Here is a 103,176-nt window from a genome sequence, read left to right on the forward strand (position 1 = left end):
TAACTTAGAGAATCCGAGACGGGATCTTAGTAATTTCGGTTGAAACTCGATCGTTTCTTGGGATTGGAAATCGAAGTGTTTACTTAACGGACGTCAGGAAATTCGCAGGAGTTCAAGAAATTTCATGATCCACTGCTGGACGAATATCGAACTATCGCTATAGTTACAAGAAAATAATGTCCTGTATCGAAGACATAACCGAAAATAATAGTGACACGTATAAAATGTACCCTAGAATATTAATTTTCATTCCGTACCTCGAACTAGTACAAATTTCCGTTTATATGATTTAAAAATTAAATATACCTATAAGTTTAAAACTGTCCGGTAACAAAAACTGTAGAAATTTTCCACCGGTGTGCAGAAGCATACACACACAATTGGGTAAGCCGAGGTAAAGTTGCGTTTCGGTAAGCCGAGGAAGCGGCGAAACGTCCATGAAGGATTTCGCGGCTTCCGTTAGCCGAACGGTAAGCCGAGTCTGATCTCTGCGTTGGTATATGTATATGGTGTGTGTATATATATATATATATATATATGTAAAGGGCATTCCATGTCAATTCGCCGGGCCATTGGCCTGACCCCTTCCGATTTTGATGTCCAATTTATTTTGAGTTCCGTTTGGCCCAAAATACGACCTCAAATTTTTGGAAGTTTTTATTTCATTTTTAAGGGGTTGCACCAGCTCAAAAATCGTAAAATTGTGAGAAGACGTGAAGAGGGATCGTTTTTAAATTGATGATTTGTTTTTCACAGAAACCAGGACCCAAAACATAATTTTTCGTCCTAGTCCGAAAGTGGGTCGAGAACTAGCATTGTTGTGTTTTCTTTTTTTTTTCAAGAATATTTTATTTTATTTTGCCGACGAAAAACGAAAAAAAAAATATTTTTTTCTTGTGAAACTTGTTTTTTTTTTTTTCTTAGATTAAAAGTAGATATAAAATAGTAACTTGGTAAAAAGTAGAGCTGCTTCGACAATTTTCGGGCCTCTTTCCTTATTTTCTGAACTATTTTTTTTTTTTTTTTTGTTTCTCGTCCGTTCTTTCACGGCGGCCGTAAGTATACGAATATGGAGTCTAAAAAATCAACTCCAGGATCTTTTTTTAGAGAATTTAATGCCCTGCAAGAATATGTTTCGAAATTTCTTTTTCAATTCACACGCTTCAATAGTTACAAAATTTTTAATGAAATTTTTTTTTTAGTGTTTTATTCAAATGGGAAATTTCAAATGGCCAGCGACACGTTTTAAAAATGAGTTGAAAATTTTTCCAAACGGGAGAATTTTTTTCTCAGTAAATAGGTCCTTTTAAGACCATAGATTCGATGGGTTAGTTCTTTTGCCTCACCCTTGTATATATATATATATATATGTGTGTGTGTGTGTATATATAAAAGTGAAATGAAACCAGAGATGCAGCGAGGAGAAGCGAGTATCTCCGGCTCCTCGGAGCTAAGATTGTTATCCCCAACAGTTACAGCTGACGAGAGGAAAATCCCCAGCGACTTAGTTCCGATTAGATTTAGCGATATCCTCGCCCGGCTCGAGGCTAATAAAGACGGGGAAACCCCGACGCCTGTTAGTCTGCAGCAGGGCCAATTCCACCCCTGAAGCAGTAACGTCAAAGCCCGATGAGAGGGCGACGAGAGGCGAACGTCGCGAACTCGCGGATCCGCCGACGCACCTGCACAAAAGAGCCCCGTTCGAGCTTAATTAAATTTGAAAACACGTCACCGGCAGAGACGATGCGTCGCGTTGTTAGCAAAAAATCTCTGCATGGATAATTGTACGATAGTCGATGCTCAAGACGTTAAGATTTTTAATTTTCGGACTTTGAATTGACTCCTTGATTCGTTTTATACCTGCAAACACGTCCGGATGTACGTTTCTTCAACTTTTGAAATGGCACGTTTGAAAAAACAGAAACAAAAAAAAGATGAAGCAAATTTTGAGTCTGAAAACTTGCAGGGACAGTTTATCAAGTTTTCGACATCTTACATCACGTTTCGATTAGATTTTGTTTTGTGCTTCTGCTTTATTTACATTGATAATGAAAAACTGACTTTAATTTACCGGAATTTCACTGCAAGTTGCACAAAATCACGCCATTTTGAGCTTTCGATTTATCTGATTTCGAATCGTGAAAAAAAAAAAAAAGAAAATAACGTGTCGTGATTTTTTTCATTGAAATTTTACAAATCACAGTTCAATAAAGCAAAAAAAGCTCGCCGCGTGGATGAAATTATGAAAATGGAAATACACGCACTTTATTTTTTTACGATATCGATCTGTTGTTACACGTATCGCCAATTCTATGAAAAGATTGTGAAATTTCTCTATTCGCCCTGCTAGTACGAAATATATATATAGTAGCGATTTAATAATTCTTTACTATCCGTCAAACGAGAAGCGAAGATCAGTAAAACTGTCCGACCTGTCGTATCTCAGGTCGCGATGTGAACGATGACGCGATACGTCATCAGTTTTCTAATTTTCAAGATTCTACAATTATCTCAGCGAGTACAAAACGAGAAGTTTATCAGGGGAGAAATCCGCTTTGCAGTTTAATTCACCTCTCACCACGTGCGAATCTATACAACTTCCAGGTTGACTCGTATTAGGTATACTCACCAAATTTCCGACACGAACTGCGAATGGAAGTTGGGTAATTAGCATGGTTAAAACGTGGAAGATCTCAATTAGGTGAACCCTGTAATTTCCCTGTGCAACCGCGCGATTCTCTGTACATTATACAGCGCTGAAGAACACTCTGTAATCTTTTTTTAACGCGTCATCGACAAAAAGCGAACCGGTGAAAATATTGTTGCTAACGCTATGATGGTGAAAAGATGGTTTATCCTGAAAGTATCCAATTTCGATCAGAACTCAATGTTGAAAAATTTAAACAGAATAAAGTTATACGTTTTCGGTTCGAATAGACAATCTTAAAAACATGTTGAATCGATTAATCGGTTAGAATGATACTTTGGAAGCGTATTGAATTTCTATCTTCAAAATACTAGAACCTACCAGTATTTAAGGATGTTTTGGCTATGAACAAAAGTGAGTCTCGTCTACATAATTGAATACTTTGCGATAAGATGAAATCGGCAAAAAAAAATCACCCAAAATAAAGACGATAAGAAAATTAAATTTGAATAATAATAATCCTCAAAAGTTGTCGATAAAATTTTGAAACAAAACATTGGTTCGCAAATTTACAGGGAATGTTTTTACTTGTCATGTGAAATGAATTTGTTGATTTTTCTGAATACACATGAATTTTTATAGAATTTTCTCAGCATGTTGAAATTCCCGTTTGTATAGTAACTAGAAAAATTCAGTAAGACAGGCATCGTTAAAAAAAACTGTTTGAATATTGTTGGTATTACGAAAAACGAGGTACGCCTAACCATTTTGCGCCATTGTCGATACTTTTTTGGTTATTGCAACGCAAAATCAGTTTCTAAGGTTTACTCTACTTTTTTAGTTAAACAAGGCTTTAACGTCAATTTATCGTTGCACGAGCGTTAAATTTTCGCAAAAGTTGCAAGAAAATATAGCAACAGTGATCGTAATGAGAAAGAATAGTAACGGATGCTAGACTTTCCGGTAACAGCTATAAAACTAATTTTCATTCTCTACCTAGAACTATATTTTGTCGATTGTGGTAAAAAATGAAAATAGTCAAGAACTGAGCGATAACCGGAAATAAAAATTTCTCTAAGTGTGTATAGTCAATAGATCTTGAATGACTCTGAGTTCTCTCTCGGTGCATAACTGTGAGAATTCCCGTCGTTTGATCGCGGTTATTTCACGCAGGGAGTTGGAAGATTTAATGACTTCCTCGGGAAACTTGAGAGTAAAAATTTTTGCAAAGGGATTAATCGCTGGATTTTGGGCTTTGTGATTTCCCCTCGACTCGAACGCCGGTGTTCCGTATATTACGAACAGCTTGTATATTCGGCTCCGACGAGCTTGCGAGAGCCGTTGCAGCTTATTGTCAAAGCCCCCCTACGCAGTCAATCGCCAAGGTCCCAGGGGCCCGAAGCCTAGACTCCGAAAGCGCGAAACGCTATCCAGATTACGCGAGGCGCGGGCCCGCCGAGCTGGATTGGCACGGCCCTGACCGGAATGAACTCGACGAGAAGAGCTCACTTGGTATGCATCGTTGCGCGGACCCGCGTCAGCGTAGAACAAACAACTCGTCGAGCACCGCTCGTCCTTTCTGCCCGCGGCATCGAAGCCCCAGGTCACTGCGCAAATTTGAATTTCTAGTACTCTATTCGCGAATTTGAACACGCGCTTTGATGGCGATCCGTAAGGCCGGCCGGAAGTAGGCCGTGGAATCGAAAATCCGATTTTCGGCAAGCTTTTCGGGTCTTTCTGATCTTTTTAAGCACACCGAGAGAAATTTTTAGTTCCGGTTACCGCTCGGTCCTTAACTATTTTCATTTTTTTACCACAATCGACAAAATATAGTTCGAGGTAGGAAACGAAAATTAGTTTTATAGCTGTTACCGGAAAGTCTAGTATCCGGTAATATTCTTTTTCATTACGATCACTGTTGCTATATTTTCTTGCAACTGTTGCGAAAATTTAATGCTTGTGCAAGAATAAATTGACGTTAAAGCCTTGTTCAACTAAAAAATCAGAGTAAACCTCACAAACTGATTTTGCGTTGCAATTATCAAAAAAGGATCGACGATACCGTAAAATGGTTAGGCGTACCTCGTTTTTCGTAATTCCAACGATATTCAAAAAATTTTCTTAACTTTACCTGTTTTACTCAATTTTTCTACTTACCGTAACAACTGAAATTTTTCTCAGTCAAGGTACTTTGAAAAACTTCTGGGATACTTTAAATCCTGAGATATCCTTTCAATGTAATAGTAAAATTTCATTTGAATCTTTTCAACACGCTACGGTGATTGAGAAAGCTGAAAATGGATTGCAAACTGCGAAATCTGATTTTCGGAATGCTTTTCAGGTTCCTCGAACCTTTTCGACCAATTTAAAAAACTTTTGGGATACTTTCTGCCCTACAAAACCCTTTCAATGCGATCGCAAGATTTTATTTAAGTCTTTTCAATACGCGATGGCGATTGAGAAAGCTGGAAATAAGTTGTGGAATCCAAAACCTGATTTTCAGAAAGCTTTCGTAATGTCTCGAATCTTTTTAACCTCCTTCAAAATCTTCTGCGCTTTTTACCGCCTTACGCAATCCTTTCAAAGCAATTGTAACATTTTTTCACAGTGGTTCAAAAGTCAAGAAATCTTCGAAATTATTCGAAATGTTTCCGACACTTTTTGAGACGCACTGATTTTTTTAATTTATTTGTTATTTTTTTTTTTAGGCAAACTCAACATCATCCAATTATTATCACTTCAGTCCAAAATTGTACTCAAGAATTGTATTCGAAATATCCGGTGAAAGAGGAATTTTAAAACGGTGAATATGAAATTTTTGAAAGTCTGAAAAATTGCGTAGATTCTCATATCACGATCTCGAGATCGTAAACCTGGTTTCTAACCACGAATTTATTAGGCCGTAAGATCTTCAGGTACGGGAAGCTTAAGAAAGTCAGGGAGAGAAAGAGAATCGCAATGTCATCTCGTTTACAAATACATATTATGAAATTCTTCAATTCCGGGATCTTTGCTGAGCTTTGAACAAGGCGAGCATATAAAATGTTCAAGTTTGATTCGAGGGTCTCTTGTCTCGGTTTCACTTTCCACATAGAAACGTCAACGAACCGTGAAAGTCACAAGCTGGTAAAAATTTGATATCCGTTTATCAAGGGGGCCGGAATTAAGCTGATACCAGGTTGGTAAAAAGGGATGAAATTCCGGCCTAACAGTTTTATCGTAAATTCGCATTACCGCCGATGCGTATAAAGTATGCCGGGAGTTTTCAGTGAAACTCTCCGTCGAACGCCGGCGGATAGGCAACCGGAGCTGCATATCAAATAGGCCAAGAATACCAAATGCAGTTTCGGCTGCCTATCGGCCGGCGTTCGGCGTTCAGTTTCACGGAAAACTTCCCCTTCGTCAAATCGGATATACGATGAAAGGTAAGGGAATTAAAGGGTTTGCCGAATTCCGGGAGTGAAAAGTTCGAACAGGGTCAAAGATTCGATATCCAATCGGTGTTGTGAACGCACCTGGACACCGTCTGGTGCAAAAATCGGGCACTTGACATTGTGCGAGACATCGAGCGCCCGTCGACCCGGAACGAGAAGGGGAGAAAAAGTTCTGGCGGGAACCTTCCCCCAATTCGCAACCCAATGAAGGATTTATCGCGGAGAAGAGAAAAATTGGCTCCTCAACGCGTCCTTAAACCGTTATCGAGGAAGAAAGAGAGAGAGAAAAAAAAAACGAAAACAGAAAAAGAAAATAAAAGGAAACGACGAGGAGGAAAAGGACGAAGCCCCGAGAGTTCAGGCTGCGCGGAAGTTTGATGACCGAACTTCAATTCCGCGTTTCGCAGATAAAACTTTGCCTTTTTAGAAAGCTTCAGTTCTCGAAAACGACCCTTCCCTCTTTTTTTTTTTTTTTTATCCCCCTCACAACTCGCGCCGTTTGAATCTTAATTCGCTGTTCTTCTCAAACGATTCTGATTTTTATCTAAGTAGGGATATTTCAAACGAAGGGCAAAAAGAATAAAATTGTTTTGTAAATTAAATTTCAAACTTTTAGTCGATCGGATAGGAATTTCATGTTTAGATGGCCAAATAGATCCTTCGTAACCAATTAATATGACCGAGTATGATTAACTATAATTAGATAGGACTGAATTCAATCACATTATATCAGCTAGATCGTAAATTTCGCTAATTATTTAAAATCCCAAATTCTCCGATTTTATATGATTTTTTACAATAACATTTGAAACATAATTTAGTTGCGTTTGTAATATTTTCTATCATTTGGTTGAGTGACTAACCGGTTTTGGCAAGAAATAAGAAAGCTCGTCTAGGATTCGCGGAGCGGTTTAATCAAAGATGGCATCGCAGTGACGTGATTAGTGCAACATTGTCCGTTGAGGCCACTGGCGAGCCGACACTAATTCAAATTCTGCATTATGAGACCGGAAATGGAACTTTGCAGAGCAAAAGAGGGACGCTCCAGATCAATACACAATTTATTAACAGAGATCTCGATCGATTTCTACTTCAATTCTATCTAATTTTCATTAATTTCCGAGCGTTGTAGAAAAATTTTGTGTGATTTCCAGATTGGATAGAATGACAGGAAATCACGAGAAATCATTGGAACTAACTGTGAATAAATTTGAAAACTGTATATCAACGAAATCATTCCTGCTTGGATACAAAGTAATGGAGTGTCAACGAATTGAAATCGGTAAGACTTAAAAAGATTTCCATAATTTCAGTTGATTTCTTTCGAACAATTATATTCCTACAGTAAACAAAGTCCCTTTAATTCGTAATGCGATTTCCAGCTGTTAAATTCGCGTCTTCGTTGAGCTAAAGCAAGGACCGTTGAATCGACCCTTTCCTGACCTTTAACGAGGTTTGGAAGAAACGACCGGACTGAAAATCGGGCGCAGACAAAAAGGGCGCGAAAAAGAATGGCGGGAAATTTTCGTATTTTCGTCGGCCTCAGGGAAAAAATCGAGCTTTCTTTCCTGGTTTCCAGAAGCCGGCATCGCGTCGACGGCTCAGCTCGACGAGTCTCCGGGTAATCCGATTTTCGAATGTCGGATTAGAGGGCCATGGCTGATGTCAGATATTGCAGCAGCGGTCAAGCGGAAAATACATCCCAGCCAGACGTCGGTCGACCTGGAGTCCCGGCTCATTTCACGGTCAGTTGGCAGGGCGAATACGTCGAGGCAACGCCGCCCTTTCTTATCGTTTCTTTGACGGTTTCTCCCCGCTTCTTCGACACCCGCACGTAATTCGCGTCCGCTCTTTTCGCCCTGCCTTTATGCCCATTCATTTTTCCCCTGTATCGAGAGGGGCGCGAAGGGGGTTATAAAATAAACACGCCTAAAGAGCCCCGCGAGAGAAGCGACAAAAGCCTTTCACGCGAAAGCTCGCGTTGCTGAAAGGTTCCGAAATTACATAATCAATACAACCGAACGTTCTCTTATTTACGCCGAGGGCGAAGTCATTGAATGAACGTGATTCGGGAGATTTGGAACGATGGTAAAAAAAAAAAAATATTCAGCTCATCTTGTAATTCGTTCGGCACTAATGCATGCAGCTTGTACAAAAAATATTACGGAATTCAATCACGTCTTCGGAAAATTATTACAAAAATGTTTTAAAGAATTTCATACAAAAAAAAAAAGCTGGAAATTTTTTACTGCTCACAAAAATTCATCATATCATAGTATAAAATATTTCAACCAAGAAATGTATATTTGAAAATCTCCATTTTGGATTGTGCTTTATTTTCAATCGAAACAAAACGAGAGTTGTAAAATTAAAAAACAAAAAAAAAACCGTCAAACCTTTACGCACCAGATTATAAACCACATGCTGAACCCTCGCTTCATGCGTACAATAATAATTATTTTCAAGGCATCTGGCGCACGTGCCATTAACAACGTTCGGTATATAATATAAAACACTAGGAAAATCCAATCTCCCAGCTGAAGGTGAATACATATATAGGTATATCGAACTGTATACATTATAGGTATCGACAGAGTTAGGGAATGGGGGAGAAACTAATCGCCTAGCGTTAGGTGCGCTGAAGTAAAATATATCCTCAGGACCCAAGTCCTAACGGTTCTTCGAAGAAGCGCGGGAATCAATATCAACAAGGATCAAGCCGCGTGTTCACGATTCCCGAATTGTTTACCTCAATTCCTCTCAGCCAATCAGGGCAATTGATTGGATAAGTTGGCCAAGCGGCCGTCCGTATGGCCATAAGCAGCCCCTCCTGTGGCAATAAAGAATATTGGTAGAGAAACGGGAAAATTCAGCAGGTTGACGGGGGTGGGGGGGAGAGGGGTGTGTGTCGGATTAACCGGAAACGGGGTCGCAACCTAGGAAAACCCGATCGGAGAACCGAACGAACTGACTCGAAATCGGCCCTCGAACGCGCTCAATCTCATCTTATACTCAATTAAACGGGGACTAAGAGTGGGGTGGGGGTGGGGGATGGGAGGGGGTGAGTCCCTGGTGTACCCCGGGTTAAAAGGTAGTGCCGTTCTAAACCCGGTAGACGATAAAGCGAAATAACCCGACGCGAAACGCTGTGAAAATGTCGACCGGAGTAGGGAATAAGCGGAGGGTGTAGGGGGTGGGTTGTATGGGAGAATTCAATTCCCGGCACACTTTCCTCCCCCCCCCCTGATCCAGGGAGTGCACGCGCCAGGCTATACACGGCTGCTACGTTACAGGTACAGATTGAAAAGTTTCGATTCCCGATATATATTACAAGGAGCTACGCCGAAGAACGCCGATCTTCATCGACGCGAAACAAGGTTATGCCTCGTCGAAGAGTATCCAAACTATTTCAATCCCCCCCTCCCAAAGCTCCGAACGTTTTTAGTTCCATTTTATAGACTTACAAAAGAAACAGCGTCATAAATGTGGAGGAAAAAAAAAAAAAAAAAACGTGAAAAAAAAAGTTTCATGTTCACGCGTCATATGCAGTCTGTGGTGAACTTGTGCTTGCTTAATTTTAATTTCATTCGACAAAAAATCTCAGCTCTGTGTTGCAGGCGTAGTTGAGTTTGAGTCGGTGATTGCAAAGTGATGAGAAAAAAAAAACAGAAATTCGGATCAAATTATGTAGCTTTGGAATGATGAAAAATGTTGATTTTAGATCTGAAATTCGATATCAGTCATTATTTTTCGATTTCGATTTTTACGATTTTTTCATCATTAATGCATATCGTGAAATTGTTGTTAACTGAACAGCTGAAACGAGATTCGAGATTCTGTGAAAAATACTGTTTTTAAGTGATAATATCATTGGTTATGTATTTTTTTGGAATCTGCTCACGTTCCAAACGGAGGCTTTCAACGGTCAAGCTTCAAGCTGCTGAACCGAGCGTTCGTCCGAGTGGATATCTATGTGGGTAGAGCTTGACAGGATATCCGGTTTCCGCTCAACTCTTCCGTGATCCTTCTGTAATTCTTCGCCGGTAGCAGCAACAAAAACACGAGTTGAAATTAGTTTTTCTTATCTTCGACGGTATACGGTATACGTACATAGATATGTATTCATAGCTTATAGAACAGATTGAAAAAAATAAATAAACAAATAAAAACAAACGCGATGAAACGAGACGGTCATTTACGCGGGCCTGCACAGAGCCAGGAAGCGATTGAATGAGAAAGAGACAAAAGAAAAAAAAAGTTTCATTTAAACTAATGAAATGCAATTGGGATCGAACTGCGTGAACCACTTTCGAAAAGATGAAGAATTACCGCCGATCTTAAACTGATTACAGAATCCAAGAAAGGATGGAGAGGATGACGAGATGGTAGGAAGTGAAATTGAGATTTCGTGACATTATCGAAAGTGTTATGGGCGCGGATCGTTCGGGCACGAGTGCCGCTTTATAAAAGGTAAAAAGAATCCGGTAGCGGAACGAGATCGAAAAGAAAGAAATGAGAATGATGGTGAAGAAGGAAAAGTGGAACGGGAAGGGTTGGACGACCGGGAGAGAATCAGCGATGGGTCCAGCTGGATACATAAAGCGAGAAGAGCGGGAATTGAGGGAAGATGGGACCGGAGAGGGCCATTATTGGGAATGATTAAATTTCCTTTGGGCAGTCAGTTTAATAACACGAAGCCCTCGTAAAATAACATTCCCCGGCCTGTCGGGTGCGGCAAGCGCGAATCGCCATCCCCCAAAAGCTGCAGTGCTCTCCGAACGTATGGAAATTAAAGCCAAATACAAGGGTGGGTTACCCAAACTGTACGTCGCGCTCCAAACGTCGCCGGAAATCCAGCGGGGTGATCACGAATCCCGACGGTTTTACCCCTATTGTGCGAAATTGAATCGAGATTGCCCGATGGATGCGGTCACCTCCCTTGACTCACACCCTCGGTCTAACTAGACATTAGACATCGGGCCAATATCGGATGATCGAATTAGATTAGGTCGATATATCAGATGAACAAAATAAAAAATCGACCCTGCACAATTATTATTACAGGTTTAAGGCCGATTCCGCGTACAGATTCCGATACCGACATTATATCGACATTTTTAGCCGCTTCAGAGCTCAGACACAAACCCTTTTTTATCGATGGTATCGACGAACTATATCGATGATCGATAAAGTTGACCAATGTCGGGATAAACTCCACTCAAAAAAAAGGGTTTGTGTCTCAGCTGCGAAGCGGCCAAAAAATTTCGATAAGATGTCGGTATCGGAATCTGTACGCAGAACTGGCCTTACAAATCTATTACGATTCAATTTTTTCTTGTTTTTTATTTATTCTAAATATATATCGGGGGAAGGACTGGATGAAAGGATATTTCACCGGGAATTTTATTTCGGTATAAATATATTCCACGGTCAATTAGTATTGGCTCTTCCATAAAAGTAAGATTAATAATTGATGTCCGTTGGAAAACGGTAACGCTCGCTGTGAAATCGACCAATTCCTTCGAAAAGACCTCGAGTGACGAGGGAATTCGTTTCTTAGCATTTCTGGATAAAATTTCCGTGCAGTAATGTGCAGCCATGGCGGTTATAAGGGGATTTTGCATTCTGTTGTTAAGCCGAGCTGATCGGCTTACCGCAGTTCGAATAGAACAATACCCGAACAACCCGAGAGCTTCGTAGAATGTAGAGATTTTGTTGGTTCCTGCAATGACGCGATATACCCACCGGCTTACAAAGACCCTATTTCTGTATTCACATGCACACATAAATGTTCCGAAAGTCGATGTCGATGTTGAGTTTGTGCGAATAACGTGATATCGAAAACGATTTTACGGATCGTTTTTTAACAGTGTGAGTAAACCGATTACAAGGCAGGATTTGAAATACGAGATAAAAGGTGTACGCCGCGTTAAATTGTGGAAATGCATTTAAATTCAAGGTAGAAAAATAAAAAACGATTGTCTTTAATGCTGTACCGTTCATTCCGGAAGCAGGATACAGAGGAGACTGCAAACTGGAACAAATCAAATCACAAATATAATTTTTTTATCACAAACTTGACATTTTTTCAACCGATGTTCATCCAGACATTGCAATAATTGAAACTCACGCAAGGTCACGCATCCCAATCCAATCAGAGTGAAATCACAGTAGGACTCTATGAGGATGCCAATTGTATTTCCAGCAAGAGCGATACCCAAACGTCCGATAGTGAGTGCCAAAGAAACTACCATTGCTCTGTTAAACAAAATGACACAAGCAACTTGATCGTTATAAAGAAAAGACGAATTTCGTACCACCCCTTCCTTTTCTAAAGGATCCTCCGTCTCGGGGAAAACGCTTGACGAAAATTACTCGAGGAGAGACGCCACAGCCCGCAATTTTTCTCTTCCATTTCATTTGAGCCTACCAAACGACATCAAAGAGTAACCTGCACGATATTTGAATTGAATATTTTTCTAACGTCGTTCAGACAGCCGCTTTTCGTATTGCGCTTTTGCGAAAAGAATCTATCAAACTACCCGCGTCTTTGCGAAGGCAATTACTTATAACAGGCCTCTGAGAGACCGACACATTTATATTCAGCTTTTGCCACGTAAAAAACGAGACCTCCGCGCAAAGGAACGAGGGGCCATTCACTTCGAAATTATTAACGATTCCCAAGTGATTTCCATACAATTTCCAATTATGGAGGATAGTTCATAATAAAAACCTGCGCAATGACAATCAGACCGAAGGCATTAGTCCATCCATTTTCCCTCAAGCTTAAGTTCACTTTTTTTAAATATAACTACAATCTCATATTTTATCTGCTTAACATGAGTAAAAGAGTTCTCGATGAGACAGGATTGAACAAAAATATCGAGCAATTTATAACATTAGAGTAATTAGGTAACCGATACGAGTTTAGCGTTAAAACGTTCAGCAACGACACAAATTTGTAATTCAACTTGCTTCCAATGACTGATACGTTATCATTCGTCTGTTCTGTTCATTTTTCCGCAATGCTGTATTTGACCGATACATTGATAACTGATCAGTAGGTGGCTCGTGATCGTAGTGAAAGGCTGAATTAAGAAACGTCCACTTTCGTTTTGAGAAAAAAAAACAGTACAAACTATAGAAAGATAAGTCCGATGTGGGGATGGGAAGTGTTTCAACTCGCGGAGAAAGAGGTGAAGAGGCACCGGAAGTATGACGGGGAAAAGTCATTCCGGCGGTAAGAATTCCCCGACGTAAGTGGAATTCATCCATCCCAACTGTAACTACGATGATTGTAGAGCCTCGCGAGACGCGAGATGAAGTTTTTAAATTCAAACAATATTACACCGACTCACCTAAGATTGGTGGGGTAAACCTCGACGGCGATGGTGTTCGATACCGTGGAACAGCTTCCCGTGAGAACGACGGATACCGATATGAGAACAGCCACGGTGATCTCATTCGTGGCGAAATAGCTCCCGAAACCGGCAATCCCACTCAAGAACAGGGCAGAAACTAATCAAGAAAGCGATTAGATCGATGTTAGTTTATACGGGTTCGGCATAGCGCGTTTACCGCGGCACGCGTAAATGTTAGTGTAGTTTGACCGTAGAGTTGGCATGTGTGTTATCAGCGTGATTGTAAAGGTATGGCATGGCCGTGACACATTTACGGCCGCTGCGTGAGTCGCGATAACCGATCAGCGGATTCGCGACGAGTATTTACTGTACTCGGTTATATCTACCTAGCACTGTCTTCTTCCTCAGGATCACGACCAGCCCTCCGAGTGTCCCGAACGCCACCGCGAAGAGGACCCCAGTGACCAACGTGCTTGTATAGACCTCACTCCTGATCAGGCTGCTGCAATCCGCGGACTCCGACGCGGAATTCAGGGTCAGATTAGCCTGGTTGGCCAACACTAACTCGCATATCGTCGCCCCGATTCCAGCCCCTGACTTGATCATGTTCAACAGGTTCGGTGTCCAGATGTACATGCCTATCGAGCTTTGAAATGAAAAATTACACTATGAAGCATATGATTAAGACGGAACAGAGCCAATAACAAAAGAACAAGTATTTAGCTGATGTTGCGCTAGCGTGAATCACTTAGCGATTGTCATTGAGTAGAAGAGCATTTAGAGAACACAGTCTTAATTCGTATAATTTTCATGGAAGTTCATACGTGCCGCAAATGCCGAATTGAATCAGGCAGAAGAGCAGGGTGGTCCATCCGTACGGCGGCCAAAAAAGCGTTGCGGTTTGGTGCCACATGAGCTTAAAGAGTCCTTGAAGCGTAAACGACAGAGGTGTCGTAACGTGGCCGGGAGTGTCATGAACGTCGGACTTAAGATTCTTGACCTGCGAAACACGTAGGCAGTTTGATACGCTGCATCTGAATTTTAGAGTGAATGGTTTCGGCAGATTACCGGATACTCGACGTTGCTGTTTCTCGAATTCCTGTTGTAGACCAGTCGGAGAACATTGAGTGCCTCCCGTTTCCGGCCAACCGACATGAGGAACTTTGGACTTTCCGGAAAGAAGGGTAACAGGAAGCCCGTTGCGAATGACAGTAAGCCCATGGCTGCCAAGTAGACGCGCCACGATGTGTATACCACGAAACCCAGGTCCCAGTTTACTTCCAACGGGATCAACAACCAGGCTAGACCTACCGCGGGATGTGAATTTCACTTTGTAAACCGTCGCTTGGCTTTGTCTGTCATCAAAAAACTCACCGGGGATCAGAAGGTAGCCAATTGCCATGAAGCCGCAGGTCCAGGTGATGATGCTCGCCCGTTTTGAGGTGGGCAGAAACTCGCTAATGTAGGCGTACACCGTCGATTGGTTACCGCAGCTGAAAGGAAATTGCGTTGAGTGGTTCAGGCAGCCTGTCCGTACTTTGCGAGACCTCGAAGAGCGATAATTACGGGGATTTGAACGAATGCTTACAACAAACCAGTGAGGAATCTGAGGACTATGAACAGGTTGGTGGTTGGGGAGAAGCTCGACATGAAGCTAAAAGCCCAGGTACCGATGGTGGAGATCAAGAGTACATTTTTCCTCCCAAAGGTGTCAGCAAAGAATCCCCAAGCGTTGGCGCTAACGACAATTCCTGAGGGAAGAGCTGATCAGACCGGAAAAAAAATTACAGTCATCGGCAACTCACCCAAGAACATAGCTCCGGATAAATAGCCCTTCTTCACGGTCGTCAAGGCCAAGTCACACTGAGCTGCCGGATGGACGAAGCTCACCCCCATCGTCTCGCAGACCGTGGCGACCAGGATTCCACCACATATCGCGATCAGCCCGATATGGTACCATCCGAAACCTAATCAAAGATTGAAGTTCAAACCGGTGAACATAAGAAACTTGCAATGATGAGCAACTCACCCGTCAACTCGATGGCGCGTTCCAGGTCCACTTCTTCGTCGGCTGACTTCAGCTCGCTGGGTTTGTCTCCTAGATATGTTTAGCGTGTTTAAGCTTGTTGATAAGTGATGAAGGCTCAGCTTCCAAATGTTCAAATATCGGTTTGATCATTTGGTCAAATGTCATTAATCCGAAAGATCAAAACTCCGAATGATATAAATTGTCAAGGAATGAACATCACGCTTCACCGTAACTCATTCTCATGATTAACTGTAATCATTTGAATTTCCAAACATTCGATCTGCTGGGATTGGACGTAACGATCAATCGACTTATCGCTTTGAACCCGTAGAGGAAAATTTTCTTTGGTCAAAAATACTCACCCGATGAGTAGTCTCGCACCTTCTTCAGTTCAACGTCACCTTCCGGGTGTTCAGAGACTCGGTAGCTGTCTGACATTGACGCGGGTGCTTCTACTGGCGAGATAGAAAATGGTTTTCAGTAACGACTCCACGGATTGATAGTCCGTCTTGCTTTGCGGTTGAAGTATATCTGACAATGAGCAGTTTCCCATTCGGCACGACGCTTCGCATGATTACGAATATTTTGTGTTTCGCTTTAGCACAGTAAATGGGAATTGGTTTAATAGCTGATAAACAGTCTCGGGTAGCGCATAGTACATTTTTCATTGCTAGCTATCGTCAAAGTTTCGACGCGTCATCCGTCGAAGCACGTATGCAAAATCATCCCTCGAGGTATGGTGAGAATCATTACTGAACATCCTCATACCGAAAAAACTCCGCGTGCGAAAAAGTAATGATAAGTCTTGGATGGATTCAGCCTGACAAAGAAGCCACGCTCAACTTCATGAAGGGAGAAATTCACTGGGTGTGAAACCAAATAACCATATTTCTCGGTTCCATTATCCTATCGGTGACCAATTTGTGGTACACTTAAAGAATGGAGCCAGATGGCGAGCGCAAAAGTGTCGATATTGGATTAGTTGGGAATCTATTGATCCTCGGCTCGCCGAGGGTTCGGAGCGGTGGATTATAAATGATGGAACCAAAGCCAACGCGGTGAGCTCGCACGTCGAAGACAAAAGGAACGTTAAGTCGACCGTACGCGTGGTCTTCACTTTTCACGACCAGGATACGATGTTGACGATAATATTTTTTTAACCTTTTTTTTACAGATTTTGCTAATAACAGCCTTATTTTTAATCGCTTTAGCAACAAGCATGGACGTCAAGGAAAAACCGAAGTTCAGCTGCACGGGGAAGGGTGAGTACCTACATTCAGGGCTCGATTGTTAACCTGACGATACCAATTCCCTTTCAAATATGTTTCGCAGCGGGTCCAGGCCCGGCTTATCTGCTGCCCAGTCTTGTCGGCTACAACGGTCACGATCCATCGAGATATCGCAACCCTGCTTTCACGATGAGGACTCGAGTCGAGACCAACATTTCCGCTGTGGGACCGGGTCCCCGTTACAAAATAGAGGGGCTGACTAACTACGGAGTGCAAAAGGCCCCCGCCTACTCCCTCGGCTTTCGCGATGGCACCAAAAGTTAGCCTTCGTCTCTCGACTAAACCTTAACGGCAACTGAACTACCGAACAATATCTTTCCAGTGACGAGCTGTAGCGGCCCAGGACCCGGGGCCTACAGTCCGGAGAGATGTCCGCCCATGAATCACAGTCTGAGACCAGCGGCCTTCACGATAAAAAGTCGATGCAGCGATCACATGTCCGGGGATGGACCGGGCCCTATTTACCTAATTCCGTCCTGTCTCGGGCCCAAAGTCCCGGACAAAACCGCCTTGGGAGCTTTTTCAATGTACGTATGGATCACGATTTTCTGGAAAAGCGGTGATTAGATCATCGGAAAGTTTGTCACAAGGTCGTTTAGTCGTAAACCAGGTTAAAAGTTTTCAGAGTCACGACTGGTTTCAAAGGATTTTCAGATATTTTACCTCATTTCATTGGGTATCAAGTTCAAACTCAGTGTGCCAATTGAACGCAGCGTTTTACAGCTTCCATTTCTACTACCCATTTTTTTTTTACCACCGTGCTTCCGACCAGGATCCACCTCTAATTTTATTGCTCTAAGTTTGACGACCCCGCAGCGCGGGCCGGCATGGAAAGGACTATTGCGTTTCAAGTCCGGGTCCTGCGGCCTACGGAAATCAGAATTACGATCTGGTTAAGCGCAGACTTCCGGCCTACACGCTGGCCTCGAGACACCATCAATTTGGGACAGCGTGTGGACCCGGACCTCGGTACTACCCGCAATACTCTGGTGGGAAAAATCCTCCAAAGTTTTCATTCGGAGTGAAACACAGCGAGTGCGCACCACCGGCCATCACCGAATACGACGAGGAGTAACTTCGAGTGTGTTTATTAAGATATTTAATATTTATGCATGCGCATTTTGTTGCGTGTCTATGTATTTGTCTCCAATAAAATTGTGCAAGCTACAGTCGTGTTTGTCATTTGGATTTTATTTTTAACACTGAGACCTGTTGCGCAATTTACAACTAAAAGCTTTCAAGTCGTAAGTTGTATATACTAAAAAACGATACTCAAGTAGTAATAAAATGCGGGACAATTAGTACGATAGACACTTTGACGTGTATAATTTTTGTAGGCAATAAATAATTTTTCCAATCTCTTCGCTTAAACTGCGAATCGATAAGACAGTACAAGTCAGTTATTAGACGTGCTTCAAACCTGGTTCGAGATAAAAGTCGCGTCGTGAGTCAGAGCTGGCAATGAAAAAAGGAAACATAAAAATGTGCGAAAAAAATGAATATAAATCGGCAAGAGAGACGCGAGCTCCAAATTTTGCACACCTCCGTGCATCGGTGTCACATTACGGATAATTTAGGTTATAATAACAAAATTGTCAGAAATTATGAAGTGAAGGTTCGAGTGAGGAGCAAAACTTTCGTTAATCCAAATTAAACGTATCAACAGAAACCACGATTAATTTTCCCATCCAATAATGCCAGAAGAGAAAGAAAAGAAATCAAAAAAAGACAACTCAAAATCATCCAAAAAGCAACCTAAGAAGTCCAGTGGCTGCGTCAGCAACAAAGGTAAGTGACGCATGCCATTTACGAGCACTAAATTCGAGTTGCTTATTCAACGATTTTCTATGGCCAAAAATTTCCCGTGTACAGGTAGAACAGCTATTTCCGCGCGCTCGCAACTCGATAAAATTGCCTTTGAATAAATTGTCGGCGAGTGACGATGAGAGCTGCCGCATCTATAATGCACCAGCTATTTCAATGTGACAAAATGTGCGCACGCGTTGGCGTTGGTTTATCCGTATATTCGAATTTACTTCAGACTTCCAAAGTTACGACGAACAGACACTCGTAAAATTTACGACTTTGCTTTGGGTTACCTCGAGATAGAGAAACACTCGCTGACGATCGTACAACAATTTGCACAGAGCGTGAAATTGCAGCGCGATTTTTCCCCTTCGAACGTAGTAGAAGTGTACCAGTTGTTGCCACGTTTAGACCCAATTATTGAACCTTTTATTTTACAAAATTATAAATTGACGTCAGAAATTATGAATTTCTCGATTACTAAAACCAATTGCTACATGGTTAGACACTACAAATTTATTTTTTGGTAATTCCAGAACTTAGGATTAAACAGATACAACGAAAAAACCTTAATAATTGGGATAGGGTCAATAACCAGGACACTCACTTTGGTTAAAAAAAAATAGTCGTTCGAAGTCAAACTACCATGTGCAAGAAATCGGCACCACCGAATAAAAAAAAAAAGATCAAATCTGACCCGCTCATGCAATTCATGCTATGATACATACATAAAGCTTTACACACACTGTAAGAAATAGCGGTGTTGACCATAATATGTCACTCTGGGTGAAGTTCACCCCAAACATTCTTCAAACACCTCGCAGAGTTCAGGAATAAACTTTCACAGCTTTTTTTCCCCGTTTTACCTTAACTTTGCCGATGTTTTACAATATTTAAACAATAAATTTTGGTCAGGAAAACTGAGAAAGCTTTCACTGCGGTCCTGAAACAATACCTAGATATTTTTTTTTGCATTTTTAGAACTCTTTTCTGAAGCGTATCACTTTTTTTGGAGCTGGGGTGAATATCACCAAGTGTGACAGTTATGCGATTCTACCGAGACGTGACCCATTAACGCTAATATTTTCCGAATTTGACTAGTGTGGATGTAGAACAATGTTAATGGTCTGTTCGAAAGTACAACATCAGATATATGGTGTCAGCTTGATACCAAATTGTAACCGACACTGTACAATATTAGATACAAACGATAAGTAGCTGAACCGCATTACGGAGACAAATTGCACATTTGATAACATCTGATGATTTTGACGGTCATATTACCTAATCTCAGGTCCGGGTCCAGCACGTTACCTCCTTCCCCCGCTGACCGGATATCCTCATCATGACGCAACGAGGTTCAGAAATCCCGCCTTCTCCTTCCGGAGTAGACAGTCCTCGGGGATGCCATGCAACAGTCCTGGGCCCAAGTACTACATCTCAAGTCCACCAAGGCCTCCAGCATTCTCCTTCGGGTTCCGAGCGTCATCAACGGGTGAGCTTGGAAGCTGTTTACAAAACTTTAAAGCCGTATTCAGGGGCTAAATACACCATTGCTCCACTTTTCTATCAGCTAAATCCTGCACTCCGGGACCATACAAGCTCCCTGACAGTCCACGCTCGCCGATATTCACAATCAGGGGAAGAACGAATCCAAGAACAGCCGGCGTCACTCCAGGACCATACCAGCTGCCTCCCGTGATGGGATGCCGCGTACCCGACAAGACGGCGTCGCCTTGTTTCACATTGTAAATTGCTGGGAATCATATCCCCCGATTCCAAAGATTGGGAATCATCGCCGCGTCGAATGACGAACGAGTATAAAATCGATTAAATTTTCAGCGGAGCTCGACCCTGCGGGACCAAGTGTGACGGGAGTCCAGGGCCGAAGGGCCTGACGAACCTGGATGTGATAAAACCACGAGCGCCGAGGTTCAGCCTTGCGCCCCGACAGACCGGGAGCCTCAAGACCTGTGGTCCTGGTCCGAAGTACATGTACTGCTACAAGTGCCACAAGTGTGCTCCAAACTTCAGCTTCGGTATACGTCACAGCGACTGCGCCCCACCGATGATAACTGAGTGTGATGAGAAGTGCTGAACTTTTCACGGAGATCTGTACCAGTCAACGATTGTGACGAATTATAATTATGCAGTCTGGTTGAGAATGCTTAAAGGAGGGTACTCGGCTATTTATTCAAACCATTCGAGTCCGCTCGGACGGGTCAACATCTGTAATTGGACAGCATCAGAATGCCCCAGTCCAGTAGCCACGATTTTGGTACTGGATCTTGTACACGGATCACTTGGATACTTCCTTCTAGTTTCACCCTGAGGTTTTTTCGTTCGTGAAGTCGAAGAGTGGAGAAGTACTGAAACCGAGGACGAGACCGCATATTCCGCCCTCGGTGCCTGTGGCCAAATAATGAACAGTTATCCGAGCTTTTCGACAGTATCTTTCAGTATGTTTATTACTCACCAATGAGGTCGTAACTGATAAGTTTAAACCGACTATCTTCAACACAAGAGGTACGTAATTATTCCAGTAAACCATGAGACAAAGAGTCTATGAAGCATCATCGCAACCTCCTCCTCCTCGTTTCTCTTCAGTTTGAAGAGATAAAAGTAAACGAGGTACTTTAGCGAGACCGTCACCTTTTCAACTATCAAGTTACCGACAGGCTTTGATTCGGTGCTAAAACATTTTAGAAAACAAATTAATATAGTGTATATTTGATGGCGTAATTATATTTTTTTCTGATCAATACATGATCCCAGTTTGGGAACAACTAACATGTGTTTGGCATGTAGAAACAACTGGAACATCTCGATTTTGCTGTCGAAATTATGACCATGGCTCAAGTCATACACAATACAGTTTGGGATGCTTCTCCGACAAATTTTGGAGTCAAAATGAAGACGAATTCTACAACTCGGAGCGTATTGATATAATAAAATCTGATTAGGGTGAATTCGCATATTCTAACTATTGATCTGTCGTATTAATTATTTAAATGTTTTCAAACGTTAGAGAGTTTTGCTACAGATGGCTGAGATATGCATATATTTGTTTTAAATAACATGTCGTACCGAGCTTTTGCCTTCATTAATCATCAATCTTAAGTCCATGTGAGTTGAGTCGAAAAACTGTGATATCTTATTTGTTATCAGACCCCGCACTGAAACTGTGTTACACACCAAAACGATGCGACTCTTCGTGAATAAACTACGACGAACCTTGAACTGATTAGTATAGTAAGAAAATAGAAATGAAAGCAGACAACGCAAATTAAAAAAAATTATGCCAGCTGAGGTTCAGTCACGTCTAGTCGCAAATAAAAATTTACTGGTGCAATAACATTGAAAACTGTAGTTGAATGAAAGTAACGAATTAAAATCGATATGTTGCATTCAATCGATGCCATTATTTCTCTGAGTTATCACGCCACAGTACAAATGCTGCGATTCTTTAACCAATGCACAAAAATCAACAAATCTTACAGATGATTTTTTCTCTATCAAAGAAGCGATACTGCAAATTTTTCCGTTCTGTTCAATCAGCTACTGCGGGAAGCTTTACGATGAAAAATGCTGACAAAAACTTGAATAACTTCCGTGAAAATGAAAGCTTTTATCAGTGATGCTACGTCTCGAACGTATACTTGCTGGTATGAAATTCTATGTGTTCATGTTACAGTTTTTTAACATCAGCCAAGTGGATCGAAGGACTTTTTTTGAACCGAACGGCACTATAAAGCTTATCAACGTGAAATTCGACACGGTGTGTAAAAACCGATAGCACCGATAACGTTCGAAAAAATGACGTTTCCTGAAGTTAGGTGTTTCATTATTTCCACACCAAGATTATACACACTGACAGTATTTTCGAAATCAACTCGATCGCATTGCGAAAAACGTCATTCGACACAATAACAGCTCCCACAATCTGATACTATGATTATACCCATCGCGCTTCATTCTCGTCGTCAAATTCAGTCCGCCTCGATCATTAGCGTTACACACAGGCTTTTCATTAAATTCTTGTAGTGGAATTAATTCAAGCCGAAACTTTCATTGCGGATCGAGGCTCGAAAGAATAATTAATTGTTGGTAACGTAAGGCGAGATGAAAAAAAGTTTATCAAGCGAGGTTTTTATTTAAGTTTTTAACTGTGTATTAATTTCAAAGTCACCGGGTCAGAAAAGGCAGACATTCTTTTGTACGAAAAAAATCTCGTCCATATCAGTATTTGCCGTACGGCTGCATCATCTCCTCCCAATACAACGGTCGCAGACTTGGTCTCACAGCTTTGACCAAGGTGAAGTTGGATGATTTTCTTCCGTTTGTCACCTCGTCCTTCCGTTTGTACAGCCGCATAGTAAAGAAGTAAATTAATTCAACGACGCTGATCAAGCTGACACCGAGAAAGAATCCGCATATCCCGCCATAATTACCTGAAATCGATCGAGCAGTCGTTTCGAAGATAGGAAAAGTTTGTATTGGGAACGGAGCTGTACGGAATTGGGAAAGAAAACTACGGCTATAAATCTACCAAGCGAGAATGGAAGTTTTCACACAATCGTCGTGTACTCACTCATCAACTCCCACCAGTAGAAAATAACGTCCTGTTTGAGTCTGACCGTTCCGGGATTTTGGAAAAATATGTTCACTATGCTGTGATTCGTGGATTGTTTGCTGTTTCTGAAATTAAATTCATCGTCAAAGTTGGAGGATAGTGCGGATAAAATTACTCGACGATTCAAAGTCCTCACATGCAGCCTCCGTGTCCCCAGGTGTCGTCTCCTTCGGAGAGTAAAAGCGGGGCCGAACTTAGTGAAAAACCGTAAACGATGTCTTCGCAGGCCGGTAAGCAGCCGGTACAGTTCAAGTATCCATCTGGTCCAGTCGAAAAATTTTCGTTGAATGGTTCCATCTGATTTTCAATCCTTGGTATGACCCTCCACCATCTGTCTGCGACACGCAACGTGAGAAACAAAGAGGTAAGATGTGAATCCATCCGTGTGTGTATTCATGTCACGCAAATTTCACTTACTCCTGTATTTCTTTAAGCAAGAGAGATCCTTGAGATTGCAAGTCCTCACGTACTCTGAAACATTGAAAATAAATGTTCTAAACTCAATTAAAGACTGGATGATAAAAGGATGAGTAATTGCACGGGTAATTTTTTTTTTTTTTTTGTTTCGTTTGAAAAAATTATCAAAGCTGTTTAGATGATTTTTGGACAATTTTCAAAGAATTTTATAACAATTGTCCGAAACTCGTTGAAAATTAATTAATTCTAGATGCGTCAGATCTCAAGCTTTTTTCAGAAAACTATAATCAAAAATTTCCGGAAATATTTAAGTCTCAAGTTTCTTGTTAGAAACTTGGCTCATAAACTTTATACAGCGAGAATTTCGGAAGACTTTAACATAATTCCAGAATATACTTTTTACATCCAGTGACAAAACTAATTACTTTCTTTTTTTTTTACAAGCTTCTGATACTAATTTCTGATATTTTCCTTACAAGGTGTTCAAATTTCAGATGAAAACTAAAAGGAGGATTAGATCCAATATTTGCGACACTTTCTGCAGGGTGGCTATACATTTTTAGAAAAAAAAATTCCATAACATTTCCAGGTTTCGAAAACCTGAAACCTAGTTGTCCCTGAAATTTTTCTAGCTTTTTTCGGTTCTAGTAAGTTATTAGAACCTAAATCGTTCGGCTTATTAACTCTATATTCGGTTAAAATTCAATTCGAATCGAAGAAAAATATAGTGTACAAAAAAAAAAAAAAAAACCGTTTAAGCCAATTTGTTTTCTCAACGAAAAAAAGTAAACTTGTTATCTCAAAAAATTCATTTCCAATTCCCACGTTAGAAAACTGATATTTTCAGTTTTTTCCACGACCAAATTAAAATTCCCCTGACAATTCCAGGTTTTCCACGATCCCTTTTAAATTCCCCGAGTTTTCCAGGTTTGCCTGATTTTCCAGGCATGTGCCCACCATGGTTCTAGATAAATTTTTCCACTCAAGGATCGTACCTTTGTCCAATGGGATCGGGTAGAAGTATGGCACGCAGTTGCAATGGCTCAGAATGTCGCTTATCCTGCAGTACATTATGCAATCACTGTACGAATAGTGTCCTCCGAATGTGACGGCCAGCTCATCCTTAAAAAGGCAGTCTCGTATTTCGACGCTATGATGCTGAACTTCCTAAAACGCAGGTGCGACGAACATTCGATTTTGGTAACGGCAACGCATCAGAAATCACAGGCCAGTAGTAAAAGTCAGTTTATGGTCAGGCGCAGCCGAATGTCGCTACAGAATGTTTTGAAAAAATGTGGCTGACACAACGGTTTTATAGAGTGTGCTAAGAATAAAATTCACCTTCGTAGAAATAAATATATTTACTTGTTCTCCTGGTTTGCCTCATTCGATTAAGTTATATTTTATTATTTTCGGTGAATCAAATAAATTTCTAAACTGTTGTTTTGCTTTTGGAAATTGAAAAATTTGAACATCCTCCGAGGGATATTCAAATAATTAATGATCCTTCGGTACCTGAAGTATTCACTCGATTCGAGTAAAATCTTATTACACAAATTATGAAAAATTTATCGAGAAAGTATTATTCAAATTAGGTGAGCTTTTTGCTCTAAAAGAATTCATTTTTATATGTACATCCACTCATTCGACGATGTTTACTTGTTCTTGGTGAACAAAAAAATTGAATCAAAAGACCAATGCCTTGATCCTAGGAAATTTATTAAATCTGAGTGCCAAACCAGGCAGAAGTAAACATGTTTGCTTTTAAAGTAGTGAATTTTCCTCACAGTGTACAACTAAATTCACGCTATTTGAATTCAATGAAAACAGTCTTAATTCTCAGTACAATAAATAAAACATTAATACCATGAATTCCAACCCGAGAACCCAGTTATCGCAATATCGATAGATTATAGTAGCAAATACCGATGAGCGTAATTCTGTTCAACGAAAAAAATATAACATTGACATTTGATCGCTGAAATTTTTTTTGTCCTAATATACTTTTGACTTTAAAATAATGGCACGCTTTCATATAGTTGCGAAACCCATAATTTTCAAATGCAAAGGTTTTCCCAGACCTTTGCGACACTGTTCCAACGAATAATTTGAGCTGCATTTTTCGAACGATTGTTTTGCGACATTTTGGTTTCAAGGCAGAGCTGAAAAAGGATGTTTACGCCAAAATCGCAAGATTATAACCAAGTCTCACATACCGGGACAGAGTAAAACGACGTCGCTTCAAGAGTGAGGGAAGATTCAGTTTGGGGTGAGATGATAACTTCGTGAAGACTGCCGCTCGACGTGTCCGGGAAGTCCAACGGGGAGAATATCAGGACCTCGTAAGCAATCAATGAAATCGGCAGTGAGTAAAGCGGTAAAGTAAAAAAAAATTAAAAACCTTCACCAACGTCACTGGAACCTGAATGAAAATGTTCTCTACAGACATATCGTGTGATGAATTACAGGCTGAATTCTTTGAAAACGTTCTATGATTCAACACATGAACATTTTCAGTGGGGTGAGACTTCGATTCCTGAAAGATCGCATGATCGTATACCTTGAAGCCCAGAACCGGAAGTGTCTTGTAGAAGTAGTCGGTGAAATTTGAGTAGAGCGATATTCTGAGACCAGCCTGAAGACCGACGCCGATGGCACGCTCGATCCCGTCGATCGTCACGATGTCTTTGTCGTTGCTGCTTCTGAAGTTGTCAAAAGGCGTGTGACACGAGAATTATCTAATCTACGAAATAAGAATCTACGATAATTATCGAGAAACTAAATACCAGCTATACTCACGCTCCAAAATCATCGCTTGGTCTTCCGTAGTTAAAAGTGCAACAGTAACCATCCGCCGTTTTACGGGGGTAGAATATGTCTTCGCAAGTCTGTTCCTTTCCTGCCCAGCTGCAGCGTTTAAGCATCGATTGGCAATTCGGAGTTAACTGGATCGAGAAATTCCATAATTAAATCGAACCGATCGTTACAAGCGAGGAGATTAATTTTTACTTTCGATGTTTTTGTCAAAATTTGCCGGATGCTGTGTCAAGTTTTTATTTTTCTTCTTCAAATCTTGAGATACAAACTAATTGAACAATGAATTATGTTTTCAGCATAAAATTGAACTCGCGTTTTGTTTCGAACCCAAACCGAGTTAGCCGTAAGTTTAAGGCATTTATGCATAATTTTACAGTGAAATTAATGAGAAGTAGTTCCAACGTTTCAACGGAATTCGAAACCGCGATTAATTTTGACAAATTACAGAGGAAGCAAGACAATATTTCACAATCATTTTAACCGCCGACGCTTATACATGTATGAAAATAAAACGAACCTGATTCAATATGCGAGGAGCGTAACTCTCGTATCGTTGGGTCAACAAGTTGTGAAGAAATTCGACACCGTTCTCCTCGCCCTCGTTCAATTCGAAGAGGTAAAGGTGTCCCAAGTATTTCAACATATCCAGGATCTCCCGAAGGCTGACGTCGTCATTTACGCTGTCGTAATTCTCGCTGCAATTGTCGCAATAAATGATCAGTGAAATGTGAAAAAATTTCTACGACTTCTGATGAAAATTCAGAAATGCGTTATTCGAAATATGTTGTATAAATTTTTTTTTATCAAATCCCGCAGATTACAAGTACCCACAATATCTCGCGGGCAACTTTTTTCGCCGCGCTCAGGCTGATCTTGTTCAATTCGCAAATGGCTATTCCCGGAAAATCGACGTCTTGAAGTGGATAATCAGTTCTGTCGATAGTCGTGACCGTTGGCCTTGTCGCGTATTCAACGGTCGCGTGAATAGTCATTACACCGATGAATATGATCGACGTCACGTGGACAGCGAGCCAAAAAATCCTACGAACGATAATAATTTCACTCGACGAATCAAATATTTCAGAATAATCAAGGTAAAAATTTAGCAGTCGGTTTTTCGGTAAAGTAAATACACAAGTTCTGCGAAAATGAATTTTCGAATAATTAATTTTTCATGATCAGATCAAGTCGTTGGAGAATCTTTTCAACATATTTTAGTAGCTGAACATTTATCGTCAACGCATCGAGCGATTGGTTTGGGAAAAATTTATAGTTTGATTGGATTGTAATTTTGTTTAAAAATTGAAAAAAAAAAAAAAAAAAAAAAAAACATAAAAAGCGCAATTAAATCACAGAAAGAAACACATTTATTTTAGATAACGAGGAACTTGTTTTGGGTGTTTAAATAGTCGTAAATTACCGCTCTTTAGGCCGCGTACTGGGTGTGACGTAATACGCGCACCCCGCGATAGAACTATTTCGTAAATAATCCTTCAGCCAATCTCTGAAGCTGCCGGAAGTTGGTTGCGAAACATTTTGCTTCGAAATAGCCATAATTGTGAAAGGGTTTTGATATTCACCTCTGAGAACCGGGTATCGGGAAAAATTGAGAATGAAAATTAAAAAGCGTTATTCGTGACTCGTGCAACGCGAGATAGTGAAACTGTAACGAGCCGGCGAATATGAACGTGCGGGGGTTTGTACTGCATACTAAATTATGCAGTAGTTGGTAAACAGTTTTTTTATTTACTTTCCGGTGTTATCGATCAGTCGCACTATCAAAGCACGTAATATTTATTTTACATTTTTAAAATTCGTCACGAAAGTATGCGCAAAAAAAAAAGCCTCGTGCTTTTTTCATACCTTTTTCAAAAAGTTTAAACACACTTTGTGAGATACTTAAGAAGAATTCAGAAGAAGAATTTCACGAGAATAAAGTGTGATTCGTGATTGATTTCATCAGTGAGTGAAAAATACAAGTCATCTATAAGTACGTTCTAAAAATATTACAAAAATCCCTGGTTATTCAGATTCTAAATATCCGGCACGAATCGAATATTTATCTGATTGTGATTTTTCATCGGAATTCGAATATTTGCAGAGATTCCCTTGTTTGAAAATTTAGAAATAAATTTATTTCTTGCAATGACTAAATGACTTGTGTTCCAGTCATACTGCTTAGTTTTTATTTCTGATCATCTTGAATTGTTCCAATTTCTACAAAAGCCGATAAAAAGTAGCGAATATTTCACAACATTAAACAAATAAACGTTTCCAGTATGAAATGGCATGCATTCTCGGCACGAAGGGCAAGGTATAAGGGTCGAAAATCTTTCCTGTATAAATCAAGGGTAATGGGATTGGGTCCAAGTTAGACATCCAGAAATTGCATCAAGTCACTCGTGATTAGGAAAGTTTCTTAAGACGGAAGGAGGGGGGGGGGGGGGGGGGAGAAGCGAATATGATTTCATGCACATCACGTACCATCAGAGTTGGGATAATTAACGTTGTATACGTTGAATTGCGTAACTAGATTGTACGAAACGAAAATCAGAATACTCGGAGACGAGATTCGGAATATTATGTTTTTGTTCATGAGATGCAAAAACTGACACGAGTCGAAACATAACGCTTTGAAATAAAAATCGGATGGAATTTACGACTGTTCGTTATTTATTTACGCGTCAATTTTTACACGCCTGTCCGCAACGGTTCGCGTTAAACTCGTCACGCAAATAATGAAAGCTCTGTATCAGATTGACCAGATTGAAGGTTACGCGGTATAAAACTACATGTAATTTAGTATTTGTTTCGAAACAACGGGTAAAAAATTCGGGAACGAGAAATGGGTCGCGTAAGAAATAAATTTTCAATAACAATATCAATAATAACACGTCTTGGATTTAAATCGTTTTACTGTGATACGAGATTCGAAAGTTTTCAGAGACAAAAGTTGTGCGAACATACGTGTTGTATGTTCCATTTTAAATATTTTTAAAATACAATTGGTAAATTTGAAAAAAAAAAAAAAACGAGAAATCGCAACGTGAGGTTAAAATATCTCTCTTTGTTACCAAATTTTACTACGGGAAATAACAATCCATTATCGCAATGACCATCGAGGAGCACATTTTTCTAATATATATATGTATACACATATTTATAGAAAAAAGTTTGAAAGGAAGCGTGTCTCCGGAAATTGGAGAAAAATTGAAAAAGTGATATGTATGAGGTCAAAATCAGTTCAATACGTATAGTCAAGTACCTGACGATCAGCCGATTTATGTGTGTTCGTGTATATTTGTATTATTGTAAATTTTCAGAGTTCGTACGCTTTTTGAAACCCGAAATTTCCTGACTTTTCCAGGTGTTCCAGCCTGAAAGTAGGATTTTTTTCAGTAACCTTCCAAGAAATATGCCGGTGATTAATGACAATTTTTTTTGCATAATAATACTAATACCTTCAATAATACCTAGTAATTAATTTACCGTCCGACTACCAATTTCCAAACAACAGTCAGCGATTTTCAGTAATAAAAAAAACGAAAGGAGGTTTGATATCAAGTAATGTACGTATAAGGACGCGTTTATTTCTTCAAGAAACTTTGAATTCCAGTTTTATTTTCTAAATTCCCTGAGTTTTCCCGGTTTTCCCTGTGCGTACGAACCCTGATTTTAATACCCTATAAAAATTACTGAACAATTTATACGATATACTCGCGATAAATGAGACGAATTATTGCAAAAGTTAATAAAAGCCAAAAAACGTTTACGCTCTTCGTCATTTTACTATACTATTTTTTGATTTTTTTACTACCGAAGATGAAAAGTATTCGAATAGTCAAGTACCGCAGCAAGCAAGAAGAATATTTGTACTAGTTTCAAATTCCCTTCGCTAAATCGAATTATTTTCAAATCCAATCTGTCGTTTGAAAAAAAAAAAAAAAAAAAAAATCAATTTCGAAAGAATCGAACTTACCGTTGTTGATTTTGAAAAATGATCTGATTTGAACGAAAATAATTCGACGTGTATGCTTCAATGAGTTGTGTATAAGGTGTACAAATTTCAACGTTACCACAAAGAATGAATTTAACGTATAAATGTGCATATTATGCGCAATATATATCGTTGCTTCTCGACGTTCGATAATTACGGCTCATGTTAACAATAAATCTATAATACATAATATAGTATGTGTTATAATAAAGTAGGCAGTAGAATTTTCATTTGCTGGCTGACAAAACGCACCGCGGCACATACGTACCGGGACAATCTCTTGAAACTTGAAAACCAACCGCGCACGCGCCAAATAATTCAATCTCATTGGTCGGCGAAGTCTTCCCGCAGCGTTATGTTTGTTTGCCATGCAGGCGGGCCAACGCACACAAAATGTGTACGTTTGAATTTTCAAAGAGCATAAGCATTAAATTCCGATCGTTCTTCGAATAATCAAATTTCCGACCCGATAACAAATGCTTCCGAAGCCTTTCCGTGTCGCTGCCTCAATTATTTGAGATTCTAACCTCGAAATTTCGTATAAACTACATCAGATACGCTAGAAACAGTTTGGCAAGTGAAAACTCGGGTCGGCCAACCTGCACGAACTGCGGATAAAACTCGCGCATGCGCAGTTGATTTTCAAATTTCAAGAGATTGCCCCGGTATATCACAATACAAATATGTACACAAGATATAGCGTACCTAGAATAGCCTTAGATGCGAATATATGCGTGCGTTTGATTATCACTTTGGGATAATAATTTTATAGAAATTTTACACTAGTGTATATGTGTATAGGTGTGTGTATATATAGTCATATGTTAACAAGATTGCCAATTTGTTTATCTTAAACGTTAATTGCGTCATTAAGCACATACAGTTTGAAAATTTACTTCTGAATCTCTATAGATGTATACAGTATGTTATCAATATTGAAATACATCGCGGTGAACTCTAGGAAGGAATCATTACACATATACTGATGTGCATAAGTTAAATATATCGTTGAATAAAAGCGCGTAAATCGTTGTATAATGTACGTGTAACGATACAGTTACTACTGTATAGCAATAATTGTCTTACTTACGTTTTATGCATAGCCATTGAAAAGTGATTTCATTATTATAGTTTATATAACAAATACAGGTAACCGATCGTTACATGTATATATCTGTAAACGGTACACAATATAATTACAATATTAAAAAAGTAAAATACGAACTCATGTTTTCAGCATTATTTTCAAAATATACGCAAATGTATACATACAGGTATAATTATTGTCTCGCTTTAATCACTTACGATGTCATCTCGACGATATAATAATAACGTATTTTAATTATTGCTGCAGATAGCGCAAAATATGATTGATTAAATTTGCGTAAATATAATTAATTCTCCGCTTTATTTCTTTTCTATACAGTTTCTTTTCTTTTTTTTTTTTCTTCTTCTTTTGTGTGTCTTTTTGTTTCATAATCTCATGTTTTAGAAAAAATACATGTTGCTATATTGTCACACGGAAATAGGAAAAATAAGCTTTTAATCCACCTATTTGATCAAAGATAAAAATCCTATCACACTATATTATTATATCGCCTTACTACAATTATTAATCGTATCATAGTTTGACGATTTAACTGAAGTTATTGCAATATTATGAGCTAGGCTAGGTAACCTTGATATGGTAACTTTTTATTAAAATACGGATGTTCTTTGTAAACTGGACCAATTTTTCCATGTACTTCTTGGATATGTTTTTTTTTTTTTTTTTGTTTCCACTGTCATTTGCTTGGAAATAATTATGCTTATAAACAATTTTTATTTTTTTTCTACAATTCATTGTACTCTAAATTTTTCCCGGAACTTATTCAATTTTCCGAAACGCTACCAAAATCAACAAAAAAAAAAAATAAAAAAACTTATACAGCACCATTATGTAGAGATTTGGAATTAAGACATGGTATAAATGTCAAATCTCAGGAAAACTAGATAACTGAAAATATATTTTTTACCACTATAATTTTACTTCGGTAATTTTATTATGAAACTATTCGTACTGCTGTTCTAAAAAATTTTCATCGAGCCCTAATTGTCGCGAATTTCTAAGAACGTTGGGTTAAAAATTTGGAGCAAAAATCGAATGGTTTATTTTAAACTTGTACTAAAAACACACAAATAACGAGAAATGTTTGAGAGATAAATGGAGAAGTGGTCCAGCTGATAAAAGAATCTCCATATAAAAAATTTTCTAAATAGTTTCGTATTATTGCCTACATTTGTGACTAGTCGAAAAATTTTGCGGTATATAAATTTGACTGTTTGGAAAAAAATAAATAAATAAATGAACAAAAATTAGCTAATGAAATACCGAACAAAGTAAATCATAATTGTCAACATAATTATATAAAATATTACGTGTTTCAGTAATAGAAGTGCGATCCAACGGTTGCGATATATATGTATATATATATATATATATATATTTTTTTTTTTTCAACTTTCATTTCACAACTAATATTATTATTATGTTGTATTTGTTTTCATATGTTCTTGGTTATTTTTTTTTTTTTTTTTTCTTTGAGCAATATTACAGTGTGTACTTGCATAAGCTTGGAGCTTTGAATTGCGAGTGAAATTCTCAATTACAAAGCTGATAAGCTTCCGACGCATGGAGGATGTAGGTATGTACGAATTACAAGTCGTAGGTGACACACGATATTAGTGGATTAATTTCCAAAACCTATAACATTCATTATTTTAAGCTCTTTCTCTCGCTCTCTCTTTCTCTATCTCTCTGTTATTATCATTCTTGATATTATTATTATTATTATGTACAAATTCCGATTGTTAATAATTAATCGTTACAAATTCTTCAATCAAATCTTCGATAGAATTTACTAATACTACAATAAGCTAATAAGCTCTATTGAAGTACATATATAGTTAAGATTGAGCGTAAAAAAATTACGCTCGTACATGTAAAGGTATTCATAATACACATGTAAATTGTAGATATATGTATACATATACGTATTTTCATCTCATATAAACGTGAAGAAATATTAAATTTAAATCACCAAGTTTTTACAAAAAAACCGTGTTCACTACATCTGTAAGAGAACAATTTATTGGAAGCAATGACTATCGTGGGTAAACTAGACGTTTTTGCTTTATGAGGCTACGAAAAGAAAGGAGAAAAAAACTATCGTGAACCATAGAATAGGATCGATTCACGAAGTCATACCTAGAAAACGCACCCCAGACAAATATCCAACAAAATGTTCTCTTTTGAGATCTAATCTAAACTAATTACCTACAGATTGCAAAAAATACACGATGAGAATAATTTTAATTATCAAATTACCTGCATAGCAATCGCAAATCTAATAAAATATATTCACCTAATCAAACGGTCGCTAAAGGATCGTTAAGCATGTATATACTAGATACTATAACAGTATCGAGTAACAATTCATATTTATTCCAACTTCCGTTTCCAGCGAAAGGTTGTGTTTCAGAGTATTTTTGCTACTGCAGCGAATAAATGATTATTACTCAGATGCGTGGTATCTTCCAAAGCTGAATTGATTACAAAATATTCTTATCAAGTGTCGAACTTGCCGTATGTGTATAAGATGATATTGCCGGCTACACTAAGTGTATACTAAAACATGTATCACAATTTCTAAATTTTACAGAATAGAAGTAAAAAAGATATGTATAGCAAACATACAGACTTCATAAGAATCTGTAAGATACAGTCGATTATAAAAGCACAACGGAAGATCTCTGTGTGTGTGCGCGTGTGCGCGCACGCATTATGTACGTCACAATGTGGAATACTGGAAGATGAATCGTAGAGAATATTCCATTTGAAATACCAGTTAAAAAAATCAATGAGGCCACCGACAAATGACTGCGAATAACCAAGGCACGAGCCAAAAATCATGTACTAAGCTATCCGCGACTGACTGAAAAAAATGATGGCACAAATCAACACATCGTCTCAGACGCCGGAGCAGGACATGTGCTGAGGCCATGATCGGCGGGTAGATCATTATCACTCTCTCGAATAGGAGGTCGAGCTAGAGTCTGTTCGATTTCTTTGGTGACGCTGATGGTGGGTCGGGATTTGAAGGTTTCATCTTCGATGGCGGAGGCCCGTCTGAGCTGTCGCCGTTCGTTGTGTACAGTCAGGAAGAAGGCGCTGTCCTCGTTGTCATCGGATTCTGCATCCTCCGCTATGTCCGTATCGTGCATGTATCGCCGATGTATAAGTCCCTCCATAAGTTGATAGTCGCACTCCTCGGCGTCGCGTAGATGCTCCTTCTCAATGTGCAGAGCCATCTCGGGGTTTGACATCTCCGATGCGTATCTTCCTCGACGAGGAGGAGGCGAGACAGGCGGAGTTCTGGGGGGACTCAACAGCCCGCAGTAACTTTCGAGCTCGTCGGTGATGCTGGTGTACTCGGACCGCATTGCGAGAAGAACCGACCTCTGATTAGACGAGGCGTTATTACTCCCCGCAGAGCTCGGTATCACAGCTACCTTCGGCTCGGCCCACGTCACTCTTTGCGCACCGCTCACAGGAGGAGCGAGAAGATTATCCGGCTCAGAGAGCGTGCGGCTCGATTGCCTCACCGACGGAGGATGACCCGAGGAATCGCGTCTCGCCTCGAACGCCGAAGTCGATGTGACGTCAACACTGCCCGACCTTTTATAATGATCGTTAATTTCTTTCTCTGGTTTTGCATTCCCCTCGCTAACGTTGCTCTCTCTACTTTCCGAGGTTTTGAAAACCTCCTGAGAAGCTGGTTCGTCACTATTGTTCGACGAATCGTTCTTGCTCAGATTGTCCAGCGAGCTAAGAATCGTAGCTCGTAAAGGTACCTCGTCCTCCAATGGCGTTGTTGTTGTTGGGAAGAAGGTTGCGTCCGTTAATGATTTCAAGAGTTTGCGGCGTCGGGTGTGAAGCAGAGGCGATTGCGTGATTAAGTCTGACTCGGAAGCGGCCTCCGATCTCTCAGAAGCTCGTCTGGTACGTGGTTCTGTGGTTGGGTCGAACCGCGGTAGATCTAAATTCGACGTATGAGTCGCCATGAAACGATGTATTACTCCTAAATGAGCCAACGTCTGTTCGTTCAGCTCCTCCAATTTTCGCATCTTAAATTCTACAGCCTGAAAAGAAAATATGTTAGATTTTAACGTTGAGAACGAAATTTCAATTAGCAATGCTACTAATGCTAAATTCTTACCTGCAAGGAAACGTTCCTACTGTTTTCCTTCTTGTCGATGTCCTCGATTTTCTGATGCATGTGCTCCACGCGTTCGGTTGTTACTTTCACTCGCTCGTCTGTCGACATCTGTAGTTTGAGTTCTTGTTCCCTGAAATATCCCTCGACGCAATCCTCCTCAAAGTCGTATAATCGCTCCATATCATCCTCCTCGAGAAAGAGTTTCAGCCCATTGTCATATGCTTCTGTGGAACGCATCTCGCCTTGCCTGACGCATCTGATGATGTATTTAATGAGCAAATAGATGTGCGAAACTATAATCAGTGGTGGAGGGAGAACCGGTTTCTGTTCGTACTCCATGACGACGGTGAAACGTTGGAACATCCATACTTGGTGGGCGACAGCGTTCACTTCGTTGAATATGTTGTTGAATACTGCTATCAGGAGATTGATCAAGAGAATATTGGCCACGAGAAGGTAGACGGACATGGCAGCGGGTGTTATCCACCTTCCCAGAAGGCACGGAACCTGTCCTGGGTCATTTCCGCAGTCTGGATCTATATTGTCCGCGTACACTTCACCGTAAAGCATGAAATATGGCTCCATAAATATCTGTTGATAAATCAATACATGAATCCAACGATCAATCGACAAATGGTGATGATAATTGAAAAGGAAGTAACAATGTCGCAGACTTACATCTCGCAAAATTCGCCACTTGGGTTCACTATTAGGATTAAGAATAGCTTGTCTGGCTACGCCAAAGCTCATCAGTACAACTAGCAACAGTACAACAAAGTATATCATATTCTTCACCATCTTTCCCATCATTGTAACCAAAGGACCTGCAATGCAAAGTCATTAAAATGATTAAGTTAAGGAACGAGACAACGAATTATTTCCAAAATTTCTATTCTAAACCCAGATACCTAAGTACTTGTTGACTCCGAGAATGTTGAGAATTCGCAGGTACCAATATATACAATCCACACAATAAATAACACGCCCTACTTCCATAGTGGGCATTCTCAACCGTAGAATGAGACCAATTTGAAAAAATAGAATGGCAGCGGCGTCGCACGGGTTCCACATATTCCATGCCCAGACACTGAACTTATGGGATAAAGTTGCTGGCTCGGAAGACACTATCTGCCGAACTTTTTCACAGCCGAGTGTGCAAATGTAGGCAATGGAGTATATTTCAGCCCAGGCAGGCATGTGACCCATTTTCACAAGAATGCAATATGAGAATAGCACCAAGAATACTATGTACGCAATCTGAAACGTGCAAATTTTGTAGCCGCTATCCATTTGTCAAATAAATAAAACAGAATACGTGTAATTATGTTTCAAGTACTTACCGAACTTGCCCAAAATTTGGTAATAGGAGCTGTATAAAATTCGTAGAGCTTCTTTTTCAGACGTAAGGGTCGGTTTGTTTTTATATCATAGTATTCGGGCAAGGAGTGAACAAATCTGGGACTGCAATCATCGTGATCTGTTATAACTTTACCATTCTCTCGAACGATTGTGTCTTTTGCAGTTATTGTTCCATTTTCAGTGGAAATTAGTGCCTGCGAAAAACCGATCAAGTAATTAAAGCAATGTTAACATTGTTCAGTGCGTAGCGAGCGAAAGATGGTGGCTATTACAGAAGTGAAAGTAGATACATAGGCAACTGTAACAATTTCTCGACGGTAATGAGAAAAAGTGATGGAAGGATTTTCGAAGTAGTAAGAAAGCAGAGATAATTGAACCTGGAAAATGAAATACGTACATCTAACGATTACAACAGGCATATAATATAAGAGCGTATAATAAATTGTTGTGTTATGTAAACGCAACCAAAGCTGCTACAAAGAAAAACGACATTGACCGGGGACAAAACGGAAGAAAGAACAATCAACAGCATTTGAAGAATTTCTTAGTGGGTGACAAGGACGTCACATGACAATTCAAGCATTATATAAAAATGGAAGATAGCGATCACTGATTGATCTCGATTTCCTCGACACTGTTGTACCTTGATGCCTTGCTGACTGCAAGAGGATTTGCTGCGAATACTCAAGCTGCTACGTGGACGTTTCTAAAAAAATATGGAATACAAGCACCGATAACAATCAGATGCAAAATATCATTACAGCTTTTCATTAATCGTTGTCTTGACATATAGTTCAAACGCAAAGAAAAGGTGATGATTGATTAGCAATAATAATTCGGGATATGTTAGCACTTGAAAACTGATTTCTCCTCGCAAAGTTTACCAGCCACTGGAATGACGTTTCAAGATCGGACCAACAATTTACTTAGAAATCGACCATATGTGTTTAGCGGAACGCCTCGCACTGGCTTTTAAACTTCACAAGGAAAAAAATAAAAACCAATAATACCTAGTGTGTTTATTGTATTAGTAAATACTAACGTGAAAACTCGTAAAACTTATAAAATTGAGAAAAACGATATGTTACCTCGACTTCGGGGTGTGCCGGAGCCGACGCTAATGTGGGAGTGACTCCTTGCTCGTAGTCACTGTCTTCATCTTCGTCCTCAAGAGCAATTAAATGTTCCTCCTGTGTCTGTGGCATAAGCTGCAGCTCTTCTCGACTTTTGAATTCCAGCCGTGTTATGTATGGCGGACACAGCAGGCCAAGTACTACCTACAGTTCGGACAAAGCATTGAGATGATCGAGTCAAAAGTGAAAGTGAAACTACATAGAAGGACTTACGCTGGTACCAAGTAACAACTATTAAACATCAAGGCTAAGAAATCATAAAAACAAAAAGCAAAACGTAGTGGTGGCATGCAATTTACCCCTTCCTTGTCGATTAACTGTCGGTGTAATCAAAAACAGAGTTATTGCGGAAAAAAAAAAAAAAAAACTGATATTTTATAACAAAATAAATTGTACCATAAATTGTTGAAATGATATTATGATAAGTTCACAATTAGGTACTAATAGGTGTAAAGTAACTTCATCATATACTAGATAACAAGGTTGACCTTGAGATTCGTATTTTTACGTGTTCGTAGGCCACCCATCCAGAGGTCAGCGAGAATAATTTGACTGCAAGGATGTGCTAGAAGAGGACGATGGTTCGCAGTTACAGCAAGTGACAAACACGTCTGACCTGACCAATTCTGAAGCTCTGACGTTAGCAACTGTTGAGTTTGATCGTCGTCTTGTCGATAACAAAAATCCAGAAGCTCTAAGGCTAAACATTTAATTCACATGAAATGAATAATGCAAAACGACATCGAACACATTCATTAATTGCCAATTCAACATTAATCAATAAACGCTTCATAAAACTCTGTGGACACTCACCGATAGTTTCAAATTCCTTGCCGTAACTACGCAGTTCGTCGTAAATCTCTGTCTCAAGATCGTCTTCCGCAGCTTCGTGCGCCATTGCCTTGTAAAGTTTTAGAGCTACCAGCGCTTTGGCCAATGCTTCCTCCCCGTGTTGCCACATAAGAAGCGCCATTTGTTGACGTTTCGTTAGCACAGCCCATATCAGCAATTCGTTGAACGGAAAATCGAAGAGCGGTGTGTCTCTGTCCCCTGGCAGCGTCTCGGCCAGCAGAGTCATCGTCAAACTATCAGTTTTTCCAGCAGCGCCGCTAACCGAGTAACATCGACCAGCAAAACTCGTTGCACTATTGGTACGATGGGCATGAGCGTGATGCGCGTGTCCACCAGACTTCTTCATAACTCGAGAATAAACCGCTCTAAATTTTCGCCGAGTGTATTGAGCCCGATAAGCTCCACCCATCAGCTTATTAATCACAAGACCGATGTCGTGCAGTGTATAAATATATCCACGCGGTATGTGTGGTCTCACGTCCCTCAAAATGTAGCCAAGAGTGTTGGATGGCCCTTCTTTCTGGTAAATTTTATCAGAAAAAAAGAAAGCGAAATTATTTGGTTAAGATGTATTGAACAGTAGCCAGACTATGAGTTTGATAAGTGATTTTACTCACTGTGTTGTAGAGATCTTCGAGACGAGGTATGGAGAGAAATTTACGCATTGAAACACCATTCTCAAGCAAAAGTTTTACAAAATCAATTCGGTCGTGCTGTAGAGCCTGCATCATGGATTGTTCGAGTGCTCCGGGCGGCCATTCTTGTCCGTATACAAATATTTCGCTACGAGCTATATCGACTCTGTTCCAAGTCAGAGCCAGTGATAATTGTTCAGCTGGCGAGAGCTGCTGCGACTTAAATAAGGCTGTGAGGATTGTTTGGTCAAGTTCTTGAGGCCGGTCATGCGTAATTCTGAATACTGTAATCTGGAGAACAGAAAAGGAGTTAGCAAATCTATTGTAGAATAGCAAAAGTTATAATAAAGACGCACAAGGTTTTTGTTACGTGTGCACTGAAGTAGCTCTAAGTACAGTTGTTCCGCCTGTTCGGTAGAAACTTCAAAGGTGTGCCTAATAGTGCCTAACAAATGTAGACGCATCCCGTCTGGCAAGCCGTCACCCTCTGTTTCACTCTCTGTCGCGTACCTTTAGGATAATAATTTTTATTCACAGCTACATTCTACAAAAGGGAACTCGTAAACAAAACGGAAAAAATTATCGCACAGAACTAATACCATAATGATTTTTGGCAATATTTACGAAAGCAATTGAAAAAATAACAATACAGGCATTACTTTATGAGGCAAGAGATTCGGTAATTAAACTCAGTGATTATTGTTTTACTTGTGCATGAAAGCAATGAGGTCGGCTGCCCGACCGGAACCATCGCAAACCACGACAGGGACTGGCGGTTCATCTGTAACGTATTCAAGAACTGCTCGGATAGTGTTTGTTCCTCCTTCGATTACAAGTGCCACAACGGGAATGCTACTATGCGTGTCTAAAAATACACAACAACTCATGAGGAATTGATCGACGATTTCATTCAATCGGTTCTGAAACAACAATAATAACTGGTAACCTTACATGGCTGAAGTTTCTGATTTGATATGTATTTTTCAAGCTTCCTTCGCAGCATTATTTCAGCTCCATATCTCCCTCCAGTTCCATTATCAACCAAAAGAAAATATGCATGCCTGCTGTTCAGTACAGCGTATTTGGACCTGTAAAAATCAACTGAACTTTATTCATACCGTTCCTAGTTGACGAGAGAAAATAATAACACTGTGCTTCAAATACCTTGGAGATGCAATGGCGTGATAAGGAACGTCGCGTCCCCGACCGACCAGTTCGTGTCCATTCTCAAGTATCCCCCAAGGCGCAATACCGATACTGACGACTCTCCCCTGTCTCTGATTTGAACGCTCCAAAAGCAGAGCATCGCCAACCTGTCGTGTTACACCTGAAAATAGGGCCAAAAACGTCATCGAATCTATATTTGCGCCAGAGAATTCTTGACTTACCGGTATTTGTTCCGCCCGTAAAGATCCAAGCACCCGTTGTTTTTGCTGCTTTTAAAAGGCCTTTTCTAAGGACTTTCTTCAAGCTTGGCTGTAGCTCGAAATTCGATCTCCCACCATGAACGGTGATCAATAACTTTGGTAAATCGAGGTTCCATTCGTGCCTCAGTAGTTGAACAATAGGCTCTGGTCGAGTATCGTATGCGAGCCTGACATACTGAGCATTGGATAGACAATCTTGAGTTAGAGTTTTATCGATAGCGATGTCCTAAAGAAGACATCTCCTAAAATTTTTCTATTCACCTGCGCTTTGGTTGGATGAGGTCCACCCTGAAACTCAATCGTGCCATATGCATCGGTCGGGCTAATTCGAGTATTTTTACCCGGAGTCCAAACCTCTCGTTCATGATCAATTTTTTTATCTCCGGTAGCAGCGCTGGCGCCAGCGGTGGAATGAGTTTGAACATCGGCGCCAGTTCCGCAGTGAAATGTGAAGGAATGCCCGCAGCAGCATCTGAAATAGCATGGGACAAAAAAGGCTGAGTAAATTCTAAAGGAAAACCGTCAGGGAAATAATAATTTAATTAAAAGCTCTGGAACAAGCCTCTCAAGGATCGTACAGTTTTTTCTGCAAAAAAAAAATATGAAATTACACTGCAAAAAGTATTACATCAATATATCCAATAATCTGCATAGTCATAACGTATCGTACTTCCGATGAGGAAACTGTAAGAAATAATATCAACAAGAAGACCTCGGAACGCATGGACGATCTGCAGGCTGCATCTGTACTACACATTGTTACCAGCATTGTATAATCGAACTTCGAATAGCAAGCAGTATAACACACTTACTAGGCGCCACATCCAAGCAAACAGAAAAAACAAAAAATTAAATAAATAAATGTCTTCTTCAATGTATCTATTGCTCGGATTGATAGGACACAACAATGATTAATTTCGTCAAGGCGCAAGGGTTTAGTAGAGCGTGCGGATGATGTCCGATCTGATATTATACAGTTTTATTTTGTTTTTTTTAACAGTTCTCTGTCACGTCTCTGACAGCAAGAACTCAATCTTACAATTTTGTACAACATGGGACGGTGCATTCTAGATAATTCTCACCTGGCTGTTGTGATTACGTCGTACTCAGCACCCTTATCTCCCTCTACTTCTTTCAACCTAAACACGCAATGAAACAAGGAAAAATAAATTAAACTGAAATGAATGAACGAAGATGAAAAGTGAGAGCAATTTTTTATTTGCCAAACGTAAGAGAAAAGAAATCCGTTTTAATAGTGGCAAATAATAGTGGACTCGAATTGTCCGGGAATAAATTTAGAATACTATACATCTGATGTGCTCCACTTTAAGTCACCTTGTTGCAAAAGAAAAAACAAAAATATATGTATATATATGTATATATATGTATATATATATGTATATATATGTATATATATATATATATACATATATATATATGTATAATATGCATATAACTGAGTTAATCTAACTGAAATAATGAGTATAAAAAGCATGATTTTGATTGATGAATTTGAAAATAAACACAAAATGCACACGTAAAGCTAATAGCAGCAAACTTATTTACTAGACCAAGCCTTATTTGACCAGTGTTAATTGTTAAGACTTTATCCAATTTTACCATTCTGCGTCAGAGATAAGAAAGCCTATAATATGTATAAAAATTAAACTGAATGAAAATAATATAATCCATCTCCATTTTCATACTTTCGATACCTCAACGATACCGCTTAGAATCCAAAGTATACCAATTGCCGATACTATCAACAGATTTTCACTTTACCACTAATGATGAAAGTTATTTCAGTATTATTTCAATAAGCACACATGCCATTAGCTGCCCCTAAGATTCCAATACTTCATATATAGCTGCTTGCGCACCATAAAGTTTCACATATAGCAGTTACAGGTTGTTAAATCATCAATAAATTTATTCCTGATAATGAATAGCCCATCCATAAATTTATATGATTTGTAGATTGAGGCTGTAAATATTAACAGATTCATGCCACCTAATCCCACCCTACTCACCTGTGCTCATCTCGAGGACTAGGAATAAATTTTGCGCATTCCCTCTTTTGAAAAGTAGCTTCTATCCAACTCCGCGCTGTTGTCTGTAATTGAAAATTGTAATGTTCACATCTCAACAAATTTCAACAATAGTATTTATACCTATATGTATGTTTTTTTTTTTTTTTCATCAGGACCACAAATACTGTACAAATACAAATTGCACTCATTTAAGGAAATAATATCGAACGATCGAATGAAATGAATTTGATCATGGTATATTTTCAAATAAAAATATAAATAAATCACAATGAGAACGTTGATATATTATTCACTATTTATTATTCAAGTTAGTCACTATGGAGTAAAGCTTTTCCAAAAAAAAAACTAGTTCTATGAGTTTCTTTGGAAACATGGACACTAATTTTACTGCTGGTAAGACATGAGCGCAAAGCACAAATTGTTAATGAATACTAAATTTTGTTAATCAAGGATAAAAAATTTCACACGTAAATGTGATCATAGTTCATATACAGCGCTCAATTCTGTCATACACCGTGTATCTCTGATAAGAAGAGAGAAATTGACAAGACTTGGTTAACTCTACCTTGACCTTCTTTCGTTTCACTTTTGGAGTGTTTGCTCCGCAAATCACATTGCCGATGGCCATCTTCGCGCGATATCAGGTGGTATTTTCAATCACATTAAGCCTAAGTGATCCGTAAACTAAAAAAACATAAGGTGAAAAAAGAAAGGAAGACTCAAAATATCATTTTTTCAACATCACCCTGCACATGAATTACGCAGGCCAGTTAAACAGTAATTAAAATTCAAATTCAAATTTTCAGACAGACATATACTCGTCCAAATTACTCTCCGTACTCGATCGCCTCTTTCACTGCCATATCTGATCAGTTTTATCATTCTCCACAAGTACTCCTGCGATAGACCTGATTATTTAAAAAGTTTATTACATAACTAAGTCAGTGTCAAACAAATGAATGCCAAGAATACCGCGGAAGAAAGAACGCGCATTATAGATAAGAAAAATTAACATTAGATAAGAGTTAATGTACGGTTGACTTTCAAAAGATAATGGAAATACCCAAGTAAGAGCATATACTAGGAACTGATAATTACGAGAAAAAATGATAGGTGCATACGTAAATATGTATATGATACGTACATAACACCTAAGTTTTTTGTAACCAAAGGTCAATCGATCGATGAAAATAAAAAAAAAATAAGTTACATAATTTTTTTTTTTTTAACTGAACAACAAAATTCAGATTATATGGATATATCACTTGTTTATATTTTCAATGCACTTTAATGCAATATATAAACAGCACAAGCTATATTTTGTTAATTATTCTCTGCTGTGTTAATACAGCAAATTTAGGTACAAGTAAGCAGGTGCGGTACTAAAAAGCGAACTCTGGGGTTTGGTTTTTCTACACGATGATGAGAACTAAAATTAATACAGCTAATTGAGCACGCACATTTTCCTTTGTTTTTATCAATTATACCCATCTACTTACTACTCGGATAGGCTTGTTCTTGTCGATCATCCCCGGGAAATGAATGGTGAATTTGGAACGGCACAGGTGAAGCGCTAAATATCTTCTCTGAGAAGATTGCGGCGTTTCTTATCGCTCGCCTCACGCTGTCATGCTAATACGAGCGAAATATTCTTGTTATTCACGGGTTGGCAACTGTGATTATGCCGGAATCTCTGCTGCCGCAGCTGACGGCACTGTTAACGAATAGTCGAGGTTGAGGTGAGATTAAAAAATCAGCGCCTGGAACAAGTGAATATCGATTATTTCATGGTTCCTTGATATTTTTTATAATAGAATCCTAATTTATCTACCTTGTGTCAAATACCTTGCGGAGAATTTGCTGATCTTCGATTCAAATACCATATTGACACGTTATTTGAATTAAACAAAGTGCCAACAAACGGCGAGCATCAATTGTCGTCTACGTATAACCTAGAAAGAAGAATCGCTAAATAGTTATTTTTATACATTCGTCGAAGTTGAACGAGGTTCTTTTATTTTTCTTCTTCTTTTTCTTTTATTTGATCAATTTTTGCAAACAAACGCGTGCAGATATTCCAATTGTTTCGTCGGAGCGCGCGCTCAGAAGAGCGTAAGTATAACTGTGTTAAATGGAGCGTATCGAGCTCGGGTTAAATTAGCCAATTGGCAATAAATTCGAGTAAACAATTTTCAACACCAATTACTTCTCGGTTCTTTTTTTTTATTTTTTTTTATTTTTTTTATTTTTTACGTAAGCCGTCTGGCTTTTTGCGTAGGAACGTGTCACCGACGTCTCTCGCAATATTTACTCGACACGCGCAAACAGAATACCAGAGAAGACTAAGGGAATATGCCAGAGGGAAGAAAGAGAAAAAAATAACTTGAACGAAGAACCGAGATAGAAGAGTCCAGATTATTATTGGCAAGCGAACTACGTAATACCTGCGTGTCTGGTTCTCCGTTCGAATGAAAGAAGGAGAAGGAAAATTGAGTGGGCAAAAAATCAGTTTCAGCGAGAAGGTGAAAATGTATTCGTCTAAATATAGACACTTATAATCCCGCGTCAAAATAAAATTCACGGTGTCAACGTCGCACTTATTTTTTTTACACAGCCCACAACACGAGACACAATTAATTTTCTAAACTCGCCCTCTTCTTCCTTCGCTTCACACCAGTGTGTGAATTATAGATTATTAATACTAATCAATTTACACACTCTCATTCGCGAGCTCAAAGTCTCGAGCGTGCTCGAACATTCGCACGTCGTTGACGACTGAATAGTCACTGAGAGCCAACTTCGTGCATGATGTTCCCGATCAAAGATGATGGAATAGAGTAGAAACTGCCATTTCTAGCTCGCTAGCACCTCTGGTGGGGGTCAAGGGAAACTTTACAGATTCTCACTGCCCGACTTGGCGGCTAATTTAAACACAAACTTTTGACCAAAAGCGCTGTCGTACGAAAATGAAAACGCTTAAAGGCAATTTGAGTTTGATAGCTTTATTACTTACAGTTTCAAGAACATTTTAGAATATTCTCATTGAAATTAATAGCAAAATGATTGCATGGCTCGTATAAGTAACGAACGATCACGTTTTCAATCCTGTGGCGGAGATTCCTCGATCAATTTTTATCCGATCGACTTGAAATTTTGACACAATCTTTAAAACCTTTTTATCGATTCGAGCTCGTGGCTAAATTTTTTAATTTCAATCCCAGAATCTTTTTCACAATTTTTTGACAGAAAAATAAAATTTTTGGTTCAGTAATGTCAGGATATGCGCCACCGCAAAAGCCCTCGAATGCAGAGTCGTTCGTACTTATATGCGCCATATCACCATTTTGTTATTAATTTTAATGAAAAATTTCTAAAATGTTCATGAAACTATAAATAATAAATGCCTCTCAGTCAATTTTCTCCAAGTGTTTTCACTTCCTTTCTAAAAAAATCCTTAAAATACGTATCATTTCAGACCGTCCAAGCTGTATCCCCACCCCTTTACGGTAAAAGAAGAATTTCAGTCAACCATATTTCGAACGTATAAATACATTCGCATGCTCCACACGATTATACTCATTGCATTTGTATAGCATATTTATCAATTAAAAGGTGAAATTAAAAAAGAACGTGTCGGCATATAAATCTCTGGAAACTGATCGGGATACGAGTCATTTGGTGTAAGAGGATTAATTATCTACCTGGGAAAAGTGAGGTTAGGTTAGGTTATTTCACTAACATTAATTTCTTCAAAACGTCAGAAAGTGAAACATAATATATAAATATTGAATCAACAACGAAACGAAACCTCACCAATTATTCAAATGAACTAATTGAAAATTATTATTCCTATTATTACTGACAAAGCAGATTTAAATTTTAGGTTAAGTCTACCGCATAATTTTTGCTACTGTTATTCTCATACACGAGTAATGGTTGTATACATTTGTTTTCTGTATCGACAAAAAATTTAACCCTTCTACTATCATCGAAAATATAGAAGTTTTGCGAATTTCGAACGAATCTATGTATCGACTTCAAACTTTGAATAACGTAATCGAATAATTCCAGGTGAAAAAGAAAAATGTCGTCATGGAAAAGAGCGGCAAAGGCGAACCAAAAAACTCATCGAGAGCGTCACCAGCCGGAAAGCAGAGCGCACTTGGGTCTGTTAGAAAAGAAGAAGGATTACGTAGCAAGGGCTACGGATTATCATGAGAAACAATCGACGATAAAGCTGCTGCGTAAGCGGGCGTTGAACAAGAATCCAGACGAGTTCTACTTTCACATGATAAACGCGAAACTTCGTAACGGGATTCACAGAGAGAAGGTAAAGACCGAGGAGCACACACCGGATCAGATAAAACTTATGGAGACTCAGGACATCAGATATGTTTCTTACAAGAGGAACATCGAGGCGAAAAAAATCGACAAACTGCAAAGCCAGCTGCACATGATCGACGCGGCTAACGAGACCAAAAATAAGCACACATTCTTCGCTGACGATGGGAACGAATTGAAGTCCTTCGACGTGGCCAAGAGGCTGGACACTCATGCGACGCTGCTCGGCAGGCGAACGAACAGACCAAAACTGTCCAAGCTAAGGGAAATGAAGCTACCGGATATCGATGAAAAGATGCTGTCAAAAATGGAACAGCAGAAACACATGGCTTACAAAGAATTGCACAAGCGTATCGACCGCGAGAGAGAGCTGTCGATAGTGCAGCAGAAAATTGAAGTGAAACGAGCGTTACAGGATAAAAAAGTTCCGAACCCTAAGCAAGTCAAACCTGCAACACCCGACGGACCGCCCATCTTTCAATGGAAATTTCAACGGAAACGATGAAATTCTGTAGTATATTCTATGCAATCCATACGAAATAAATCAACGTTTTTTTTTTCTACGTAACGCTTTCGTTTCTTTTCTGTTTTTTTTTTTTTTTTTGCTTTTTTTTTCATGCCAACGAATCGGTGAAAGAAATATTATTATCGTGACAAATGTACATAAATTAATTAAACGTATGTATGTATAAATGTTTTTTAAATATAGAAAACAAGGGTATAATAGTAAATTAAAAACTGCAATCATTCGGGAAATATTATTTTTCCATCCGAGTCATCGTTTACGGGTAATTCAACGATTTTGCTGTTAGCATCGAGGTAACTCCGAGGTCCGGGAGTCTCGAGCTCCTCGACGCTTCTGTCGACGATCCATCCCTCGTTATTTTCTTCGGGTCCAATTCTGGAAACGATTCCAAACCCGGGAGGAATTCTGTTGGGAAAGCTGCTCGTCCTGTTGTCGTAATGCCCGGAGAAGTCCGACTCGATCGGTTCGTCCTGCTGGATGAACGGCGTATTCTGTAGGACGAAAACACCCGGTGGCAAAACCGGGATCATCGATTCCTGGGCCGATATCACGTTGTTGGACGGCGTTACGTCGAATTTCATCGAGTTTCCCGATCCCGGCTCTGACATCGGTATCGAAATCGTTTCTCCGTTCACGATTCCGGTGGCACCAAAATGTCCGCCGCTCTTCCTCGTTATCATCCTCGGCAAACCGTTATTCCTGCCTCTGAGTATCACCTGCATTTTTGCTGCCGCATTACCCGGCTTTTTCAGACTCCGAGTCGAGCGACGCCACAGATTGTCGAAAAGTAACATAGGTCTGCAACCAAAAAATTGCACAGTTGTGTTTTTTTCATACCGTTTGTTAGAGATTTTTACTGGTCGAAATCGGAAAGAATACTCAAAAAATTCCATCACGTCAGGTTTTTTTCTTCAACTTGTCGTCTGGAGTTTCATTTGGAGCGAAACTCCCGTTTAACTAAAAATCTGGTATACTGTTCTTGAGTGTAAAAATTCTATGCAAAGGTGATTTCTTACTTTCATTTAATACGTATCAGAGTGAGACTCAAGAATAAATGCAAAGAGGGAAAGAGAAAATGGAAAGCGGAAACGTTTTCGGAGAAGCATCGAAGAGAAGAAGAAAAGTTTTCATAGGGAAAAAGAATGAACACGGAATGTTAAAGTAGATTTCACGAAGAAATTCGTTTGTTTAATTTTATAAGATGTATTGTTTAGTTCATTCGTTGTAACGAAATACTGGTTGTTTCGTTATTCGTATGTTTTTTTTTATGCAAGCAGTTTATACTTTGCAAAAATACCGTACGTGAGGGAGGAAAATGGAAGTGATTTTTGGATTCGGCACACTCGATAACTTTATATTTACCAAAAACATCCCATGCGGTTGAAATAAAATATTTTTTTTTGCAGACCTGTGTAGTCCGTTCGGTATTTTCACCCCTTTTCTCGACTTCCCTGCCGAATAGCGTCGGATTTTCATCCTCGTCGAATCTCCGGGTTCTTTCACTTCCCGCATCCATCTTGAGAGAAGCATTGGACCCCGACCGTTCGCCATCCTTTGCATTTGACCCGGAGGCATCTGACCTCCCGGCATTTGACCTGGTGGCATTTGACCTCCCGGCATTTGACCTGGTGGCATTTGACCTTCCGGCATTTGACCCATTTGAGGAGGAGAACCATTGGGTGGAGGCATCTGACCGGAATTTGATGGATTGGTTCCGGTTTGGGAAGGTGGCATTTGACCACCTCCTGGTTGCATCCCGGTCGAACCATTCAGTACAGTGTTGGTGGTGTTCGGTGGTCCCATGGTTCCGACGCTCGCATTTGACGATTGGTTTTGTAAAATGGTCGAGAGACTGATGCAGTTGTAATTAATCACCCAGTTCTCAGCCTTCGACATTACGTCGAGTTGAGCGCATATCGTTATTGATCTGAAAGATGGTATGACGGGAATCGGTTTGTTTTTCCAATCTGAGCTGTTTATTCTCTTTCGGCCGAATTGATTGTGCGTTATTTAAGGTGGTCCTTATTTGGGGCTCGGAAACATTTCATTTAGACGGCTCCTGGACGTGTTGAAAATTATTTAAAAAAAATCTATGTAAAGTTTAAAGCACGTACGTGAACTGGAACACATGCCTCTGAGCTCTGACGGTTATAAATTAAAAATACGTTATTTCGTTTTGCATGAGAATGGTATAAATTAAGGGACCGATTTGAAACTTGGCAGAGTTCGCGCTTGTAATAATAAGAACAAAGCCTGAAAATTTCAAAATTTTATAACCATTATTCCCTTACATATATAAGCCTAATAAAAATGATGCTATTAAGCTTATATATGTAAAAAGAAATACATCACAAAATTGTGATAAGATTTTGAAATTTTTAAGATTTGTTCCTATCATTGTAAGCAACAACTATGCCAAGTTTCAAATCGTTCCCTCAATTTATACCAAACCAATACAAAACGAAATAACTGTTTATAAAAACTACATGTATTAATTTACATTTAAAACTTTCGGAGCTTACTGTTAGAGGCGCGTGTTGCTATTGACGTGGAGGATTAAAACTTTACACTAAATTTATTTTTTTTTTTCTTAATGATTGTCAACATATTTGGGCGGCGTCTCAATGAAAATTTTCCCGATTCTTAAATACCTTGGAAACAGGGAAACTTCCATAACGTCGACGCAGGCGAACGAATAGCGACAATCTGGTATTGAAGTGCATACTTTGAACGCTCTGTAATCTGCGCAAAATTAACAACTCGATGATTAACGTGGCTTGGAATAGTTAATTGCCGGCTTTTTATTACCTATTACAGAGACGTGACGAATGGTGTTCGAGCCCAGAGTGATGTTCATGCTCAGTCCAGTTTGCTGGTAGGCGAAGTTGACGCAGACTGGATAATCGGTAAACAATGTTCGCTTTGAGTATTTTTGCGATATAATTTTATTGTTAGTCTCGTAATACCAAAGATATGAACGTTCGTTGATTCTAAAGGATTATGCGCGGTCAGGATTTTTCAAAAATCGATTATTTTTTTTTTTTTTTGTACCTCACTTACGTAATGTAAATACATTCAAGTATTTACACAGAAAATTTCACGTCGATCCGACAAATATTGTCAAAGTTACGCGCACATTTGCAAAGACGACACGCAGCGTTTGAAAGTGATTTTGAAACGTTGAATGCGTTTTTTTCAAAACTATGTTTTCAAGGTCGGATCGGTCTCTAATTTTTACACAAGCTTTTTGTTAACATATTTTTTAGTCCTTGATCCAAGGTTTTTCCTCACCGATAAATATTTTCCATTTTGTAAAGAAATTAAGACGAAAATTTTTATGGAACATCGAATTTTTTTTTGTTTTTCGAGAAAATCGCCGTTTTGTTAAAAATTATATCCGTATATTAACTAAATCTTTTTTGTTTTTTCATTTCCAACGATCCAGTCCAGGGATATCCTGCTCACCGCAAGACGTCCTTTTTCAGAGTTGTTCCCGGATATCGACTATTGCAGCTTTAAAAATCATTACTTTCACATGTAAAAAATATCAGAATGAAGTTAAATATTACCCCAATATGCATGAAAATTATCATATCAATAAATTGATATGTCTCTGGATGAAAAATCTTTGAAAAATCGTTTGCCTTTCGGCCTCCCGACTGCGTGCAAACCTACGTAAAAAATAACTCACGATTTTTTGCAACTCCTCGAAGCAGGATCGTTACGCTTTGGCAACACGAGCAAGAAGATGTCGTAGAGCAGGAGCAACTTTTTTGAGTGACCGAAACGGTTCGATGGAGAAGAAACCCCAGCGACAAATACGATCCTGGAATGAATTCGACATTGGGTAAAAAAATCGCGATAAATCGACAAGGAAACGATCAAGATTGAAGAAATAAAATCGCGCACTTTCCATCACAGCGTCGATCGGCTCGATTTCCGCGAACCTACCCACGGACACTAGGATAACGATAAAGTAAAGATTGAGGGGAAGCCAACTCTTCATTATTCTATCAATCGCTATCAATAAATAACCCCGAGCAATCGACAAATAATCAATCGGTTGTATCGAAATATTATTCAAACGACTCGTCGATGTTTCATCGCGAATATGGGAAAACCGAGTGACGAATATCGCATAAAAGACCCGTAACTCTGTGGCCAATTGTAAGCTTTGAATAATAATACCGGTAAGCGCTGTGACCCGAACAGGATGCAATTATCCAGGGGAAAAAGAATTAGTTTGAAATTACGCTACGTACAGCGATTTACACGGTGCGTTTGTGTTATTTCATAATCCCGGTGAAAACTAGGCGCACATCCGTGTAACAACAACGCAACATGTAAATACGTATAGCTATTATAATATGTATACGTACGGTTAACAGTAAAATCGGTACACAGAATAGCTGCATATTTTTACCATGGCAATTAGCGAAGCGTATACACAGTCCGATTAATTATATCCATCGTATTGTCAAGGTGTGAGTATTTTTTTTTTTTTTTTCTTTCTTTTCTCTTCTTATTTATATCAATACCGGTTCTGTTTTGTTTTTTTGTTTTTTTTTTTCTTCTTGCAACAATCACCGGTTCTCCTCTGCATTTTCTAGCACAGGGACGTGGAGTGGAGCGAATCCGATGTTATACATACAGTATGTATATGTATGTACGTACGTTTTGGTTCGGTTGTAACAACAAAATCGAAAGCTTCCTGGTCGAGATAATAAGGCAGATGTTATGTATCGGTTACTGATGGGATTCGAAGAATAAAAATGATACGGTAATTGGACACCGCGTGTCGCAAAATGAATTTTTATTTTCTTTATTTTTTTTTCTCGTTACAGTTCTATCGCATTTATGCTATCGCTTTCTTTTTTTTTTATGAATGGAAATTTTTTTTTTTTATCATACAATATTGAAAATGACGCCCTTCAAAACGGTGGACATGATAATTCGATAATTATTCGACCGATTTACATTAAAATTTTGGACAGCACACGCGTTAGTTGTAATTTATCTTGGAATTCAGTCTTCCAGATTTTTCATAATTTTATTCAATTTTTACTTTTTTTTTAATTCGAACGACTGTAGAAAAAAATTAAGGAATTGTTGCTTTTTTTTTTTTAATTTTGTTTCTTCATGTTTTCGACAATGAAAAATGTGTTTGACTCAAGTTCTAGTTTCATGATTTAATTAACCCGAAAAGGGACTTTTGCATTCAACCAGCTGCTATGGACGCCGTTTTGAATGTTATAAATATTGAAATAATTTGCATATATACTTGAATATACGTAAATTAATGTATGAAAAAAAACAGTGATAGCATAAATGCAATAGAATTACAACAGGAAAGAAATTAGAAAAAGGAGATCGACGTTTTTTTTTTTTTTTTATTGCTTCGGTCTCCGATGTATCCGGTCATCTTAACGATTGCAACGACGTTAGAGATGCAGCTTATTTTGAGAATATCGACGCTGATCGGGACGCGCTTGCGTCGGTCGATTACTCTCTATATTATATTCCGGGACGACACGGAATAGACAAATCGATAACCCAACAAGTGCGAGCTACAACAACTCCTAAACACTGACAACAATCACACTCTCGAGTACGGTATAATGATCGCAACATAAACCGTCAGATATTATGGCAAAAGCATATCGAGATAGGTAACACGGTGTTAGGGGGGAAAGGGTAAAATTTTAACATAGCGGTGCGGATTATTCGAAAACGTGTATTGATGATCGTTTGGTGAAAAGTCACGGGGAGCGTAGATCGAACAGCAGAGATAAAGGCACCGAGATTGGTATAGTTTTATCTAAATAAGTCAAGTGCCGATTACGAGATAACGTTCCCGATGGGATGTGTGTACATCATTTTTTTTTTTTTTTTTTTTTTTTATCATTTAGTCTTTTTATTTTTCAAAGATAGAACGAACGTGTCACACGCGATCGAACCGCCGATGCAATCGTACAGAATATCGCAGCGGCTTAGTTGTACATATTATATATATATATATATATATATAATAATAATATATATAAGTATATATAAATGTATGCGAAGTAACGTGAAGTACATTAACTTACGTTTCAAAATTTACACATCAAACACAATTACAAGTATATGTATAATTTAGTAAATTCAACCGATACGAATTTATTATCCGCACATTCGACTTGGGGCTGGGTAAAATCCTTGCCTCAGCGATCGCGGGTCAAGATTGATCGTCATCGTGTAACACTCGCCAACTAACCGCGTTTGTTATTAACCGGTTCGATTTTCTTCGTTGACGGAGCTTGCGGTTGTTATAAAGAACATAATCAGTGAAAATCATGATCTTCTACCGACTTAAGAACATCGACCATCACGCCATCATCACCCACATCGATCCGGCCTGGATCAGGATCAAGAATCTACTACGTAAGGCTTGGCGCCAGCTCATAGTAAGGGAATTTATATCGGAACTCGCCTTTGAAGTCGAGTATCTGTGATTTTCGAAACAGTATATATATATATATATATATATATATATATGTATATGGGATCGCTGCGGTAACGATGATTTATACTTTTATGAGCTACGAATGATGCCACGATCTTATTATTACTACTGTTATTATTGTTATTATCATTATTATTTATATATTAAGAAAAAAAAAATAGAAATATTATAGATACAGTCTTTGTACACTCGCCTGCGTAATAAATATACAATGTTATAAATAATATCGATTATTATCGTACGATGGGATTAATGAGAGTGAATCAGTGAATTGTCCATTGAATTTCAGTAGTCGAATAAATCATCGTCATCGTCTTCGTCATCGTCGTCGTTATCCCCCGCGTCGTTTCCCTCGTACTCGTCGTTTTCCTCGTCATCATCGTCGTCGTCGTCGTCGTCGTCGTCGTCTTCGGGCAAGAATTCCAGGCCCAATCCTCCGCCGTCTTCAGGTTTTACCACAGCAACGCCTTTTGATCCGAGTCTCAGGCAATCCAGACCAACCTGTAAAATTTATATTCGTTATAAAAACGATACCAGTGGATGGATGTTTGGTAAAAAAATATATTTTTCAAGTATTTCAGGCAACGCTAGTCGCTATTTACTTGGATCATATAAGCGACGATAAGGCGGCGTTAAAACTAATCCCCGGAGATAAAACCGCGGTGTTATCTGATGCGAAATCGCGTCAGTTGCTAGACCAGCCCTGGGGTGGTTCATTTTTAAACATTTTTTAGTTCTTTCAAGTGAGAACTCGAAAAATTTGTGACAAATATTGGAAAAAAAATTGTCTCAAAACCCGGAGAAGGTAGAAAAATATTTAGAGATCGCTACCGATTGTTGTAATATTTTTTATTTATTTTTATGGCTACACCGTACGAACCTATACCTATATATATATTAGTTTATTTTTTTTGGATCGTGGTGCAATTAATCGTTCACCAATCAACAGCAAACCGCGCCTAACAATTCATCAGTTGGCTGTTCTCGTCTTTTATCCGAAAGATTAATCGTCTCGAAGAAATTTGGATAACAGTTTTTCCTACTGGAAATAAGAGTATCGCGTTACCTTAACGTCCATATTTTGTTTTTCGTAGCGATTTTTATAAACAATGATTAATTGGACCACGATACGAAACAATTAAACTAATATAATATACAAAAGTCCGTTAGGTGTATACATAAAATTAAATAAAAAATATTAGAACAATTGCCAGCGACTTCTAAATATTTTCCTACTCCCTCAAGGTTTTGCAAACAATTTTTTTCTCTCACGATTTGTCAAAAATTTTCCGAGTGGTGGTTAAAAAAAAAGTTAAAGAACGAACCGCAGTTATATCGCGTGACCCAGTTCGGATAACGTGCGAAAAAATATAAACAAAAGAAGAGTCGTATGTGTATACGGACCTTGAAGAGAGTCGTGTCCTGAAACTTTCCCTCCATGTTTACGCAGGCGTGGACATTTCGACCCTGGAAGTATATGTTGTAGAATCTGACGCAGGCCCTGACGATCGGAATCCGAGGAACCGGAACGCAAAAGGGTCGCGGATTTTTGCCTGCCCAAACAAACCGATCAGTTACCGCTACCTCGTATTAATATTGTACCATACAAGCTAGCTAAAAATTTCTGACCACTCTCGCATTTTACCGTTACCATCGAATAAACGGTTAATGGTTGCAAAACGAAAGTGAGTCTTGGCGGTACGAAACGTGGTACCGATGAATGAGTTCCTCGCAGTTGGTGACCCAGGTAGCACACTTATCGAGACATCGAATATCGTTGACTGATTAAAAAAACCGGCGTAATGTGAATGAATGAAAAATCTCATTCGATATTTGCAGAAAGATCGGAAAAAATGATGAAAACTCGTATAACACTTGTTGAGTATAAATTGACAACCTGGCGGAAGATTCGAGAGTGTTTGGTTAATGACATGTGGTCAAGAATTGGCTTGCGAAAAGTAGCGTTTTTTCATCCGCAGTCTAAGATTACTCGATTTAATTTATTACCAGCAAAAATTCCGTTGGCTATGAGTCGACTTTGAGTTCGTCGGGAATGACGATCGATATTTCTGAACTAAGCCCTGCATCAATTAATTACCGGAAACGCTTCTTGTGTAGAGGACCCTGTCGTTCATCAGGACGTTAGCGGTGAACCGGAAGTCGTCCGGTTCGTAAGTGACGTTGACGCAGGCCTTCTGGCGAAAAGTGCTCAGAAGGATCCTCGAACAACACCCGCAGACCCCGTTGGCGCAGTGGCAAGGCCCCTCTCTAGTGGCTGTGACCTGGGCCTGAGCAGCGGTCGACGTTTCGACCGGAACTGCGACTGCGGTTTGCTTCGACAGGGACGGTTTTGACTCGTTGCCCAGTCGATCGGTGGCCTTGGATTCCTCCGCGAGGATCTTCTCGTCCTGCAGCAGGACCAGCGTCACGGTGAGGACGAAGAGGTCAATGCCGCGCATTCTTGTAAAACGTTTGTACACTCTATCGATGGACTTGTTCTTGGGCGTGGAGAACGTGGAGAACGGAACGCACCTCGCGCTCGACTTGGATCTCGTCTCTCGAAGGACTGCAGCTCCTACGACTTATGTCACGAAGCGACTCCTTCGAAGCTCCCGGCTCCGAGTGGAAAACGAGTTGCACGTGACCACCGGTTGGGCCCAACACCCGTGCGGGGATGACCCCGATCAAAGAGAAATTTAGGCCCAGTTTCAAACGCTTTCATTTGCTTTTTTTGTCGGTGCATCAAACTACGGGGATTCAACGCGGTGGTTTTCGAAAAGGATCGCGTGCCGGAGATACGTTGCGTGGATTCTCTCGAGGGCGATAAATCGGCTCGTCAACTCGGTTGAGAACATTTTTTAAACCTGTTGTATAATTGGATACTGTCGTGTGTTAGATACGTGAGAAAATTTAAGGTTTCAATGAATGATGGAGGCGTCTTCGTGTACTCGGAAAAAATTTTTATCTTAATGACCACAAGAAATTTCAGGGTCGTTATACACCCTTACAAATATTATTTACACACAACCAAAAAGTTTGGTTGATTTTCTAAAGCGCAGGAAACAAAATGCTTCAGTAACGTCTGAGAAAAGGTTTCGCATCGGAATCCCACAGATTTTGTTCCGATTGCGAAATCAGTTCTGAAAAGCGAAATCATTTCGTAAAGATTGGAAAATTATTGTTTAATCGTTGTGACTGATAAAATTATCGTTTTATTCTAATTTATGCTGCACGAATTAAGCGCCACGTCGAACAATGACTAAGAAATATGCCGTTGCGAATTGACAGGTCGATTCAACGATGTTGGATCACGAATGATTTTGTTCTGCCGATTATACCGGACGGATGCCCGAAACACCTGCCAATGATTGCTAATCTTACTTCTCTTGCGAGAAAGGATTTTTAACGCGTTACGCAAAGTATTTTGCCACTTCGACAAAAATTCTTACAAATTAACGACGTAAAGTGTTATTTGATAGCGTTAATCAATTAGTAGCTCTCACGATTTCGTCAATTTTACTAATCCTTATCCACCGAATAGATTTCGTGAACTGTACGAAGCGATTCGGTTTAATCTACCGGAGGATATTCAACATTTTGATAATACAATGGAAAGAGTATCGTTTCATTAAATTGTCTGAATTAAAATCGAGATTTCGTATCCATAAGTATATATTTTCTGTGCAATATAAATTTTTTTTAGCAATTTCGAATCAATTACTTCGTTAACTTCGGTATTGACAATAAAATACCGCGTTCCCATAAGGAACTTTTTTACAAAATGCGTTTACGAATTGATTTTTTTTTTTTTCTACGAAGCACAAATTTTCCTGCAATCGTAGCTACGCACATATTACGAATAAATAGCGATTACACGATTAGATCGGTGGATTATTAGGTAAAGAATTATACAGTTGTACGCGAATCACAGTTTCAGCTGGCCTATTAAGAGCTCGTCCTCGGGACTGAGCGTCGTGGTGAGAACGGTGGCCGTCTGTAAATCGTCGGTCTCGAAGTTCACCTCGTCGTATACTTCCGACCCAGCAATTCCTGACGTGCCATCGTCCGAGCTGTCGATTTGATCAGGTTTTATCCAAGTGATACCCTGACTTGTGATCCGCATGCAGTCGAAGTGGAGAACCATGATCGGTGTCTGTGCGACCTTCGCCTGAAGGTCCATGCAACAGTGAATACTATCCGGACTGGGCATGTGAATGTCGTGAAATCTGGCGCACATCTGGAGCAACTGCTCCGGTATGTACGGAAGCGCGAAGCAAACCGGGGGCGGGTTTTTGGCTGAAAGCAAGGGCAACTCAAGGTCAAGTTGTGTACAGGGCCGGGAAAGCTTGTCTGCCGAAGTGATAATTCACTCTGTGTAATTCGACTCACCGGATAACTGGTTAGTGTAGATGGTCATGTTGTTCATTGTGACCTGCATCTTGATCGCGAAGTCGTAAGGGTCGTAGGTCAAGTTGGTGCAAGCCTTCTGGTCCAGCCCCAATCTCGTAATGTTGATCCCGGCACAGCAGCCGCACGAATACCCTTCGCAGTTACAAGGCATTCCGCGAAAACCGATTCTGGTGTTAGGGAGTCGACTGGCATCCTCTATCTCAAACTTTAGAGGCTGCTTCGTATCCGGGTTGTAGTAGACGCCCTTGTACAACACCTCGAACACTGTAAGCGGAGAGAATTCATGTTGCGGTCGTAGAAAAAGAGTCCAGCGGGCCTTGAACCCCGGGTACCAAGGTCAAGGCCACCGACTTTCTACTTCCCCGATGCCACTGAAGCCGCAGAGCCACGTTGCACCTGGTGCAGGTAGAAAAGCACACCGTGGTCGTGATTGTGGTGTTGATTACCTTTCAACTGATTGTTGTTGATTATCGCTGATTCGCAGACGCCGATGGCGAGGAGAACGAGAATCGCTACGATGGCTGCCATGTCGTCTAACACTTGATCTTGCACTTGGGTATTGCGAATAAGCTTCCAAATCCGAGGTCCACAACCTTACCCACCGAGCAACCGTTAGCAAATGATCGGATTAAACCGCGCACCAGTGGTCTGACCGGCTCTGGGTATGTCGGACGATGAATTTTTACGACCGGCAATGCCATTAAACAGGCCTCTCACGTTTGCCACAGAAAGTCGCTAATTATCGCTTTTCAATAACCTCACGTACAAGCTGCGCACCTTGTTTGAGAATAGCTCTTCGCCGACGGTGTCAACCTCGCGGAATAAGTTTATATTTTACCGCTAACAAGAGGGACCTCGATTACGATTTGGTTTCATCGGTACCGTTTATTTTAACAAACTAACGCTCGTACGGGCGGACAATAAATAGCACATAAATATACAGTCAGTGATCGTGAATAAATAGTGGTTACAAATGTACATTATAAATATATCAGGGATTAGTTGATTGAGATAATAATTTAAGGCTAACACACTACGCTGAGCTAAACGCTAAATATGGCTAAGCTCCTTGGGCCGTCCGATTAATTGACATTTCGATTCCAACTTGATCCGTTTTGGCCTCCTAAAGTCTCATGATTCTGCTCTGCCGACCTGGTCTCGCGTGCTTCTGGTTTCGTTTCCTCGCCAGCATCTCGGCCAGTCCAAATCCGTAGTCAGCGTCGTCGGCTTCGGGATCCTCGGCCTCGTTGGTGGAAATCTTGTCGACCTTGACCTGGTCCTTCTTGACCTTCTCGTCCTTCTCGTCGCTCGACAGTGCCGTTAGGAGCGCAGCCTCGTCCTCGTCGTCGTCGTCGTCGATGATGCTCTCCTCGTCGCTTTCGATCTCGACATCCTCGGGCTTCTTCTCATCCTCATCTTCGTCCTCCTCCTTCTCACTCTCGTCCTCAACGCTCTCCTCCTTCTCGTCGTCATCCTCGTCAAGGTCATCAGCCTCGAGGACGTCGTCCTCGTCCTCGTCTTCGTCATCTTCTTCGGATTCCTCTTCCTCCGATTCATCCGACTCACCTTGAACAACCTCGGGCTTTTCAGGCTTCGAAGCCACCGTCGCGACTGGCTTCTTAACATCCGTTTGGATCGCGTTTATAGTGCTGGACGTCACCGCCGGCTTCTTTACGGTTACCTTCACCTTGTCGCTTCCGGTACCCGTTTCCAATTCCGGCAGCTGAACACCCTCTTCAACCGGCGAATCAGCTGGCTGGACAACGTTGTTCTGTATCACCGATCCCAACGGTACCAAGTCGTCGACAGCGTTAACGGCCGTCTCTGACTCTGCGACCGGATCAGCGATGGCTCCGACACCCTGGTCGGTAACTTCTTCGGCGGCATTCGAAGCTGGGACCTCTTCCTCGACGGGCTTCGGTGGTTCGACCGAACCACTTTCCACGGGAATGTCATTTCCGGGAGCGACAGGCTCGACCGCAGTGACTGCCGGAGCTTCGCTGATCGGCTTGGTAAGAAGCGGAATCGAAACCGGTAGAGGGGACGGAGTGGTAACCTTGGGCTTTTTCGGAGTGTCGTCGTCGCCGAATATGTCGAAGAAGGATCCCAGTCCGAAAACATCGTCGTCTTCGTCGTCGTCGTCGGCGGAGGACGATGGAACCGCGTTTCCGGTCGGCGCGTCGTCATCGTCATCATCGTCCTCCTCGTCGTCGTCATCATCGTCGTCTTCGTCGTCGTCATCGTCGGATCCAAGCCCGAATATGTCGTCCTCGTCGTCGTCGTCGTCGGAACTTGAGTCGGCCTCGACTATCGGAAGTGGCTCCGCTGGGCGGAGTTTCAAACCGTCAGGACCGAACCTGAAAAGTGAAAGAGATGATTGATCACTGACTGACGGAGCAGTTCTTCCTCGAAGCTTGTTGCTCCTTCCACTAACCTAAAGCAGCTCACTCGTAGACTGGCTTCCACTTGCTTCGAGGACTCCAATTCCAGACCAAGACAGGCCTTGAAGTGATCCGTCGCTTCTCGTTGGATGGAATAGATTCTCCCGCAGAATTTGGAAAAGCCTCCCGGCAGCGGCACGCATACAGGCTTGGGATTTTTTCCTGAAAGAGATTTCGAGCAGGTAACTGGTTAAAAGGGTACCGCAACGATTTGCCATTACTGCGTGATAAATCGTTCGCGGATGTAACGCGATAATTGGAAAGAGGAAAGTGTCGAAGAAATTGGAAGAGGATGTAGAAATCGTTGTTCCAAGAATTCCTCCCAGATCTCGTTTTCACAAACGTGCGTCAGTCCGAGCAAACAAACACGAGACGCGGGTGAGTCAGAAATTCATGGGGAGAAAGTTGGAGTGTCCCGATCGCAGCATCCTCTTGACGCTCAATCAACGAAAACAAAGCCCCACTCTTCCGATCCCGGAAATCGGTGAAACGTAATCCCCCGAATATCAACTCACCGTTAACCACCGTGCTGGTCAAGATATTATCTCCAAAGCTCAGCTGCAGCGCCATGTTGTCGCCCTTCAAGTACTGGACGGAAGCACATCCTGCGCGAAAAAAAGAGTTCACAATCCGTCATATCGCTACGTGTTCCAGATAACGATCAGCGCCTAGTTCAGACCACGTCAGTTCCCACGAACTGTTGACCTACCTGCTCCCTTCAGCTGCAGGAACGGGACGTCGAAGTTCCGGCAACAGTTGCAAATGTTGTCGTTGCATGTGCAGTACTTGTTCACATTGTCCGTGGCCTGCTTCAACGATATCGTCGAGACTCCAACGTTGCTCTGCTTCGTGGCTCTGATCACTCTGTGCAGACTCGTCACCTCATCCCGATCTGTTTACGGTCGTGAAGAACAAGGTAAATGAACTCGAACCTCAATTCGGCACTGAAGCATAGATGCCACTGATAAAAGTGAACATCATCTAGCTCCTTGTGAAATTAGCACTCCATTTTTACCCACCTATGACTCTTGCGTAGGCTGCGAAAGCTACCAGTAGAAATATGAGCAGGAGCTCAAACACCGTGGATAATCGCATGGTGACGCTGAAGTGTATCGGACGAATGTTCTGTAACCAGTAAAGGAGGAAAGGTGTCTCGAATTGGTTCTACATTTTCGTTCAATCCATCGTCCTCGATGCATTTTTTCAATCGCATTATACTTTCGGGTCAAATGTCTAACGAATCCTAGGTTGCACCGTCGGCCAGACAACCCCCCGTCAGTCCAGGCACAATGTCACCTCGTAAAAATATCCTTATACCGTCGCGAGACACGGTCCTTCGGGCGTGACCGAATGGCCTACATATCCAAAGCGCGCCGCGGTCACGGTCAAAGTCGACTTTGTTAGACGTCAGAAAAATATTCTCCATGTAGGTACCTGTGCTCGGTACCACTCGGCACAGACTTGTGTCAACGATGTACCGTAAACGAAACGATTCGCTATAAGGACCGAAGTGCACCGAATGGAAAGAGAACCGAACGTGCGGATACCAGACTTGGATAACTGGGCTGCACGCCTCGGCATCGATGTCACGAACCAACGATCCTCGACGCATATCTGCCCACGTTAAACCGTTCCGCAGACGTCGTCGTTGGAAACCGACGTTTCGATGCTGCTTTTCAACGCGTTTTCAAATTCTGCTTGTTCGAAGTAGATCCAGGATCGTTGATGCCGTGCAGACTCGGCGAATTAATGAGACAAAAACGAAGAAAAAAAAAAAAAGAAAAGAAAAACACAGTTCACGCGCGTGCTTTTGGGACGATGGGTGAAATTTTGGGACCGAAGGCGGGCCAGGGTAAAAAGCGTGACGTGCACGGGCGAAGGAGTATACGTTAAATTGAGCAGGTTTCACTTACCTCTCTCGTATGATGTGAAGAAAAAGTGGCGCGTGTTTGTAGAAAGAAAAACGTGTCGAATGTAAAAATTCCTTTCGTTTGTGCCACCGCCCGTGCAGGAGAGATAAAATCAACCCTACTCCTCGAGATCCTGTGCGAGTGAGTGAGCAACTCGTTCGGTGGTGTATTTTTCAACTCTTAATCTTACGGAGGCCAATGCCTAACTGAAGATTCCGCTTAACTCCCCCCAGTGTCTTCTTTAAGTCGGTCATCCGGTTTGCCCCCACTTCCGCAGTGCGGAAGGTAGGACGCCTTCCATTCGTATTCGTTTATCACGCTCAAGCCGGACTTTTAATCGCCCGCCGTTTAAGACGCGCCGATCGGAACTTTTGTCCTTACACACGTAATCGCTACGTGAGGACGCATTTTCTACACCTTGAATCGCTCTTATCGATCCGTTCGTGCGTGCGCATAATTCTTTCACACTTGATGAATTTTTGAAAAATTTTGCACATTTTTTCTTTTCTTACACGTACACATGTACTGCAATGTACGGAACTCGGAACTTTGTTTATTTCACTAATCACAATGATTCGGCTTCTTCGAATACTGGATAAAAAGATTCCCGCTTCTCTAGGAGTACAAGTCAAAAACTATGAAATTTTAGGTACAATCGTCGACCGAGAAAGGTAAAAGCTATATCGATACCAGAGAGTTTCGGAGAAAATCATTTTTCTTTTCTTCTCTTGTTGCTTTCTAAATCGCTGAAGATGATTTCACCCAAAATTCACATCGAAACGGGATATCTCTGGAATATTCTTAGTTTTTATTTATGAAAATCTCTACAAATTAAATTCCGGTTCGTCGAACTTCAGAGAAATTCTAAAACGAACGAATGCGAAGGATTCAATTCCCAAAAAAAAATTGCGTCTTTGAAGGGCGTATTTCCGGGATCAGTAATTTTGGGCCCGCGGTGATACGCGTCTGAGTTTCTCCGGGCCCCTTGAGGCGATGACGTCATTCGAGGCCCCGAGAAACGGCATATAAATAAATCTGTCAAAACAGAGGAGCCGGTTGTTCGAGCACGCGAGTGCATACAGGGACGTTTTACTGTACATTAAATACGGAAGGCGGGTATTTTGGTGGATAAAAAGGCCTTTCTCCGGTTAGTGGGTCAAAGAAAGTTGTACCTCGGCGCATAGTGGTTTGCCTTGGATAATAATTTTTCGACGCTCGGCTTGACGAACCTGGGAACAAAGACCCGCAGAAGTGAAGAATTTGTCCGGTGCTCGTCTCCCGCGACGATCGGTTAAGCTGAGGATCTTGAACCGATCGACGAATCTCTCGGAGCATACGCGCCGCGGGAGAAGATATGTGGGCCATCTCTCAAACTGGTTTTTATATAACACCGAGGGGACACGAAGCGCCGATATTCCGGGCTCACGGCGTTATTCGTATTTGTTATCTAATTGCGCTCTCGAATCGGCAGAAGATCGGCTAATCGGTATCTTGATCGTTATCAGCGGGGACCAATTTTTGCGACCTATTTGGGCGCTCGCGCCTCGTCTGTATCTCGAGACTAATTTTTACGAACGATCGCGCGAATGAGATCGGCGAAAATCTGTTGGGGCGGAAAGAGATCGGTGACAAACGACGGGGCGTGTGTCTGCTTCTAAAGGTCACCTCTTGGCACAGTGGAACGTTTAGAAATTCGCAACGCTCTTTTACCGCCACCCACCTCAACGAATCGGTTGACAAAAATCGGTCGCGTTTCCGCTACCCGAAGCTCGTCGTCAGATTCGCAAGGCCTCAAGTCGCGTTTTCATTCCGAAGCCCGGCACAGCGTGTAGTGGAAAAGTAGGGAAAATCGCGCGACTCGATGAAATCGGTTGGCAATCGGCAAGAGAAACATTTGAATTCTGCTTGGATATTGACGGGAAAAAATCGGTACCAACTGACCGAGTTTTGTGCCACCATTTTCCCGCCAAAATATCCACCTATCTTCACGCCGCGATTCGACACTCGATCCTTGCTTTCGGATCGATCGGTTAACTCCCTGAAAGCTTCCGGAATCTTTCCTCCGCCGGAACGACGGACGTGAGCAAGAAGGACATGAGGCGTTGCGGAGCCAAGGGCAGGATCCAGGTCACCGGGTAACCCAGATGGGGTTCCTTGCCGCCTGCATTCTCGCCCAATGGCGCTGCGTCCCCGCCGATCTCCGACCAATAACGCGTCGTCTTTTCAACCCACGATTTACTCGGCGCGTATGAGAGTCGCGTGCTCGCTGTCTCCGCAGATTTAAGCCTGTTCCTTGGCGGGCAGGATCTCCGAGGCGTCTGCCTTTTACAAATTTTCCGCGACGTTTTCGCCGATTTTTTTCCCAGACGTATTATTATTACTCGCGAGAGTCACCGTTTTCGTTTTTTTTTTTTTTTTTTCTCTCTATTTTTCTTACTTCAATCGATGCAGTTTTCCGTTTAGATCGGTGCTTCGCCCGGCTACGGTTTATTCTTCTTCGTCGCACGAGTTGTTCGAAGTTCGTTCACTTTTCTCCAAGTTTGTATCGGTTCCTCGCTAAATCGAGGAATCAGGTCGATCGGTATTCCGGTGAAAAGATAATTTGAAAATAAGTAACTAAATCAAAAATTGAATTATAAGGAATCTCGGTAAAATACAAAAAATAACATGAATCTTACGGTGAAGTTTTTCGTCATATGCTCAGTGATGGTAACCGTGTCTTCGGCAGGAATACTTGGTGAGATTTCATACATTGAGAAACAAAAATTTGTAATAAATCGATTAACACCGACGATCGGAACATATTCCATAAATGTAGAATAATTTTACGTTGATTCTTTCAACGCGCAAATTCGATTCAACGCGAAGACAATTTTGAAAATCGTTGAATTCTCGTCTCAATTTCTTCGTAAAAAAAATAAAAGGTTCGTTGAGACCGTGATTGTAATTGCTAATCAACCGATCGGCAAGTGATTTCCTGAGGTAATGAAGATGTTCTCAGCGTCTCTGCCTAATGACGGGGCTTGTAAATACACGGCAAGAAAGTAACTCGTTAGAAATCACGGACGATACCTGGCACACTTCGCGGTCTTTAATACCTATTTAGCAGCGTCGAGTTTCTCCATTTTAAAAAAATTTCCTGCCAAAAGGAAGATGGAGATCGGCACGTTTCAAGAGGTTACACCCAGTCAGGAGGTCGAAAAACGTGAATCTTCGAAGACTTTTCACGAAGAGTCATTTCGCTTTGTCAATATAAAAATTTATTTACGTATTGGGGTAGCATTGAACTTTGTTTTGATACTTTTTATTTGTAAAAATAATGATTTTCAACACTACTATAACCGATCCCCCGGGTGCGCTTCTAAAAAATGCGTCTTGCGGTGAGCAAAATATCTCTGGACTGGATTATCCGAAATGAAGAAACAAAAAAGATTTAGTCAATGAAAGGTATTAACTCGTCTTTAATCGAAGAAGCAAGCAAAATATTAATTTCTACAAATTTCCGCCTCAATTTGTTTATACAATGCAAAATATTTATCGACGATAAAAAACCTTCGATCAAGGAATAAAAAATATGTTCATAAAGCTTGCGTAAAAATTTGAGACCAATCGGTTCAACCGTTTCCGCGAAATCTTGCACGCTGTTTTTGAAGACAGTTTTAAGAACAACGCGTTTAAAGTTTCAAAAGCACTTTCAAACTTCGAGAATCTTTGTCGGAGCGACGCGAAATTTTCTGCGTATATACTCGAACATATTGTACATTACGAAGTTGGAATTGAAATAAAAAAAAAAATGGGTTTTTGAAAAATCCTGACTGGATGTAAACCCCGCGAAATTTTTTCATCAATTCATCGTACATACAGCGAGAATTGTCGATCCGTGAATATTACGGTAAATTTTGAATGTCAAAAGACCGCAAAATGGGTTCAGCGACCGCGAAGCTAGTCGAGCTACTGATAAAACCCAGACTCGAAACCGCAGATACTCTGTTTTCCTGGGGCCTGGCTGAAACCGAAGCCCGATCGACGACGCCGCCGCCGTCCAAGTGTCTCTGTCAAGCATCCGGCTGCCTTTGCTGCGTCGACCTTAATTTGACAACGGCCATTGACCTGGGAGGTCCTGTATGCCTCAACATTAAACAGAAGGAGGAAAACGTCACCCTGAATATGAGCTTCGGGGAGAACGCGATGCACAACGCGACGATTCGCATTGGTAATTAACACAATTTTCAATCTTAATTCCAGACGTCAGATTGTTGTATCTTCCACGTGACTATCGAGAGAAAAAATAAAAAATATTTTTATAAGGTAGAGTTTGCTTTTGTAGAAACCAGAACGATATTTCGAGTTTTAAGAAAAATTGCCCATTTCCTCAAACATTTATTGTAAATATGAATTAAACACACTTCAGTTTCGCATTCAAGTCACCTTTGTTCAAAGAATAATATCGTTTCGGTTTTTTGTTAGATGAATAATTGAAATCATACACTTTTTGCAATTTTGAAATAGCACTCTTATGGCTGCAAAATCAAACTTTTTCGAAAAATATCAATTTTCGTCCGTTTTTAATGTTACTCGATGTATAACAATCGCGTACACAAATCTCTGTAGACTTGTGCTTAGCGAAATTATTAAATCGTTATTATTTCTCCCAAGACTACAGAAGCAAACTTTAATGGGGGAGTGTATATAATTTTCTATTGTTTTGACGCATGAAGAATAAAAAAATAATTAACTCAACCCAATGAAACAATGCACAAAAGCTTTTGTTGACGAATCTCGGTATTTTCTGTTTTTGTGCACTGAGAAAAATTGCATTTGTTATAGTAACTAGAAAAATTCAGTAAAACAGGAATCGTTAAAAAAAAACTGTTGAAATGTTGTTGGAATTGGGAAAAACGAGGTACGCCTAACCATTTTGCTTTTTAGGTAATTGCAACGCAAAATCAGTTTGTGAGGTTTACTCTGATTTTTTAGTTAAACAAGCATTGAATTTTCGCAACAGTTGCATGAAACTCTAGTAACAGTGATCGTAATGAGAAAGAATAGTAACGGATACTAAACTTTCCGGTAACAGGTGGAAAACTAATTTTCATTTTCTACCTAGAACCATATTTTTCGATTGTGGTAAAAAGTGAAAATAGTTGCAGACTGAGCGGTAACCGTAACTAAAAATTTCTCTCAGTGTATCTGTAAAAAGATTTTTGTAGCTTACGAGTATAATAATTTTTAAAAACACATAGACATTCTTGGGCAGCCGGCAACCTTCTTAAATTAAATTCACAGATTTGCAGTGTTTATATTTGAAAAATTCTTGTCATTGAATTTCTAATTCTTAAAGTAAATGGCGAGTGAATTTTGATATGTAAAAAATGTCAACAGCCGAGGCGGCGAACAAGCGAACTTGCATGAACCTTCTCTCGGATTTGGCGCAACTCTGCGCGACATTTACGACGGTTAAAGAGGCGGCTTCCGGTTACGACGGATGTTTGGCCGTGGAACCAGAGCTCCTGAGCACGACGCAGGCGGTTTACCAAATCGGTTGCTTCAATTTCAACCAGGACAACATTCGACAGCTTGACACGACAGCGGCGTAAGTAAACCGCGGAAGGTATAAATCTACGAATAACCCACGCGACATATTCGCGGCTTTCACCATACCCGCAACACGTGGGTGCGAGCCAATGACGGCTCGACACGTTCGTTTTGCCGAAACGGTAACCGGTCGGAGATTTCTATTCTTTCGTTGCATGGGTCTGCATCCAAAAAACTCGGCAATTTGTTCGTTTTTTTTCTACCGCTTGTTAGAGATTTTTACTCGCTGAAACTGGGAAGAATATAATCAAAAAACTCCATCACGTCAGGTATTTTCTTCAACTTGTGTCTGGAGTTTCATTTGGAGCGAAACTCCCGTTTAACTAAAAATCTGGTATACTGTTCTTGAGTGTAAAAATTCTATGCAAAGGTGATTTCTTACTTTCATTTAATACGTATCAGAGTGAGACTCAAGAATAAATGCAAAGAGGGAAAGAGAAAATGGAAAGCGGAAACGTTTTCGGAGAAGCATCGAAGAGAAGAAGAAAAGTTTTCATAGGGAAAAAGAATGAACACGGAATGTTAAAGTAGATTTCACGAAGAAATTCGTTTGTTTAATTTTATAAGATGTATTGTTTAGTTCATTCGTTGTAACGAAATACTGGTTGTTTCGTTATTCGTATGTTTTTTTTTATGCAAGCAGTTTGTACTTTGCAAAAATACCGTACGTGAGGGAGGAAAGTGGAAGTGATTTTTGGATTCGGCACACTCGATAACTTTATATTTACCAAAAACATCCCATGCGGTTGCAATAAAATATTTTTTTTGCTGACCTGTGTTATTATCGCCGTTGAGAATCTAAAATTCACATCGTGGAAACTGAAGCTTCAAAATTATACTGAAAAAACATCCATGACTGTATTTATTCTATTAGTACCTATCGGCAGATTTTTTTACACTCTAAAAATATCCTCGCAATCCGCTTTTAATACCTACAGTAGCGCTTAAAAGTATTTTGACGATATGAAATTCGTTATTATTTTCATCTCCGTCATTTCATCTTATTTTTCGTCACTTAAACCTTATTTGCTAGCAAACGAAAATTAATGCTCTACAATCACGTCGAACATCAAATTTCTTTCACTAAAAAATCATATTCATTTGCGTATTTTACATCTAATTGAAATCAACCCAATTACTATCTTTGTCAATATACTTTTAACCGTTACTGTGTAAGAGGAGTCCAATTCTCGTAAAAAAAAAAAAATAATCATTCGACGAGTAGAATTAATAAAGGCTGTAAGTGCTGCTTTTTTTTTTTTTTTTTGTTTGAAAGAATAGCAACGGATACTAGAATTTTTTTGTTAAAAAATGAAAACAGTCAATGACCGAGCTGTAAACGTAACTAAAAATTTCTCTCAGCGAACGCTATCGCTTACAGCCTATTTTAGTTCCCCTCTTAAATTTTATTATCGTCACTCACTGACGTAAGTCCCAAAACTGACTCGACGAGCAGAGAGGCACTGACGTCCACGGAAGTTCCGGAGACTTCGGAGGCACCGGAAACTGGCGATGGTGCGGGGGAGGACGAGGACTACAATCTGAACCCCGACGAGCTGATCGCAGCGGTTTCGGCGAGCGCCGAACAAGGAATCGCGTTGTTCTCCCAGTGGCTGGGCCTGAACCTAAACCCGAGCCTGAACCAGACGACATCGCCGATCGAAGATGCCTCGGGATCGACGGGATCTTCGAGGGGGGCGCGAAAGCTCGAGGGCGAAGTGCAGCGGGACGCGATAAAGAGCGAGGAACGCTTCAAGCAGATCCTTAGCGCCCAGGACAACATCCAGAAGGAGTCGCCGAGGCTCGGCCAGGTCCCCGACGTCGAGACGACTTACGTCTACACCGAGCCGCCCCGGCCCGGAAGTCTGGCCTCTCTCGTCGAGCCCGAGGCGGTGAAGCAGCCGGAAGTGCCGATCGACGGCCTCGCCGTTGTCCCGAGGGAATCACGGAGGGGTGGACGCGCCTACAACATCCATCAGCACGTCAACGAGATATAGAGATTTCACGTGCGAAAATGGCTGCGGGATAGCGGAAAAATATAGAAAGATCAAAAAATCGATCGGACAATGTGTCGAATTTTTTTTATAAAGGCACGAAAAGTTGGTTCGTTGATTGTTTTTTTAATTTTCAAAGTCCGAGTACGGAGAAAGCAAAATCACAGATAAGTCGGAACACGGAATGCCGAATTGCAGAATCGTCGGAATTCGTCTCGATACCACTTTATGTTTTAATCTTTCTACATTTTTTGCTATTCCGTACTTCGAATTTTTATACTCACAATCTTTCATACTCTGAATTTCCGCAATTTCATTTATCAGATATTTTTGCATTTATGAAAATTCGATACTCTGGCCCTTCGATCATTCGATATTTCTGATTTTTTTCTCTTTCTTTTTTTCACCCTTAACCCCAAAAACCTTTAGAAAAATTCGAGAAATTAAAAAACAAAGCACCCCTACAACGGAGGTAGAAACTTTTGAAAGTTTTTTATCGTGCGAATTTTTCATTTGCACGGTATTTAAATTGTTACATTCAGTGTTTGTTTGTTTGTTTGTTTTTTTTTTTCTTTCTTTCTTTTTTTACGAAATTTTATTTACCGGCTGTAAAAACAAACTTGTTAAAAATCTAAAACAACGAAATCCACATTCTTCTAGCTTCTCTACACCTCGCTTCTCGCGTTGCGCGAATAATCGTCATATTGTCCAACGGCACATTGCGTTACGACACTCGATAGAAAAGAAAAACAAAGGAGAGTAAAAAGTTTCCATATTCAATTAACTAGTACCACTGAACGTTGTAATTCAACAATAAAAAAAAAAAAAAAAAAAAAATTGTCGCGTCGTCGATTGCTGGATCGACAAGATTACTTTTTATATACAAACATACTTACTTATAAGTTTAAATTATTTATTATTATTATTGTTTATCCTGTGTATTTGGAAAAAAAAAAAAAAAAAAAAATACAGAGAAGGTTTATTCTTCCCGATTCTTCTCGCGCGTTTCAAATCACACGGTCGTGTTATAAGAGAGTATTAGAAAATTATATTAATATACACGCAAACATAAATATAATGTTTAATATGTATTACATGTCTGTACTGTATTGATTCCTTTGAAAAAAAAAATAAAAAACGCCATAAAAAAAAAACAACATACGAAATATACTAGCTTCTTTTTCACTTTCTCGTAGCTATCCGATAATCGATTTGTATTAATAGCTAAAATTGTTTGCGTAAAACAACGATAAGAATAATCACTACAAAAATGACGTGATTAAGTAATTGTTCGTTGTGTGTTTACAAGAATCCGCACTACGTGAACGTTTTCTTTAACGGGAAGAAGAAAGAATTTGGAAAATATCGGCAAGACATAGAGTTAAACTTTTCCGATATTAATAAACGTGTGATATTTGTCGTCAATGTTGACCGATCGTTATATTATCGTTTAATATCAAAAGATTACTTCGTTTGAGCGAAAATTTCTTAATTCTATTTTATATGTATAATATATATAATAATATAGTCATACATCTACGTGCTAGGGTAATAACAATAATATAAATATTATTATTACGTTAGTTACACCTTGGGGGGGGGGGGGGAGATTTCGTTATCGCATATATATGTATATATATATAATATAAACTCTTATAATATATTATATATACCATACTCACGTATAATATAATTCTCGGCATGTATAAAATTTTCAAAGTATAGGATAAAACTATACCTGTATATACCCATATACGCGTATTTGAAGAAGAAGAAGAAGAAGAAGAAGAAGAAGAAGATGAAAAAGAAAAAGAAAAACAACAATGGAAATGAGAAGAAGTATAAAGACGGAGAAGAAGAAACATTTGCAGGACTAGATGCTAAAGTAATTTTTTCTCTTAGTTGTTTCGTTTCTATCTTTTTTTTTTTTTTTTTCACGTATATGAATATTGTATATGTCTTAAAATAAACACGTATATATATTTCGAGGTTTTCTTTTGATCATCGTTTTGTTAATTACGATTATTATTTGTGTCGTTATTACAAAATATAAAAACTTTCTCTCATATTTTTCAATACGTCGTTTGTATAGCTACTAAACATTTCATTCTTCCTCTATCTCTCTTCTTTTTTTCTCTATTCACTTTTGTTATTTGTTTTTCGTTTTTTTTTTTTTTTTTTGTTTCTTTACAAAAACGTGATTGTTATTCTTTTTTTTCTGCGCGTTTTGCCTTTTTTTTTTTTTTTGTAAAAATATTTTTGGGCTTCATCTTTGGGCGAGCTCTGTGTCGTTTAAATCTACGTAACTATAAACGGTTAATATAAAATAATTCGTTTGTTCTTAAATTGTAGTTTGGACTTTGGATTTCCTGATGATCATCATCATCATCATCATCATCATCATCATCATCGTACACTGCGGACTATATTATTACTCTTATATGCTTATACATGTATAATACTATACCTACCACTATATATATTGTATAACAAAACCATAATTATTCACTTATACAAAACTAATCGTTCACTAACAATTAGGACTTCGTCGTCTAGGATATTTCGCACCGAGAAAAAAAAAAAGGAAGGTTTTCCTTGCGTAACTATTTCAACGTGTGTTAAAAAAAAAAAAGAAAAAAAAAAAAAACATTCTGTTCCCTTACCAATTTTATCCGGACAAAAATTTACCGACTATTCGTATCTTTCGTTTTCATACAAATATATACGATCGTGATTATTAATTCACATCCGTCAATGATTAAGTATATATGAAGTACAGATGCATAGAGATATTCGTATCCTTATTTAGTTGGAAGAAAAAAAAAAAAAAAAAATTACAAGCGCCCATTTCGTCTCGACAATGAGAATAATGATAACAATATCAACGATTAAATTTCATTGCTTCGTCTTCCGTCGGATTTTTCACCATCGTAGACTTTTGTTTCAGATTTTTTCTAGTTTCTTTTTTTTTTCTTCTTTTTTCTTTTTCCTTTCAAATGGTTAATTTTTTTTTTTTTTTTTTTATTATTTCAAGATCGGAAATCGATCGGCCCCGGTAAATTTGTTCAGCTTCCCAGTATGTTCCATCATACACCGTTATTCGTTGCTCAAAAAACTGAGATATTCTATTTCCTATCGGTATATCGGTAATAATAATAATAATAATAATAATATCAACAACAATAATAGTAATAATAATTTAACAACAATAGCAGTATCGATAATATTCTACGTTCCCCCGCGTACGCATATAAATAATACATCTACACATCGATATTATACCGTGTATACGCATAACCGATGAGAAGAATCTGATTTCGGAATATTTCTCTTTCACACAATTATACACCGCACGTACCACCTGTAATAATCGTCGGAGGTCGGACCGAACTGGGAAGCTCAGCGAACTCTGACTTACGATTAATATCTAGAGTACGAATAGTTATGCATAGGTACGTATTTGTTTATAATATACGTATATAGCGCGTACCTGTGTACGTATACTGAGATTACGCGAGACGTTTATTATAGTATAGATATATATATATATATATGATGTATATGATTAATGAATTTTGATATGATTGCTTGTCGTACGTGTTATACATACTTATGGTATGTGTATGAATGCAGGTATAGTAACGTTTAAGCTTGGGTATTTAACTGTTGTATAGTTGTCGATGGGCGTTTTTCCGATTCGATATCGACGCTCGATCTTATTTACTAATTAACCGCCTGCAATGGGGTCCCGCTAGCCGGTGCCAGGGATAAGGATTCTCGTTTACGTCTCGAAACCCGACGTCCGATGTGAAGCACGACGTCTCCGGCTTTGACGGATTTGAATTCGGCAATCGCTTCGGCGTGCGTCATGCCGTGGAGAGGCTTCGAGTTTATCGACAGTATCTCGTCGCCTGGAAATTGTAATTTTTAAAATTTGTTAGCTTTTACTGATATTATTTTCAATTAAATTCATTATTTTTTCTCACAATTGATTGTTTGTTTTTTTCTTTTTTTCTTGCTTCCACGAGCGTTGCTCGTAGGTTTTTCTGTGTTGCCAACATAAATAAATATCTAGTGGAAAAAATTAGCCGTCTCAGATTCATTGTCCCCAAGTGTACATAGGGGACGTATAATTGCACTTCCATGGCGTGGAAACAAAAAGAGAAAAAAACTGTATCGCATTGTCGAAATGATTAAAATCCATCGGATACCGACCTTCCTTCACGGTTCCCAGATCCGAGGCCTGTCCGTTACGGAATATCGTCTTGACGTAGATCCCCATGTTACCTCGAGGGCTGTCAGTGCCCCCGACGATGCTGAAGCCGAGAACCTTGTGACCGGGGCCCTTCAGGAACCTGGCAGTCATTATCGTGAAGGAAACTCCACCTTTCCCCGGTCTCGGTAGAGTGCAGAACCTCGACTCTTCGCCCTCGAGACTCTCGTCGATGTCCTCAAGCTCAGAGTCGGAGTTTAGACCCTCGTCGGTATCCTGAGCACCCTGGAAAGAAATGTTACAAGGAAAATTAAAATTAAAGTAACGATAAATCAAAGTCTTCACGATTTGTGATCGTTCGATTCTGCTTTTTATCCATTGGGCCGTTCTTCGCTTTGATTAAAATCGATTATAGTAGATGTTTGACGCGTGGAGTTGCCTGGTGAATAAAACCTGCTGTGTGTTTTTGAAATTTCTCTACACGTCAGCTTTTAAGAATGTATTGGCTATACATTGTCGACCAAAAGTGAGTGTCTTTGACAATATTGAATACTTTGCGATAAGATGAAAATCTGAAAAAAATCAACCACAATAAAGGCGATAAGAAAATCGAATAGTAATGTCATGTTATGTTTCGGAAACTTCATTCCTAGAAGAGATATTCCATCCCGGAACGTTTAATTTCTTCCTTTCATATCCTACCCTTATTGATCACCGTACGAAAATCTCACCTGCCAAACCTTGAGGCCGTTCCCTGACGAGTTTGGAATATTGGCAACACTGCGGCTGTTCAATCTCCGTCCGTTTTTTTTTCCAGCAGGACTCCTGCGGGTACCAAGACTCGATGGTCCCTCGTCAAGGGAGGTCAGAACGCCGACGGAACCGGAAACGGACGAAGGACTAGCCTGATTGGGCCCCGAGACCTGGCCCCCGATCTTGAACTCAGTGGTCCTCTTCCTGGGCGTCACCCTCGGGATGTGAACGCTCTCGTAGGTCGAGTCCGAGTGGTTCCTGGACTTTGAGACACGCTGGAAGCTGACGTTCTCGTACGAGTGGCTGTCCCGCGTCTCCGAGTGACTTCGGGCCAGGCCGCAGTCCCCTTCGGCGGGCCCGCGCCCCCTGGGACCCCGAAACAGGCCCCCCACCTCGGGGGCCTCACGTTCCCCCCGATGCTCCGAGTTGCTTCTGTGCAACGCGCCGCGCGCCGGCCGGCCGAAGGCGACGTTCTTCTGTTGCTCGTCGAGTTCCGCAAAGCTCCGGGAAACCTGAGGGGGCCCATTGAAACGCGGCGAATTTGGGACGCTGGTTTCCGCAAGGGTCTCGAGGTTGTCGTGGAAAGGATACGGCGGCAGGGACATGGGCCCGTCTTCCGGGTCCGAGTAACTTCCCGCTGGGAATCCCTGGCTCGCCGAGGTGCTCAAAGGGCTCGGGACGTAGAAACTCGAACCCGCGTCCTTCGCCCCCGCTGGGAAGACCTCCGTCACACTCAATGCCTTACGCTTTCGGATACCGGCGTTTATCTTGCTGAACTTACTCCGCAGCACCTGCTGGATGTCCGACAGACCCTTCGAGGTACCTGCCAAGCGGGAAGAGATGTGGTCAGATTTTATTTCGAACGCTTCTGAGAGGCTGAGGATTGGAATTGACAAGTTTGCTGGATTTTTTTAATTTCCAAACTACGGGGTATTACAAGTTTTGAACGGTCGAATTGTGGAATGGTTCCAAGTTTCGAATCGTCGAATCTATTGGAATGGGAGGACTTTTTGATCGATCAAATTTTTGAATGGTTCAATTTCCAAATGATCGAATCTTGAAATCGTCGATTTTTGAAACATTAAACTTTGATATGGTCGTATTTCGGTAGAGTCGAATTTTGTAAAGATCGAATTCTTGAATAGTTTAAATTTTCGAATGGTCCCATTTCATTGCGGAAAGCTGCACTGCAAATTGTAGTCGATATGACATTGTACATGTTACGAAGGTTTGTAAAAAAATTTCGGAATAGTTCAAACTACCAGAAAATTTGATTCACAAAATGAATCCAAGTTGTGGTTACAAAATATTTGATAAATTGCAGAAATTTTTTTAAATTCTGAAGATAAAACTTTATGCAGGACTAATTATTCAGAGGCATCAACATTCAAAAGTTCTAACTGTTTAAAGCTTTGAAATATTCGACTCATGATATTCTACATCTTCGCCATTGTGAATTTTTATCGTTTAAAATTCGAGAACAACATCGAATGGACGTGGTTGAGGAGTACAGAAAGACATTCCCGATTTCCGAAATAATTATACCTATTATAACAGTATGCTTTTGGCATGAAATTAAACTTGCGAGTCTCAGACGATTTCATGATCCGAAATTTAAATAGTAAAATTAATTCAAAAAAATTCGCTACATGTCATTATCGATGTTGCCCAAAAATTTGTAGCAATTATTTGAAAACTTGTCAAATATGCGATGGGCACATTTTGGCACAACAAAGGCTCGGTCATTTTCAACAGTTGAAACGAATAAACACCGATTGTTTGTTATATGCCGCATCGGAAACTTGCGTCTGACTCACGAGCCCGATCGTCGGTATCAAGAAAAAAATATTGCTAGTATTTGCCCGCACAACGTTGCTATGCTGTCAGCAATGTAATCACTGCACAGATAGCGCGTGCAATTAGTCACTCGGTCGAGAGCCGGGGTTCAATCTCCGAGCCGAACTAGTCCGCGCGACATCTGGTGGCGAAAAATGCGTCACTCTAACTGTCCCATATTTAATTTTAAAGTAGGCGTTTCGTTGTATTTTTTGCAGCGTATCGATTCCATGTGCGCAAGACAAACTCTCACGGCTTGCACCAAGCTGTTTGTACCTTCGTATTCGTACAATTGACCTAAAACAATCCGCTCATAAACCAACGCTTGGCGCCATATTGCTTGCTCTTAGTCACGCCCCAATGCATATTTACTCGCAATTGATATAACGCAAACTGCATCGTTCGACCCTTTCGTGCATACATTCTTTGTTACATAGCTTTTGGGGTCACTGATGACGAATCTGAACTCGAAATATGGAAATTCAAAATGGCGGATCCAGTATAGCGAACAAACAAAAACAACGAGACGAAATTTTTTTTAAAAATTCTGTAAAATTTTCTGGTGTGCATTAAGTTTGTGTAAAAATTGCCGTTCGGTTTTTCATGGTAAATTAGCTGAAAATCCTTTTTTTTCGTCGAAAAGTACAAATTTCGATCATTTGGTTACATACGCTACTTTTGCAATAATTAAATTAATAAACAAATCCTATATTTTTTCTATACTTGGAAATATTCCAGGGTACATTTAGAACCAAAAATCTCGGCAGTTGTTACCAGAAAAGTAGTTCGATAAATGAAAAGCTACAAAAAAAAAAAATAAATAAATAAATAAATATGGGACGCTCAGCGACCCGGCATGAATCAAAGAGATAAATCGTGTATACCTGGCAGCCTGAGGGAACTGGTTTGCAGGATTTTCTTCGGCGAGGACCTTTCCTCCAGGGATTTCGCGGCTGGCGAGACTTCCCGGCTCGTCGGCGTCGATCTCACCGCCTGGATAACTCCTCTGCTCGCTCCTCCACCTTGAATCAGCGACTCCTGAGGCTCCGGAATCTCCTGGACCGAGCATCTTCGTCTCAGCTTTCGCCACCGCTGGCTTATGCTCTTGTTCCACAAGTTGATGTCTGAAAATTTTTTACAGGTTAGCATTAAACGCGATGATTTCCAATTTTCACGCTAAGCCCATCCAAATTCGGTTTCACTTTATACATCCTATCCCTGAAAACATTTCATTTCTTGTCACTACGCAATCCTTTAAAAACGTTATCGCATTTTGCCAGGACCGAAAAGATATTGTTCTTGGTACAAGATGTAGATTTATTACAGTTTTTTAGCAATGAATAGAAAATTTAGTATGCGAATTCCGATTTTGTTCTTGACTTTTCTTTATTTTAAATTCTATACATCTTATCTTGGATGAAACAATCGTAAAGTGTCATCAAGCGTTATTTGGTCCAAAAGAAAGAAAGAAAGGAAAGATGAACTAGAAAAACGGATTGGAATTTTATTTCACGTATGATAACTAGTTAATAATAGTGAAAGAATTAAACTTTCATATTCTCGTAAGTACTGGTCTATTTTGTGTTCGCCCAAAATTGACCCAACTCAGGAAGCTGATGCGAAAAAATCAAGATGGCTGCTAGCGCTGTGCGCATAATGATTCCCACGCGAAAATCACTAAGGCGTGAAGTTGTCTCTAAGCGTGTTGGTACGAGTGTCGATGGTGTGCAGCACACGGATTCAGTCCGAGGTTTTAGCGATGGGATATGTAAATGAATCGACACAATACCGGGAATAGATTAATTCTCCACACCAGCGGTTAAAGAAGCGTTGCAAAATACGAGGGGAAATGTCTCATGGATCGCGAAAAAAATCATTGCTTAAACTTAAGTAGGGTGAAGTTAGCGACGTTGACTTTAACGAAACGCGATTTGAAAAATCCGTTATTGTACAATTCTAGACCGACTTTCAAGGAGCGTTCACTTTTTCAAAATACAAACACATCTTTCTTGCTGTTACTTGATATCTGAATTTCAAAAAAAAAAAAAAACCCCAAGGATCCAAGTAACCGTTTTTCGCGAACATGCATCGTTAGAGCAACGCTACCAAATTCAACGAATATAATTTGTCCGATTAAACGTTTCGAGCAATGTTCCATTGCGTGGACGATAAGCTGCGGAGCATTTGGAACCCGAAGATAAGAAACAACGCAGCAAAATTGTTCGCGTATTTTTATCGCCAGTTATATTATTGTAATTATTCCTAATTACAGTTCAGTATCGTTTCCATCTTCACCGCTTCCTCGGGCCATTCCACCGTCCCTGGAACGAATGGAATGTTTTTCACCCCGATAGTAGCCAACCCATTATGCAGCACCCTTGAAAATCCCTCTTCCTTTATGACAGTGCCCCGGATTTTGGCCCCCAGAGGGTTGCGCCGTTTTTTCTTTCTACTCTCGGTCAGTTCTGCTTCTGGATTAATTCGCGGCTTGAATTTCGGTTCCAACCACTCGTCGGAGACTCTGCATAACGAAACGGGAACTGCTTGATAGTGAATCAGCAAATTTGCAGAACGCTCCAGATTTCCGCGGTTGTAAATTATGCGCGTACGTACGTAACGATTATACATCCGTCAGCACTCGTGTTATTTGTATACCGGTTTCCGTCGCGTAGCTTCATTCTGATTGTCGTGTAAACCGTATACTCGATGTTTTAAACCACGAAACATTAACGCGTCGAACGATATTATTCCAGAGCTTATCTTCCCGCGTTGCGATTAAACGACTTTCACTATTTGTCTTTAAATTTCACGTATCGTTCTTTTCTTCGAATAACGCGGGATAATCGGACGTAACATATTTATCTTATCTAATTTCACAGGAGGAAGAAAAACCTCTTAAACGACGAATTTCGACAGTCTATAATCCTCCGGTTCTAACGCCATTTCAACCTCAAGTCGCAGCATTTCGAGATAAAAATACGCGAAACCGATAATTATGGCTAGCATGTTTAGCGCCAATAGAATGTGGGCTCGGTTTGAAAATCCCTTTGAGAGCGATGCTCGAGCGACGATACATCGATCTTCCGATACATTAATACGCCGTAAACACGACACTCTTGACGCTGGATAATTTATAAACACGGGAAAAATTCACATGTAAAAAACGGTAAAAGAATTTCGACTCAGGAGCGAGGCGTTCACTTATGGGGTGTACGCACTGCACGCGGTCTGGGCACGCACTGAGGCATGGATGGATGGATACAGTGGGGCCCAATGTATAGGTCGCGTGTCTCTGTGCGCTCGTGCTGCTTCAGGGAACTCACACAGCCAGAGTCCCAGAGTTGGTGAAAAGTATACACAACGTGCACGCGAGGCGATGGAAATTGCGGGAGAAAAATCAGGGGGACGTGGTTGAAATTTGGAATTTGGAAAGTTCCGAATTATTTGCTCGCGAAACTTGAAGTTACGGCTTGGTGGAATTTCACCACATTTTTACTTTCAGTTTTTCTCATCTTTTCCACCCACTCGTCGAGTAATTTACGCTGCGTCAGTATATATATTAATTCCCCAAATTTCACTCTATCGAAACTTTATTTTTTGGAATTTTGTTCAACCGTAACTTGAACTTTCTGAATCTTGCATTTCGCACCTTTGAGTCGTCGGCTTCCCGGCCATTCGAAACTTTGTCGTTTCTTCAAAGTCTGATTTCTTTGCTTCAAGTTTCGCGAGCAAATAATTCGGAATTAATCGCTTTCCGAGCTTCATCCCCGCTCCAGTAGTTGCAACCGCATGTCGAGCAGACCCTTGCGAACGTAATGAACCATCGGTTCGTCAATTCGCAATAGAAACAGAGGAGCTCACTATCGTCGTGAAATTATGCTCCGGAGAAACTTTGGAGTTTCGTTAACCACCGGTTTTTTTTAAATTATTTTTTTATTATTTTTCATTCCGTTACGCACCCGGAGGGACGATTTTCGATTTTTCCATCTTCTTTCGTTCCGTCGACGCGTATGCCTTGGAAACAACGTTCAGCCGCCGAGCACGTGGGAATTGGAAACGCGGATCACGGCACGTTTTGCCCGTACATAAAAGTACGTGGATACGAAGTACGCTCACAATCAGAGTCCCATTTTTGCTTGTGTCTGTGCAAGGCGGCGTTTTACGCCCAGTGACACACGTGCCCCTTGCAATGCCCGTTGCCAGCCAGTCGTGAGCTCAACTCGAGAGAATGTTTGTTTCATGGCCCATTGTGGCGGGGCCCCGACCGTATGCTTCGTTTGACGTAACTCTGCGGAGGGGCCCGGCCGAAGCTGACCCAACAACCCTGACTCCCAGGTCTAATCCGAGCTATTCCGTAGAAATTACTCGCCGCGACGACTGACAATGAGTGGTCGTCGGGTCTCGGTACCTTTTATTCCTCACTGACTGCCCGCTGGCAAACAATTTCAAAAGCTTTCTGCGACGAGACTGTTCGCGGTGTCCGGTAAAAAATACGTCACGAATTGAAGGACGCTTAAAACGGAACATTTTCTGGGTACGAGAAAAATTCAAAGACAGTTTCCAGCGTTTTCAAGGACAATAAAAAAAAAAAAAAAAATTCAAGGAAGTTTTCAGGATCACTGTTAAACACAGCCATATCCTCTCGTCCACTTTATTACAGAGCTCATCGAGACCTTGAAAACTCTTCGACGCAATTTTCCTCTATCTGTAAACGTTTGGTCAGTGTTTGCACAAGTGCGTCATCTTGGTTTGCAAACATCGTCATATTTCCCAAACTATTGTCCTGGTTCTAACGAAAAATGGCCTAGAACATCGCCAGACGTTGTAGCTATTCACGGATGAAAAAATAATCACAATCGGTTCGGTAGTTCTCGGGTCGTAAGCGAACATACGGACAGAAAGACGTTGAGTTTTATACGCGGTGTGAATTCCTAGCGACTGCACGATCCGTCGTCTGCCGAAACTTGACGCGCGCGCGCTAAAATCCGTGAGCAACTGTTTTTCAGGGTGACCAACTGTCTCTAACCTCAAAAATTTTCACACTCGCGAAATCAACACAAATGCCACCGAAAAGTATCAACATTTCTACGCTGGCAAATTTTAGCAGACGACGGACCGTGCAGTCGTTAGGAATTCACTCTGTACGTAGAAATATGTTTAGAAAAAGAACTTTAAGAGCCACTGAGGGGAATTCAATCTCGGCTAGATCGATTCAGCGGAAAAGACAATTAGATGAGGAAGCCTGCAGATTTTCTAAAAACTGTTCTTGAGGAGAATATTCGTATCCAGCTGTATGCGAATTTCAATTAAAAATTATGGCTCATCGGAAAACGATTCCTGTGATAAATAAATGAAATAATAAATGAAAATGTAGCCCTGGTGAAAATGATTTCCAAAATTTTCGCAAAATGTTCAAAAAATAAGATAAAAATTGGCATATTTCGTAGAATTTTTTGAACGAAATCGTTTTCGCAAAAAATTATAAACAAGCGTAGTTTCTCGTCAAAAACTTGTCGATTGCCACGAAAATTAGTATCTCTTCGTTATAAAAAAATCTACAAGCTACTGCAATGTTTTACCGAAATTTAACAATTCTTTACAAAATAAATAAAATAAAAAAATTAAAACCATACATATTAACAATTTCTGTAAAAATTCTTAGCAGTAGCCTAAGTTTCAAGCTTCAAAGCTCGGAAATAAAATCAAATCACTCCGAATCTCTGCATTAACACAACGTACCGCGCCTGGGCTTTAGACCGCGCATTGTGTAGTCTAGAGTCTAGATTACGGAACGCGCGCAGTCTTACAAAACCAGACAAGGCACAGCGTGTGCGTCATGCAAGGATCTAGGGTGAATAAGTCTGAAGTAGGCGAATGAACGTGGGACTTGGTTAAACTTGAAAACACGGTCCCAAAACAGACGGACACTAGAGATAAGGGTTGCGTTCGGGGAGATTCGAGCCAAACAGCAGCAACGGCACTCGTTCCTCGTTTTTTTACTTTCACTCTCCGAGATACGGCATTTAGTGCAATTTTATTCAAGTCGGAGTTTCATCGCGCATCAATTAATCGACACTTCTTCTCAGTGGTCTTAGGTTTGTTGTTTATTTGTTAATTTTTTTTTTTTTTTCTTGCCGATCATTTATTCTCACCGGAAAAGGAAATGCTAATGGCTGCTTGCTGCTTGCCGCTGCTCGAGCTATTGTTTCGAAAGCTTTGTTTAACCGAGGATATTGTCGTCACCTTGGCTCAATCACGAATCATCCAGCTGATCAATTGTATTTTCATTAAAAGCTGTGGGACGGTTACGATATCCGTGATGGCAAGTTTTTCATCGTTGATTCTTGACATTTTTACCAACAAAAGTAACGAAAATTTCAAGAATAAAAGATTTACCGTTCAGGTTTCCCTGAGAAGATGTACATAAACGCAAAAATTGAACGAATTATGTTTTTATTTTTCCTCTTTGGTCACGAGTTTGGCCTCCTTACGACAATGCTCGCTTATTTAACTGTTGTTTACTTCCGCTCGGAAAACCGAAAATTCTTCGTCAAATTTCGGCGCTACGGATATCGTACTTTTGCCATTAAATACGTCGACCTGTACATTCTGTCTTGGCCGAGTTTTACGAGGAGATGAAAATCGATGATTTCAATTTTTCCCACTCTCTGGGGGAGGTGGAAAAAATATTCCGCCGTTTTTTTTTTTTTTTTCTAACGAAACGAGGGAAAAATCTCGCGGGGCGTGGTTCGGCGGACGTTGCAATGCGTCCGATTGATTACAAGTTGGGAACCTCTGGTGTAATTAGAAGCAACGATGCGTGTACGTGCATCAAGCGTGTACATCATTTACACACACACACGCATAAGCGGTCGAAGGAAGTCTGGGTTGGCCCATTGTCTGCGTACAGTTAGCCGATAGTGTGTTTATCAACCTACGGCATACGAATGACAGAAGAATCCCATTTAGACGTCACCGGAATCATTTTTGTGTATATGTGGCGATAACGCGCGTAGGAGGAGGAGGAGGTATTACGCATGCGGTAAATCAATATTTTATACTCCGTAGGAATGGTGAACGAGAAGCAGTCAGCCCACATACACGCAGGTCTCGGCGATATTCTACTCCGAGTCCCTCCGCTTAATTAACTCGACGATGATTAATAACGTGAAGATTGTTGTATTAGCCCCGAAGTGAAAGAAAATTAAGAAGACAGGAGAGGGAAAAGTCATTAGAACGAAAGTTACGTTATACCTATTATGTGTTAGATAAAGGCTGACACGTACGCTCGGTTATCGGTACATGTATAGGGCATTCCACGCCAGTTCAACCTGGATTTTACCCTTGACCTCTCAACATTTGGTTCGCGGTTTTTTATGTGATTTTTCTCACTTTGAAAGGTGCTCCGTTTTACATAATTTTTTTCTTCCTTTATTCGAATCTGTTTGAATTTTTTACAATTTTTAGAAACGATTTTATCGCCCGACCAAACATTAAAAATTTGAAAAAATTCTGAAAAATCCTGCGTCAGACATCAAAATTTTCAAGCTTCGACCCGGAGTGGGCCGATTTTCCCTTCTTACTGTTTTCAAGCTTTTTCCAAAAAAAAAAAAAATGAAAAAAACGTTGAAAAAATCAGAAGCGAAAGTCATTTTTTTTTTAAATTAAGAAGAAAAATAAATCTTGCGAAAAATTTGCGTTACGTTAATGAAATCGTTTCTAAAAATTGTAGAAAATGCAAATTGCGTCGAAAAAAAAAAACAGAAAAAAAGACAGAGTACCTTTCAAAGTGGGAACAATCGTAGAAAAAACTGCGCGCCAAATCTAAGATGTCAAGGGTAAAACCCAGGTCGAATTGGCGTAGAATGCCCCATATATATATACACACACACACACACACACACATATCTACCTACAACGGGAGTTAGTCAAACGATTTACAGCTGAAATCACAACTCTGCTTCGTTTATATACAATTCTGTATACACTCTGACGCCTTGTGTAAGTCAGAGCCTGTAATATGATAATCGATATCAGCATGAAATCAATTGAGGGGAATGAATTTTTAAAAGAGGGATGACGATTGCCTCAATTAGTAACTTTCAATGAACGAGACTTAATCAATTAAAGATTTCAAGTAAAAGTAGAATCGCAAGGTTTTCTCGATATATGAAAAAGTTGATAGTTTTCTACCGAATTCGATTTTCAACGTCTGTCTACCTCTGACCATTCAGAGGAATAAAATAAATCGTATACTCAGTTTCGAGATAGAAAATATTCGGTTGACTTTGATGTTGGTTTACGACAGGTTGGAAATACGCTGATTTCATGCTCAAGGTGTTAAATTCAATGAATTTTCATCGAATACGATCCGACTTTGACGAACGAGGTTTAGTTTTGAAAAAGTGAAAAACCGAAGGCTTGCAAAAAAAAAGACAACTGAAACTTCTCAACTCGTTAAGTATCTGCACACTTAATTTTCACCATAATATTGCGTATGGGAAAACCCAAGGCCTCGTCAAACGCAACTGCAGACACACCGTTAAAAATGTTTATAAATTTACTAAACAATCTACCGCCCAAAAGATTTATCGATTTACGAAATCAGCTTGAAAATTTACAAATTCGGTGCAGCGATCAAAATTACTACGCGCAATTTGTCCCAAATTTTCAATGAAAATTTTTGACTTTACTAAAACTTGTAGGAAAAACAGAAGAAAAAAAAAGTAATTTGAATTTACTGAATTCAGTCTACGATTGTAAATTGAATAAACAGCAAATTTGTGGTGAAATCACTGTTCCGTATCCGAATAAAACTTCCAACAAGGTGCGGAAATTTTTGATAAAGAAATTTTCCAACAGTGGAACTGATACTGGGAAAAATTATCCATCGACAAAATCACAGCAATACTTATCGCGCGCATCGCATGGTTCGACTCGGCATGCACTTCTACGATTCACGGAGAGGGAAATACGCGTGCATAACAAGTGTCAGCAGTCAGAGGTCGGTGACACTAACAAGACTTTACAGCTCCGCACGAACAACTTAACCGGCCGAGTCTTAGGATTATCCGCTCGTTTCTGGATCTCGCATTATCGCCACTTCCGGTGCGGTCGGAAGATCCGCACGAAACTCACATCGTTGGGTAAGAGAATTTGAATTTTTTTTTACAAATTTTCACAGATCCCTTAAGACGGCCAATGGTTCACGACGACTTTTGAAAAATTTGATCACAGTTCAAAGTCGATTTATGTTTCATAATCATAGATCGTCTTACAACGAAAAAATGTTTGGCCAAAGTGACATCGTTTTGTAAAGAATTTTGAATTTTTTTTTACAAATTTTGACAGATCCTTTAAGACGGCCAATGGTTCACGACGACTTTTGAAAAATTTGATCACAGTTCAAAGTCGATTTATATTTCATAATCAAAGATCGTCTTACAACGAAAAAATGTTTGGCCAAAGTGAAATTCGCAAATTAATGAAATTCCTTTCGACATTGTGAACCAAGATAATCGATCGTAACTAATCGTACGATCATTTGTTTTCAAAATCCTACATCATGCAATTCAAAAACGATGATACGACGCATCAAAAGGATTATTAATCAGAATCCTCACAGCGGGGCAAAATAAAGCCGGATTGAGAAGTAACCGGATTTTTGACGGTATCCATTTTCCACTTTATCCTCCGATCGCATCACTCGACACGAACAAAGCTCCTGCATGATTCGTCGCAATAAGATCTCACGGATTATTACAAAGATGACTCGATGGCTCTTTGATGACGGTTTCGTTCCACAAGCCCGGTAGCCCGCATGACGAACCTGGGCGTGTAATTTTCCCCATCGTGTAATGTTTCCGTATTACACGTGCACGATTTACCGAAGCGATCCGTCGATAACGTAAAGTCTGACGGATCGAAGAGGAAAAACGGTGGAAAGAAAATCCTTGCGGTTAAACGGAAAAAGGAAGGGAGGGAAAAAAAACGAAAAAGAAAACTTATACCGCTGAAATGTCACAACGTGAAAATAATATCGAGCTTTCGGCCGATTAAAATTGAATTACATACGCTGACTCGTTGGCGTTACCGTTGTAATTTATAAAGTCGAAACTACGCGCTTGTCCGACGGTTCCTGTAACGCGCTATGGGTTAAGTCAATATGTGACGTCACCGCGGTCCCGACGAACACCATAAACAATTTTAACTACAAGAAGGCCCTTTCAGTCCTCAGACGTACATATGCTAGGTAGATTTGGATCTTGCGTATAACGAATAACGATGTAACGTCTACTTGGAAATGACAATTGGAAGGCAAATAAACCCAATTGCACCGTTGCCGCCGCCTCCTTAACAGCCCGTATAATATCGCAGTTTAAATATATGTGTGTGTTAAATATATATATATATATATATATATATATATATATATATATATACACGTCTTCGCGGCGTGGAATAAGGTAGATAAAAAGCATGCCGATGAAAGGATTTAACGAGGTTTTCTCACGAAGGTTCAATATCAAAAAAGGTATTTCGGAAATTTATGCCTCGACAATCAATCGATCAATTTATCGATTAATCGAAGTTACCTTACGATAATTCTGCTGGCAGATTATTCGATTTATCGGAAATACGATTCATCGAAATTGTCAATTAATTGATGAATTGAAAAAACGATTGATCGATAAATTGCACAGCAATGGAGTGTAGATCGGATTGCATTTGAATATATTTTTTTTTTTATTGGTATAGGAATTAACCATTTACGAGAAAAAATATATTTATCATAAAAGCGCGTCAAACTTTCGACAGAGCATCTCAAACGGAATATCTCACTGAAATATGATCTCTTAATATTGGTATTTAGAGGCGGCAATTTTATTTTTACCATTTTCCATTCAAATAACGGTTAAAAAAAAATCGGGAAGTTTCTTCAATTTTTCTTTCTCGTAAATTGCTTGACTCATAAACCATCCAAATACAGATTCTTATAGGAAATTTTACGCTCCATAAAAAAGTACAGATAAAGAATTTTCCTAACTCTAACCGATTGAGAGATATTTAAGACGACTCAATGTTCATAATCGAATATCTCGAAAACGCTTAGAGTTAGGAAAATTCTATCTCTGTACGTTTTTGTAGAGCGTGAGATTTCCTGTGAGAATCTTTATTTGGATAGTTTGTACGTCGAGCCATTTACGACCAAGAAAAATTAAAATATTTACTCTGTGTTTTTTTTTTTTCACACGTCATTTGAATGGAAAATCGAAAAAATGAAACAGACTCTTTTAAACATCAATATCAAGAGTTTATATTTAGCCGAGATATTCCGTTTGAGATGTTGTGCTGAAATTTTGACGCGTGTTTGAAGAGAGAAGAAAATTCTCTCTTTTCCGAAACCTCTAAATACAGACGGAGAAGAGAACCAAAAAAAAAAAAAACCCTACACACAATATTTTTCTTCATTCTTTCGTATCCCTTAGATAAGGAAGAAAAAAAATCGCGCCTGCACGTTAACGTTTTACCATATCCAAAAAGCTTCGAGAAAGCGAGAAGCCTGCGATGCGTAACAACATCTCAGAGAGAGGGATGCTGTTGGTTTTTCGTGATAAGCCGAACCCCGCATAGCCGCTGTGTTTTGATTCGAGATTTTTTACCCGCCAGTCCGTCCCCGTCTTCTCTTTCTCTATTTTTTCTTATCTCAAATGCCTGGGAGGCGATAACGAGCTAGTCGCGCCAGCATTGCTGTTCTAAAGTTCACTCTCCGATGGGGGATTACATCCCATATCATCAAATGCCGAACGACGGACGGAGAGCTTAGCTTCTCTGTTTCGCCCGCGGCGACGACGTTTTCTTTCAATTTTCATTCGCTATAGTCATTTTTTCCCCACCGTACGATACTCGTTCACCCCTTTCGTCGGCTATCTCGCATAAAATTAACCGAGCCGATCTCCGCCTCGAAACAATAAGTGTGTGAAAATAATTTATGCAATGAGAAATAATTTCATTCGTTACAGTGACTGGAAAAATTCGGTAAATCAGGCATCGTTGAAAAAACTGTTTCAATATCGTTGGAATTACGAAAAACGAGGTATCGTCGATCCTTTTTTTGGCAATTGCAACGCAAAATCAGTTTCTGATGATCTTCGTCGAGAGAACAGGTGTGTGTATGTATACACACACACGCAAATTCACACCTACTTCAAGATCAACATTGACGATCGTACGCTCAGCTATGCGTGCATCTGCATACACGCGTCATACTTCGCATCATTAAATCGTATACAGTATATGTTATAAGCAGCTTTTCGGATTAAAGATTCAACAGGCGTACAGTCCGGTAGAAAAATTGATAGGCCAGAACGAATGATTCACGGATCAGTGGTATAAATTAAAACTGAACTTGAACAAAGTTCGATTACAACGAATATATCATCTCTTTACGTATTATAAAGGCAATTTTTTTTCAACAACGAAAATTCAATCGAAGAATCTTTAACGGTCGATAACCGTTTTTGTTTATCTTATTTTATTCGAACACTTTTTTATAACGCCAAAAATCGATCTCACGATCGAACGTTGACGAACTTTTCACAAACGAATCATGCAATTGTAAATTTTTTATCATTCATTTATCCGCACGAAACGAACTGTATTTAATAATTCATTAATTCTGCGATAAAAAAAATGATACAAGATTGTAATTATTATAGATCGGAATTTTTTCGGATAAAATTCAGGGGATTAAAATATTCATCTACACGTGAAATAGAATGATCACGTTCTTCTACTTGAATCAAACTACATTGATTTAACTATTAGTCACAGTTTCTAAGCAACTTTGTAATTTGATGTTTTTGCAATTGTTGTAAAAAAAAAAAACTGTCAATATCTGGTACAAACACGATAACATGCACCCTATAAACCGATTCAGCATCGCCGATAACACAAAGCTAAAAATACGCGAAAATACATCCTTCGAATTACCAACAATACAACCATTGTATAAAATTGGCATAATTGTATGAAATGAAGAAAACGAAAAGCATCGTACGACGTGCGGGAGGATTGAAAAATTGATTACGTATAACGAATGATTGCCGTACCCTTGGAGTCGCATACATCGCACAAGACCATTTCCGGAAGTTGAATTCGGAAGTAATCACTGCTGCTCAAGCTCTGCATTCGTAGTATAACAATAGACCTTGGCGTAAAAAATCGTCTGCATTTTCCACCCCGAAATACGTTAAATATTACAAATTAAAAAATAACGCCCGACGATGCGTTTATTAACCGGAAGCTGATTAATATCGTTCGCGAAACGAACGTGTCGCCGGAATTGTCAACGGCGTGTTAACGGTTTGACAGCTACGTTTCTACTGTCGAGTATCACATCGGACGTACTTTAAGCGTGTCTGGGTGCCGACGGCTGGGATGAGGGGTGGGGGGGGGGGGGGGGGGGGGGAGGGTGAAGGGGGGGGAGGGAGGGAGGAATTTCTCATTGTGGTTGTGAATGCGCGCCGACGGAGAGAAAGTGAGGATGCAGGGGATGAGGAGAGCCCAGATCAATATTAGGGCGTAGACTGAAGGGATGCTGCTGCTGCTGCTGCTGCTGCTGTTTGCAGGGGTGGCGGAGCGAGGATCCTGCGGCAAGTTGAGAGGCGAAAGGATCGGAGGAGTCCTGACACAAAGAGAACCGGAAGCGCTTGCCTCGCCCGACGCAATTCCACCCGATGAGATAAGAATTTGAAAAATCTCCGAGCCCCCCCCCCCCCCCCCCCCCCCCCCCCGGATTATTCAGCCTACGATTGCAATGATCTGAATCGGGAAACCGGATTATCCCTTCGGGATATCGAGTCAAACTACCGGAGGAGGAAATGAGAATTCGGGAAATATGTGTAAGCTAGGTTGTGCCAAAAAAAGTAACCTATCGAATGTACGGTCTTGAAAGGATCTATTTGATGAGAAGATTTGGAAAAGTTCTTAGCTGAATTTTAAAAGGTGTCGTTGGACGTTGGAAATTTCTCATTTTTCAACGGGAGAATTTTTTTCTCATTAAATAGGTCCTTTTAAGACCATAGATTCGATAGGTTGGTTTTTTTGGCTGAATATAGTTTGAATCGGGAGTTATAAAGAGCGAAAATACTGTTCGAAAAATCTCTGAACGTGATTGAAATGCCCCTAAGAATACCTAATAAATCTCAGCAAATTTCAATCAGACAAGGAAAGATATCCAGAATTTCAAAAAAGATTCGCAGATAGTAAGAATATGATTTAAATTATCGCGAAATTTTTTCGGGAAGAATTGCAACGTGGTTTGTCACAGGACTCGAGTGGCTCTGATAGCGGAGTTTAAGTTTCTCAAGACTCGGTGTTTATCGTTATATTTAGTCTACCGCCATCTATGAGGATGGAAGGCTCTTCTCATCTGCGATAAGTCACGTTCACCCGTCTTGAAGTATAATTGCAGAGTCGAGTGGGAAAGGAAGGAGTTAAAACGCTGAAACGTATGGAAGGAGGTAAATAAAAGAAAAAAAAAAAAAAGACCCGTGCGTGCAATTATAATCCAACTATGTAAAAGGACGGAAATGGTTCCTTTATCAATTTTTTCAACGGCACCAACAATTATAATCGTTATTACGATGCATGCGTAAATAAAATATACGTAAGTGAAGCGGAAAGGAAGAGAAAAAATATTTGTTAGAATAGTTCAAGGAACTGTTGAATCATTCTTGGTAAAAGAGTTATTGTAAAATCGCGGTTTTAAATTCCACGTCGCAATTGTCCGCGCAACATTTTCCCTCGATACTGTAAATTATGTCCAACGTGGGTGTGTATAAATAGACTTCGAGGTAACGGACGTGCATTTGTAACGTAGAACTCGGCTTTAATTATGAGGCTAACGACGAGCTGTTATCGGAAATTTGCGCGATGCGCGTAATACGTCGAAACCGCAAAACTCCCACACGACAAGCGTATTATATCTGTTGCAAATACGCTGGACGGCGAGTCGCCGCGAGTCTCGAAATCAGAGAGGCACGCGTTTCGAAAAACCGGGCCAGCCGCAAAAAAGTTAAAAGAAAATGACAAAAAACAAACAAACAAACAACACCGGGCACGGTTTTAACGCTGAGAAAATCCATATGCGACGACATATGCTCGGGCCCGACACCCTGACCTGGCCCACCACTGCCTGGCCGTATGCGACATGCAGGACTCGGGAAGGCGGCTTGGGGATGAGGACTAAAAATAGGGGACCGGGGCCCGGCTGCCGGAACCCCGTAATGGAAATTAACGCGGGGTGCCGAGTAATTTTGGGGCTTGGTACGGGGATAAATAATTCGCTTCATGTTGGCGAATTTTAGTATTAACAAGCGCCGGGCGATCAGTCGATTGGTCGTTTTTTCGACAAGTCGATTAATCGAGTTTTTAGACTAATCGTTTTACCGTTTAATCGATTAATCGACGATTTCGATTCGTTTACCGAAGGACAAGCAGAGTTATTATTTCGAAGCAACTTGGATTTGTGCGACGGTTCGATTGATCGATTAATCATTTTTTCGATGGATAATGGTGAAAAAAAAAAAAAAAAAAAAAATTTACAAGGTAGAAAAACTCAATCATCCAAATTATAAATTGCTTCACAGGTATCGATTAGTTGCTGTAATCTATGGAGAAGAGAATTACAACTGTTTAGATTTAGATTTCAATCTGAATTATCGGGGAAATCCAAGTTGGTCAAAGTCGCGGAAGTTTTTTTTTTTTTTTCCTTTTCCACCGTTTCGAAATCGATAACTTCCTCTCGTCGCAGTGAATCTAGCGGAGAATATCGACGCGACTTGAAAGACCCAACGCCTTTTACAGGGTGTCCCGTTTGAAAAAAAAAAAACATGCTTTTGGGTCCGGGGCCTCTTCTGGGCCCACTTAGGCATAATTTTTGTTTTTCAAATGGAACGTCTGATTTTTTTCATCGAATTCTTTTGATTCTCGTTGAAAAGTGATCAAGTTGGTTATTATTTGGTTTTCGTCTTCGATCAGGCCCAAAACGTTGTTTGAAGTATTCTCGTGAATAGAATGGCGATGCTTCGATCTTTCCGAGGAATTTGAAAATAAAAACGAGTTCTACGGCGAACAGATTTGCTCAACATTGAAAAGGGTCAAAGGCGATTGTTCGCATCATTTTTTGAGCATTGCCAAGCATTTAAGAACCGCTGCCATTAGCGTTATCCGATGTACACATATGGAAATAACATTTTGGGCCTGTTCAAAGGCGAAAACCAAAATACGACTAAACGTCAAACTTACTCACTTTTCAGTGAGAAATAAGAAAATGTAATAAAAAAAAAAAATAGGAGGTTCAATTCGAAAAACAAAACTTGGGCCTCAGTAGGCCCAGCAGAGTCCCCCGGACCCAAAAACTGGAATTCACATCCGACGCCCCCCTTTCATATCCACCAACTTTTGTCCGAAGTATTTTTCAATTCAATCCTTACTCCCCGGTATATCTGGGAATATTTTTTAACGTGAGACACCCGGTTTGAACGTAAAATTAAGGTACAAAAAAAAAAAAAAAATTACCTTTGTGCTGTTCCTCGTTGTCGGAATGAAGCTCGACGTCGTGAAGCCTCATTGACTGAACCATGCCGCGCCAAACGCTCCTCGGTCTGCTCCTCCTGGCGTTAATGTCCTGCTGAAGATCGGCGATCTGCCGATCCGACTCCTTGACGAGTCCTTCGAGGATGTCGGGTCGCTGAAGAGCCTGAACCGGTTGAGTCCTCGAGTTCGTCGCAGGTTCTTCGCTCCTCGAATCGTCAAATCGATTACCCGGCGGAATTTTCTGGCCGCGAGTTAAATCCACGACGATAGCAGGATCGGCTCTGTCCCGCAGGACCTCCTTCCGTCTCCTTACCGGAACCAAGGGGGCCTCCGATTTCTTCGACGACGATTCAAGGGCCCCTGATTGCGGTCTGGCCGCGTGTTTCGGAGGCTTCGAGCCGCAGACTTTTTCCGCTTTCGTATCTTTGCGCGCGTCCGTAAGTTCCTTGGTCAAAATCCTCGGCTTTGTTACTTCCGGTCTCGGTTTAATACGTCTGGCAGCCTCGCGATTTCCCTGATCTACCTTCTTAACCGGTTGATATCCGGCGCCGATCGATCCCTCGAACATCCGTTGGATCCTGGATATATCCGACTGGATTTTGAGCGCCTCGCGGCTCGGATTTCCGGTCGCGTTTCGCAGCTCCGTCGCCGCCATCCTCGAGAGCAGTTTCACGTCCGTCGAGTTCGCCGATCTGCCGATTTTTCCGCACCGCTCGGACGGCGGCGTGTTTCGCAGCCTCTCCAGGTCTCGCAGGTTCGCCAACATCGTGCTCTGCGGCCGGAAGTTGCGCGCGTTTTTTGCGGCCTCGACTTCCGAAGGAACCGTAGCAGATAATGGCCGACCACCCCCCCTGCCGATCAGCTCGATCGGCGTCAGCGAACCGTCGACGAAAACCGTTTCTCGGATTTGGTTTATGTTCCGCAGCCTCGGAACGCCGATTTTGGGACCGTTGGAACGAGCGCAGCCCTTTTCTTCCCCCCTCCGCGAGTCCGTTTCACTATTTCCGACGGGCGGTGGGCCCGATTTTGGGACTCTCGGACCACTCGCGCGCAACGGCGCCATGCGGAGCAGCTTAGGAGCGTCCCTTGGATCGTCCGTCTGCAGATTTCCTCTGTACACCATTTTTCCGTTGGACTTGACGCCTTGGAGATTCGGTTTTTTCTTCCGCCTGAGTTTGGGCCTTGTGGCGAAAAATTGGGCCGATTTCGAGGCAGGAACCCGCGACGATTAGACTCGAGTTATCGCCTCTAGAGGCTGATTAGTTGCCCATTTCTCAACCGCAACCTGTGGAAAATTTTTAACGAGTTTTAAATTCACAGTTTGTTTGTATCGTCGTGGTGGTAGAATATTTGCAGGCTCGGTTTATCAAACATTTGTCAAACCGAGTTTCAAGGCTACTTAAATGGGAATCAAACGTCGAGAAGAACAAAAAAAATTCTAACCACCAATCTCATTTTTACCAGCGATAGCGAACGTGAAGAAAATCGCAACGTTGCTATGTAATAAAAAAGAATCTGAACAAATTCGGATAACATAAACTAACATTTCAGCTGTTTAAGAAAAAGTTTTTTAAACAGATCGTTCGAATTGGAACAACTCTGGTGGTTTTTATCCGATTTTCATGTTTTTCGAATTATTCCGATCATCTTCAAGGATCCGAAGTTGATATCGTGTAATATGTCTTGAATGTTTTTCGGATAATTTTTGTAAATCTAGTGAATAAAAGAAACTAACCTGAAAACATTAGAATTTCATTTAAAAAAAAACTATAGTCTAACAATTTCTAACGCTTTAAGTACAAAACATTTTCCCGAATTCGTTGACGTTTTATCTTGTGTTATTCGAATCTGCTAAGAATCATTTCATTTCTTTAATAAACTAGGATATCGTTTCATTCTTGTTTACCATCATGGTTGCAATTAAAAACACTGGTAAAGATTTGTCGAATAGTGAAGACTTGATTTTTTATCTTCTCCCAACTTTAGATTTGGACTGCGAGAGTCCCATTCGGAATTTCAATTCGTTTCAAATTCGTCAAATATCGACATTGATCATCTTGACATTGAGACTAATTTCCAGTTTATTTATGTTGATCCGTACAAATTAAATATCTTTGTTTTTAATCGTACAGCTGTCTCGTGTTTCTAGAATCGAAGAAAGCAACTCGATTATTTGACGGCTTTACGTATCGGCGGAAATGAAATACATGGATAATTAATTTTACTCGTTTCCTCTCGAATCTATCGGCTTTCGGCACTCGGAGAATATTTCGCCATTGATTGAAGTGATAAATACTTCGAGGACGAATAGAACGTTGTTTTTTGTTTTTTTGTTTTTTTTCAGTCAATTTTCGAACACTTTGTACGAGTTTTTTACTTTTTCGAAAAACTTGGTATATCTGCTGAAATGCTTAAAAACGACTGGATAAAAAAAAAAAAAAAATTTCAAAACCTCTTTAAATTTTTGTAAGAAACTACGGAAAGAATATACCTACAAGTCATGGCACAGGCGTCGATTTTTCGACGAAGAAACGTCCCGCGAGCAAATATTTATATTAACTATATTTTGAAAAGAATGCCCGTCGCGAAAAAACAATACAACGTACGAACAAAAATTTTATTGACACAACAATGTACAGCGATCAAATAAGGCGAAACAAATATTTGATAATTTAAATAAATACAGTTTTAATTTACGATCAGAATTCTATTTTCGATCAGATCATTCTTCTTCTTTCTTCGTCGAGTTTGTCTCTCTATTTTTTTTTTTTTTTCTTTTTTAATCAGAAATCGATTCATCTTCGAATCGAAAAATATGACTACCTCGATATTTGGGTGCAACTGTGAAGAAAAAAAAAAAAAATTGAAAAAATTCTTTCCCTACGTAACTTCGTATGACATTCAAAAACGCGTGATTAGTCGGAGTATATTTTAACCCAAATAAAGCAAATTTAAGATTAGAATTTCGTGCAGTATCAGCGTGGGGAAAAACGACGGTGATATAAGAAATTTATTGGGTGTCGATTAAAATGTTCTAAAACAACTTTCGAACCGATGTAAAAATATTTCGTAACTTCGATCCGAAGGCACGGCAACTGGCTAATATTATATTCAACAACTTCCGAGGATATTTAACTGCATTTCCGAAGGCCAACGATGTGGGTGGATGTATGTAGGCAGAGCTGTTCCCCACCTCGTATTTTAATACACGGTAGGTAGGTATGCACATATGTACCTTCCTTATAAGTTACAACGCCCGCGTCTCAGTCCTTTCCTATGTTGCAACCAAGCAAACGTAACGATATGCTAATTTCAGGATTTAACAGTAAACATCATACATGTATACGCCCGTTAAAGTATCCACGCTGCTGCACCTGATGTTCAATTAGTTCTTACCCCTTCCGAATTAGCCTCCTCTAATTACTTTCTCAGATATAATTGTAATTATACACTGTGCACGCGGTTAGAGAGAGAAAAATAAAAAAAAAAAGATACATCCCAGCAAGTCGACTAAAAATTTTTGCCTTTTTTTTTTTTTTTTTACAATTTTTTAATGCACCGCCAAGCCGTCATATTTATCCAACGGAAACGTGAACGAATAACTTAAACGTAAAGTGGACCGTTTGATTTTTGTAACAGTGTATATTTAGTTGAGTTGCGATAAAATCAGACTGTCGTTGGTGTCGTTCTATACGTCACATTGGGTGTAGTTTTTTTTTTTTTTTTTCTTTTTTTTTTCTTTTTTATTACCGTCGATTATAGTTGCGAATCGCGATTCTGGGCTCTGTGTGCTAAAATTCAGGTCGAAGGCCTTGCAGAATCGATGCAATATGATCGCAGCGGTTATTGCGGCTCGTGGTTGTCGTTTCGTTTGAGTATCTAGGACGATTTTGCAAATTACACACATGCATGCATACTCGTATGTAGAAAGAAATTACAGTCGAATGTATGTATAACCGAATTCGCAGAAGTAGTTCGATCGATCGATTAAATTTGATCCTATACGTATACCGATAAACATATTATACGATGTAATAATTACCATTAAACGACACTCTACACGAGCTTGTAACAATGAATATTGTTAGAGGTGACAAACAAACGCGCTAAAGTGAAACTTTGAATTGGTTATTGTACGTGGTTAATCACACGCGGAGTCACGGTAATTGAGCGGTATTGGTGAGAGAGGATGAAAAAAAAAAAAAAAAACAAGAATAAAACAAAAAACGAACCAGAAGAAATAATAACAAGAATAATTAAAAACTCGTCAGAAACCGGTCTCGCGAAAAGTTTGCCATTGAGAAAGGATCGATTTAATTACACGCACAGTACATTACACGTATTATTATACCACGGTATTAGTTATAACATTCAAATTTACTGTTAAAATATAAAAAACAAGAAAAAGAAAAAAAAAAAAAACGAGTACAACAGTGTGGCATTATCGTGTGTTACGGACGTTCGGAAAAAAACGTTCAACAACCTTTCGCCCGCATGAAGCGCAATTTTCCTTGTACAACGTGCGTGTGATAATAATTATAATAATAATAATAATGATAATAAAAGAGGAAGAGTGTAAAATGAATTGAGAGAAAAAAAAAACAAAAAAAAACCGATCAGGATAATCAAATTGACGTTTGTTTCGCGGGGTAGTTTTGTATTTTGTTAACTTTTTTCTTTTCCTTTTTGATTCAATGCTTTTTCTCGTTATACTTGGCGGAAAAACATTGTAGCCGAGTGGGACGGGATCGACTTCCGTTTCCCCCAAGGTGCTCGGAGCTTCGCGACGCGATAGACACTGAATGACAGAAACGCGTAATCACATTCACGTACCTCTACACCTCTTCCCCCCCCCCCCCCCCCCCCATCTCCATCGCTCCCTGTCTCTCTCCCTCTCTCTTCGTATCTACCTCTCACTTCCCTTTGCTCTTTATATATATATATGTATGCATATGTATATATATATATATATTATTACACATACTCGTTGACTCTACCAAACTTCTCCCACACAAAAAACACACGTGTATCATTATATTCCACACCGATCGCCACCTCGGGCTTCCATATATACGCGTTTATATCACCGCGCCGGATATATTATAATATATATATATATGTATATATATGTATATATATGTATATACACTAGACTGGTGGAAAAAAATCGACTAAATTTTTAATTTTTTTTCAAAGTTACATGTTCAACGGTTGTAGGAAGAGGTAACGAGACGCCTGTTATAAATTGATACCTTAATGTTAATATTCAGTGGCTTTTGAAGGAAATTTTTCGTTTTCCATTTAATTGACAGGAGAAAATGGTTTTAGTAATTTCTGAAAATTGTAGCTCGTTAACGAGGCAATTTACGTCCTGTACATATTTTTGTAGGGTATTTAATAATCTACAAGGAACGGTCTCTTATCATTTTTTGACGACATACAAACTCAATCAAGGTTCAACGTTGAAATCGTGCAAAGTTTACTTTTTTACAGATCAACAGCGAAAATACTAGACTCGTCGCAAAATAATGTGATATTTTTTATTCCTGCAAAGCATTGATTCAATTAACCTTCAGCTTGAGCGAATATGTTTTTCGCTAGAGAAAAAAAAAAAAAAAAAATTAATGAAAATGATGCTTTTAAAACGAAATTCCATATATTACATATATATTACCTGTGTAACAGTCGAAGAGAAGAAAAAAAAAAAAGAACAATTAATAAAAGTAATTAACTTCCGTTACAGCGAATGCTGTGAATGTTTTCATTAGCAGACAAGATCTGTTTACCCGGCTAAATGGCTCATTTTTTTTTTTTTAATCGAAAATTAGTAAACATTTCTCAAAAGTTACTCGCCATTTTTTTTTTTTTTTTTTTTTATTCTCACTCGCTAATTAATACCGCACGAATGCGATTTGTTATTTTACCTGCGATATTGATAGTTGTTCAATCGAATCAAAAAAACGAAAAAAAGAAAAAAAAAAAAAAACTGCGGATAAAAAGGAACGATCCTTTTTTCTACAACGTGGTTTGTTAAAACTGTAAATCGGGATAGAATCGGTCACCGTCGGAGAATATTTCATTTCCAACGAATTCTACCCATATTACACGAATGTTTGATCATCTGCTAGAATTTGGGCCGTATACACACACACACATGTATATATATATATATATATATAGTCGAGGGCATCTGGAGCTGCTTGTGCATACGGACAAAGTTCGGTTACACGTATCTATACATACATATTCGTTCGTATTTAGGTTTCTGTATTTAATCGAAACGGAACAAATATAGATCATAAACGGTGCACAGCTGTCGCCTTAAATGAGATCGTTGATTAAAACATTACTTACGATATACATAATATATACCGAAAGTGAAACGAGGATGAGTTAAAATTCGTAATTTTATCAAAAAAAAAACCGTCTTCTGTCGTCATTTTTGTAATTGTCGTGACTTCAAGGATTACCGTTAAAAATTCGCTTTCTTGTGTGTAACACGAAAACTTTTTATTGATTATGTTAGACACAAGTTTTAGAATAATAGAATTGATATTAGAATAGTTTTATTAGTTTTTTCAAAAATACAGGTCTTGTCGAGAAAAATGAGGTCATAGATATTGTTACAATACACCGGTCAATAAGATTTTGTAAACAAGGGAGGTTCCCACTAATTTTGAAATACCCATGTGAATCTTTATCGTTTTGACTTAATTCTTTTGATTCGGGATAATTTTATTTATTTATCGTAGCTATCTATCCGGCATTTATTGTAAGTCGAAAAACAAGAAAACCTAATGAAAAATTTTTAAAATAGACATTTGAAAAGTCAGTAAGCAACTTCCTTGTTCAAAAAATTTTCTTGACCAGTGCTACAAGATCGCTTCTGATCCGACAGATCAAGAGTCGTCCGACTTGCGAGCTCTGCGAGTGCGAATAACAAAGGCCAAATATTTGTGCGGCATGCAGCCGATGGGCGAGCCCACGAATGACACAATCTTCGAACAATGATCACGATTCCTAAGCTTGTACCGTGTATACCGGGTTGTCTCGCGAAGTACGGTACAAGCCCGTAATTATCACACACACCTTGACGTTTATGACACCGTATGGACGACACGAGCAGTTCGAGACACCTTCCGGTGTCTTCCGGTCGAGTTTCAACTCCGTTGCGACAAATGCACGCGAGCTTTGCACGAACTTGAACCCAAAACAGCAAGGATTTCCAAGCGTTTGGTTCTAAGCTTGAAGAACTTTCGTGAATCTGACACGAAAAGAACGAAAGTCGAACCGAGATTTTTGTTTCAAACAAGTCTTTGAGTGAATTTCACCCACAACAAGATGAATTTGCAAGTATTTTATTTGAAACTTGTTAAATTTGAACAGACTTGACCTGAATCAATTGCCCTCAATTCTCAAGTATTTCATTTGAAATGTACAAAATTTGCATTAAGTTGATCCGAATCAGACGAAGATTGTCGAAACATTCTTAAAATTTGCGTAAATTTCATCTGAGACTGACTAAATTAGCAAGTATATCATTCCAAACGTCTAAACATGTGTATAAAATTCGCATGAACTTGGCCCTGAGAGAGATAAATACAAAACTGCACAAAAATTCTCATCCTTTGAACAATCAGTCATGCACAGCTCGCGACCTTTATAACACGATATAAATTTTTCACAAATAACAATGATAATAACAATGCTCGTGGCCTCGCATTCGTCAAAGAAAATTTGAATGTCTGTAAACCATCTCGAATGAAATTTCCTAGGAAATATGATTACAAGAAATATCGAATACTGTGACACTATAATGCAAAAAAAAAAACAAATTACACGCGGTGTGACCATCTATAGAAATGTTTCGATGTCAATCCAACACTATTTGATATCAATCTGACTTTCAGACGTTCAAGTTCCGAATTGATCACGAAAATTCTTATCATTCACTGTTGGTCCATTTTAACACCGCCAATTTTTTTTTTTTTTTTTTTTGCAGCGCAACGATGCTTGCGAAAAACGCTGCGCGAGACGGAGGCGTCGATGCGGGGCAAAACGCATCATGCGGATCGACCTGGACGACGGAGATCCGAGCGAGGCCGTCAACTTGTCGAGATAGAATACATGGGCAGGTATTCAGTTGCAAAACATTCCATCTGGCGCACGCATCACGAATTGCGAAGTTATTGCGCACGCGTTTTTTACTTTCGTACAGCCAGGTGCTTTGAAATAAGGTAAGTAAAGATAAAAAAAAAAAAATAGAACGATCAGGCATCGAACAATTATTCTGCACTCGCGCAAATACGAAAAAAAATAATATAATAATCGATTAGCTGACGCGTTTAAAAATGAGAAAAATCTTTCTCGAGAAATGAATGAAATTTATTCAATGTTCTAAATTATTATTGGTGCCAAGATACGTAATTTTATAAAAAAAAATTTTATTCCTCTTACCTGGAAGCGAATTTCATTAGAATAACGCATTTCTGCATTTAAATTTTGCATTATATACTAAATTTTTTTAATTCCTTCACGTTTAATTTCAGAGAGTTTAATTCAACCTTTGTTTAAATTTAGTATTTTAAATTTCTTACACACTTTTGATTATTTAACTTTTTTATTGTACAATGAATTCTGCGTTGTAACACGTTCGAAATTACGCGAATCTGGGATTGAAATACCGGCGATCAGACATAATTAGCCCCGTTTTATTGTTAGAGCGAAAAACGATTAGCCGGTGGCTCGTGCAATTACACGAGCGTTTGAAAAATGTTTTTTAATGAAATTTTTCTGTTACGTACCTACAGCAACTGTGCATTGTCTGTACATAGAACTGCGTTGGCATTGTGGTCGTACAATATGGTATAATTATAAAGTATACCGGTTGGATTTACCTATTTCC

The 103,176-nt window shown here is 39.9% G+C and overlaps 12 protein-coding genes and 1 long non-coding RNA gene across 32 annotated transcripts; 4 read left to right on the top strand and 9 right to left on the bottom strand.

Annotated features, from left to right (window-relative positions):
- Positions 1-9,934: 9,934 nt before the first annotated feature.
- LOC124186279 (synaptic vesicle glycoprotein 2C-like) lies at positions 9,935-16,121 on the bottom strand. Of its 3 annotated transcripts, none has more exons than XM_046577830.1 (12): positions 15,834-16,121; positions 15,472-15,540; positions 15,248-15,409; positions 15,031-15,193; positions 14,817-14,935; positions 14,511-14,749; positions 14,267-14,442; positions 13,829-14,088; positions 13,440-13,599; positions 12,212-12,339; positions 12,078-12,115; positions 9,935-10,108 (listed from the first exon to the last, which is right to left on the bottom strand). In XM_046577830.1, exons 1-11 carry the CDS (start codon positions 15,907-15,909, stop codon positions 12,081-12,083), a joined length of 1,587 nt encoding a protein of 528 aa, XP_046433786.1. In that variant the 5' UTR covers positions 15,910-16,121; the 3' UTR covers positions 9,935-10,108; positions 12,078-12,080. The 3 variants fall into 3 exon arrangements, with proteins under 3 accessions (XP_046433786.1, XP_046433785.1, XP_046433784.1); XM_046577829.1 differs by having other exon boundaries at positions 9,935-10,116; positions 15,834-16,120; XM_046577828.1 differs by lacking the exon at positions 9,935-10,108 and having other exon boundaries at positions 11,417-12,115; positions 15,834-16,118.
- Positions 16,122-16,281: 160 nt separating this feature from the next.
- Positions 16,282-17,835, top strand: LOC124187075 (outer dense fiber protein 3-like). The gene is made up of 5 exons (XM_046579326.1): positions 16,282-16,571; positions 16,683-16,733; positions 16,804-17,019; positions 17,083-17,287; positions 17,577-17,835. Exons 2-5 carry the CDS (start codon positions 16,691-16,693, stop codon positions 17,833-17,835), a joined length of 723 nt encoding a protein of 240 aa, XP_046435282.1. The 5' UTR covers positions 16,282-16,571; positions 16,683-16,690.
- Positions 17,836-18,288: 453 nt separating this feature from the next.
- LOC124185981 (outer dense fiber protein 3-B-like) lies at positions 18,289-20,739 on the top strand. The gene is made up of 4 exons (XM_046577260.1): positions 18,289-18,548; positions 19,861-20,061; positions 20,140-20,314; positions 20,409-20,739. Exons 1-4 carry the CDS (start codon positions 18,455-18,457, stop codon positions 20,662-20,664), a joined length of 726 nt encoding a protein of 241 aa, XP_046433216.1. The 5' UTR covers positions 18,289-18,454; the 3' UTR covers positions 20,665-20,739.
- Positions 20,549-21,127, bottom strand: LOC124185982. The gene is made up of 3 exons (XR_006871523.1): positions 21,043-21,127; positions 20,767-20,975; positions 20,549-20,679 (listed from the first exon to the last, which is right to left on the bottom strand). It is a non-coding gene; the product is annotated as an uncharacterized LOC124185982 (long non-coding RNA).
- Positions 21,128-22,713: 1,586 nt separating this feature from the next.
- LOC124185994 (sodium channel protein Nach-like) lies at positions 22,714-27,448 on the bottom strand. The gene is made up of 10 exons (XM_046577281.1): positions 27,265-27,448; positions 26,951-27,128; positions 26,416-26,561; positions 26,177-26,318; positions 25,833-25,955; positions 24,612-24,783; positions 23,617-23,670; positions 23,336-23,534; positions 23,158-23,264; positions 22,714-23,017 (listed from the first exon to the last, which is right to left on the bottom strand). The coding sequence occupies exons 1-10, from the start codon at positions 27,423-27,425 to the stop codon at positions 22,806-22,808; spliced, it is 1,494 nt and encodes a 497-aa protein (XP_046433237.1). The 5' UTR covers positions 27,426-27,448; the 3' UTR covers positions 22,714-22,805.
- A 4,385-nt stretch (positions 27,449-31,833) lies between these two features.
- On the bottom strand, positions 31,834-45,951 carry LOC124185996 (transient receptor potential cation channel trpm). 8 transcript variants are annotated; one of them, XM_046577284.1, is made up of 22 exons: positions 45,864-45,951; positions 44,977-45,097; positions 44,645-44,905; positions 43,711-43,829; positions 43,125-43,207; positions 42,177-42,233; positions 41,356-41,566; positions 41,056-41,269; positions 40,832-40,994; positions 40,619-40,755; positions 40,376-40,532; positions 40,024-40,177; positions 39,650-39,958; positions 38,994-39,552; positions 38,669-38,880; positions 38,136-38,324; positions 37,691-37,753; positions 37,029-37,241; positions 36,597-36,945; positions 36,367-36,512; positions 35,689-36,279; positions 31,834-35,611 (listed from the first exon to the last, which is right to left on the bottom strand). In XM_046577284.1, exons 4-22 carry the CDS (start codon positions 43,771-43,773, stop codon positions 34,427-34,429), a joined length of 5,055 nt encoding a protein of 1,684 aa, XP_046433240.1. In that variant the 5' UTR covers positions 43,774-43,829; positions 44,645-44,905; positions 44,977-45,097; positions 45,864-45,951; the 3' UTR covers positions 31,834-34,426. The 8 variants fall into 8 exon arrangements, with proteins under 8 accessions (XP_046433240.1, XP_046433241.1, XP_046433239.1 ...); XM_046577285.1 differs by lacking the exon at positions 45,864-45,951 and adding an exon at positions 45,590-45,712 and having other exon boundaries at positions 44,991-45,097; XM_046577283.1 differs by lacking the exon at positions 45,864-45,951 and adding an exon at positions 45,590-45,712.
- Positions 45,613-48,098, top strand: LOC124185998 (probable U3 small nucleolar RNA-associated protein 11). 6 transcript variants are annotated; one of them, XM_046577296.1, is made up of 2 exons: positions 45,613-45,667; positions 47,217-48,098. In XM_046577296.1, exon 2 carries the CDS (start codon positions 47,230-47,232, stop codon positions 47,989-47,991), a length of 762 nt encoding a protein of 253 aa, XP_046433252.1. In that variant the 5' UTR covers positions 45,613-45,667; positions 47,217-47,229; the 3' UTR covers positions 47,992-48,098. The 6 variants fall into 6 exon arrangements, with proteins under 6 accessions (XP_046433252.1, XP_046433253.1, XP_046433249.1 ...); XM_046577297.1 differs by lacking the exon at positions 45,613-45,667 and adding an exon at positions 46,632-46,651; XM_046577293.1 differs by lacking the exon at positions 45,613-45,667 and adding an exon at positions 46,664-46,865.
- Positions 48,099-48,142: 44 nt separating this feature from the next.
- LOC124186526 lies at positions 48,143-54,336 on the bottom strand. 3 transcript variants are annotated; one of them, XM_046578315.1, is made up of 6 exons: positions 54,269-54,336; positions 51,704-51,838; positions 50,821-50,907; positions 50,664-50,754; positions 49,421-49,939; positions 48,143-48,810 (listed from the first exon to the last, which is right to left on the bottom strand). In XM_046578315.1, the coding sequence occupies exons 3-6, from the start codon at positions 50,867-50,869 to the stop codon at positions 48,231-48,233; spliced, it is 1,239 nt and encodes a 412-aa protein (XP_046434271.1). In that variant the 5' UTR covers positions 50,870-50,907; positions 51,704-51,838; positions 54,269-54,336; the 3' UTR covers positions 48,143-48,230. The 3 variants fall into 3 exon arrangements, with proteins under 3 accessions (XP_046434271.1, XP_046434270.1, XP_046434269.1); XM_046578314.1 differs by lacking the exon at positions 54,269-54,336 and adding an exon at positions 54,102-54,208; XM_046578313.1 differs by lacking the exon at positions 54,269-54,336 and adding an exon at positions 51,922-52,228.
- Positions 54,337-54,800: 464 nt separating this feature from the next.
- LOC124186534 lies at positions 54,801-57,574 on the bottom strand. Its single transcript, XM_046578328.1, has 3 exons — positions 56,616-57,574; positions 55,922-56,070; positions 54,801-55,018 (listed from the first exon to the last, which is right to left on the bottom strand). Exons 1-3 carry the CDS (start codon positions 56,974-56,976, stop codon positions 54,803-54,805), a joined length of 726 nt encoding a protein of 241 aa, XP_046434284.1. The 5' UTR covers positions 56,977-57,574; the 3' UTR covers positions 54,801-54,802.
- A 685-nt stretch (positions 57,575-58,259) lies between these two features.
- On the bottom strand, positions 58,260-59,584 carry LOC124186533. Its single transcript, XM_046578327.1, has 3 exons — positions 59,374-59,584; positions 58,907-59,191; positions 58,260-58,813 (listed from the first exon to the last, which is right to left on the bottom strand). The coding sequence occupies exons 1-3, from the start codon at positions 59,453-59,455 to the stop codon at positions 58,443-58,445; spliced, it is 738 nt and encodes a 245-aa protein (XP_046434283.1). The 5' UTR covers positions 59,456-59,584; the 3' UTR covers positions 58,260-58,442.
- A 208-nt stretch (positions 59,585-59,792) lies between these two features.
- Positions 59,793-63,493, bottom strand: LOC124186525 (otolith matrix protein OMM-64-like). The gene is made up of 6 exons (XM_046578312.1): positions 63,282-63,493; positions 62,388-62,493; positions 62,078-62,260; positions 61,884-61,973; positions 61,362-61,530; positions 59,793-61,284 (listed from the first exon to the last, which is right to left on the bottom strand). The coding sequence occupies exons 2-6, from the start codon at positions 62,461-62,463 to the stop codon at positions 60,051-60,053; spliced, it is 1,752 nt and encodes a 583-aa protein (XP_046434268.1). The 5' UTR covers positions 62,464-62,493; positions 63,282-63,493; the 3' UTR covers positions 59,793-60,050.
- Positions 63,494-65,094: 1,601 nt separating this feature from the next.
- LOC124186532 lies at positions 65,095-71,812 on the top strand. The gene is made up of 4 exons (XM_046578326.1): positions 65,095-66,015; positions 67,261-67,491; positions 68,661-68,871; positions 70,330-71,812. Exons 1-4 carry the CDS (start codon positions 65,946-65,948, stop codon positions 70,868-70,870), a joined length of 1,053 nt encoding a protein of 350 aa, XP_046434282.1. The 5' UTR covers positions 65,095-65,945; the 3' UTR covers positions 70,871-71,812.
- Positions 71,813-72,803: 991 nt separating this feature from the next.
- LOC124186524 lies at positions 72,804-99,056 on the bottom strand. Of its 4 annotated transcripts, none has more exons than XM_046578309.1 (7): positions 98,755-99,056; positions 98,022-98,150; positions 94,254-95,556; positions 78,554-78,793; positions 75,812-76,656; positions 75,083-75,365; positions 72,804-74,778 (listed from the first exon to the last, which is right to left on the bottom strand). In XM_046578309.1, the coding sequence occupies exons 3-7, from the start codon at positions 95,392-95,394 to the stop codon at positions 74,591-74,593; spliced, it is 2,697 nt and encodes an 898-aa protein (XP_046434265.1). In that variant the 5' UTR covers positions 95,395-95,556; positions 98,022-98,150; positions 98,755-99,056; the 3' UTR covers positions 72,804-74,590. The 4 variants fall into 4 exon arrangements, with proteins under 4 accessions (XP_046434265.1, XP_046434267.1, XP_046434264.1 ...); XM_046578311.1 differs by having other exon boundaries at positions 98,985-99,040; XM_046578308.1 differs by lacking the exon at positions 98,755-99,056 and adding an exon at positions 98,314-98,462.
- Positions 99,057-103,176: the final 4,120 nt, after the last annotated feature.

The sequence above is a fragment of the Neodiprion fabricii genome, chromosome 7, assembly GCF_021155785.1.
Source record: "Neodiprion fabricii isolate iyNeoFabr1 chromosome 7, iyNeoFabr1.1, whole genome shotgun sequence".
Lineage (NCBI taxonomy): Eukaryota > Metazoa > Arthropoda > Insecta > Hymenoptera > Diprionidae > Neodiprion > Neodiprion fabricii.

Excerpts from the sequence above, each read along its gene's own strand:
- LOC124185981 (XM_046577260.1), top strand. The coding sequence starts at position 18,455 with ATGCCAGAAGAGAAAGAAAAGAAATCAAAAAAAGACAACTCAAAATCA. Across the intron at positions 18,549-19,860 it reads TGGCTGCGTCAGCAACAAAG|GTCCGGGTCCAGCACGTTAC; the intron begins GTAAGTGACGCA and ends ACCTAATCTCAG. Across the intron at positions 20,062-20,139 it reads GTTCCGAGCGTCATCAACGG|CTAAATCCTGCACTCCGGGA; the intron begins GTGAGCTTGGAA and ends CTTTTCTATCAG.
- LOC124186534 (XM_046578328.1), bottom strand. The coding sequence starts at position 56,976 with ATGCGCGGCATTGACCTCTTCGTCCTCACCGTGACGCTGGTCCTGCTG. Across the intron at positions 56,071-56,615 it reads CTACACAAGAAGCGTTTCCG|GCAAAAATCCGCGACCCTTT; the intron begins GTAATTAATTGA and ends TTGTTTGGGCAG. Across the intron at positions 55,019-55,921 it reads AGGACACGACTCTCTTCAAG|GTTGGTCTGGATTGCCTGAG; the intron begins GTCCGTATACAC and ends TAAATTTTACAG.
- LOC124186525 (XM_046578312.1), bottom strand. The coding sequence starts at position 62,463 with ATGCGATTATCCACGGTGTTTGAGCTCCTGCTCATATTTCTACTGGTA. Across the intron at positions 62,261-62,387 it reads AGCCTACGCAAGAGTCATAG|ATCGGGATGAGGTGACGAGT; the intron begins GTGGGTAAAAAT and ends GACCGTAAACAG. Across the intron at positions 61,531-61,883 it reads GACCAGCACGGTGGTTAACG|GAAAAAATCCCAAGCCTGTA; the intron begins GTGAGTTGATAT and ends AATCTCTTTCAG.
- LOC124186526 (XM_046578313.1), bottom strand. The coding sequence starts at position 52,018 with ATGAAGAGTTGGCTTCCCCTCAATCTTTACTTTATCGTTATCCTAGTG. Across the intron at positions 50,755-50,820 it reads TCGTCACGTCTCTGTAATAG|ATTACAGAGCGTTCAAAGTA; the intron begins GTAATAAAAAGC and ends AATTTTGCGCAG. Across the intron at positions 48,811-49,420 it reads ATACCGAACGGACTACACAG|ACCTATGTTACTTTTCGACA; the intron begins GTCTGCAAAAAA and ends TTTTGGTTGCAG.
- LOC124185998 (XM_046577296.1), top strand. The coding sequence starts at position 47,230 with ATGTCGTCATGGAAAAGAGCGGCAAAGGCGAACCAAAAAACTCATCGA.
- LOC124185994 (XM_046577281.1), bottom strand. The coding sequence starts at position 27,425 with ATGACTATTCACGCGACCGTTGAATACGCGACAAGGCCAACGGTCACG. Across the intron at positions 24,784-25,832 it reads CGTCGTTTTACTCTGTCCCG|GAAGTTCAGCATCATAGCGT; the intron begins GTATGTGAGACT and ends CCTGCGTTTTAG. Across the intron at positions 23,018-23,157 it reads CTACTGGTGGGAGTTGATGA|GTAATTATGGCGGGATATGC; the intron begins GTGAGTACACGA and ends GATCGATTTCAG.
- LOC124186533 (XM_046578327.1), bottom strand. The coding sequence starts at position 59,455 with ATGGCAGCCATCGTAGCGATTCTCGTTCTCCTCGCCATCGGCGTCTGC. Across the intron at positions 59,192-59,373 it reads CAACAACAATCAGTTGAAAG|TGTTCGAGGTGTTGTACAAG; the intron begins GTAATCAACACC and ends CTCCGCTTACAG. Across the intron at positions 58,814-58,906 it reads CTACACTAACCAGTTATCCG|CCAAAAACCCGCCCCCGGTT; the intron begins GTGAGTCGAATT and ends CCTTGCTTTCAG.
- LOC124186279 (XM_046577830.1), bottom strand. The coding sequence starts at position 15,909 with ATGTCAGACAGCTACCGAGTCTCTGAACACCCGGAAGGTGACGTTGAA. Across the intron at positions 15,541-15,833 it reads GGTGCGAGACTACTCATCGG|GAGACAAACCCAGCGAGCTG; the intron begins GTGAGTATTTTT and ends AAACATATCTAG. Across the intron at positions 12,340-13,439 it reads GTTTACCCCACCAATCTTAG|AGCAATGGTAGTTTCTTTGG; the intron begins GTGAGTCGGTGT and ends TTTGTTTAACAG.
- LOC124185996 (XM_046577284.1), bottom strand. The coding sequence starts at position 43,773 with ATGGCCATCGGCAATGTGATTTGCGGAGCAAACACTCCAAAAGTGAAA. Across the intron at positions 41,270-41,355 it reads CTCATCCAACCAAAGCGCAG|TATGTCAGGCTCGCATACGA; the intron begins GTGAATAGAAAA and ends TCCAATGCTCAG. Across the intron at positions 39,959-40,023 it reads GCACACGTAACAAAAACCTT|ATTACAGTATTCAGAATTAC; the intron begins GTGCGTCTTTAT and ends TCTGTTCTCCAG.
- LOC124186532 (XM_046578326.1), top strand. The coding sequence starts at position 65,946 with ATGAATCTTACGGTGAAGTTTTTCGTCATATGCTCAGTGATGGTAACC. Across the intron at positions 67,492-68,660 it reads CAACGCGACGATTCGCATTG|CCGAGGCGGCGAACAAGCGA; the intron begins GTAATTAACACA and ends AAATGTCAACAG. Across the intron at positions 68,872-70,329 it reads CAGCTTGACACGACAGCGGC|AGAGGCACTGACGTCCACGG; the intron begins GTAAGTAAACCG and ends CTCGACGAGCAG.
- LOC124186524 (XM_046578309.1), bottom strand. The coding sequence starts at position 95,394 with ATGGTGTACAGAGGAAATCTGCAGACGGACGATCCAAGGGACGCTCCT. Across the intron at positions 76,657-78,553 it reads CAGTTCCCTCAGGCTGCCAG|GTACCTCGAAGGGTCTGTCG; the intron begins GTATACACGATT and ends CCCGCTTGGCAG. Across the intron at positions 75,366-75,811 it reads ACGGCCTCAAGGTTTGGCAG|GGTGCTCAGGATACCGACGA; the intron begins GTGAGATTTTCG and ends ATTTCTTTCCAG.
- LOC124187075 (XM_046579326.1), top strand. The coding sequence starts at position 16,691 with ATGGACGTCAAGGAAAAACCGAAGTTCAGCTGCACGGGGAAGG. Across the intron at positions 16,734-16,803 it reads GTTCAGCTGCACGGGGAAGG|CGGGTCCAGGCCCGGCTTAT; the intron begins GTGAGTACCTAC and ends TATGTTTCGCAG. Across the intron at positions 17,288-17,576 it reads GCCTTGGGAGCTTTTTCAAT|CGCGGGCCGGCATGGAAAGG; the intron begins GTACGTATGGAT and ends ACGACCCCGCAG.